Source organism: Embiotoca jacksoni, unplaced genomic scaffold (genome assembly GCF_022577435.1).
Source record: "Embiotoca jacksoni isolate LCO1_2020_lvr unplaced genomic scaffold, fEmbJac1.0.p SCAF_18, whole genome shotgun sequence".
Classification (NCBI taxonomy): Eukaryota; Metazoa; Chordata; class Actinopteri; family Embiotocidae; genus Embiotoca; species Embiotoca jacksoni.
Window position 1 is genome coordinate 5,241,968 of NW_027185318.1, and position 144,179 is coordinate 5,386,146.

The 144,179-nt window shown below is 41.1% G+C and overlaps 3 protein-coding genes across 6 annotated transcripts; 1 reads left to right on the forward strand and 2 right to left on the reverse strand.

The window, feature by feature from the left end:
• Positions 1 to 16,265: 16,265 nt before the first annotated feature.
• rnf144aa (ring finger protein 144aa) lies at positions 16,266 to 93,097 on the reverse strand. Of its 4 annotated transcripts, none has more exons than XM_069152327.1 (9): positions 92,899 to 93,097; positions 75,975 to 76,125; positions 74,670 to 74,774; positions 74,062 to 74,079; positions 73,834 to 73,894; positions 72,077 to 72,293; positions 69,839 to 69,986; positions 69,279 to 69,368; positions 16,266 to 16,752 (listed from the first exon to the last, which is right to left on the reverse strand). In XM_069152327.1, the coding sequence occupies exons 2-9, from the start codon at positions 76,107 to 76,109 to the stop codon at positions 16,615 to 16,617; spliced, it is 912 nt and encodes a 303-aa protein (XP_069008428.1). In that variant the 5' UTR covers positions 76,110 to 76,125; positions 92,899 to 93,097; the 3' UTR covers positions 16,266 to 16,614. The 4 variants fall into 4 exon arrangements, with proteins under 4 accessions (XP_069008428.1, XP_069008427.1, XP_069008426.1 ...); XM_069152325.1 differs by lacking the exon at positions 16,266 to 16,752 and adding an exon at positions 63,050 to 67,193 and having other exon boundaries at positions 92,899 to 92,982; XM_069152326.1 differs by lacking the exon at positions 74,062 to 74,079 and having other exon boundaries at positions 92,899 to 92,982.
• Positions 93,098 to 93,868: 771 nt separating this feature from the next.
• Positions 93,869 to 96,556, reverse strand: rsad2 (radical S-adenosyl methionine domain containing 2). Its single transcript, XM_069152323.1, has 6 exons — positions 96,143 to 96,556; positions 95,901 to 96,062; positions 95,552 to 95,781; positions 95,319 to 95,468; positions 94,512 to 94,544; positions 93,869 to 94,239 (listed from the first exon to the last, which is right to left on the reverse strand). The coding sequence occupies exons 1-6, from the start codon at positions 96,459 to 96,461 to the stop codon at positions 94,075 to 94,077; spliced, it is 1,059 nt and encodes a 352-aa protein (XP_069008424.1). The 5' UTR covers positions 96,462 to 96,556; the 3' UTR covers positions 93,869 to 94,074.
• A 151-nt stretch (positions 96,557 to 96,707) lies between these two features.
• cmpk2 (cytidine monophosphate (UMP-CMP) kinase 2, mitochondrial) lies at positions 96,708 to 100,896 on the forward strand. Its single transcript, XM_069152322.1, has 5 exons — positions 96,708 to 97,372; positions 97,655 to 97,769; positions 98,174 to 98,375; positions 98,570 to 98,803; positions 100,195 to 100,896. The coding sequence occupies exons 1-5, from the start codon at positions 96,785 to 96,787 to the stop codon at positions 100,313 to 100,315; spliced, it is 1,260 nt and encodes a 419-aa protein (XP_069008423.1). The 5' UTR covers positions 96,708 to 96,784; the 3' UTR covers positions 100,316 to 100,896.
• Positions 100,897 to 144,179: the final 43,283 nt, after the last annotated feature.

Below are 144,179 nucleotides of genomic sequence, written 5' to 3' on the forward strand. Positions count from 1 at the left end.
TCAGCTCTGCCCATTATTCATACTAGAAAGGCTGGCGGGCTGGCCAGCAGACCCATTGCTCCTGCGCTATCTGAGAGCAGATAAAGGAGGCAGGTGTGAGGAGGAAATTAATGTAAATCCATCAGTCTTCAATTAGAGCTCTGCTCACACCCAAAATAAAGACTCCATCTCACACCAATAGGACCCCGGCTTTATTCACATCCCAACCCCACCTGCACAACCACAACAACAGCAGCAGCCCGACCGCGTAAACACTCAGGAGCTATATAATGCAATGTTTAATGATGAGAGCGTGCGGGATGTGTGATAGGTGCAGGTGCGAGGTGTTTTCCAGCCATGGTGTACACGGTTGTCCATTAGGCTCCCAGTGTGTGGCCCAGCTAATTCTGTGTGCCTGGAGGTGCAGGGGCAGAGGCTCTCCATGGACTGTGTGCTGAGGGAAGAACTGCAGTTTAACCTAATTTGGTTCTAATTACAAAGACAGGAAGTCCACCTGCCACACATACGGCTGTGCTCTCCTCCCCTCCAAGGGTTGGAGAGAGTATGGAGAGAAGGGAGAGCGTCTGAGAAGGTGGCAAGAAAGAGATTTTGTGATTTTTGTAGTTTTTATTATTATTTATTTTATCTTGTATTGTGTCCTTCTATGTCGTAAAAATGAGTCCCGTCATTTCACAGCATCTTTAGTCCCATTTCAGATGAAACCAAACTGAATATTTGGAATATCTGCCCTGACAATAAATATTTGAAAAGCCAGTCTCCCATTAGATAGGAATTTCAAGGAGTGGAGGGAGATTTTTTTAATGTCAAAATGCACGTTATCTGACAAGAACAAAACAGTGTTATCTTAAAAGTACTATTCCAGGTATGCCAAACACTGAATCAGCTGCTTGGTTAGCGACATGGGAAGATTTACATGTCATTTTTATTAGTCTGTGGTGTTTGGGTTGCTTGGTGATTGCGGACATTAGTGTTAGCCATAATAGTTTAGCCACAGAGAATTTTGAACATAATGCTGATCACATGACATCATCACAGGGAGGATTCATTAAAACCAAGACAAGAGTTGGTGAATAAAAAACACGTCGTTGACCTTGTTATTACTTGCTTTTGGCTTTGCTGTCGTGTTTGGCGACATGATTTGGATTTGTAGAGGTCTAAGTATCAACTTTCATTTAAACAGCAGATTTCCTCTGTGCTTTAACTTTGTGTGATAATATTTTGCTGGTGTTACAGTACGGGGAAAAGGGAAATATAATTTCAGGATCGGATCAATGTTGGTTTTGATCTTTTCATGGGATTTGTTCCCAATAGAAAAGAGACTTTTTCTATAAAACCACCATTTCTAAAGCATTTAAGCATTATTACATGCAGGAACTGCTTTCAAAACACCTGTTGGAGCTATTTCATTGCTTGCCAGCTGCTCAATATCAACTTTTTGGCATATTCAGCCCAAAAGATGCAAATAAATACAGCTATCCCTGGCCTTAGTTTGAATTTGCAACCTGCAAAGTCTTTCATGTGTCAGGCCCTATCAGCTGACCAGATCTCCCAGCGGTGTTAATGGCAGGCTGTGGCGGTGTAAAGCTCCCCAACAAGGGACCTGATTGTTCTATTAATGTGTTACTTCCTGTTGGAGTCCCTTCTCCGGAATGGAGCTGAGTGGCCGGTGCCGGAAGAAATCCCCACATCAGAGCGATCGCAGGCTGAGGTTTCACTTAGTCGGTCAGTCAGCCAGCCAGCTAGCCCGAAAGTCAGCCAGTAAGTTTCTATTGCTGCTGATGGGAGAGATGGATTTCATGAAAGCAGTCTGTGGACCTGACACCAAGTCTGAGGATCTTGGTGGTCCAAATCAGGCTGGGTCAAATCACACAGTGGGTTTGATACCAAGTTCACAGACATTGCACAAATCTACTGTACATCGTTCTCTAGTTGTCAATATAAATGTAGAATTTGTTTATATTTAAACAGTTTGTTTGAGCGTATGCTAATGTACAAATGTATTGTATTGTACACTGTATCTCATTTTGTGAAATGGCACACAAATGTGGTATAAATGTTTGTACAATTTGGCACTTGAGTGTTTGCAGTGGTGATTGTTGCCACTGTGAATTCCTTCAGCTTATTCCCCCCACTCCCGGATTTAAAACTTTGATCTCAAGGTATTAAAGTCAATAGTATCCAAACGGGGTATGGAGTAGAGCAGGGGCTTATAGGGCTTTATACCCTACTCTATATGCAGGGAGCTATCAGAGACCAAGCAGAGGCAGCATGGATGAAGGTGAGATGAGGAGGCAGAGAGACAGCGAGAGTCAGGAAGAGAGAGCGAGTGAGACAAAACAGAGACGGAGACAATTTGGCTGATCATGTGAGTAGCAGGTCAACTCCTTGGCAGAGGAAGTGCTGTGTTGCTATGGCAATATGCCTTTTTAACCACCCAAGAGTCATGGGCCAGGGCGGCATCGTCGGTGTGAGCGTTGTTCAAGAAGCACTGGAGATCAGGGCCTTAATCAGTCAGCACTGATACAAGGGTGAAGAGTGGGGATAGAGCCTGAGGCTATTTGGAACAGGAACATCAGTACACACACACACACACACACACACACACACACACACGCACACACACACACACACACACACACACACACACACACACACATCTTTACACACACAGAATCTGATGCACAAACAAATTAAATAATAACCAAGCAGAATTGGTGATTTGTGTCCTTCATGATTAGCAGTAATTTAGCATCATTAGTTGATATGGAGGGAATTTAAGGAGTGGATCTCAGCAATAATAGCTCAGTGGATTAACATTTAACACTCATTTCTCCAGTGGAGAGGATCAGTAAGTTGCTCATATGGTTCAATATGTGCAACTCCTGTTGGCATCCCGCGCAGCTGCAAAGAAGTAAATAAGGAGGAAACTTGTGCGGTGTGCCCAATTTGTATCATTTCCCTCCAAGGCTCTAAAAGTCTGAAGAGCAAATCTATACTGAAGTTATGTTACGAAACTTAATAACTGACCGACCATCTGATTCACACCCTATCTGTCCAAGACGTGGCACATATTTATTTCCAGCAAGTGATTGCATCAAATTTGTCCTGTTTTTAACTTTGTTAGAAAAAACATGCTTGGCGGATGCACGGCACACACTGGTGGCTGCAGGGAGCCAAAAGCACTTTATTTATGTTTGGATGGCAGTGGGCGCTCAGTTCTGCTTGGCACAGACAGTGTGCTGTGGTCTTTGGCACCTCTTCGCATCCATCCTGTTCCCCTGACATAGACTCTCCCCATTTCTATTGGGCCTCTGTAGCATCTTGTGTATGCGTGTGTACGTATGCATTTGCATGTGTTTGGAACTATGCATGTATGACGTGTCCTCCTGTTTATATGTTCTTTGAACTACAGTTAAGATATTTTCTACCCTGAATATCACATAAAAGAGACAGACAGCAGCAACACTTTATATCAAATTTTCATTCACTCTTTTATCCATACTTTTTTAGAAAAAGGACTACCAGCTCTACTAATTAGGCATGAGTTTTTCACAGAGTGGTTTTGAAATTGAAACTAATCTCCAGTGCACCTAAGGTCATGGGACTGCACTCTTCAAAGTTCCAAGAAGAAAAATACTACATGAATTAAGATGAATACATTATGCCAGTGGCTAATCGTCTACTTTGAGTCTTTGCTGCTTGAAACTTACTTAAGACGTCACATGGAGGGCATGAGTGACTCATGTGGTAATACCAGCCAAGTGCAAACTCTAATCTTCTCTCAGCTCTGCTTATGCAGGAGAGAGCACTCTGCCAGGGCGTCCACTGAGCAGAGCCATTCCAGAAATTCAAAGTTACAAGGTCGGTGTACATCTGCTGGCGGAGGAACATAAAGTAAGCAAATATCCCCAGGTTTATACCCCAACAATCTCATTTATTATTTTTTTCCTCCACCTTCCCAGCACTTTTCATGTTACCTCAAGGAACCGACTGACCCTCACTTGGTATATAAATATATAATTTATATCTCATATATTTATAAACCAAAGCAAGGCCAGCCACCTTAAAAGGAAGCGAGGCCTTTTTCCTTGAGCTGGAGTTCTGCGGAGTCTGTTGAGGCTCAAACCCTGGATTCGTAGCCTGGGTTTCCTCAGTCCGGAGCAACCAGTGCAGCAGAGGGCTGGGAAGAGAGTGAATCTGGTCAGGCGAGCAGGCCATCCGCGCCCAGATAACGGCTGATACTGAGACTAATTTGGTCATGTGCAGGGCTGCCGGATGACGAGGGGCTGATAAAGAAAACATGGCAGATAGACAGCTGGGCTGCCGGAGGAGGATGTGAACTCTCCAGATCCTGGCTGGTGGATTTTAAGTGTTCTGAGCCTGCCTGTCTGTCTGTCCATGTATCTGTCCAGTGTCTGTTTGTCTATGTATCTATGAATTTAATCATAAAGTGTCACAAAAATGTCTCTCCCAAAAGAATTGCTTGGGTTTTGAAATTTGGGCTAAAACTTGTACACTTGTAGTGGATTTCTTTTATGGTGGATGCACAGCATTATTAAATCAACCCATTTATTTTGGTCCCATTTGGCCCTTCGGTGTAGTTTTCACATTGTCAACACCAACATATAGCTGACTGACATCTCAACTGCACCATGCATGTGATGGATGGACAACTATTCCTTGCGGAGGAACTGCTGTGTGAACATGAGCAGTCTGGGCCTGTGCAGTATGATTACAGAGCAGCAGCACAGTCTGAGAAGCCCTGCTGGGGTCATATGGTTCTGACAGTCCTGGTCTGCTTAGGCTAACACAGAGCCTGTTGCCTGGCCTAGGAGAGGGGAAAGACAGAGATAGTGTTTGTTGTGGTGTGTGTGTGTGTGTGTGTGTGTGTGTGTGTGTGTGTGTGTGTGTGTGTGTGTGTGTGTGTGTGTGTGTGTGTGTGTGTGTATGCGCGCTGATTGGCTCCCGGAAGATCAGCAGCGGGCTCAGGACGGCGAGGAGACTGCTGGGAAATGTCTGTGTCACCGGTGTCACCCAGGCAAGCAGATACACAGAGCAGCAGTCATGGACACATTCTTGGCCCAGGCCGATCTCCAAACACACTCACTACCACGATCCCCCTTCTTGCACTTTGAAAGCTCTCACTCTGCTTCCTCTCTCACTTTCTCTGGCATCTTGAGATCTGTTGCTCTTTCTGCACACACAGACCACACAGACCACACACACACACACACACACACACACACACACACACACACACACACACACACACACATACACGTTTTCTCTGGGACAGCTCAGCAAAGAAGAAAAGAAGAATATTTTACGATGTTGAGAAAACTTTTTGAAGACTTCCCAGGAACTTTTGTCACATTAATTGAGGATTTAAAAAAAAAAAAAAAAAAAAAAAAAATGTTTTAATTATTATTATTTTTATTTAAATTAAAAACAATTTTTTTTTTTATAATTGTCTCAGGATGTTTAGCCTTGAATAATTTGCAGTCTTTATTTCTGCTCTATCCTCTTTAATTTAGTCTAAAAGGTTTCTCACCCTTTCAATGCACTGCAGGCAGAACAGCCAAATGAAGCTAACTAGCACCCCCTTTTGAAAGTGCACGCTTGACCAGAAAATTCTCCCATCATTCTCTTTTCATCATGTTTGAGGCTCACCAAGCAGATGAGCTTTCTGTCACCCAGGCAAATCCAGATCGGTCCATCTCACGGAAATGAACCGATAGAGTGATGAGCTGAATTAGCGATTAATTGGGATTAAAATGTTTACCACAGGAGGTTGTTGTGGATGACCTTTTATGTACTGGGTTTGTGTGTGTGTGTGCGTGTGATGTGTGCTAGAGAAAACAACAGCTCAGCTTTGATTAATATGGATTAGGAGTCTTACAACTCATAATTCACACACGGAACAAAAACATGTTTGGTAAAACCCTAATTCCTCTCCAATATGAAAAAAAGAATGTTATAGAAAAATGGGTGCATGAGAGGCAATCTGTAAAGAGCTTTGTTTACTAATGTAGACAATCACTATGAAAGTGCAATCCATTTACAATTTAACTGCCACTTAATATCATGTAATATAATGTTGTCCAGGGTATTGCTTTTTAAATCAGCTCCATAGGAAGGTGATAGCAGTGCGTTTTAAAGTGGCACCGAAGCACTGAAGTTGCAGTTACCATTAGTATGATTTTAAAAAGCATTTTTATGTCGTCATTTCCGGATTTCCTTGACTTGAAACTTTATACTTATATGCATTTTTTTAATTAATTTTTTTATTTCATTTTCATGAATGATTGTCTCTGTCTTGATAAACATTATTAGACAACACGGACACTGGAAAGACAATGTAGATATGTCCGTTCTGTCCTTGGCAAAGTTCGATGTGTATATTTTATATATTTGTAGCTTTTTTTTGTGTGTGTTTTTTACAAAAGGTATTCGACACCAATACATATACAATAGCTCACACGCCAGTCATTGTTTAGTCATCACAATAGAGACACACATCCATCTAGTCATTAATCTCCATCCTGCGTTTATATAAACATACAGTACATTGAATTCATCCAGACACATTTCCAGTCATCTCTGTCAGAGCCCCAGGAGTTTGAGCCCTTACACCAGAGAGCGGTGTGGGAGAGACCCGATAAGCAGCTCAGACTGGATCAGTGGTTGCAGGAGGGAAGCATGAGAGCTTCTCACACAGCCCCTTCCACAGTATCCTCCATTCCTTCACCATTTACATGTGTTCTACCCTTTTCCTTTTTTAATGAATTATTCTATACAGTATTTCTCATGGTTTTCCTTACATCTGCGTACACTGGCATGTTTTGATCTCTCAATTTGCTCCTCGCAATAAGCAACTACTGTCGTGTGCAGTGTTTTCTCCACCTATTTTGTCTTTGCCGTCACTTTTTTTTCAACCCCTTCCCCTGTTTCACCTCCAGCCCGCTTAAAAACACTTTTTTTTTTTTATTTGAGCCCTACCCTCTTTCCTCTTTGCTTTTTTTTTTTTGGAGCACAACTAGTTTCTACTCAGAGTTTGGAGGCGTTGGAGGTCAAAGAGGAGATGGAGGGCCGGGGAGTGGAGGGAAGGGAAAGGGAGGGCTGAATGAGTGTTGAGCTGGTCGGTCGGTCAGGTGCAGCGCCACCAGTGATCATTAGGGTTACAGCTGCCCGGGCCAGATTGTGTGCTGCCTGCACCAGGCGAGATGTTTTGCCCAGGGAGAAGAGCGAGCATCTGTCTGTCCCTCCCCGTAGACAGCAACCTCCTACCAGCCTGTCCAACTCAACCCAACTGGTAACAAGGTCACCCAACTCTTACTTTCTCTCACTCACTCGCACACACCCACTCTCAACTACTCTGCACTTCTTTTCCTGTTTTGCTCACTCCCCCCTTTGCAGACAGCTCCTCTCGCTCGCTCTCTCTTCAGGACAGGTTGTGAAAGCAGCAGGGCCTTAGTGCAGTGCAGATTGCATGTGATATTTGGAATGAAATGAAATTTATGTGAGTGCAATGCAAATGCGCTTAGCACTGCAGAACAGCGTTTCTCTTTCATACTGTAGAGACTGTTTATTCGTTATCTGTGCCCAATGTTAATTGCATAGTATGATCCTTGTTGATAAAGGCATACTTTCATCACTGGAAAAATAATTGGCTCCAACAATTTGAGGACACATTTTTAAAACATTTTTTTTTACAACCATTGTTTCCCTTTATCTTATCAAACTGATACAAAATTATAATTATGCTCAAACCCCAAAGGGGGACTTGTAGCTCTATGTGTATTCACCACAGAGCTGACATTCTTTAACTTCTCTTTAAATACTTTAAATACCTGATGAGAGAGCCTGTTTAACTGCCTTGAACCAAAATGTATTGAGATAATATTTTATGAGTTGTATTGATTTTTGACCTACAATAAACGACATTGTCAGGGATCATGAAACCTTCAAGTCAGTATATATATATATATATATATATATTTACTTAAAAATGTATTAAATAACTGTTTCAGTAGTTGTGTAAAAAGATACCACTCTTATTTTGGTCTGTTCAGTACACAGTCAAACCAAGTGGCTGGTTAGCTTAGCTTAGCATGATGACTGGAAACAGGGGAGGCAGCTAGCAGGAGTCTGTCCCAAGGTAACGAATCCATCTGCCAGCTTACTTTATGTCCCATTTGTTTCTTCAGTACAAAAGTTGGAAGTTTAAAACCAAAAATGTGTGGTTTTGTGGAGGCTAGTGTGTGGGACGATTTCCTGGCCCGACACATCAATGTCCTGGAGTCTTGTTGTCTCCGTGAGGTTGCCAGGCAACATGCAGAGACTGGACAACAATCCCATTTGAAATATAGCAAAGTGTAGACTGTGTATCCTGACTGTATTAAAAAAAAAAAAAAACTCTTTCATTAAAAATGTGCATATACCTGGATTTATTGATAAGATAACAATTTTAGATTTCTATTTTCTGAAAAATATTTGAAATTAAAGTTAATCATATTTTCCGTTTACAGTGATGTTGAACTGCAAACCTTGTTGCAGTTGCCCACTCCTGTCCATTCCCTCTTTACAACAACAGGAGGATTCACCCTTCCCTCACCAACCCCCTGCGCGCCTTAGCTCTTGTGTTGTGCCATCAGACCTCGAATCCGGACTACTGCTGTCCACCTGGTCCTCAGCCTTCCCTAGTTTTCTACAATACTCCTTTTCTTCTTTCATGCCACTGGCTTCCTGGTGCTGCTTTCATCCAGTTCAAAACTCTGGCACTGGCCAACAGAGCAGCGAAGGAAACCGTTCGTCCGAACCGCCAAGCCAAGGTCAGCCTAGCCACTGCTCTCCTGTAGTACATCGTCTCAGGCTGTCCTAAAATCCCTTCATTTTAGACTTAATCTCAACAACCCTGTTAGTATACTTATTTAAAAAAAATTAAATCTTTTCAGGGGTTGTACTTTAGCGCTAAACATGCTTCCCCCCCCCCCCCCCCCCCCCTCCATTGTGGTTTCAATGCACTTGTAAGACGCTTTGGACAAAAGTGTCTGTCAGATGCGTGCGTAGTCTTGAGTTGGAAGTGTATACTGTAGCCAACCAAGTATACGCAGGCTAATTGGCTAAGAATTATAACACTCTTAATATGCATTTGAAGCTCTGCATACAGAAGGTCTGCTGTTTACACGCAAATCCTACCAGATTATGTGGGAAAATCCTCAGAGGAGTGATTTCTTCTTTGGTTGGGTGCCAGACTTCAGTATTGTTTGATAGGGTTTGAGGTGATTTGTTGATTGAATGCATTAGGTGATGGGTGCTAATCTCTCTGATCTAGCTTTGTTCGTGGAATCACATCAGGACTGTATGACGGGGGGAAATTGTACCGGGCAACAAATAGCATATGGCCTCTGTTGTTAATCTATCAAAAGCAGTGACCCCTTCACAACAATAAACAGTTGATGAAAATGTAGAATATGAAGCAAGGTTGAACAGCTTTGTTGTTGTTTTTCGAGAATAAAAAAAAGAAGCAAGATTATACAATAAATAAGCATGTGGTTCCCACAGGAACAGCCTTCCCTATAAAAAGGAAGCCCATGATATTTCACCGCTGTCACAGCAATCCTCAGTATGCACACATAACACTCACTTTGAACAAGCAACACATTTGCTGTGAGTTGTTGGAGTGGAGGGGTTAGAAAGAAGAGAAACCTTTAATTCATTTTGACAGCATCATCTGCACTCAATTGTCAGCCAGACTGAATGAGCTGGGCCAGGAGCTCGCAGAAAGGGGCTGAAACAGGTGTGACACCAACTTTCTGCCTCACAGGAGACGATAAAGCCCTTGGTCAAGGGCATAGCACCTGGGCCATTGTTTTATCACACAAAATAGCTTTTAAGTGCAAATTTCCACTTGGTCCTAAAGGAGACCTGGCCTCTGCACTTGCTTTACTCATCTGAACCAATATGTGATCTGTCCTCATTTGCATAATGGGCAGAATGGAAATGAGGGGCCAGCTTTGTCAGCCCAAGACAAAAAGAAGAAAGAAAAAAGGGAGGCAGACTGATGCCATTCTGTTGAACTGCATCTGTACAACACAAAGGAGTGATATCTTGAGTCTCATTTGACCACTTTTAATTATGATCAGAGCTTATATTGAGGACTGCCACTCATGCGGTTTGACAAAGGCTTTATAAGTGGCTGCTAAATAGGAGATAACCGAACAACATACAAACAAATGACGTAAGCACGCTTGTATATATGTTTTTGTCCTATTAATTACTAATGCCCCAGGATTCAAGCTTTTTTAAAATTTCAAACGCATCTTTTTCACTTTTCCTGCTACTGTTTGACAGAGTAGAGTTACTGAGGCGTCGGCAGCTTCCCGTCTCGTAGAGGGCTGGATACTTCTGCTTATTTTTTGCTGACTGCATTTCACTCATGTTGCATCATATGTTTTCAAGTTTCATCTCTCAGTCTGCCTAACAAGAGATCAGTGAGTGAGGACTTGGCAGTTGGACTAGAATTAATCCCCATGATGAAACCGATTCTTCTCTGTCATTCATCGAAACTTCATCTACTGTTTTACTGCTCAGCAGATAATTGACCAAACTGTCATTCATCCCAGCTGCTGATATGTTGTTCATATCCTAACTTCTGCTTCAGATGAAGTGACAGATTTACTATTGGAGTACATTTGCATATATGTCGATTAGATGTTTCCATTCAAACATCTCCAACGAAGAGGTCAAACTGAGTTCAGTATGCCAGTATCTGGTAGGTATTCCAGGCTACTTAAGCAGTCTGCCTGAAGTTCTCTGCCTAACAAAGGCTGACAGCATCCACTACAGAAACAGCAAAGTTACGAGAAACTGATTTGAATTTCAAAGGCTATAGAGCAAATTTGTGTAACAGCTTTTTAGAGCTCCAAAACTTGAACCTGATCTCTTTTTAGGAAAATTAGATGAAATTCTTTTGGGAAATCTGTTTGGGCAGAGCTAGGCTAGGCTACGTAACTTTGATTACATTTAGCCTCTGCTTTATTTATAACAATAACAGTTACTAAAATGTTGGAGCGTCAAAATTGATTGTTCAGTGACAAAAAAAAAAACAGATTTAGTTAAGGCTAGCGCTTTGGAGTATTAGTTTTATTGTTATTCCTTTTAAAAAATGTCACATTTCTATGGCAGTAAACTTCTTATTGGTATAATACATGTTAACATGTTTTTATCAAATATGTTGTGAACTATTGTCCATTTTTGTTTCCTTATTTCTTGGCCATCAAGTTTTCTTTCAGTGCTCTACTCATTCTAATTGATAAAAAAAACAAAACAAAAAAAAAAACACCACAGAGCTCGACATAGCTGATGGGACTTTCTTCACCCGAGTCTGGAGTTTTCGTGCACATTGCTCTGCAACGACGTGGCCTCCTCACCACCTGCAAAAAGTGGGCCCTGTGGCTGGGGCTTCACACTGTCAGCAGCGGTGCTCTGCAAATAGCAAGATGTCACTACCCACATTGACTTGAAGGCATCTCCACTATGACTCATTTCTCTTTTTCAGTTAACCACCGCGCGTCTTTATTGTTTTGTGGGCTTGTGTGAACTGCAAACAGCACTGTGGTGAGACACTGCACCGAAGATTGAAGTGCAGTAGGAAAATTACCACATCTCGCACCACGTGCATAAAAGGACATATGGGTCATAAAATATTATTGTTTGAGTATGACATGCCATTATAGCCATCACCTGTCATCAGTGATTGTGGATTTTAAGCACTCCCAGTTGAAATGTATCACTTCTTATGACACTGAATCATTATTTATGGATACACGTTTTTTTTTTTTTTGCAATATTCTCATAGACACACACATCCAAAACAAGAGCAAATGATTCTTACTGAGAAAATGACCTCTTTACTGTTTTCAACTGGGAAGCGTTGTTATAAGATATGAATGCTTGTGTGATATTACCAATGAACCCCTACTTACTTTGTCTTTTTCCCTCGCCATACTGGCACTTCGGCACAACCGTATTTACTGTAGTTTAATCTTCTTGAGCTTTCTACAACCAGGCAACACGTCCACATAAATTCTTACATGGACAAATACACAAAGAGGCAAAACCCTGTCGCCTTGTTCTCTGTGAAGGTAGATTATCTGTGAATGCACAGAGAAATTTCTCTGGGGATGCTTTGGCGCCGAGTAATAAAACTCGGAGAGTGTTGCCTTTGCCAAGCTGAGACATCTGGTCACCTTATCACAGATAAGTGGGGGTTAGTCCTGGCATCTGCTAGAATTAATCCATTTTGCAAACACAGTTATCCTAATCTCCTAAATATGTCATTCCACAACTGTACAAAGCAGTAGGTACAATTTCACCTTTCCTTCTCCAGTGTGCACAAGATTGATCAAGGCACACTTCGCTGCACTGTGTTATGAAACGTGAACAGAGACACGGTATAGAAGTGGAAGACAAAAAAGGTTGGAAATCGGTGTCACAACCTGCACCTGGCCAACTATTTGCCGGTGCCCAGTCTGGTCTACAGCTAGCCACCTAACATCCCTGCATGAATATTCATGTGGGTGGATTTCTCTTTTGTTGCCTGCCTAGTCAGCAGTCACAGAACACATGGTGAGTGTTGGCAGCACCCGGCCTAGGTAGAGGGGCCGCGGACGGAGGCAGTGGCAGGAACCAGGACCTGTGAGGCTGACTGACATTTCCATCTGTGGCGAGGCCTGGTAATTATCGGGGAGAGGAGCGCCCGCAGCAGCGCGCCATCTGCTAGGGGAGATGGCTCAATGAGGTATGAGCACGAGCGGCACTCCGTCGGGCCACTGCCTGCCTCTGACATGAGGGCTCGCATCTGCTACCGAGGAGCCGGGCCGCCCAACACAGCCTGCCTGCCTGGCCGAGAGAGGGGGCTGACAGGAGGGAGGAGAGCAGCCAAGAGCCTCCTCTGACCCCCTCCGCCCCCACCACCACCACCACCCCCACCACCCACAGCCATCACTACCACCACTGCCCTGCCAAAGGCACACTTGACAAACAGCAGAGCCCACTCACAAGTTTTCATACAGATCTCATCAAGTTGTTGGATTTTTGTAAAGGATGCCTCTAGGTTCCAGCTCTTGCAGAGGAATCCATCATTGTTATGTCAGTGTCAGTGAATGTTGGAACAGGCTTGCAGTATGAGGTGAGGACCAGTGAAGAAATCTTTTATACAGTATGTATTTGTGGCAGTGGACGGCTGGGCTCAGTGCACATAGTCTCTACTGGTGTGCTTGTTACCAGAATTTCTTTCTGACTCATTTGTGAAGCACAGCTCTCTGAGACTGTTCGGATGTGGGAGCCTGGCTCCATCTCTCACAGCCTCCTCACACACCTGGCAGGTGTGTGTGTGTGTGTGTGTGTGTGTGCGCGCGTGTGTGTGTGTGTGTGTGTGTGTGTGTGTGTGTGTGTGTTCAACACGTTTTCTTGTTTGTGTGTGTTGTCCTCATCTCCTTTTATGTAGCTCATCTTTTGAGCTCAGCATGGTTAGTCCAACTGTGGTCTTGTTATTACACTCTGCCCACAGACATAGGCACACGCTAACATTAACAGTGAGAACAGGCCCGCTGCTAACTGAGCAGTCAGGATGGGTAACTACTGAAAAAGACAGCTGTGATGCGCAAACTTCAAAAAAACAAACTGTGTGTCAAGGTTGCGAGGTGTGAAAACAATACAGATTCTGCTCCGTGTGCCAGACTTGTTCTCCTTAAATGCGACTTCATTTTAAAGACATAGATACGGATTTAAAATGATTGTCCACGACTGGGGTCACATTTAAAACTGCAATAGTTCTGACCAAAACCAACTTTTTTCAAAGAATTGCAAAGATCAGTAAATTTGATAATATTTAGGTGTTTGTAATTTCACTGTTGATCATTGAAGTTGCAAACATTGTGGGAAAAGGAGAGACTGGAGAATCCAAAATGCATTTTAGCTTCAATATACTATTATATATCTGCTCTTCAGTATAGATTTAGTTTCCATTTTGCCACGAATGAAGTCACCTTCAGAATTTTTTTATTTTTTTATTTTTTTTTGTAAAAGGACACATTCATGAATTTTCGTTCTGTCACACCACTTTCTGGTAATACTGGTTATTTTCTGTCATCGACATTACCAGCACCGACCCATTAATTGGAATCTCACTCTTAAGATTGCAAGAGACCCATTACCCATCATGCAGAGTTCAGCACTGCATCCGTGACGGTTTCTGTAACTCTCAGGCTTTAACTTTACCTCCTCCTGTTTCAGTTCTGTCACGTCTCTGACAAGTTGTTGTGGAAGTTGTTTTTACCTTTGTGGATCAGAGTGTTCATACTGCCCCGGTGGCTCTTGCATCACTTATTACCACTTGAGAATTACTCTAAAGGAGAGGAAGAGCAAAGCAGTCACAGAGAGAGATAGAGAGAGAGGGGAGGGGTAGAGGGAGTGAACGGGAAAGAGAGAAGCACATCTCTTCATCGCAGGATTTTATCTGACTGTTTGGACAGATTGGTAGAATTCAAAATGCAGCAGGGGCTTGTGATGTGGCAGTAAAGCGTTTGCCTTTGATCCCGCCTCACTATTTTTTCTCCCCTCCACATGTGCACGTCAAAATCAATTAGATCAACTCTGAGGAGGCGAGGCAGCTGCGCATCCGCACAACAAACCTTTGCATCACCTTAGTTTACCAACAATCTGGTTATTATTCTCATTGTCAACTCATTGATACAAACTCCAGCACTGCCATCACCTGCATGCACAACAAACTTCAAGGTGTATGAAAGATGAAATGGTACACAAATAGAATATCCATCTTAACACACAGAAACACATGCTTACATCCTAGCCACAGCTGTCAATTACCTACAAAAAACCCTCTTTGATAAGGAAAATTTGAATTTCCCCCCTCCCTGCTCTTGGAGTGGCTTTTTCAGATGCCGTAGCACTTATGAGAAATTTGTGACAGCATCAACAGCGCCTATTCCCCATTCAGCGGCATTAACTCTGTGCCATGTGTCTAACAAACGGAGGCCATTCTGGAGCCCTTAATGACAAGGCTGCTTCGCTCCTCTCCTCTCCCCCTCGCTCTTTTCAAATTGCTCTCTAAATGAAGTACAGCTGTGTGGACCAGGTGCTGCCATCCCCCTTTCAGAAAGAACAGGAAATTATGAAATCCCCAAATCCTTCACAAATGGCGGGCAGGAGGGAAGGTTGGAGAACGTCAGCTCGGCTTGCCTGGTCTGTAGCTACATGTCTCTTGTCAGTGGATAATCTTTCATTCCTCGTCAAGCTCTCTCCATCCACCGCTCCGACCCACAACCTATAAGTTACGAGTGTCGGGGCACACAACGCAGGCACTGATAGGTTAATTTGATGAGATGCGGCATCGTTTTGACAGTTTGACTAGTATAATTTTCAGAAACATGTATTGATACTCCTTGGTGCATCGTCCACGCATGCTTTAGGGAGCACTGCTAAATGTGTGCATTAATAAGAGACGTTAGGTAGGTATTCTTTGTGTGTCTAGTCTGGATGCTTCTCCTAAGTACAGATTACTAATTACTTATTCATCCAATAAAATGTGTTTAAAGGTTTGTTACTAGGCTAACACAGTAAAGGTTTTCAACAACAACAATAACAACAAAAAACACTATGTCATCTTTCCACATCCAAAGTAAGCTTTTACTTAAAAACCTGCAGTGGAAAACAGCAAATCCATCTAATATTCAGAGCTCTGTGTTTGTTCCCTCTGTTCGAGACAACAGAAAGAGCACAACTGCTGAAGTAGGCCTCCTGCTCAGGAGACTGTCAATGTGCAGCTGTCAATGTCTCCATAAAGCCCCATATCCATAATAGACAAAGCACTCATCAAGCCTCAGCTTCATCTGGCCTCCCAGATGCCCCATCACCAGGGGCAAATCCCATCCAGGACTGAGCGGCGCACCATGCAGCCAGATGTGAGCTGGCAACATGGCCGTGGGGTCAACACATGGCAAAGGTAGACCCAATAAATGAATTATACTCTGATTATCATAAATGTGGCATCTGAGCATGGTGCTTGTGTTAGTGTTGTTTGGAAGAGAAATGGTGGGACATACTGTATCAGCTGCACCGCTGCCTCGAACACGCACACGTATACTGATACACACGAGCATAATGGAAAGCACAAATACACTGTGCAGATTTCATCTCGGTGATGTAAAAATACAATATATAGGACTCAAGTGTGCGTGCATTCTTTTTTAATTTCCACATTACGCCAACTTTGTGCAAAAGAAAATTACAGGGGGTAACATGATAGAGCCAAAACATATTTATGATTCTCAGAATGATTCCATGCCATATGCCCTGTATTTGTACATAATTCCACAATGTTCTAGGTCGCTCCCCGAAACATATTCTGTTTCGTCACATGCCAAAAAGACCTTTCCCCCCCCATCCCTCCTTTCCTCGGTTCGACACGTTTGCATGCGGTATCTGGCTGCCCTGGCTCGCTGTCTTCCCCTTTAAAATGCCATGCCAACTTCAGAGGACCCAGGTGTATGGGTCCGTTATCAATTCCACTAACAAGCGTGCTTACTGGGATCACAGGACGCGTTGTGGCTTGCTTTTAAGTCCCCGTCTGTAGCCAAGGCTGACCTGAATTGGAGACATGCGGCCCCCTGCTGATAGCAGCCAACCTCTGATGGGCAGTCCCTCTCCCAGACTTGGCCAGCGCTCTGCCTGGGAAGGAGGAGGGGAGAGAAGAAGAACTCTTTGAAATGCTGGAGTTCCATGAAGAATTGAGAAGCAGGACAGAATCAAAGGCTTCTGATATAGGGAAGGAAGAAAAAAAATATAGAATCAAGACTTGGAGATGAGGAAAAAAGGAAAGATTGGGGAAAAAAATGCGTCCCTCACACACACACACACACACACACACACACACACACACACACACACACACACACACACACACACAGAGATCATATATACACTGCGAACAAAGAACATATCTGACATTGCAAAGAAAACTGGCCATAGAGACCTTTACATGAAACCTACAGTTTAAAGAAAACATGTGTCTCTATCTCTGTACAGCACAATGACATCTAATTAACATTGTTAACATCAAACAGCTAACCTTTACTGTAGATTTTACCCACTCATCTTAAATTCTAGGGTTAGGATAAACATAAAATTATTATTTTCAAAGATATTGTATGCACAGTGTAGGCGTGTACATAAATGTGTATTCCTCGACATACAAGGGTGTCCGTGTCATCTGTTTTCCACTTGCACGCTGCTAAATGAACAACAGTATAGATGCATGCGTGACCAAAAATAAATAAATGAATAAATAAATAAAAATGGGTGCATGTGTTAGAAATGGGTTTGTAAGTCAGCTCTTGCTGCTGCTTGTGTTGGTGGTGATGGTGGCAGCTGAAGGCCATTATGTCCAGGTGGCCTAGAGGATGCAGAGGCTTTACTGAGAGCTATACACAATATACACACTTTATACACACTTTATACAGACACACACACACACACACACGTGCATGCACAGAAAGCCTCACAGCTGCTGGGACCCGCTGCATGTCAATTAGAACGGCAGAGGATGTACAGGGACACATGGACATTCACACAGCACATGTATAATGCATGACAGGTTGGATGGGCTGTATTGAGGTCTACCAGTAGATTGGATCCAGCAGCAGTGGTGGTGTATAAAAAAATATATATATTTGAGACAGCATCACACACCTGAGGTTCGCACCAGCAGGTGGATTTGATGGGGGTTAGCTTGTGATGTTTGAGCATCATTTGTGTGTACATGCGTGTGCTTGTGTGTTTCTGTGTATGTGTTTGTTTTCTGTGTCTGTCTTCTTCTTTTGCTCACACACACACAAAATGGCTAGTATTTTCTTCAAATGTTGGTGCAAATCTCAGTTTTTCACAAAAACATTCCTTTTAAGGTCAAAGCCAGTCAGAAGTTATCTGCAGAAGCTCCCACATTATGCTGATTACTCTTATGAAAATTGCATGTAGTGGGGTGAAGGGTCACTGCAGCTTAATTCCGTTTTCATGTTTTGTTTCACACTAGCCAAGCTGTGGGTGTCTGTGTGTGAGGCACTGTTTGCTATTGGCTTTGACAGCACACAGTGTAATTGGCTCACTGAGGTGATTCAGTAATCGCCTGAGTGACACCTTCCCTGGCAAATTTTGACATTGGAGGTGGATGAGGATGCGGTGGGCTTCAAGTGCCAAGGGAGCTAACCTTGTAGAAAAACCAAATTTATAGCAGTGGAGGAGCCCCACTTCATCCAGTGTATTTGCATCCTGTAATGAAAAGGTACACTGAATGGAGACGTTTTTTTTTTTCCTCATCCTCTTAACCTTATTGACCTCAACCACTAAATTGTTCTTGTCCTTGACTACGTTTAAAATGGTCAACTAATTTCATCATCTGTCCTCTTCCTCTCTTTCCTCTTTTTTCTTCCGTTTTGCCCTTCCTCGTCACCTTACCTACTTTCCACTCCCTTTTCTTAATTTTCCTTCTTTCTCCTCAGATGTTACTTAGTTTGGATCTTAATGACTGATGCCCCCCCCCCCCCACACACACACACACCACCCCCACACCCCCCACACCCCGCTCCACCTCACAACTCTTGTGTACTTCCTTAACTCCTCTGCTCCTATGTTTTCCGCCTCCTCCACTTCCTTCTCCTCCCTTTTGCTCCTGGCGTCGCTGATGGAGAGGAGGAGCAGCCAGCACTGTTCTGTTCCTCAGGACTGTCCTCCTCGTGCAGAACACAGATGGTTATTATGGAGCTGCACATAAATTGATTATGTTGGAAATTAACTGTTGCTGTCAACGGCAGCCGCCAACCTGTCCCAGTGTGTCCCTGTGCCCGCTGATGCATAGAATCCAGCTGATGGACCAGATGTTTGCACAGTGCGCTGCTCCTTTTAAGGTCAGCGCAAAAGTGGTACGGGGGCTCTCTGATCTCCGTTTCTTTGTACTTTCAGCCTGTGCCCTCCTGCCTCTTGACATCTTGAGGAAGTAAAATAGGAGGTTTTGAATATGGATTGGACGATTGTGATGTTGCACTGGATGATGTGATTTATTTCACCTCAATATTTTAACTTAATTGAATATCACATAATTTGTTTCTAGATTGATTGTCTTTTCCTTCTGAGAAATGCATTGTTTTTTTGTTTTTTAAAGCACCATATTTGCAGATTTTGAGTGAGTTCTTTCAGGAAAGGAGTCTTTCACTAAGTAACATTTAATCTATGGGAGGTTGGAGTAGGCCTTATGTTTGTGCCAAAAGACCATGTAGTCTCTACAACAGAACCAGCGTGCCAAGAGTCTCTGAACGCTACCCCTAAGTTGGACTGTCTTCCAGCAGCTCATTACAGGTTGGTCTGGATAAGCATGATGGGTGATTCCTGGCTGTGGCCTCGGGGGACAGGTAGCACAATGCCAAACTCAGCAGAAAGTCAGGTCTTAGGAGTGTTGCTACATCGTTTTCCAGGCCTGACCTTGATTCCAGGCCCACTCCTGCATGTTTCCGTATGCATGGCAGAGTACGGAGGGCTGCCAAAATCTGAGCCAAACAGGGAAGAAAAGCCCCCTGTGATTCACACACACACACGCACACACACACACACACACACACACACACACACACCAACCAACAGACACAAGAGTAAACACACACACAGACATGGGCCAAATCCCATCACGAAGGTTAACATGCTTAGGAACGAAAGGCCGAAGTTTGTTTGTATAAAAATAAGTGAAAAACTAAAAAAAAAAAATATTTGTGGACAAATTTATATATTTACATGCAATACAGACAGAAGCAGTACATAATATCACAACTTTTGACACATTTATTTCATTTCACATTTTCCTACCCTGCCTGTGCTTGTTGCATTGCATAGGATTTTGACTCTTCCAAACACACTTGTACCATGAACACTTGTGTTCATTATGATTGTTAATCACTAAAAATAGCATTCCCCCCCCCCCATTAGTCTACATCTCAATAGCCAATGACGACAAAGTGATAACACGCTCTTCAAAATGTTGTACCATTTACCATTTCTTCAAACCATTTTTTGTCATTTACGAAAGTGCAACCTCTCTTAATTCAGCCCCTCGTAGAAACCTTTTTGGCAGAAATTACAGCTTTACATTTCTTAAAGTTCACACAAGCTTACTACACCAGTATTATTCTATTCTTCCTGGCCGAATCTCCAAAGCTCCATCAGATTGGATGGGAAGCATCTGTGAATTGCATCTTCACGTGACTTCACAAATGTCCTGTGGGGTTTAAGTGTGAAAATACAACAAAATACTTCATGTTTTTGCTTTGCCATTATTGGTTATTGAGTGTAGATTACTGGCCAAAAATGTGGAACAAAAGAGAATTATTTAATGTAAAATGTGGTTCGTTTTCATATTATTGAAATGAAACATATTCTCTGTTGTGCTCAATACTGGCATTGACTGTGTTAATACCTCTCCAGTGCAAAACCTTCTTAAAACATTTTGATTTGAACCATTCAGAAGATGAGAATTGCTTCAAAAGGAGTTCTGGTAAAAGCTGTTGTATTTGTTCAGCAGCTTGAAGACAGAATAAAGCCTTGCTGGTCAGCGAACTAAACAAATCCTATCTCAGGCCAGAGAGGCATAGTGACATGAATATGAATGTCAGCAGGTGATAAACAGAGTGGATTTCTAGGACGTGTGACTGTTTGCGACACGTACCCCTCACACCCCAGATGTAGGCGAGCTGGGGAGGCTGCCACTCAATTTGACGACATCTGAGCAGCTAGCAGCAGTAATTAGCTACAACAGCCTGACTGTATGGCAGGAAGTCTTATAGAAAACACAATAAACACAGGAATAAATTACTTTTATCGGAAATCATCTCGGTAACTGCAAACAGTTGGCAAATATAATTCCAGAAAAGTTTAGAACTGACGGTAATTGAAGTAACAGAAGTCATTACAAAACAGATAGCTTTCAAATTGAATAGGTTTTTAATTTGAAACAGATAAAGGAAGTTGTGGGATTTTGTAAACCAATAGAAACAAAACAGTCATTTGGACATTTGTTATTACAGTGCCTCACTGTTTTGGTCCATGTCAGAAAAACTAAAACTTTTCTTTGTGTTTTGACAAAACTGTAAACAGATGTAGGCTTCATTGGTTGAAAATGTACGTATACAAACCAGTTTCTGCACACTATAACTAAGAAGTAACCGTAAGGTGAGGAAAGGCCCTTTAGAGATTATGTGACTGATAACAAAATCACGCTCAGGTTTGGACATTTGGTGTACACATGGACATGCTGTGATAGAGCATGTCCACGACACACTTAAACTGAACAGTGCAGTGATAAAACACAAGTTGTACTTTATTTTTTTCATTTCATCCCCTAATTTAATTCAGAGAACCACACAGGTTGTATGCATCACCAGCATTTTAGAGTACTATTTATTCAGGTTAGTCTGGCATATGAAGCATACAATAGAGGATGTCCTGTTTCTTCAGTGGAGGACCCATTGCATATTAATAAAGATTTTGAAATGTTGAACAAGTTTATCTTCTCTTACAATATATTTGTGTATATTATCTTTTAATATCCAGACAAAGTTGAAAAAAAAGAAAGAAAACAAATTCAGAATTTCAGAGCAATGTGCGTTCATTGTTCCATAACTTAGATTCTTAGATAGAGAAAAGGCTGAAGGATTTCTGGTGATTTACACTCCTCAGTATATAAAAAGGAAGGAATCTTCTTTTCTTCTCATCTCTATCAGGCTGGAACACCTTGGACTGATAGGAGCTCAGACAGAGCTACAAGCTCAAATACATTTTTCCATGTTAAATTGTATGTGCACACATGCGTGTGCATGCTACTGTTCACTTCTTTGGTAGTGTACGTGTGTGTCTTCTTCATGTATGACTGTGTGTGTGCGCGCGCACGTGTGTGTGTGTGTGTGTGTGTGTGTGTGTGTGTGTGTGTGTGTGTGTGTATGTATGGTCGGGGTGGGAGATATTTTCCAATCACCGCTCTGCCGGTTTCTCATTGTTCTGGGAAGCTGTTTGCCACTCTGCACGATTAACAGTATTATCTGTACCTAGCCCAGTCAGCCAGCTAGTCCTTGGGCCATTGTGTTCCTGTCAGGGGTGAGTGCTCTCAGCACTGCGTGTCACGCCCCCCCCCCCCCCCCGACAGTAGGGACAGGCTTGGCTGGGCCCAGGTGGGACGTGCTGGCATTTGGGCACTGTCCACTGCAGGAGGGAAGGGGTAGACGGGAGGGGGATCAGGGGGGAGAGTGGCCTCCACAGCAGGCGAGAGGCAGAGAGCAGGTCCTTTTGCCCAGCCAGATCCCCAGTTCAAGGGTGAGGAGGGGTGATGTGGAGGGGAGGGAGGGGGGTGAAGGGGTAGGAGGCCCCCAGGGGCCACCTTAATGTGCCCTGAGCATCAGAGTCCATCTGGTCACTCTGCTGAAAGGACAGTGTCTGTGATAACTCTGTTTTTAGAAAGCGTAGTCACCTCCCTGTTATAGTCTCACTCTGATGTGTCCTGATGTTTTGCAAAGAGTAAAGTACACAGCAGATAATGACACACTTGTTTGCAGCTGTGCAGCGTAACTTTAGTACATTTACAGCACTAGAGTGCAGTTTTTAAACACTTGAATATTGAAGTAAGTAAAATATAACTATATTAAATACAGTTATTAGTTAGTTTGACGACAACAATTTTAAAAAACTAAATTATTTTCTAAAATATGATGCATTAAATTCTGGATTAAACTACTAAACAGGAGGTCAACATGACCCATCTGCAACATAAAAACACAGCTTACTCACTATTGCATCAGTGCTAATGAGCTATTAATATAATAAATAATTAGAGGGGTTATTCTGCCCACAGAGTAAGTTCCTTTGCCCTTGATACATAAAGTACATTTTGTACAAGTTTTGAATGCAGACGTTGTACACAGTGTTGATTTTTGTTTTTTACATTGTTAGTTTAAGATTTGCATACATAGCCTGATCAAGTTTATTTATGTACTTACCGAACCTCCAAAATCCGTAGAGTTATAAAAACCAAATAACAGCACCGAAGTAAATAAAGGAAAATATGTTGTTGACCTTCATTTTTAGCGAGTTTATTTCCAGTAGAACGACTGATAATGAATAAAAAAAAAATGCAAACACTTATATGGAGACTTTCAGCTTAATTTGTGTCTTATTTGATTTGATGACGTAGTCTCCTCTGATGTAAATGTCATATTAGCATACCATTGACAACCTACTGAACTGAAGCTCTCCATTTCTGTGTGTGTGTGTGTGTCTCTCTCTCTCTCTTCCTCCCTACCTCCCGGCCTCTCTCGCCGCTGACCCCTCTGCCCCCTCCTTTGATGAACTCATGAATTCATTCACTGCTCTTTACCCCTCTTCCCTATGCTGTATAATTGACTCAGCTGCAGCCTTTGTGATATAATAGCTAGTTTACCTGGCAGAATGACATTTCACAGGCTCTGAGCCACCATAAAGCTAATTGTTCTAGAGCGAGACGGAGAGGGCTGTGTGTGCGTGTGCAGCCGATGATAAGAGGAGAGCGGTCGCTCCATTTGTGCTGTATAGGCCAGCGGAGGGTTAGAAGTGACATTTATCGCACTGAGCTTCAGACCCAGCCGTGGCCTGATGTAGTCTTTCTCCCTGCTTCTCTTTCTCTCTCAAATTTGATCTCTATTTCCTTACATAGACTTTTTTTTTGTAGTTTTATGACTTTTTAATAACTGTTGTGCGTATGTGTGCGCAAGTAGTTAGCGCATTTCTCCTCTAGACCTCAACCAGTCACCCTGCACAAGAAAGATAAGGTCTTTAATTAAGCCCGGTGGCTGTTTTTCTCCTCTCAGTACTCGGAATAATGTGGAGGGAAACGCATAAATAGTGGGTACATGGAAATGAAAGGCAGGTGGTTTCTCAGCAATGTAATCCTGACGTGTTGCTTCTGGTTGCTCGGTGCTGTTTGCCCTGTCCATCTGGCTTCTTTAAAATGAATATATGGTATAAGACCATTTGTTCTAACAAATGTTAGCAACCAAATAAGGAACTGCTGTTTTATGGAAATATATCACATCACACTTCACAGTACAGATCAAATGAAGTTCTGCGTCTCTGTTTTCAATATAAATTTCTACCAGAGATGTTGTCGGAGGGTAAATATGCTTGAGCTCTCAGACTGGCAAACCTTCACGTTGAATATTCTGCAATTTATATATGTTACAGAGTCTTTTTTTAGGGAGTTTATAGCACTTTGAGTTGTATTGTACTGTGAGTGGAGTTTGATCTTGAGTCTATACTGTCGAACTAGAAAAAAAAGGGCGACTTATCAATATTGGCAAATATGAAATTAATCTTAAGGCATCATTAACTCTCAAATTGGAATAAATTTGAGGCAGTTTGAGTTATACAGAAAGTTTCTATTAGGGTTTTAGTTATTTATTATATTGTGTTGGTCCTGATTTCAATTATAAGGCAACTGGCGGATCACCAGTGATGTCCAACTCCTTGCCTTGTTATAGTGATGTGGACGTGTACTGCAGGGTGTGTCGGTACACATTGCTATTGGGTGGTGCAGGTACGACCAATGGCAACATTTTACATCTGTTGAGACATTAGTTCCACCAAAAGGACACCTTCGCTGCATCCTGGGCTTAGCGCTGGCCAAGATGATTGGTTGGTTTTAAGAAATCCATACAAGCCAGAGTATTTTTCCCCTATACCAGGACGATGTATGGGTGCAGAAAGATCATTCCCAGTGCTGCTATCAGAGATAAAAAGACGTTGTGAAGTTACTAATATCTTAAGGTTCTCTGAAATATATGTTGCTTCGTGAGTGTTTATGGAACTGATTGTCAAAAATGGATAATGACCTGGTTCCTCAGATTAGCTATGGTTTTAAAAAAGATCCTTTTCTTGTGTTTCTCTGTGTTGGACATGGATGGTACTTTTACTTTAATGTATACAAATCTCAGCAAGTTTGCTGCAACATAATAATAAATGTGATTCTTGTTCTGGTTCATTGCAATTTAGCGTACCTTGCGGGGTAGAAAAAATTAGATATAGCTGTCTAACTCTACTCATGATTTCAGTGAATCAGATTCTTTATATAGTCTGAGAACACACCCAGAGAATAGAGACCTGCCACTGACATACTTTGTATTGATTCTGTCTGTCTGACATTCAGATAGCCCTGTCTAGAGTTTCAGCTGAGAGTGGGAATGAGATGGAGGGACAAATATATATAGAGAGGAGAAAGCTCCCAGAGGGAGAGCAGCTGCTCAGCAGTGCAAGAAGATACATTTCATAATAACCACGTATTTCTATTGATTCCAAGTTTGAATGGAAGCATTGATTTGATTGAACAGTCATTACATCGTGGCCCTTAACAACCCTAATGTGATTAGACTAAAAGCATGTCTAATGCTATTTAGCCGGGGATTTTTTTTTCAGTGTGCATGTAGAAGAATACTCTACTTTGGAGCAATATTTCAACATTTTGGTAAATATGTGAATTTGCCTTCTTTTTTGATGAGATGACTGATGTCTTTGACATGAGAATGGGAATCTTTCAGTTTAGGTAAGAAAGCATAGAAATGTATTTCCCAAAATGTCAAACTGTTCCTTCCCGTTTCTCCAACGAGCTCTATTTGCTGAACTTTAGTGAATCGCTTCATCTTCAGGTTTGTTAATGTAACAGTCAACACAACATATGACATTATTTTTACAGACCAAAGCGTGTAAAACTAATTTGTAATACTATGTAAGCTTAGACTGAGTGATAAATAAAACATCGACAGCAATGTTACAAATTGCTTTTGAAAATCCAACATTTTCAGGTTTGGTCACGCTCCAACAAACATCATTTCATGTCTGTGCTCTCATACGAAATATATATGGCAACACATCCATCGATGCTGGCAGGTTTTGAGGAGGCATGTCCGCCTGCCTCTGTGTTGAACAGACTGTGGGATGTCACTGTAGCGTCACTAGGTTTCTTCTGCTCTGTTCCTGTCAAAAAACCCACAGGCCCACCCATCCAAGATGGCCTCTCTGCTTCCCACTTAGAGAAATAGATGGAGTGTTTAAGTGTTTTTGTCGAGTCAAATGGCACCAGGCAGATGACTGCATGATATTACCATAATTTACCCTGATGCAGGCTGTCAGGGTGTATCATCAGCAGGTCTGTTTCCTGCCCTATGGAGCTTCCAGGAAGCTTGTGGACAGGTGTGGCGCTCCACAGCTCCTCTGCGATGCTCGACGCAGGTTCAAATTGGTGTCTTAGTTTGACGAAGTTTTGTTTGTTGTCTGCCACAGCTTGTCACCGGCAAAGTTAGCTTCGCTCTCTCTTCTGCGGTGACAGCTGAGGGGTGCTGAGTGGCACTCGTCCTTCAGTCTGTCTGTCTGTCCATCCCCACCTGTCCCTCACTGCCAAAGCTTTCAGGGGCTGCCCGCACAAATCTGTCAGGCAGATGGGGGGCCGGCTTTTTCCATGTCACTTGTGGGACGCCCAGGAAACACAATCTGCGGCCCACAATGCAGTGTGTTTGAACCTTGTGAAACCCAAATGGAGAATCGATGCAGTGCCATGTACAGCCCAGATTCTCGGAAGAATCCCTCCGTATCTGCTTGTCTGTGTCTACCTTCTGCTGGGCTCCTTTAAAAGAACTCTGCATCTTTTATTTATCTCTTGAAATAAGGCTGGACCCTGACGAGAGCATAGGCTGCACACGCAGACACTCGCTCACACACACGCACACAGATACACGCACACAAATGGGCCTCCTTCTGTTACTGAAAAGTCGGCAATTATGGAGAGAGAGGGGAGGGACAGTTGGGATTTGCATATGTCGTTGAGAGAAGAAACTACATCTCCCACAAGGCCCGGCGGTGGAAATGAACCAGCTGTCCATGGTTTGTAGATCAGATCCCATCCTCTTGATTACGAAATCACAGAATAATAAGGACCAAAAAGTTGTGGGCCACGCTGTTTGTTCCTCCTTTGTTGTTCCCTAGAACAGAAGTTATTTTGCTTCCGCTGCCTCCGAGCTGTTTGCCATGTGCCAATGTTTGGTGCACTGTGCTCCACTTGTTCTCCTTCTCACACAGAAAATCAGAAGGCTCCAGCCCTGCCCCTCCAAAGCTGTCATGTGAACTCCCGCCTTTTGTTTAATTTACATTTTGAGGCACAGCCCACCAATTCCCCCTCTTCCTGCTGCCCCCTGCCAACACCAACACCCCACCACACCAACTGGCTTCATCAAAAATGCAGAGTTCAAACTAATTAGTGACATTTGGCCATTTGTGAAACTTTTTCCTCTCCAAGCTCAGCTTCTGTCAAGCATGGCCTTATAGCTCAGAGAGGACTGTAACACACTTTCATCAGTATGAAAAATCGGAATACTACATAGCAGTGACGAAAAGCCATTTCTACCCCTTTATCTATGCAACTGAATGGAGAACTGATCCCTATTAGGCTACAATATGTAATACGTTTAAGTTATCAGGTGTCAATTAAAGCAAATGACAATAAAATTCAAAAAATTCCACTTTCTATTCTCAAAATTCAAATGCATATGGATTTATTGAATGTTAGTAAGCATTTATAAAAAGAATCAAATGAATATCAAAAGGAGCTATGACAACTGTTTTCATGTGTGCATATGTCTTTCAGAAGATTTAAAGGTTTGCTTTTGATATTAGAGACATCTGTCTCTGATTAAAAGTAGCTCTCATGATGAAGGCAAACATCTGTGGGGGAAAAAATAGATGAGGTTAAAAAATAACAAGTTGAAAGCTTAATTACACAGAGAGGTGTTAAAGATCGAATAGTAGCAGAAGACTAGAATTGAGACAAAAAGCAGCCTAACAGGCCTTTCGGTGATGCACCTCGATAATGTCAGTTTTTCCTTGTTGGAAGAATTGTTTTGAATGGTTTGTATGAATCAATAGTGGATGTAGCTTTATTACATATTTTGGTGTGACTTTTTTTTAATGATTTGGTTGACGTCATATTTTGGACGACATGCTATATATAGTATAACTTACTTTTCATATTTTGAGATAAAAAAGTCACACTGTAGCATGTCGTCCGAAATATTATTAAAATGTCATACGATAGCATGTCGTCCGAAATATTATAAAAATGTCATGCCATAGCATGTCGTCTGAAATATTATTAAAATGTCATACGATAGCATGTCGTCCGAAATATTATAAAAAGGTCATACTATAACATGTCGTCCAAAAAATGACAAAAAAGTCATACTATAGCATGTCGTCTAAAATATGAGAAAAAAGTCATACTATAGCATGTCGTCCCAAATATGACAAAAATGTCATACTATAGCATGTCGTCCCAAATATGACAAAAATGTCATACTATAGCATGTCGTCCAAAATATGCCAAAAATGTCATACTATAGCATGTCGTCCAAAATATGCCAAAAATGTCATACTATAGCATGTCGTCCAAAATATGATAAAAATGTCATACTATAGCATGTCGTCCCAAATATGACAAAACTATCATACTATAGCATGTCGTCCAAAATATGCCAAAAATGTCATACTATAGCATGTCGTCTAAAATATCATAAAAATGTCATAATATAGCATGTCGTAAAAAATGTGATAAAAATGTCATACTATAGCATGTCGTCTTAAATATGACAAAAAAGTCAGACTATAGCATGTCGTCCAAAATATGCCAAAAATGTCATACTATAGCATGTCGTCTAAAATATGACAAAAAAGTCATACTATAGCATGTCGTCCAAAATATGCCAAAAATGTCATACTATAGCATGTCGTCCAAAATATGCCTAAAATGTCATACTATAGCATGTCGTCTAAAATATGAGAAAAAAGTCATACTATAGCATGTCGTCCCAAATATGACAAAAATATCATACTATAGCATGTCGTCCAAATTATGCCAAAAATGTCATACTATAGCATGTCGTCCAAAATATGCCAAAAATGTCATACTATAGCATGTCGTCTAAAATATGCCAAAAAAGTCATACTATAGCATGTCGTCTAAAATATGATAAAAATGTCATACTATAGCATGTCGTCTAAAATATGAGAAAAAAGTCATACTATAGCATGTCGTCCCAAATATGACAAAAATATCATACTATAGCATGTCGTCCAAAATATGCCAAAAATGTCATACTATAGCATGTCGTCCAAAATATGCCAAAAATGTCATACTATAGCATGTCGTCTAAAATATGATAAAAATGTCATACTATAGCATGTCGTCCCAAATATGACAAAACTATCATACTATAGCATGTCGTCCAAAATATGCCAAAAATGTCATACTATAGCATGTCGTCTAAAATATCATAAAAATGTCATAATATAGCATGTCGTAAAAAATGTGATAAAAATGTCATACTATAGCATGTCGTCTTAAATATGACAAAAAAGTCAGACTATAGCATGTCGTCCAAAATATGCCAAAAATGTCATACTATAGCATGTCGTCTAAAATATGACAAAAAAGTCATACTATAGCATGTCGTCTAAGATATGCCAAAAATGTCATACTATAGCATGTCGTCCAAAATATGCCAAAAATGTCATACTATAGCATGTCGTCCAAAATATGCCAAAAATGTCATGCTATAGCATGTCGTCTAAAATATCATAAAAATGTCATACTATAGCATGTTGTCCAAAATATGCCAAAAATGTCATACTATAGCATGTCGTCTAAAATATCATAAAAATGTCATACTATAGCATGTCGTCCAAAATATGCCAAAAATGTCATACTATAGCATGTCGTCTAAAATATCATAAAAATGTCATACTATAGCATGTCGTAAAAAATGTGATAAAAATGTCATACTATAGTATGTCGTCTAAAATATGCCAAAAATGTCATACTATAGCATGTCGTCTAAAATATGACAAAAAAGTCATACTATAGCATGTCGTCTAAAATATGATAAAAATGTCATACTATAGCATGTCGTCTAAAATATGCCAAAAATGTCATACTTTAGCATGTCGTCCAAAATATGCCAAAAATGTCATACTATAGCATGTCGTCTAAAATATGACAAAAAAGACATACTATAGCATGTCGTCTAAAATATGATAAAAATGTCACACTATAGCATGTCGTCCAAAATATGCCAAAAATGTCATACTTTAGCATGTCGTCCAAAATATGCCAAAAATGTCATACTATAGCATGTCGTCCAAAATATGACAAAAATGTCATACTATAGCATGTCGTCTAAAATATGAGAAAAAAGTCATACTATAGTATGTCGTCCAAAATATGATAAAAATGTCATACTATAGCATGTCGTCCCAAATATGACAAAAATATCATACTATAGCATGTCGTCTAAAATATGATAAAAATGTCATACTATAGTATGTCGTCCAAAATATGATAAAAATGTCATACTATAGCATGTCGTCTAAAATATGATAAAAATGTCATACTATAGCATGTCGTCTAAAATATTATAAAAATGTCATACTATAGCATGTCGTCTAAAATATCATAAAAATGTCATACTATAGTATGTCGTCCAAAATATGATAAAAATGTCATACTATAGCATGTCGTCCCAAATATGACAAAAATATCATACTATAGCATGTCGTCTAAAATATCATAAAAATGTCATACTATAGTATGTCGTCCAAAATATGATAAAAATGTCATACTATAGCATGTCGTAAAAAATATGATAAAAATGTCATACTATAGCATGTCGTCCAAAATATGCCAAAAATGTCATACTATAGCATGTCGTCTAAAATATGACAAAAAAGTCATACTATAGCATGTCGTCTAAAATATGATAAAAATGTCATACTATAGCATGTCGTCTAAAATATGCCAAAAATGTCATACTTTAGCATGTCGTCCAAAATATGCCAAAAATGTCATACTATAGCATGTCGTCTAAAATATGACAAAAAAGACATACTATAGCATGTCGTCTAAAATATGATAAAAATGTCACACTATAGCATGTCGTCCAAAATATGCCAAAAATGTCATACTTTAGCATGTCGTCCAAAATATGCCAAAAATGTCATACTATAGCATGTCGTCCAAAATATGACAAAAATGTCATACTATAGCATGTCGTCTAAAATATGAGAAAAAAGTCATACTATAGTATGTCGTCCAAAATATGATGAAAATGTCATACTATAGCATGTCGTCCCAAATATGACAAAAATATCATACTATAGCATGTCGTCTAAAATATCATAAAAATGTCATACTATAGTATGTCGTCCAAAATATGATAAAAATGTCATACTATAGCATGTCGTCTAAAATATGATAAAAATGTCATACTATAGCATGTCGTCTAAAATATTATAAAAATGTCATACTATAGCATGTCGTCTAAAATATCATAAAAATGTCATACTATAGTATGTCGTCCAAAATATGATAAAAATGTCATACTATAGCATGTCGTCCCAAATATGACAAAAATATCATACTATAGCATGTCGTCTAAAATATCATAAAAATGTCATACTATAGTATGTCGTCCAAAATATGATAAAAATGTCATACTATAGCATGTCGTCCAAAATATGCCAAAAATGTCATACTATAGCATGTCGTCTAAAATATGATAAAAATGTCATACTATAGCATGTCGTCTAAAATATCATAAAAATGTCATACTATAGTATGTCGTCCAAAATATGATAAAAATGTCATACTATAGCATGTCGTCCCAAATATGACAAAAATATCATACTATAGCATGTCGTCTAAAATATCATAAAAATGTCATACTATAGTATGTCGTCCAAAATATGATAAAAATGTCATACTATAGCATGTCGTCCCAAATATGACAAAAATATCATACTATAGCATGTCGTCCAAAATATGCCAAAAATGTCATACTATAGCATGTCGTCTAAAATATCATAAAAATGTCATAATATAGCATGTCGTAAAAAATGTGATAAAAATGTCATACTATAGCATGTCGTCCAAAATATGCCAAAAATGTCATACTATAGCATGTCGTCTAAAATATGATAAAAATGTCATACTATAGCATGTCGTCTAAAATATCATAAAAATGTCATACTATAGTATGTCGTCCAAAATATGATAAAAATGTCATACTATAGCATGTCGTCCCAAATATGACAAAAATATCATACTATAGCATGTCGTCTAAAATATCATAAAAATGTCATACTATAGTATGTCGTCCAAAATATGATAAAAATGTCATACTATAGCATGTCGTCCCAAATATGACAAAAATATCATACTATAGCATGTCGTCCAAAATATGCCAAAAATGTCATACTATAGCATGTCGTCTAAAATATTATAAAAATGTCATACTATAGCATGTCGTCCAAAATATGATAAAAATGTTATACTATAGCATGTCGTCTAAAATATTATAAAAAAGTCATACTATAGCATGTCGTCCAAAATATGCCAAAAATGTCATACTATAGCATGTCGTCTAAAATATGATAAAAATGTCATGCTATAGCATGTCGTCTAAAATATTATAAAAATGTCATTCTATAGCATGTCGTCTAAAATATGATAAAAATGTCATACTATAGCATGTCGTCTAAAATATTATAAAAATGTCATTCTATAGCATGTCGTCTACAATATTATAAAAATGTCATACTATAGCATGTCGTCCAAAATATGATAAAAATGTTATACTATAGCATGTCGTCTAAAATATTATAAAAATGTCATACTATAGCATGTCGTCTAAAATATGCCAAAAAAGTCATACTATAGCATGTCGTCCAAAATATGCCAAAAATGTCATACTATAGCATGTCGTCTAAAATATGATAAAAATGTCATGCTATAGCATGTCGTCTAAAATATTATAAAAATGTCATTCTATAGCATGTCGTCTAAAATATGATAAAAATGTCATACTATAGCATGTCGTCCAAAATATGATAAAAATGTCATGCTATAGCATGTCGTCTAAAATATTATAAAAATGTCATACTATAGCATGTCGTCCAAAATATGCCAAAAATGTCATACTATAGCATGTCGTCCAAAATATGCCAAAAATGTCATTCTATAGCACGTCGTCTAAAATATGCCAAAAATGTCATACTATAGTATGTCGTCTAAAATATTATAAAAATGTCATACTATAGTATGTCGTCTAAAATATTATAAAAATGTCATGCTATAGCATGTTGTCTAAAATATGACAAAAATGTCAAACTCCAGCATGTAGCATGGCACTTCACTATTTTGTTGCCTTTATGGCATGCTTGCCTGACTTATATGACTTTTAAACTTGTTAGGGAAGAGCGATCAACAGTGCAGTGGTTGTCACGGTTGCCTCCCAGTCAGAAGGTTCCAGGTTCGAGACTCGCTCTGGAAATGATGACATTAACATGCAAGACGGAAAGTCACGTCAAATGCAAGAATCGAACCTGGAACCTACTGACTGGAAGGCGACGACACTAACCACTCCACCACAGTACCTTCTTCCATAAAATGTTTAAAAGTCATATAAGTTATGTAAGTCAGACAAACATGCAATAAAGGCCACACAACTCTGCAGTCGCTAGTGTCGTCGTCTCACTATCAGGAAGTACTCGCTTCGATCAGGGGCTTGGAACTCTGTCTGTGGTGGATTGCATGTTCTTGCTTGAAGTGTGACTTTGTCACATTTACGACTATATGCATGATGTTTGATTTACATCATGGACTACATGCATGATAACATGCATAAGTTAGTCGTCCATGTTATGGATGACATATTTTAATTTACTTATTACTATGCAGGAACATGCAAATTCCACATCGGAAGTCCCAGGCCGGGATCGAACCGGGGACCTCGAGATTGTGAGACGACGACACTGACAACTGCACCATTGTGCTGCATGGCACAACTTCAACGGAAGTCATACTTGTAGCATGTCGTCCAAAATATGACCAAAAAGTCATACTATAGCATGTCGTCCAAAATGTGACAAAAAAGTCAAACTACAGCATGTCGTCCAAAATATGATGTCATACTTTGGGCAACATGCTATAGTATGACTTTTTATCACATTTTGGACAACATTAAAGAAATATGATATACGTGCTATTTCTGACGACATGCTATAAGTATGAATTTCGTTAAAGTTATGGTAGCCAGCAGAGTGGCGCAGCTGTCAGCATCGTTGTCTCGCAGTCCGAAGGTCATTGGTTCAATTCCAGCCTCTGACAGTCTATGTTGAATTTGCGTCTTTCTGCAAAACTAATAACTTAAAAGTCCAGTTTATCGTCCATAACGTGGATGACTAACTTATACCTGTCGTCCATAATTTAAAACATTTCATTCAACAAGAATCCTCCACACACAAAGTTCCAGGCCCCCTGTCAGCGCTGGCTTGGAACTGCACCATTTTGCTGCCTTTATGGCATGCTTGCCTGACTTATATGACTTTTAAACTTGTTAGGGAAGAGCGATCAACAGTGCAGTGGTTGTCACGGTTGCCTCCCAGTCAGAAGGTTGCAGGTTCGAGACTCGCTCTGGAAATGATGACATTAACATGCAAGACGGAAAGCCACGTCAAATGCAAGAATCGAACCTGGAACCTACTGACTGGAAGGCGACGACACTAACCACTCCACCACAGTACCTTCTTCCATAAAATGTTTAAAAGTCATATAAGTTATGTAAGTCAGACAAACATGCAATAAAGGCCACACAACTCTGCAGTCGCTAGTGTCGTCGTCTCACTATCAGGAAGTACTCGCTTCGATCAGGGGCTTGGAACTCTGTCTGTGGTGGATTGCATGTTCTTGCTTGAAGTGTGACTTTGTCACATTTACGACTATATGCATGATGTTTGATTTACATCATGGACTACATGCATGATAACATGCATAAGTTAGTCGTCCATGTTATGGATGACATATTTTAATTTACTTATTACTATGCAGGAACATGCAAATTCCACATCGGAAGTCCCAGGCCGGGATCGAACCGGGGACCTCGAGATTGTGAGACGACGACACTGACAACTGCACCATTGTGCTGCATGGCACAACTTCAACGGAAGTCATACTTGTAGCATGTCGTCCAAAATATGACCAAAAAGTCATACTATAGCATGTCGTCCAAAATGTGACAAAAAAGTCAAACTACAGCATGTCGTCCAAAATATGATGTCATACTTTGGGCAACATGCTATAGTATGACTTTTTATCACATTTTGGACAACATTAAAGAAATATGATATACGTGCTATTTCTGACGACATGCTATAAGTATGACTTTCGTTAAAGTTATGGTAGCCAGCAGAGTGGCGCAGCTGTCAGCATCGTTGTCTCGCAGTCCGAAGGTCATTGGTTCAATTCCAGCCTCTGACAGTCTATGTTGAATTTGCGTCTTTCTGCAAAACTAATAACTTAAAAGTCCAGTTTATCGTCCATAACGTGGATGACTAACTTATACCTGTCGTCCATAATTTAAAACATTTCATTCAACAAGAATCCTCCACACACAAAGTTCCAGGCCCCCTGTCAGCGCTGGCTTGGAACTGCACCATTTTGCTGCCTTTATGGCATGCTTGCCTGACTTATATGACTTTTAAACTTGTTAGGGAAGAGCGATCAACAGTGCAGTGGTTGTCACGGTTGCCTCCCAGTCAGAAGGTTCCAGGTTCGAGACTCGCTCTGGAAATGATGACATTAACATGCAAGACGGAAAGTCACGTCAAATGCAAGAATCGAACCTGGAACCTACTGACTGGAAGGCGACGACACTAACCACTCCACCACAGTACCTTCTTCCATAAAATGTTTAAAAGTCATATAAGTTATGTAAGTCAGACAAACATGCAATAAAGGCCACACAACTCTGCAGTCGCTAGTGTCGTCGTCTCACTATCAGGAAGTACTCGCTTCGATCAGGGGCTTGGAACTCTGTCTGTGGTGGATTGCATGTTCTTGCTTGAAGTGTGACTTTGTCACATTTACGACTATATGCATGATGTTTGATTTACATCATGGACTACATGCATGATAACATGCATAAGTTAGTCGTCCATGTTATGGATGACATATTTTAATTTACTTATTACTATGCAGGAACATGCAAATTCCACATCGAAAGTCCCAGGCCGGGATCGAACCGGGGACCTCGAGATTGTGAGACGACGACACTGACAACTGCACCATTGTGCTGCATGGCACAACTTCAACGGAAGTCATATCTGTAGCATGTCGTCCAAAATATGACCAAAAAGTCATACTATAGCATGTCGTCCAAAATGTGACAAAAAAGTCAAACTACAGCATGTCGTCCAAAATATGATGTCATACTTTGGGCAACATGCTATAGTATGACTTTTTATCACATTTTGGACAACATTAAAGAAATATGATATACGTGCTATTTCTGACGACATGCTATAAGTATGACTTTCGTTAAAGTTATGGTAGCCAGCAGAGTGGCGCAGCTGTCAGCATCGTTGTCTCGCAGTCCGAAGGTCATTGGTTCAATTCCAGCCTCTGACAGTCTATGTTGAATTTGCGTCTTTCTGCAAAACTAATAACTTAAAAGTCCAGTTTATCGTCCATAACGTGGATGACTAACTTATACCTGTCGTCCATAATTTAAAACATTTCATTCAACAAGAATCCTCCACACACAAAGTTCCAGGCCCCCTGTCAGCGCTGGCTTGGAACTGCACTATTTTGCTGCCTTTATTGCATGCTTGCCTGACTTATATGACTTTTAAACTTGTTAGGGAAGAGTGATCAACAGTGCAGTGGTTGTCACGGTTGCCTCCCAGTCAGAAGGTTCCAGGTTCGAGACTCGCTCTGGAAATGATGACATTAACATGCAAGACGGAAAGTCACGTCAAATGCAAGAATCGAACCTGGAACCTACTGACTGGAAGGCGACGACACTAACCACTCCACCACAGTACCTTCTTCCATAAAATGTTTAAAAGTCATATAAGTTATGTAAGTCAGACAAACATGCAATAAAGGCCACACAACTCTGCAGTCGCTAGTGTCGTCGTCTCACTATCAGGAAGTACTCGCTTCGATCAGGGGCTTGGAACTCTGTCTGTGGTGGATTGCATGTTCTTGCTTGAAGTGTGACTTTGTCACATTTACGACTATATGCATGATGTTTGATTTACATCATGGACTACATGCATGATAACATGCATAAGTTAGTCGTCCATGTTATGGATGACATATTTTAATTTACTTATTACTATGCAGGAACATGCAAATTCCACATCGAAAGTCCCAGGCCGGGATCGAACCGGGGACCTCGAGATTGTGAGACGACGACACTGACAACTGCACCATTGTGCTGCATGGCACAACTTCAACGGAAGTCATACTTGTAGCATGTCGTCCAAAATATGACCAAAAGTCATACTTGTAGCATGTCGTCCAAAATGTGACAAAAAAGTCAAACTACAGCATGTCGTCCAAAATATGATGTCATACTTTGGGCAACATGCTATAGTATGACTTTTTATCACATTTTGGACAACATTAAAGAAATATGATATACGTGCTATTTCTGACGACATGCTATAAGTATGACTTTCGTTAAAGTTATGGTAGCCAGCAGAGTGGCGCAGCTGTCAGCATCGTTGTCTCGCAGTCCGAAGGTCATTGGTTCAATTCCAGCCTCTGACAGTCTATGTTGAATTTGCGTCTTTCTGCAAAACTAATAACTTAAAAGTCCAGTTTATCGTCCATAACATGGATGACTAACTTATACCTGTCGTCCATAATTTAAAACATTTCATTCAACAAGAATCCTCCACACACAAAGTTCCAGGCCCCCTGTCAGCGCTGGCTTGGAACTGCACCATTTTGCTGCCTTTATGGCATGCTTGCCTGACTTATATGACTTTTAAACTTGTTAGGGAAGAGCGATCAACGGTGCAGTGGTTGTCACGGTTGCCTCCCAGTCAGAAGGTTGCAGGTTCGAGACTCGCTCTGGAAATGATGACATTAACATGCAAGACAGAAAGCCACGTCAAATGCAAGAATCGAACCTGGAACCTACTGACTGGAAGGCGACGACACTAACCACTCCACCACAGTACCTTCTTCCATAAAATGTTTAAAAGTCATATAAGTTATGTAAGTCAGACAAACATGCAATAAAGGCCACACAACTCTGCAGTCGCTAGTGTCGTCGTCTCACTATCAGGAAGTACTCGCTTCGATCAGGGGCTTGGAACTCTGTCTGTGGTGGATTGCATGTTCTTGCTTGAAGTGTGACTTTGTCACATTTACGACTATATGCATGATGTTTGATTTACATCATGGACTACATGCATGATAACATGCATAAGTTAGTCGTCCATGTTATGGATGACATATTTTAATTTACTTATTACTATGCAGGAACATGCAAATTCCACATAGAAAGTCCCAGGCCGGGATCGAACCGGGGACCTCGAGATTGTGAGACGACGACACTGACAACTGCACCATTGTGCTGCATGGCACAACTTCAACGGAAGTCATACTTGTAGCATGTCGTCCAAAATATGACCAAAAAGTCATACTATAGCATGTCGTCCAAAATGTGACAAAAAAGTCAAACTACGGCATGTCGTCCAAAATATGATGTCATACTTTGGGCAACATGCTATAGTATGACTTTTTATCACATTTTGGACAACATTAAAGAAATATGATATACGTGCTATTTCTGACGACATGCTATAAGTATGAATTTCGTTAAAGTTATGGTAGCCAGCAGAGTGGCGCAGCTGTCAGCATCGTTGTCTCGCAGTCCGAAGGTCATTGGTTCAATTCCAGCCTCTGACAGTCTATGTTGAATTTGCGTCTTTCTGCAAAACTAATAACTTAAAAGTCCAGTTTATCGTCCATAACGTGGATGACTAACTTATACCTGTCGTCCATAATTTAAAACATTTCATTCAACAAGAATCCTCCACACACAAAGTTCCAGGCCCCCTGTCAGCGCTGGCTTGGAACTGCACCATTTTGCTGCCTTTATGGCATGCTTGCCTGACTTATATGACTTTTAAACTTGTTAGGGAAGAGCGATCAACAGTGCAGTGGTTGTCACGGTTGCCTCCCAGTCAGAAGGTTGCAGGTTCGAGACTCGCTCTGGAAATGATGACATTAACATGCAAGACGGAAAGCCACGTCAAATGCAAGAATCGAACCTGGAACCTACTGACTGGAAGGCGACGACACTAACCACTCCACCACAGTACCTTCTTCCATAAAATGTTTAAAAGTCATATAAGTTATGTAAGTCAGACAAACATGCAATAAAGGCCACACAACTCTGCAGTCGCTAGTGTCGTCGTCTCACTATCAGGAAGTACTCGCTTCGATCAGGGGCTTGGAACTCTGTCTGTGGTGGATTGCATGTTCTTGCTTGAAGTGTGACTTTGTCACATTTACGACTATATGCATGATGTTTGATTTACATCATGGACTACATGCATGATAACATGCATAAGTTAGTCGTCCATGTTATGGATGACATATTTTAATTTACTTATTACTATGCAGGAACATGCAAATTCCACATCGAAAGTCCCAGGCCGGGATCGAACCGGGGACCTCGAGATTGTGAGACGACGACACTGACAACTGCACCATTGTGCTGCATGGCACAACTTCAACGGAAGTCATACTTGTAGCATGTCGTCCAAAATATGACCAAAAAGTCATACTATAGCATGTCGTCCAAATTGTGACAAAAAAGTCAAACTACAGCATGTCGTCCAAAATATGATGTCATACTTTGGGCAACATGCTATAGTATGACTTTTTATCACATTTTGGACAACATTAAAGAAATATGATATACGTGCTATTTCTGACGACATGCTATAAGTATGACTTTCGTTAAAGTTATGGTAGCCAGCAGAGTGGCGCAGCTGTCAGCATCGTTGTCTCGCAGTCCGAAGGTCATTGGTTCAATTCCAGCCTCTGACAGTCTATGTTGAATTTGCGTCTTTCTGCAAAACTAATAACTTAAAAGTCCAGTTTATCGTCCATAACGTGGATGACTAACTTATACCTGTCGTCCATAATTTAAAACATTTCATTCAACAAGAATCCTCCACACACAAAGTTCCAGGCCCCCTGTCAGCGCTGGCTTGGAACTGCACCATTTTGCTGCCTTTATGGCATGCTTGCCTGACTTATATGACTTTTAAACTTGTTAGGGAAGAGCGATCAACAGTGCAGTGGTTGTCACGGTTGCCTCCCAGTCAGAAGGTTCCTGGTTCGAGACTCGCTCTGGAAATGATGACATTAACATGCAAGACGGAAAGCCATGTCAAATGCAAGAATCGAACCTGGAACCTACTGACTGGAAGGCGACGACACTAACCACTCCACCACAGTACCTTCTTCCATAAAATGTTTAAAAGTCATATAAGTTATGTAAGTCAGACAAACATGCAATAAAGGCCACACAACTCTGCAGTCGCTAGTGTCGTCGTCTCACTATCAGGAAGTACTCGCTTCGATCAGGGGCTTGGAACTCTGTCTGTGGTGGATTGCATGTTCTTGCTTGAAGTGTGACTTTGTCACATTTACGACTATATGCATGATGTTTGATTTACATCATGGACTACATGCATGATAACATGCATAAGTTAGTCGTCCATGTTATGGATGACATATTTTAATTTACTTATTACTATGCAGGAACATGCAAATTCCACATCGAAAGTCCCAGGCCGGGATCGAACCGGGGACCTCGAGATTGTGAGACGACGACACTGACAACTGCACCATTGTGCTGCATGGCACAACTTCAACGGAAGTCATACTTGTAGCATGTCGTCCAAAATATGACCAAAAAGTCATACTATAGCATGTCGTCCAAAATGTGACAAAAAAGTCAAACTACGGCATGTCGTCCAAAATATGATGTCATACTTTGGGCAACATGCTATAGTATGACTTTTTATCACATTTTGGACAACATTAAAGAAATATGATATACGTGCTATTTCTGACGACATGCTATAAGTATGAATTTCGTTAAAGTTATGGTAGCCAGCAGAGTGGCGCAGCTGTCAGCATCGTTGTCTCGCAGTCCGAAGGTCATTGGTTCAATTCCAGCCTCTGACAGTCTATGTTGAATTTGCGTCTTTCTGCAAAACTAATAACTTAAAAGTCCAGTTTATCGTCCATAACGTGGATGACTAACTTATACCTGTCGTCCATAATTTAAAACATTTCATTCAACAAGAATCCTCCACACACAAAGTTCCAGGCCCCCTGTCAGCGCTGGCTTGGAACTGCACCATTTTGCTGCCTTTATGGCATGCTTGCCTGACTTATATGACTTTTAAACTTGTTAGGGAAGAGCGATCAACAGTGCAGTGGTTGTCACGGTTGCCTCCCAGTCAGAAGGTTGCAGGTTCGAGACTCGCTCTGGAAATGATGACATTAACATGCAAGACGGAAAGCCACGTCAAATGCAAGAATCGAACCTGGAACCTACTGACTGGAAGGCGACGACACTAACCACTCCACCACAGTACCTTCTTCCATAAAATGTTTAAAAGTCATATAAGTTATGTAAGTCAGACAAACATGCAATAAAGGCCACACAACTCTGCAGTCGCTAGTGTCGTCGTCTCACTATCAGGAAGTACTCGCTTCGATCAGGGGCTTGGAACTCTGTCTGTGGTGGATTGCATGTTCTTGCTTGAAGTGTGACTTTGTCACATTTACGACTATATGCATGATGTTTGATTTACATCATGGACTACATGCATGATAACATGCATAAGTTAGTCGTCCATGTTATGGATGACATATTTTAATTTACTTATTACTATGCAGGAACATGCAAATTCCACATCGAAAGTCCCAGGCCGGGATCGAACCGGGGACCTCGAGATTGTGAGACGACGACACTGACAACTGCACCATTGTGCTGCATGGCACAACTTCAACGGAAGTCATACTTGTAGCATGTCGTCCAAAATATGACCAAAAAGTCATACTATAGCATGTCGTCCAAAATGTGACAAAAAAGTCAAACTACAGCATGTCGTCCAAAATATGATGTCATACTTTGGGCAACATGCTATAGTATGACTTTTTATCACATTTTGGACAACATTAAAGAAATATGATATACGTGCTATTTCTGACGACATGCTATAAGTATGACTTTCGTTAAAGTTATGGTAGCCAGCAGAGTGGCGCAGCTGTCAGCATCGTTGTCTTGCAGTCCGAAGGTCATTGGTTCAATTCCAGCCTCTGACAGTCTATGTTGAATTTGCGTCTTTCTGCAAAACTAATAACTTAAAAGTCCAGTTTATCGTCCATAACATGGATGACTAACTTATACCTGTCGTCCATAATTTAAAACATTTCATTCAACAAGAATCCTCCACACACAAAGTTCCAGGCCCCCTGTCAGCGCTGGCTTGGAACTGCACCATTTTGCTGCCTTTATGGCATGCTTGCCTGACTTATATGACTTTTAAACTTGTTAGGGAAGAGCGATCAACAGTGCAGTGGTTGTCACGGTTGCCTCCCAGTCAGAAGGTTGCAGGTTCGAGACTCGCTCTGGAAATGATGACATTAACATGCAAGACGGAAAGCCACGTCAAATGCAAGAATCGAACCTGGAACCTACTGACTGGAAGGCGACGACACTAACCACTCCACCACAGTACCTTCTTCCATAAAATGTTTAAAAGTCATATAAGTTATGTAAGTCAGACAAACATGCAATAAAGGCCACACAACTCTGCAGTCGCTAGTGTCGTCGTCTCACTATCAGGAAGTACTCGCTTCGATCAGGGGCTTGGAACTCTGTCTGTGGTGGATTGCATGTTCTTGCTTGAAGTGTGACTTTGTCACATTTACGACTATATGCATGATGTTTGATTTACATCATGGACTACATGCATGATAACATGCATAAGTTAGTCGTCCATGTTATGGATGACATATTTTAATTTACTTATTACTATGCAGGAACATGCAAATTCCACATCGAAAGTCCCAGGCCGGGATCGAACCGGGAACCTCGAGATTGTGAGACGACGACACTGACAACTGCACCATTGTGCTGCATGGCATAACTTCAACGGAAGTCATACTTGTAGCATGTCGTCCAAAATATGACCAAAAAGTCATACTATAGCATGTCGTCTAAAATATGATAAAAATATCATACTATAGCATGTCGTCCAAAATATGCCAAAAATGTCATACTATAGCATGTCGTCTAAAATATGATAAAAATGTCATACTATAGCATGTCGTCCAAAATATGCCAAAAATGTCATACTATAGCATGTCGTCTAAAATATGATAAAAATGTCATACTATAGCATGTCGTCTAAAATATGATAAAAATGTCATACTATAGCATGTCGTCTAAAATATGATAAAAATGTCATACTATAGCATGTCGTCCAAAATATGCCAAAAATGTCATACTATAGCATGTCGTCTAAAATATGACAAAAAAGTCATACTATAGCATGTCGTCCAAAATATGCCAAAAATGTCATACTATAGCATGTCGTCCAAAATATGCCAAAAATGTCATACTATAGCATGTCGTCTAAAATATGACGAAAAAGTCATACTATAGCATGTCGTCTAAAATATGACAAAAAAGTCATACTATAGTATGTCGTCCAAAATATGATAAAAATATCATACTATAGCATGTCGTCCAAAATATGCCAAAAATGTCATACTATAGCATGTCGTCCAAAATATGACAAAAATGTCATACTATAGCATGTCGTCTAAAATATGAGAAAAAAGTCATACTATAGCATGTCGTCCCAAATATGACAAAAATATCATACTATAGCATGTCGTCCAAAATATGCCAAAAATGTCATACTATAGCATGTCGTCCAAAATATGCCAAAAATGTCATACTATAGCATGTCGTCTAAAATATGCCAAAAAAGTCATACTATAGCATGTCGTCTAAAATATGATAAAAATGTCATACTATAGCATGTCGTCTAAAATATGATAAAAATGTCATACTATAGCATGTCGTCCAAAATATGCCAAAAATGTCATACTATAGCATGTCGTCCAAAATATGACAAAAATGTCATACTATAGCATGTCGTCTAAAATATGAGAAAAAAGTCATACTATAGCATGTCGTCCCAAATATGACAAAAATATCATACTATAGCATGTCGTCCAAAATATGCCAAAAATGTCATACTATAGCATGTCGTCCAAAATATGCCAAAAATGTCATACTATAGCATGTCGTCTAAAATATGATAAAAATGTCATACTATAGCATGTCGTCTAAAATATGATAAAAATGTCATACTATAGCATGTCGTCCCAAATATGACAAAACTATCATACTATAGCATGTCGTCCAAAATATGCCAAAAATGTCATACTATAGCATGTCGTCTAAAATATCATAAAAATGTCATAATATAGCATGTCGTAAAAAATGTGATAAAAATGTCATACTATAGCATGTCGTCTTAAATATGACAAAAAAGTCAGACTATAGCATGTCGTCCAAAATATGCCAAAAATGTCATACTATAGCATGTCGTCTAAAATATGACAAAAAAGTCATACTATAGCATGTCGTCTAAAATATGCCAAAAATGTCATACTATAGCATGTCGTCCAAAATATGCCTAAAATGTCATACTATAGCATGTCGTCCAAAATATGCCAAAAATGTCATGCTATAGCATGTCGTCTAAAATATCATAAAAATGTCATACTATAGCATGTCGTCTAAAATATGCCTAAAATGTCATACTATAGCATGTCGTCCAAAATATGCCTAAAATGTCATACTATAGCATGTCGTCCAAAATATGCCAAAAATGTCATGCTATAGCATGTCGTCTAAAATATCATAAAAATGTCATACTATAGCATGTCGTCCAAAATATGCCAAAAATGTCATACTATAGCATGTCGTCCAAAATATGCCAAAAATGTCATGCTATAGCATGTCGTCTAAAATATGACAAAAATGTCATACTATAGCATGTCGTCTAAAATATGAGAAAAAAGTCATACTATAGCATGTCGTCCCAAATATGACAAAAATATCATACTATAGCATGTCGTCCAAATTATGCCAAAAATGTCATACTATAGCATGTCGTCCAAAATATGCCAAAAATGTCATACTATAGCATGTCGTCTAAAATATGCCAAAAAAGTCATACTATAGCATGTCGTCTAAAATATGATAAAAATGTCATACTATAGCATGTCGTCTAAAATATGATAAAAATGTCATACTATAGCATGTCGTCCAAAATATGCCAAAAATGTCATACTATAGCATGTCGTCTAAAATATGAGAAAAAAGTCATACTATAGCATGTCGTCCCAAATATGACAAAAATATCATACTATAGCATGTCGTCCAAAATATGCCAAAAATGTCATACTATAGCATGTCGTCCAAAATATGCCAAAAATGTCATACTATAGCATGTCGTCTAAAATATGATAAAAATGTCATACTATAGCATGTCGTCCCAAATATGACAAAACTATCATACTATAGCATGTCGTCCAAAATATGCCAAAAATGTCATACTATAGCATGTCGTCTAAAATATCATAAAAATGTCATAATATAGCATGTCGTAAAAAATGTGATAAAAATGTCATACTATAGCATGTCGTCTTAAATATGACAAAAAAGTCAGACTATAGCATGTCGTCCAAAATATGCCAAAAATGTCATACTATAGCATGTCGTCTAAAATATGACAAAAAAGTCATACTATAGCATGTCGTCTAAAATATGCCAAAAATGTCATACTATAGCATGTCGTCCAAAATATGCCAAAAATGTCATACTATAGCATGTCGTCCAAAATATGCCAAAAATGTCATGCTATAGCATGTCGTCTAAAATATCATAAAAATGTCATACTATAGCATGTTGTCCAAAATATGCCAAAAATGTCATACTATAGCATGTCGTCTAAAATATCATAAAAATGTCATACTATAGCATGTCGTCCAAAATATGCCAAAAATGTCATACTATAGCATGTCGTCTAAAATATCATAAAAATGTCATACTATAGCATGTCGTAAAAAATGTGATAAAAATGTCATACTATAGTATGTCGTCTAAAATATGCCAAAAATGTCATACTATAGCATGTCGTCTAAAATATGAGAAAAAAGTCATACTATAGCATGTCGTCTAAAATATGATAAAAATGTCATACTATAGCATGTCGTCTAAAATATGCCAAAAATGTCATACTTTAGCATGTCGTCCAAAATATGCCAAAAATGTCATACTATAGCATGTCGTCTAAAATATGACAAAAAAGACATACTATAGCATGTCGTCTAAAATATGATAAAAATGTCACACTATAGCATGTCGTCCAAAATATGCCAAAAATGTCATACTTTAGCATGTCGTCCAAAATATGCCAAAAATGTCATACTATAGCATGTCGTCCAAAATATGACAAAAATGTCATACTATAGCATGTCGTCTAAAATATGAGAAAAAAGTCATACTATAGTATGTCGTCCAAAATATGATAAAAATGTCATACTATAGCATGTCGTCCCAAATATGACAAAAATATCATACTATAGCATGTCGTCTAAAATATCATAAAAATGTCATACTATAGTATGTCGTCCAAAATATGATAAAAATGTCATACTATAGCATGTCGTCTAAAATATGATAAAAATGTCATACTATAGCATGTCGTCTAAAATATTATAAAAATGTCATACTATAGCATGTCGTCTAAAATATCATAAAAATGTCATACTATAGTATGTCGTCCAAAATATGATAAAAATGTCATACTATAGCATGTCGTCCCAAATATGACAAAAATATCATACTATAGCATGTCGTCTAAAATATCATAAAAATGTCATACTATAGTATGTCGTCCAAAATATGATAAAAATGTCATACTATAGCATGTCGTAAAAAATATGATAAAAATGTCATACTATAGCATGTCGTCCAAAATATGCCAAAAATGTCATACTATAGCATGTCGTCTAAAATATGACAAAAAAGTCATACTATAGCATGTCGTCTAAAATATGATAAAAATGTCATACTATAGCATGTCGTCTAAAATATGCCAAAAATGTCATACTTTAGCATGTCGTCCAAAATATGCCAAAAATGTCATACTATAGCATGTCGTCCAAAATATGACAAAAATGTCATACTATAGCATGTCGTCTAAAATATGAGAAAAAAGTCATACTATAGTATGTCGTCCAAAATATGATAAAAATGTCATACTATAGCATGTCGTCCCAAATATGACAAAAATATCATACTATAGCATGTCGTCTAAAATATCATAAAAATGTCATACTATAGTATGTCGTCCAAAATATGATAAAAATGTCATACTATAGCATGTCGTCTAAAATATGATAAAAATGTCATACTATAGCATGTCGTCTAAAATATTATAAAAATGTCATACTATAGCATGTCGTCTAAAATATCATAAAAATGTCATACTATAGTATGTCGTCCAAAATATGATAAAAATGTCATACTATAGCATGTCGTCCCAAATATGACAAAAATATCATACTATAGCATGTCGTCTAAAATATCATAAAAATGTCATACTATAGTATGTCGTCCAAAATATGATAAAAATGTCATACTATAGCATGTCGTCCAAAATATGCCAAAAATGTCATACTTTAGCATGTCGTCCAAAATATGCCAAAAATGTCTTACTATAGCATGTCGTCCAAAATATGACAAAAATGTCATACTATAGTATGTCGTCCAAAATATGATAAAAATGTCATACTATAGCATGTCGTCCCAAATATGACAAAAATATCATACTATAGCATGTCGTCCAAAATATGCCAAAAATGTCATACTATAGCATGTCGTCTAAAATATCATAAAAATGTCATAATATAGCATGTCGTAAAAAATGTGATAAAAATGTCATACTATAGCATGTCGTCCAAAATATGCCAAAAATGTCATACTATAGCATGTCGTCTAAAATATGATAAAAATGTCATACTATAGCATGTCGTCTAAAATATCATAAAAATGTCATACTATAGTATGTCGTCCAAAATATGATAAAAATGTCATACTATAGCATGTCGTCCCAAATATGACAAAAATATCATACTATAGCATGTCGTCTAAAATATCATAAAAATGTCATACTATAGTATGTCGTCCAAAATATGATAAAAATGTCATACTATAGCATGTCGTCCCAAATATGACAAAAATATCATACTATAGCATGTCGTCCAAAATATGCCAAAAATGTCATACTATAGCATGTCGTCTAAAATATCATAAAAATGTCATAATATAGCATGTCGTAAAAAATGTGATAAAAATGTCATACTATAGCATGTCGTCTTAAATATGACAAAAAAGTCAGACTATAGCATGTCGTCCAAAATATGCCAAAAATGTCATACTATAGCATGTCGTCTAAAATATGACAAAAAAGTCATACTATAGCATGTCGTCTAAAATATGCCAAAAATGTCATACTATAGCATGTCGTCCAAATATGCCAAAAATGTCATACTATAGCATGTCGTCCAAAATATGCCAAAAATGTCATGCTATAGCATGTCATCTAAAATATCATAAAAATGTCATACTATAGCATGTTGTCCAAAATATGCCAAAAATGTCATACTATAGCATGTCGTCTAAAATATCATAAAAATGTCATACTATAGCATGTCGTAAAAAATGTGATAAAAATGTCATACTACAGCATGTCGTCCAAAATATGCCAAAAATGTCATACTATAGCATGTCGTCTTAAATATGACAAAAAAGTCATACTATAGCATATCGTACGAAATATGATAAAAATGTCATACTATAGCATGTCGTCTAAAATATGAGAAAAAAGTCATACTATAGCATGTCGTCTAAAATATCATAAAAATGTCATACTATAGCATGTCGTACGAAATATGATAAAAATGTCATACTATAGCATGTCGTCCAAAATATGCCAAAAATGTCATACTATAGCATGTCGTACGAAATATTATAAAAATGTCATACTGTAACATGTCGTCTGAAATATTATAAAAGTCACACTATAACATGTCGTCCTAAATATGATCAAAAAGTCATACTATAGCATGATATACTTACTTCAAATTTCTGATAACATGCTATAAGTACGACTTCCGTTCAAGTTATGGAAGCTAGCATGTAGTCTAAAATATGATGAAAAAGTCATACTATAGCATGTCGTCTAAAATATGACCAAAAAGTCATACTATAGCATGTCGTACGAAATATGATCAAAAAGTCATACTATAGCATGTCGTCTAAAATATGACCAGAAAGTCATACCATAGCATGTCTTCTAAAATATGTATAAAAAGTCATACTAAAGCATGTCGTCCTAAATATGATCAAAAAGTCATACTATAGAATGTCGTCCTAAATATGATCAAAAAGTCATACTATAGCATGTCGTCCGAAAAGTGCTAAACAAGTCATACTATAGCATGTCATCCAAAAAGTGGTCAAAAAGTCATACTATGGCATGTCGTCTAAAAAGTCATACCTGGATGGAGACAGAAAACAGCTAGTCTCAGAAATGCAGTCACCATGCCTGTGTATTTGTGTAAATCTTTGCAATGTACCTTTGTACATAATTTTGTAAAAACACTGAGAAATTATACTAACTTATTTATGTCAAGCTTTTTTTATGTAGAATAAAAAAATAAAAAAAAAATGGGTTTTTGATTACGGTTATCCAAAGTGGCATTTACTTTATTATAATTGATTTATTTTGTAAAAGCATATTTTTAAATGTGGAAAAAACAATTCCAATGCTTAATAGTTCAATTGTCTACCTGTCTTTTCATGTTGGACATTATGATGGTTGACCTGTGATTTTGTTTGCTATTTGTTTATGTGGTCCAAAAAGTGGTCAAAAAGTCATACTATAGCATGTCGTGTAAAAAGCCATACTATAGCATGTCGTGTAAAATGTGGTCAAAAAGTCATACTATAGCATGTCATCCAAAAAGTCATACTATAGCATGTCGTGCGAAATGCGGTCAAAAAGTCATACTATAGCATGTCATCCAAAAAGTGGTCATAAAGTCATACTATAGCGCATTGTCCAAAATGTGACCAAAAAGTCATACTCTAGCATGTCGTCCAAAATGTGACCAAAAAGTCATACTATAGCATGTCGTCCGAAAATTGGTCAAAAAGTCATACTATAGCATGTCATCCAAAAAGTGGTCAAAAAGTCATACTATAGCGCATTGTCCAAAATGTGACCAAAAAGTCATACTCTAGCATGTCGTCCAAAAAGTGGTCAAAAAGTCATACTATAGCGCATTGTCCAAAATGTGACCAAAAAGTCATACTCTAGCATGTCGTCCAAAATGTGACCAAAAAGTCATACTATAGCGCATTGTCCAAAATGTGACCAAAAAGTCATACTATAGCATGTCGTCCGAAAAGTGGTCAAAAAGTCAAACGATAGCATGTCGTCCAAAAAGTGGTCAAAAAGTCATTCTATAGCATGTCGTCCAAAAAGTCATACTATAGGATGTCATCCAAAAAGTGGTCAAAAAGTCATACTCTAGCATGTCGTCCAAAATGTGACCAAAAAGTCATACTCTAGCATGTCGTCCAAAAAGTGGTCAAAAAGTCATACTATAGCGCATTGTCCAAAATGTGACCAAAAAGTCATACTCTAGCATGTCGTCCAAAATGTGACCAAAAAGTCAAGATCACAAGTATTTAGTAGTACCACCAAAAGAAAAAAAAAAACAGAGCAGCGTTATTACTCACAACATTAAATGATCTTTTGTCTACTGGATCAAAAATTCAATGAGCCACCTCCACCAACCAAAAAAGACTGTTTACCTGCTAAAGTGGCAAAAATCTCTGGAGAACTTCTCCACCGGGTGTTTCCAACATTTTTAATCACACAAATACGTCGACTTACTCTCAAACAAAATGAATACAGAAGATAAAAGTTTGAGCTGCCGTCGATCTTGAAGGCCAAATTTTGCTTCGTTTTCCAACTTCAATCAAATACTGAACGTAAAAAGATGTTTTTTTTCCTTCTAACTTGTCGCCTGATGTTTTGTGACTGAAAGTCAAACGGACCCGAACACCAAAAAGAAATCAGAAGAACCAAGATGTTATTTGGACACGGGTGAGTGGACAAGACATTGTCCAAAATGTGACCAAAAAGTCATACTATAGCATGTCGTCCGAAAAGTGGTCAAAAAGTCAAACGATAGCATGTCGTCCAAAAAGTGGTCAAAAAGTCATACTCTAGCATGTCGTGTAAAATGTAGTCAAAAAGTCATACTATAGCATGTGGTCCAAAAAGTGGTCAAAAAGTCATACTATAGCATGTCGTGTAAAAAGCCATACTATAGCATGTCGTGTAAAATGTGGTCAAAAAGTCATACTATAGCATGTCATCCAAAAAGTCATACTATAGCATGTCGTGCGAAATGCGGTCAAAAAGTCATACTATAGCATGTCGTCCAAAAAGTGGTCAAAAAGTCATACTATAGCATGTCATCCAAAAAGTCATACTATAGCATGTCATCCAAAAAGTGGTCATAAAGTCATACTATAGCATGTCATCCAAAAAGTCATACTATAGCATGTCATCCAAAAAGTGGTCAAAAAGTCATACTATAGCGCATTGTCCAAAATGTGACCAAAAAGTCATACTCTAGCATGTCGTCCAAAATGTGACCAAAAAGTCATACTATAGCGCATTGTCCAAAATGTGACCAAAAAGTCATACTCTAGCATGTCGTCCAAAATGTGACCAAAAAGTCATACTATAGCGCATTGTCCAAAATGTGACCAAAAAGTCATACTCTAGCATGTCGTCCGAAAAGTGGTCAAAAAGTCAAACGATAGCATGTCGTCCAAAAAGTGGTCAAAAAGTCATTCTATAGCATGTCGTCCAAAAAGTCATACTATAGCATGTCATCCAAAAAGTGGTCAAAAAGTCATACTCTAGCATGTCGTCCAAAATGTGACCAAAAAGTCATACTCTAGCATGTCGTCCAAAAAGTGGTCAAAAAGTCATACTATAGCGCATTGTCCAAAATGTGACCAAAAAGTCATACTATAGCATGTCGTCCAAAAAGTGGTCCAAAAGTCATTCTACAGCATGTCGTCCAAAAAGTCATACTATAGCATGTCGTGCGAAATGCGGTCAAAAAGTCATACTATAGCATGTCATCCAAAAAGTGAAAAGTCATCGTATAGCAATTTATTTTCATATTTTGAACTACATCTTCTTTTGTCTGACTTTTTATGAGTTTTTGGAATATGACCAAATAATACATTGTCATCAGTTTCTTACAATTTCCTAAACTTCAATGAAGAAGCTGCCCTAAACCCAAAATAGCAGGCAGATTTCCAAATGTTCAAGGCATGCTCAAGAACAAAAGCAACATCTGCATTTCTTATAGATCAAGAAAAAGCATTTTTATAATTTACAAGTACCATAGCTGCTCTATCGTTTCACAAGGACACATTTATGTCTCCGCAGTTTTATCACACAAGCGTCTAATTATTCACCATGTCACCACAACTTTGTCACCTGATTCGCCATAAATTAGTGACCCCTTGTCAAAAAGTGTGATGTTTGACCAACGGTGACATACTGAAACGTACGTTGCCGTCAGTTTTAATTTGAGGATACCTTATTACGAACTTCAGAAACATTTCTTAAATGAAAAAAAAGAATGCCCGCAAGGCTGAACGTTTCCGCCAAACTTTTTCGTATTGCTGTGCATAGTCTGGGCGTGAAGGGAGCAGTTGAAAATTTGCAAACAGCAGAACACGGTGAGGAATAGAGCAGTGCAGGTGAGGAGAGGGGAGATTAAAAAAAAAAAAAAAGCTGACAACGTTAATATGGAACCAAAAGGAGGGTGCAACCTGGCAGTCACTCAAATCCTGCACCTGCACCTTTATAAAACAAGCTCTCCGGTGTGCTTCTCCGGCTCCCTCTCTCTCTGACTCTCTCTTTTTGCTTCCCTTCATTTCTCTCTCTTCCTCCCTCCTTCTCCCTTTCCTTTCCATGTGCTGTGGCTTGGGGCGTTGTCATTTTCGGCATGTTTTCTCTACACCGTGCACTCTCTGTGTGTGTTAATTGCGGCCATCCTTCGGGAAGGGAGAACGATGAGGAGGAACCTGTTTGAGTGCAGCCGTGCCAGGTTCTGCGGTACGACTCAGCGTGGAGCTGCAGACACCTGGTCCGCCTGAAGGGCAAGAGGAAGGTAGACTTGCCTTTTCTCTTCTCCCTTCTTCTGCCCTCCCCTCGCTTTCTATTCGACCTCTCTCTCTCTCTCTCTCTCTTTCTTCCGCTCACTCACTTTCACACGTACTCGCTCTGTCTCCGCTCTCCTCGAGCTCGGAGAAAACAGCTGCTGTACAGCCGGCGCACTGGGCGTCGCACCTTTACGAAGCCCAACCTGTGCCATCAATCATGGCACACTACTTACCGCAGTTTGTATGGATGCAAGTGTGCTACAAAGGGAGAAACTTAAAGCTTTGTGGGTCAATGACTTTGAAACAATTCATCCAGAAGGCCTGGGGCCACCACGCCGGCTGAAAATGCTTCGTAAATTACAACAATACATCATTCGCCATTCCTCAGTAACTCCTGATCCAAAGTTACGCACTCCGGAGCAGCCACCGCCCTCTGAGCCGATGGGCCAGATTGTTGGTTTCACTTAAAGGACAATTCTGGTTTATTAGTCAAGTTGTCTTGACCGTTGAGGCCATTATTTCATTCGGTGGTGTTAAACTTTACTTACTTTGATTGAGCAAAAAGTTAAAGTGAGTTCACCTAAAATGCAAGTAATAATCCCTCTGCATCCTTAGAGCTCAGGAATTACAGAAATAGTGGTTTGCTTTGTTGCCGAGAGTTACATAAGCAGATTAATGCTGTGTTTGTTTTTGCTTTTGAAGGGGTTATCAGCCAAAACATTTGTTGTACTTCTGGATAGAAAAAAAAAAAAGGTCTTGTTTTTATTTTGTTTTTGTTTAACAAATTAAACAAATGAGACATAATGTGTTGCTGGTAGGTGAATTTTGTCACATCTGAACAGAGCCAGGTACCTGGGCAGAGATATGTATTTGTACATGTATATCTCCCTAACAAACATTCACCAGAACCCCCAAAAACATAAGCGGAATTGTTTCCCAGAAAATATTTGCAGAGCGTTTTCCTGGGAATGTGGATGAAACGTCCCCTAACAAACATTTGCAGAATGATTCCCGGGGAATGTTCCATGGAGCGTTCCGCAACGGACTGTCAAACTATTCTTTAGCAAGGTGAGCACAATTTTTATCGTAACTAAAGTTAACAACGGTAAATTTGCAAACAGAAAATCCAAGTTGCAATTAACTTGAATTAAACTTGAAGCAGATAACAGCAAATACGGATGACTGTTGATTGGTGGTTGATCAGTTTTACCTTCTTATATTCTCTTGATGCAAAACAGTATTTCAGTGTAGTATATACACACACACACACGGAGATTTATAGTTGATGTTACATCTGTAAAATAATCTTATCTAACATCAGGCTGATAATTGGACTGGATACAACTGGATTGTGATCTGTGCCTGTCACCACAGTGTGGTGCTCCTTGGCCTTTCCGCTCAACTTTGACATTCACCGTCAGCTTTGTGGCCATATGTGCACATGGTGGTTGAGTGATGAAAAAGTTGCCCGTTTTCATATTCAAGTCTGACATATTGAAAAATGGAAAGATGCTCGTGGAGCGCTTGTGGGCAAAGACAGTGACATACGGACACAGTTTCTCTCTCCCTCTCTCATACACATGCGCACACAACTCTTGGTCAGCAGCACAGATGAGTTCTGGGAAAACAAGCAGCTGCAGGAGGAGGAAAGGACCATAAGGCTGGACGGCTTGCCAAATTTCATCATCTATTATGGATTGCCTGAGATGCACACTCTACTGCAACCGGGGGCATGTCTCAGATTCACATGCAATCATAAATCTGCGTGTACGTATGTACTTTCACATGCAAACCTTTAGATTTACCGTGGTGCTGCATTTCAAACCCCTAAACTGAAGTTGCGGTACTACACTGACAACATAATGTGCGACAGGATGTCACCTCATTTATAATAATCTCCTAAGTAAAGTTCTAGTCTTGGAGTTTACGAGCAAAGCCAATCTAATTTCTGCCACCAGAACAAGTGATTGGCAAATGACTCCAATTCTACACAGGGCCTTGGAGTGAAAATGAATCATTTCATTCAGCAAATGCAACACAGAATACATGTCCAGAAACACAACTATAACTAAAGGACCACTTCACACAAAGAAATAGAACAAACACCCACAATAGTGATCGTGCCAGATGTTAGGAAACCAAGACAATCTGGCGACGAGTGTGCGACTCGTGGATAAAGTTGTTGCACTTCTACAGTGACAACAAGCCAAATGAGAAAATACATGAGAAATAAGATAGGTGGGAACTGTTGACTGAGAAGACCAGAGTCGAGAGAAGACCGTTATCACTATGGATGGGGTACTTATAATGCTCTCCTGCAAACGTTATAATCACTGACAGAAGCTAACTTCTGCTAATATGTAACTCAAAGCCTGTTTTACTAATCTTCACATCACAGTTACTTTTATCTGTTCTAATATTTCTGTTATACTGTTTATGCTACTGCAACTCAGCTCGTCTTACTGCTAACTTTCAATTTGTCCACATCTTCTGTTGCATTGGTTCTTGTTGCTATGTACCAATCAGTGAAAGGAATTTGATTACTTTAAGCCATGAATTGTATTGCATTAAATATGCTGGAGTTTATGATTAACTGCTTTATAGTTAATGTGTCTGATTCTCCTGCTGGATGTCAGGTGTATTGCTGTGTCAATTCACTGGATGGTCCGTACAATGGTAGCTGAATGGCAACATAATGTCTGGTGCCCAGTCCTCATACAGAAGATGCTGGCGAGATAGTGTATTATCTTCATACCTAACGTGCCACATGACAACCACATGGCAGCCGGAGCCCATGCAGTCCACATGTAGTCGATTCTATGGAACAGATGTTGTCAAACTCGGTATCTAATATGGTTTTGTACTGTACTGATCTCTGTCTATAGTTGCTCTGTGGGATGGAGTCAGATCCTAAACACAAAAACAATCAATTTAATATATATATCTGTTTTAAAAAATAAGTAGTGTATCAAATAAATGAGTTAAATCAAAATTCGCTCCCTGTACAGTTGTCATGAACAGGGAAATTAGCTACAGAGACCCAAACCGGGTTTTTTTTTTTGTTTGCAGTGACTGAAAGGACTCGATACCAAACGTTAATCACTTTTAATTTTCTAAATCGTCCAGAACAAGTGGTCGCTTTTTGATTTAGAACTGATTTAAAGCATCTTATCTGCACATTTGTACGGCATCTACCCTTTGACTCGTACTGACGTTTTCTAAAACACTGATTGATATATATATATATAGTTCTTTCTTCCCCATTGTAAGCAAGTCAGGAAAGATTGCTGGCAATTTTTTTTAATTGTATAAAGTTTTATTTGCTTGGCTCTTCGACATTTGAGTCAGTTGTACGTTGAGGTGTGTAGTAGATTCCTTGTGTGTCTCAACAACGCACTTGCTCATACTGTGGTTACATTTTATCAAGTGGTCTTGGCATTCTTGGGCCCATCTTCAGGAAGGGAAATGGGAGAACTTATTGTTGAGCATGTTTGTGTATATTTTCAGAGGGAACACTTTGGCAGGCACCATTACCGCCCAGCAGTAAATTGCCTTGTAAATTACAGTGCCGGGGTAATAAAGCCAGATTTGTATATCACCGGGAGTGGAGACTGTGTCTGTCTTGTAAATTTAATTAAACAGCAGGTGCAAAATCAGGTCATATGGCTTTGATGTGCCCCATGTGAGAATGACAACCAGACAAAGATTCTAATACGAGCAGCATTTACATATTTTTGCATGTGGCGGGCGGCTTGTACGGAGGTAGGGGGAGCCTCGCCTATCACCTTGTACTGTATTACATTTCTCCCAAATTAAAGAGGATTTAAATTAGCTGTCACCTTCAATTTTAATAGATCTACAGCAAAATAAATGGTTAAGCTCTTCAAAAAACAGTCTCTTGTTTGTTTAGAGTGCTCATAAACGCTGCCATTATCAACAAGCGGTGAAGACTGAAACACTTTCAGACTAATTGGCTCTTATTGCCTGTCTACTGTACATTGCACAACATCAGCACTAACCTGTTAGGATGCAATTAAAGTACTTCTCAAGAACTTGAGTTATGAAAAAAAAAAAAAAAAAATCTGTGGTGATTTTCTAGCCAACTAGAATTGTGTTTTAATATAGATCTCCTTCAGCTTGATGTGCACTGAAGCCAAAAATCATCCTCTTAGGACTGTGCTTGACCCGTGACACTGTCAACGTGGCATCTGGGCTCTAGAGGGCCCTTTCCCTTTACATCGCTTTGAGCTCTCTGCCAGAGAGCCTACGAACATGTCAGCGGCATCAGTTGACCTGTCTGCAACACCTTTGCGTGTTCCCTTTCCGTTTTTTGTGTGTGTTGTTGTTTGGAGGAAGTGGTTGATAATTACCACCTAGGATGTAGCCATCTGTGCCGCCCTTTCACGGCCTGTTAAGCTCGCTTTTCAGAAAGTTTACTGTTGACAGAGGGCACGCGAGAGGAGCGAACGCCAGAGCGTGTTAAAAAGACTGCACACTCAAGCAATATTAAAAGCAGCGCTAAGGAGCTGATTTACAGGCAGACGGTGGAGAAGGAAGCAAAGGAGGAGGTGCTAAAGTGGGGAGGGGGTACGAGGAGGAATTGTCAAAGGGTGGGTACTCTTATTATTAAACTTGCATCGAGAATAGTAATCCTGGAAATTTACATGAAGTGAGCATTTAAATGGAGTCAAGTTCACAATCCCTTCCTTGCTTTCGTCCCAGCGTGCACACTTTCCTTCTTGTTCCAGCTCTGTAAGTTTTCATCAGACCTGTCCATCACTCACAGCTGCCTATTGTCATCAGCCATGAGGGACACCTGTGTTTCCCCAATAAGGCAGCAGTTATCATCAAGCTGTCGGATATCTGTCACTGTGGCAGGTTCTATGTGGAAACCTTCGCTGTCAAAACCTGTCAAATTTCACTGAGTCTTTAATGAGAAAAAGCCAAGTTGAAACCACAGGCACAGACGTACGTACGTGTGCGTATGTGTGTGTGTGTGTGTGTGCGCGTGTGTGTGTGTGTGTGCGTGTGTGTGAGTGAGTGAGTGAGTGAGTGAGTGAGAGCTGGCTGAGGGAACAGGTGCATGGCTGGAAGCTGTGGTGGTGGTAACAGCAGTAGGGGCTCAGTAGAGTACGTCATCTCTAATAGCTGGCGATACCAGTCCCACTAATCAAACACACATCAACTGCCAGTGAGTAAAAGACACATGACTGACATTACATAAGGAGCAGTGGGCTGGAAATTGATCCAACTCCATTTCACAAACTTAATGTTCAAATCACAGATGATTTTTTTTTAATTTTTTTTTTCTTGTAGCCTCAGGCGTTTTTTTTTTTTTAAAAAACAAATACTTTCTGAACTGAAAAAAAGTTTCTTGCTCAACCAAATGTGAACAGCTCTCCTTACACCTGTCCTAATCAGCTCGAGTCTGTTTGTATTTAACAAACATTCATTTTCAAACAGAATCCCTAAGGTTTTTCCTCCTCACTGTTCTCGGGCACGTCATCATGACAGAAAACGAAGTTTGTTAAACTCCCCTGCGGCCCTCAGCGAACCGTCCTCCTCGCCCGGCAGGCCCTTCGGAGGCCAGGTGAGGAGGCTCAGGTGAATGACCCCGGGGCAAACATTTTTCCCAGATAAAGATCGAGAGAACGGAGGGAGGGCGGGGAACGAGACGGGGTGGGGGGCGAAGAAGCAGTTGTAGAGGAAGAAATGGAACGAGGTAGATGAGTTTAGGCACAAGTCCCAAGTGTGGCAAGCAGAACTGAAGGTAAACGGAGAGGAGGTGTTGGTGACACATGAAGAGTGGCAGAAAGAGAGATGGCGGTGTGCAATCCAAACTGTCATTGGCACTGACAGTTGACTTCATGCAGGAGTTTCTTGCAGAAATCAACAAAAGAGTAGCAGGATAGTATTTAACAATCTGCCATACAGGATTAGTCCTGGCAAAGTTTAAATAGTGTTCACTGAAAAAAAGTTACCTTTTTACATTTTCATTTCAGATTGAAATGAATTCATTTTTGAAAACCCACTTGTGCCGCTTGTTTTTACAGGAATCGTTCAACTTTTTGGGAGTCGAGTTCATTGTATTTCCGAGTTTGAAGACAATATCGATACCTCACATGTCAGCAGCCAATTAGCTCAGCAAAAGGACAGCAAGCTCGGATCTGTCCAAGGGTTTGTTTAGTGCACACAAAGTTCTACAAGTAGAAACAAGTTGCGGGTTTAAAGGGAGCAACAACAGTGGCTTTCTAGAGTTTATGGTTGCTTGGCGATCTCGCCGTGATGACTAGAATCCCAGAAGACATTGTGGGTTTTTTTGTGTGCAAATTACATAAATGAGAAATAACGTGCTGACGAGTGAGCTGGTACGCTTTAAAAGTTCTGATCAGAATGAGGCTAGCCGTTTCCCATTTCCAGCCTCTGTGCTAAGCTACGGTGACCGTCTCCTGGCTGTACCCACAGACATTCTCGTCTAACTCTCGGCAAGAAAGCCGATGTGTTTGCCAAAATGCCACGTTATTCCTTTCATCTGATCATATTTTGAATCATTCCAGATGTCCAGTATGTACTTTCCCCGACTGCTACTCGCTGGAACTGAACTTTTTCTCATCACAGTTGAGGGAACTGATTTCTAGAATATCAACAAATAAAATGTACAAAATGTTTTGTCGATCTGACAGGCCAGAGTCCATCTTGCTAAACCACGGGAAGCTAATGAGAGCTAATAGGTGCCATAGGCTTTAGGGACAATGAGCAGCACAACTCCATGCTGGGATAAAATACATCAGAGGCGGGACTCTGTCATCTTATGTCAATCTCTGGCTGATGTACAATGGCCCCTGGTCACAATTAGAGTCCTGTATGCTGTGTGCAAGTATAAGTGAATGCACATGCCTAATATTAACCCTTCACCCCCATTGAGAGCTGCTAGGGAGCTCTTCAGTCTGAATGTCAACATGTATTTACTCCATTCTTTCCTCAGTGGGGGGGGGGATCGCTGCCCGTCAGCGTGACATGTCAGCGTGACATGTTACGACTGGGCAAGGAGCCTCGACAGTAAGCATCAAAGCTCAGTGGGACAGAAAATCATATATAGTTGTATAGCACACTGAAGAGTTTCCTTTCCACAGTGACACGTTGCAAAAAAAAAAAAAACAAATGAAATGTTGAACCACATGAATGTGAATGAATCCCAGATCTAGTCAACCCGAATTGATTTGAACATTTGTGGCAGCCTTGTGCAGAAAATATAGGAATAGACCTACATTTATGTAAAGTTGCCGTGTACAATTATTGACAAACAAGATGTGCTGTTTTTTTTCTTTTACAGCACTCTAGTTCCCTCTTCTGGTAAGCAGATTTACTATTAACATAACTGCATAATATTACTTTGAACTCTACAATGGAGTTCTAATGTTGTACGTAGTACACATGTGACTTCACCTTAATGCTTCGTGCTTGGATGTGTCTCACTACGCAACATGACTCACACGAGCCACTAATTTACACTCGATGATGATGATGATGACGACAACAGTTACAGTATAGCTAACTTCATGAACGTGTTTTTTTTTGTGTTTTTTTTTAAGGCAGAATACTGCCTGACTTCCAGGAAATAAGGCTTTTTTTTTGTCTCTGTCAATAACGTCTCATGAACTATAGATCAGTGGTTCCCTATCTCTCCACAAGAGGTCACGAGCTCAATGTCAGGGGTCATGTGATAATTCCAAGGGTAGGAATAAAATTTACACAAATAAAAATCTTTACAAATCCTGAATAGTTTTTATCCTGCGGGACTCAAAAAATATGGATAAATAAAACAATCCAATGGGGGAAAAGTCCTGTTGACGCATGTGCTCGCAGTTCAAAGACCTGAAATGTTGATTCGTGGGTTGGCAATCACTGGACTAAACATATTCAGAGCACGCTTACTTCGTCCCCGCTCTGAACATTTAACCGTTTCCAGGTATTTTACGCAAAAGTTATATTCGCTTAAAAAAAAAAAAAAAGCCTATATAACTTTATAACTAAAATTTCCGATACTTCCGTGCAGTGATGTTTTAGTATAAAGAGTGAAAGGTTAAGCGTTTGTAGATTGCTTTGCAAGTACCGGGCATCAGAGGAGAGGATGCTGATGGGGAGCAGGAGGGCGACTTGGCAGCAGGGTGTTGGAAGGTGAAGCCAGAGCAGACCAGTCCGATGGGCCTGCAGCCAGCACACGTGTGATGGCAGAATGTTGCGTCTGTACAGAGCAGGTGCAAAGGCCTCGTCTCTTCTCCTCATATCCATTCCTCCTCTCAACGCTGGAGCTTGGCTTTCCGTCTCCGGTTTCTCCGAGGTTCAGCTCTTTTGTCTTCCAGGTGAGCCATTCTCTCTTCCCCCCCCCCCTCCCCCCCCGTCTCCCTGTCCATCTCCATCCCCGCGCCTCCTGGCTGGCAACGCTCTCCCTGCATCATACTTCATTTGCTCCAGATAACACATCAGCTTCAGCACCCATCCACAAACCCTGTCGCCATGGTGCCCACAGATGGCAACTTCCTGTGGTCCTGCCCGGTGATTGGTGGAGAGACTTCCAAACAGAGAACAGCTGGTGAGGGATGATATATCACCAAGCGTTTGCACTTTCATTTTCAGGGTTGTCTTGTTAATGCTCCCAATCCAGCATCTGGCAGGAAATAGACACAAAGGCAGAGCGAGGGGGAGAACAACCTGTTCTTTGGCAGACCTTAACAAAAGGCTGACACATGTCTGATGAGCACAAAGAGCTGCAGCGGAACAGACAGAGCTGCCGTGAATATGAAGGAAAGATGCCTGATGCAAGTTAAACAAAGGCTAGATGAGAGGATGTGAATATTTCTTTCAAAAGGTCACTGTTAAAAAAGGATAAAATAAATAAATAAAACAGCATTCAAAATGTCACTTTATGATTCAAGTTATGAATCTGTCCATATAGGAAGACCAGAACAGTTTCAAAAAGATGGTTTTAGGATTGGTGACAACATCTATTTTCATTTTAGATTTTATGATGGCACGTTGTTTGCTCGACTCTTGTTTGGTCATATTTAGTCATCTTAATAGCATAAATGCAAGACAATTATTATAACTTTATTCTTCACGGCTAATCTTTTTCCAATTTAAAATGTATGATTTCGGTTTTCAACTGATTTGATAGTCTTTTCCTACTGGAGGTCTCCCCGTCACAAGGACAGATCATTCCTGCCGACCGCAATAAGTCTGTACAATAACTCACCTCTGGCAAAATCCATCACACAACAATAACACTGTTGTCTGTGTTTCTTGGTTGTTTGTATATAATATATATATATATATATATAATATATACTGTACTGTATATACTGTGCATTTTATATATATTTTTTTTTTTTTACTGCTATTTTATTGCTTTTTATTATTCTATTATTATCTTATTGCTTCCTGTATGCTGCTGTAGCGAAAAAAAATTCCCCTTGGGGATTAATAAAGTAACTATCTACGGACCTACCGTTGATGAAAATGAGCAATATTAACTTTGAACACCAGATGGAGCCATTTCACATCTTGGAGGTACGTTAAGAGATGCAGAATTGTACTCGAAATTTTGGTGTGAATAAAATAAGAAAACAGAATCACAAAAAACAACAACCTTTAATACCTGGTGTCACAGTGTTAGTGGAGCTGTAGATATACCGAGATGCCAAGTCTAAAGTTGTACAGAACTGATTCAAATAAGCCATTTCACAATGCTGATATCTCCGTTATCACCCAGGTCAGTTCACATTCAATTACTGACATAGTTTACCAACTCTAAACACAGAAGCCTTTTGTCCAGACAGCAATTGCTCTGATGATAATCCACTAACTGAAGTGACTGATAACTGTTGTTAATGGTAATTAATTGACCAATCAGGCATGAAGAATCCCTCTCTTTAAACGGATAATACAAATACAGAAAATATGATGTAACACGGGTGTAAAAAAAAAAAAGAAAGAAAAAGAAAATCTACAAAAAAGTAACAGACACATGAAGCCCACCGACTGAAATGTAGGAAGGCTGACCAACATTGTATATCATATGGCTGAACAACCGAACGTAATTTTTAAACAAAGGAAGAGAGAGAGAGAAAAAAAAAGAAAACTGGATGACGAGTTTGTCAATGCTACCATTCCAAAGATCTTTAGAAGCTACAATATTGTAATATTTAACATGTACAAGTCAGAAAAATTCATGCAGCTTCATCCATTGACACAACAAGTTATAAAATATAAATTGCTGCTTGTAACCAAACTTGATCTTAGGATAGTTGCAAAGAAGATTTTGGAAAATAAAACTACACCTGGCTTAAAAGCCAAATATTAGAACTCAAATCATTGTATTCCCCCCGACACCTGTGTAAAGTGGTTCTACTCATAGGCCTTCATGTCCAGCTCTGAAAAACAAGCAATGAGAAGTTGAAGTGATTGTAGTGTTTGCTGTTTGGCCCTTTTGTTTGTTGCATAATATATTAACTACCTGTTCAGCGGTGCCAGCAAACATAATTAAAGACAAATGCACTGTAGTAAAAAAAAAAATGTGGCCATTATTTGTTGGTTTGTGCCTGCTGAGGACTTTTTGTGTTCAAATGAATATTTTGCTTTTTTTTTTTTTTTTTTCTCTAAGCTGGTAATATCCAACCCCCGACCAATCAAAATTGTGGAAACGCTTGACAAACTACAGTTGCAATCATATGTATTGACTTTTCTATTGAGTTGACATTGATTTTTAGCTGCTAAACTCCTCCATTAAACACAGCAGGCACCATTACCACACACGTCACAGATCATATCAAGAAGTAAAACAATGAAACCCATATACAGTGCAGCGCTTACGCAAAGAAGCATTAGAATATTTTCCACCCTGTAAAAACTGTTAATACGTTACAAATACATGGTCAAAATGCACATACGTTAGACAGCTCAGTTTCCTTATCCCTTCCAGGAAATCTGCTTGGCACGATTGTCATAAAAACAACGAAAGCTTCGGGGATTCGACTATTTGTAGGGACGGAACTAGAAAATCAAACCGGCTTTGATATCAAACTATCATGCTCATACAGTCGGTGAGGTCAGTGAACGCAACACAAGCTACAGGTAAAATTTAAGGCTACTAATAATGGTTAGTATACTGAATATCAGAGCTGAATTTGTGAAGGAGTTATCGATGATAGCTACTGTTTAGCTTAGATTAGCTACTCCTGTTAACCACTGACCACCTTTTCTTTTTTTTTGGTAACTGGAGCCACATGTCTAATGAGATGCTACATGAACCCTGGTGGACCGTATCAGAAGGGAAGGGATAAAGTAAATGGCTTTTTTTTTTTTTTTTTTTTTTAAACATTGGAATGGCTACGCGTGGTAGCAAAACTTAAATCTGTTTATTCTGACATGATGACAGATTGATAAGACAGACCTCACACAGGTAAACGTTTAGAAATAATATGTTTTACCTTGTTTATTTTTTACTGACTGAACAAGGAAGGACTGTTTTTGTGAAAATGTAAAAAAAAAAAAAAGGAGCTTCAGATTCTCCGGGAACCCAAAGACATTAACAAATGAAAAATGGCCAAACTCTGTCCTGCAAACCGTTAAAAATAGGTAAAAGACAAATAAATAACAGCCACAAATGATGACAGTAAAACGGATCTTTTCTGAATAATTCCCTGATTAAATTAAAGCCATGATATGCACTTGTATTTTAACATTCTGCAGCTCTCACTACATGACCCTTCTCATGACGTACAGTTAATTATGACCAATTGAAAACCAAAGAATGGTAATGTACAAACTTGCATAGATAAAGTGATATAGTAGAGAGCAGCTCACTGTTTATGTGCCCAAAAGTGGAACATTCTTTTATATTTACGCTATAAGCTTTTTTTTTTTTCTACCGTCCCTGCAAGGAATAGCTGCTTGTTGTTGGAGGTGTAACTACCAACCTTACAAAACATCGACACTCGGAACACTAACATATGCAAGTTTGCAATTTTGGGTCAGCAGGTATTTTGTTAGGTCTCAAAAAGTGGCAGATCTGATTTGAGCCCTTAAGCTTCAGATCCTTCATGTTGATGGTTGGACGGATGTTGATCAGCTCTCCTGCTCGAAGAGGCTTAGAAAATACAGGCCCTAGATCACAGAGAACATCATTGTAGGACTTTCTTTTTTTTTTTGCAGTATGGCTATTAACAGAGCGTTAAATGGACGACATCATAGAATCATCTGGATATAAAGGGCTTCTCTGACTGTCTGTAATGCTTTAAAAATGCCTTTAAACATGCTTTCCCTGGGATTATTTGGATTTGACTTTTTACTCTTTTTTTTTTTTTTTTTTTTTTTTTTAATGCACAGGGGGGGAAATGCCTGATTTTGGCTATTCTCAATTTAAGGCTATTAATTTCTATTTGGCTGAACCACCACCTAGGGACTGAGAATTACAGGAGTGACATCTCTTTTGGTGAAGTATTAAAATGCTTCCACAACATGTGGATACAAAGTCCTTTGATGGACTTCAAATTACCGATTAAACTTAAAGGGGACCACCACTGTATCTGTAAATAATCAGCAAATCAATATCCATAGAGGCGTTTCAAAGAAAATCCATTCGAGGCAGTACCAAAATGAGGAACAAAATAATATTCTGGTATAAAACATGAGCTCATAGTTAACCAAACGAGTCACCGTTGTCATTTTGCCAAAAAAAAAAAAAAAAAAAAAAAACAACAAAAAGATTAAAGTGGCAATCCCCTTTAATACGTCTGCCTAACAGTTGGAAAACACTCAAAAGTACAACACATAGACACTACTCTGAGCACAGTTCTATTGAAAGCGCAAGATTATAAAACATTGACATCATCAAGAGGACGTGCTGTACATCGAGTCGAGAGTGACAGTAGCCTCACATCTCTACCTCAGTCGCGAACATGACAAGAGAAGTCATGTTCTGTGTGCAAATCGAGTGAGCACCAAACATGCGTGGCGTAACTCTCTTATGCTACTGACTGAATCTGTAGAGCTACATCGAGTGTGGTGGTGTGTGTGTGTGTGTGTGTGGGATGGGACGGGGGGGGGGGGGAAGCTTTTGTTGCGTATACGACAAACCAACAAAACAGAGCGGTAAAGTAAAAGTTCCTTCTCGGGTGGCTCCTGCATGACGTTGTCCATAGAAGAGGGAAAAAAAAGCATTTCTTAGCGTTGCTTTTTTTTTTTTTTTTTCTCCTTTGCTTGTAATGACCCGCCAAAAACACGACCGTCACCCACAGCTGAGGGCCAGCCGAAAGTGCCGCACTCATCCGAAACGTCCCCAAACCAACCATGTCTTACAAACACGGACGCAGTGGTCCCTCGGCAAGTCTGACCTCCACTGACCTTTGACCCCGCACCTCTCCTCAGACCAACCAGTACAGTCGCTGTTCTGCCACGCCTCCCCCCCCCCCCCCCATGCAGAGCAATGGATCCTAAAGCGGGCTGGGGCTGGTAGAGGCTCAGCCCCAAAAAAAATGAAGCTCTCGAAGCTGGTGGGAGGAAAAGAATGTAAAGGGGTGAAAAGGACATTAAAAAGATGGCCCATCCGTGAAGCGGCTCTCCGCTCCAACTCTGGCGGCGGGTTTAGGTTGGCAACGGGTCGTCGTCGCCTTTGCTGCACTTGCACTTGCAGCAGAGGACGATGGGAGTGGCCAAAAGGAGGAAGGGGGAGGCGACGAGCAGGAGCAGGCCGAAGCCAGCGAAGATCCCCACAACCTGCGGGGGGGGTTACAGAACCGGAAAATAATAAACACTTCAAATGTAGAACAAGCAGTTACGCGTTAGGTGTAGTGATGTTACATTTTAGGCAGACTACTTAACACAGAATCATCCTGTAGAGCACAGCAAAAAAAAACACACAAAAGAACTCTTTTTACATTGTAAGTCATTTGTAAGTTACCAAACTAGTTATTCTTTAATATTGTACCTATTGGGAGGCAGGGTAAACAGCACACATTTGACTGTTAGGTCCAAATCTAACAGTCAAATTTGTGCTGTTTCCCAAGGTGTGGCCTTAAATTCTTCCAACAGATTGCAATAATACAAGTTGGCCAGCAGATGCCACCCAATGCCTTAAAACAACAAACGGCACAGTTGGTTTGAAACAAGCTTCAGAGAACTTGGTTTTCCTCCAGCACATAAACAAGGTTTTCTTTTTCTGACTCCCTCTCAAGGCAGCAACATGATGTCACAATAATTTGGCAGATACAGCATCCCTTTGTCAATTTGGGAGAAAACGAAAGTGTACCGAAAATATGGGAGGAGACGGACAAACAGTCGAGATGAAACACAACGCAGATCAAAAAGATTGTGAAACACCTTCTGGAAACTACAGGGAGTGGGAAAAAAAGTTGTACTGCACTGTGCAATATAAAAAGAACTGAATACTTTTTATTTGACATCTGGCAAATATCCTACGTATTATTTGCCTTCTCAAACAAGGTACATTTTTTTTTTTCCGTTAAATAGTGAAACTGCTCCAAGCAAAGTCCCACATCTTCACATCACACAATCGTACAATTCTCAAATCAAGTGTCAAAAGGATGGTTACATTACAGCAGCACCACTCTGTGGTAAAGTTACATAACTTGATCGTAAATGCATTTGTGATTTGGGAAATGAACGCAGGACGTTTTAAATACCAACACACCCTCACTGTCTTTAAAAACACGTGGTGCTTATTAGCAAAACAAACTCGAAAGATTTTCCTATTATTTCCATGCACTCATTTTAGCATGGCAGGCGACTTGATTCACCACAAGGGGGCGGCAGACACCAGCAAATTCCAAGCCATCAAAATGGAATATATAACAAGCAGTCACATGCAACAGTGACTTATAATAGCACAGTAATTTTCCTCTTGTTTTCAGGGCAACTAGACGTGTTTTGGGGGGAAAATCAGTTTCAAGCACATTTTTGCTTGTTATAAAAAAATAAAATAAAAGACAACTACAAAAAAAAAGCAGTGCTACATTACACAGTGTTATTTTTACATTTATCAAACAGGCTGTTCTGCAAAGGGCCGCACAGTTTGTGATGCGCCATTTGGTCTTTTTAAACACGTCCCGACTGTGCTTTCTTGTTCAGGGTAAAACCTTCCTTCTGATAAGTGTGAATCTGGTGGAAACATAGACCCCGATGTCATCACATAAGGATGTGGAGGGGGGGGGGGCATGTTCTTTGCAGGATAGGTTTGCCCTGGTACATCTTGTATTTATGAGGACGTGAGAGGGAGGCTTTTTACACAAAAAAGAGCAAAGGGGGGGGGGTGAAGTGAGGAGAGCATGGAAGGCACAAAAACACACAGAGCAGTGAAGCTATAGCTGGCTTCCACCAGCTGAACTGAACTCACATGACTCAACCTGCCCACGAGGCAACAGATGTCAAAGTGTGTGCTAATGCTAACAAAACAACTGACATAATAAATATGATACAACAAACGGACGTGCCACCCCATGTTACCTTAAAGTAACAAAGGACCTCAGGTGTCTAAGCCTTTCTTTTTCAAGTGAAGGTGTACGCAACAGCCCCAGTTGACAACATCAGGACACTGACCCGGAGACACTTGTCTCTGAAGCCGTCCTTCTCCTATTGTGCCGTCAAGATAACACTAGCCCGTCACTTAAATGCAAGTGTGAGCCAAAAGAGAGAAAAGGGGGGGGGGGGGGCAGAGGCAGAAGCAGCGAGCACGTGCACGGCCACATGCAGCAGCGTGGCTAAGAAAGGGGAGGAGGGGAGGTGGGAGGGGGGGGGGGGGGGATGCCGAGGGCGACACGCAGTTGGGAAGGTGGGCGTTCTCACCTGTGTTCTGTGCCAGATAACAGACGCCCTGGAGTGGCCCAGTTTGTTTCGACAGGGGCCTTTGTCATAGTGGATCAGGAGAAAGTCATCCTGGCACACACACACACACACACACACACAAATTTGACCATTAGCAGTCTGAAAGACACGGCCGGCGGTTCTGAGAAAATTGTTTTATGGACGACCTGCGTGGTCCGTTGGTCTGTGCCGCTCACACAATTAAGATTATATAAGGCGGCGCGGCGCATAAGTCGGCCTGATCCAAATTCAGCTGAGGCTGCCATTTCCATCTGTCTCGTGATGAATTTTAAACGAAAGAAAATAAATCTTATTCCTTCCTTATCAAATCCCGAGGTTAAGCTACACTTTCCTGATAATGAAAGATATTTCTGTCGCACGGAGACAAAATGATGTCCAAAATGATCACACTGCGAACGCACTATTGTAATGTTAAACCGGAGAGATTTTCAGAGTTGGAATAAATGTGTGAATCCCTGTCTTTTTTTTTTTTTTTTTTGCAGTGAATATCAAGGGGAAAGAAATAATAACATCTAACTCACATCCAAGGACTCCAGGCAGTACCAGCAGAAGGCATGTTTGCAGTTCTTGCACATCATCTGTGCACAGCCCTCGTCCCTCTCGATGTAAACTTTACATTTAGGACAGCGCTTGATTGGTGCATCGTCCTCTTCGTTCTTATAGAAAGAGCTGGGAAGAAGTAGAGAGACATGATTTAGGTAGTTTTTTTTTATTTTATTTTTTCAGATTCCAGATGACATAAATCCAAAATCATTTAATGTTTTTTTTTGTTTTGTTTTGTTTTTTTTTGGGGGGGGGGGGGCAGAACAAGACAGTGCATAGCTGGAGTTCAGGAGCCAAGAATTGTTTTAAAACTAATTCACTAAATGGCCTTGAACTCCCTCCCAGCCTTTTCCCTCCCGTTGGTGTCACTTTGTGTGTATCCACTTTTTCCTATTTCTTTCTTCAAAGTGCCACTTTTCACTGAAGTGAGCAGGAATCCGTCATTCTGGGCATCATCCTAAAGACGGCAAACAAGCCCGTTGATTTTCAGAACAGTTATCCACGAACTGATCATCCCGAGTCTTTAAGCGGAGTACAGCACATTCTGAACACCTCCACCGCTCCTTTCAGCTGCTCTGAATTTACTGAAGAGGGAAGAAGAGAGATTTTTTTTTTCTCTGCATGTAGACCATTACTTGTGTTTGTCTGTTGTAAATTAAGAAAAGGCTCCAGTGGTTGGTAGACTGTCGACAAATACATCTGTCTGGGGAGAAAAAAAACAAAACCTGACAGGCGGAGAGAGTATGAACTTTTAGCACAAGTATAGCCTTTTCGATCAGATATAGTAGAGGAGGAATTCAAAGGAGGAAGTTCGACATTGTGCCTGTCATCTACCTCAAAGTACTGACAAACAAACAGGGTGCAAAGCATATTCAGAATCAAGCTTTCAGAGACATCCTCACAGTGAAGGAGCGCAGTTCAAGCACCAAGGCTTTTCACAACGAACGGACCTTTTAATCCTCTGAAAACCCTCCCTCCTGTATGGCCTCTGAGCAAGGCCCTGAACCTGTGCAGGTAGAGGACGGCTCCGCAGAGCTAATGACATGTCCGGAGTAAGAGGATATCATAAAGAAATGGGTCAACTGCGTACGTCTCCGAGCGGCCCTCTCCGACCCTCACTGGCAGATCCTGTGTCCTTGAAATGAATAATGAACCCGTCTCAGCCTGCTTTACTGCAGTTTAGTTTCAGCAGATTGGTTCATGTCTACTTATTAATATGTGCATGACCCCTGGCTGATGCTCAGATGAGCGGTGGCTGCAAAAGGACCCACTGAAGGCATCCTGCCGCGTCACCTCTATGTCAGATGAGCTGACGTGGAGGCTGCTACGACTACAGTTGCGGTAAAATTGAGGGCGCAAACCTGTTGTGAGCTAAATAATCTGGATATTTTGCTGACAAAATGCATTTTTAACTGAAGATGCAAATACCTAGGAAGACTTTCAATAATATTTGTGTAATAGTTAAAAAAAAAATACACATTTTAAGTTGGCTAATAATCACTTCTACAATATTTAATAACTATAATCACATGTTTATTTTAAGAACAAAATTGAAAATGTCAAAAATAAAGTCAAAACATTGAGTGTTTTCAGTATTAGTGCTAGGCTTATAAAATGTTGACTTTCTTCTCAAAATAGTATTTCAGTTTTAGCCTCTGTGGTTTCCTCCAGTGACCCTAATAGTCCTTTTTTAAATACAAGCTTTGCACCACAGACTGTATATGAAAGTGGATGTGGCTTCATGGTGTGAAAAATGAGGCCTATGTCAGTGTCTTAAACTGCAATACCCCATTGCCCCAAAAAGGGTACGTCTCCATAGACTATCGACTCTCGTGAAATATTAAGTCAATACAGTTTTCCCACAAGTCCCTCCTTATTAGTTTTCTGGCAGTCCGTCTGAAAATAATCCCAACATTAATTACATACTAGCCCTCAAAAGGCAGCATTTATGGGTTTGATTTGATTGACGGGCCTGCGGTGCCATCAGGTTTCCGCTATCGGTGGCCAAGCATAGTGTCCTCGGTTTCCAATTGGATTAAGTCCGATTTAAAGTTTGTTCCAACGGGTGACGTCACTGCTGCTTGCTGCTTGGTTTGCACCTAATCATTCTTTCTTCATCCACTCATTATCTGACAAATATTTTCTCGATCATAAATTGGCAACAGACTGAATGAGAATTTCACACAGAGCTATGAATACAAATAAAAAAGCAGTACCTGTTTTCTCCGGGTAGGAAGGAGGTAATGGGCAGGTTGTTCTCCTGGCAGGCCTGCCCGGGATGCCAGTTGGCCTTGCAGGCCGAGCAGAACTCGAGGGCACATACAGCACACTGGACCAGCTGGGGCAGAGCTGGAGAATCTGCTTCCTTTAGTTGGCACACGGCCTGGCAGGTGGAGGAAGGGCACCACGTCCGGCACGGGTCCAGCAGCACCTCTGATGGCACAGAAGAAGTGTCAGGTCATGGACAAGTGTTTTGTTTTTTAATATTTATTCATAGATTTCATTTTTTATTTTTTTTTAAAGGGTCAGTTCAGCTGAAGCTACAGTTTTCATTGGGACAGTTATCTGGGTAGCATTTTATTTTTCAAATGTTTTCCAAAAATGTTTTATGTTCTGAGTTTCAGAGGTTGATATCTCAAAATCCTACTGCAGTAAATGAATACAACCTGCAGGGCGATTTTTACGCGCAGCGACAATCAACTTACATCTAACATGGAAGTAACTTTGCAAACTGGTAAAAGGGCCTTACATATTTTATATGTATTGTCTCCAAGGATCACAGTTGTATCTGTGGATGCTGGAGCAAACCCTTTTAAATATTTGTTAGAACTTTTTAAGGTGGTAAAGAGACAAGTTATTTATTTTTTTTGCCACCACATAGCGTGATGCCCTTGCCTTTGTATCTGTGTGTCCTGTCCTTCCTTCCCCTCGCTTCTCTGCCAAGAACCATGAGCACACATTCCACATGCACACTTGGCTCAGCCTGAGAAATATGGAACGGTTACAGCAACTGTTCTGCGTGACTGGACTGGGACATTGATGAGACGGCTGACTGCCCTTATTCAGGCGGAATCAACAGCTCTCTCTGACGATTTTTTTTTATTTTTTTTATTAATTAACAGGACCTCCCCCTGTGCTCACAAATATATGTTTGTCTTTACATTCATGCGTTCGTTCCTGCGAGTGGGATCTGAATGTTGTGCCTCCGTGTAGGTGGAGAACCTGCAGGGTGAGTACCATCAAAGAGTGATGGCACAGCTCGGTTACTGCTGTCGCTGGTAGCACTGAAACTCTAATATTACCGATTAGCATGTCCACACTTAACAGCATGGCGCAAAGCGACACAGACCTGCCATTATCTGTCCAGCACTGAGATCCACCCCATTTATCAGCAGGTTAACATCTACTACGGACGGTATAAACTGCAGACATAAAACAGGTAGCACAACACCGAGGGAAGAGAAGAAGGATTTTACGAAACGATCTTGCAATTACAAGAGACCCACTTCCATTAGAGTCTGGAGTCGAACCGATAACCAGGCCGTAAATGCCGTCGGATCCAAAACTCAGACCAATTTGTGTTTAGTTTGTGCGTGACGAAATGCATGCAAAGACACCAGAGAACTTGACAACATCTGTCCGTGTTGAAGTTTAAAATGTATTGACCAAACAAGGATTTCTCAAATCTTTACTATTAGCTGTCCACAGATACCCCGTGGTGTAATTCAAATAATAAAAAAAAAAGATCCACAGGGGGTGAATGACCAACAGCAGATAGAGCAAGCAGCAGCTCAGCTACACATGCGACAGGCGATTGTCGTCATCCTTCTGTGTGTCACTGTAAAATACAGCATCTGCGGACGACGGGAGGGGCCACGGTGTCCACGACTGACAGTAATTGCCCACGCATCATCCACTCAGGAACTCAGGAGCTCTCTGTAACATATTACGGCTGCTTCAAGCGTTGACTCACCCCTTTCAAACTGGAGCTTCTTGTATCTCTGCATCATATCCGTGGCCACCATGCACTCAATCTTCAGCGAGAGAGGAGAAGAGAGGTGGGAGGGAAAGAAGCAGGTCATTGTGCATATTTATAGACAGGAGCTGCGAGAAGCAATTATACATTCACAATGTGAACTCCACTTCCAGAACAATGTCAAAATCTAATTTCTACAAGATCAGAACTTGGCCACTTGCTTACCAATAAGGCCCTGAATCTCTGTAAAAAACAAAGTATTCCAACATCAGATGTAGTCAGGTTACATACACAGTGAATGTTCTCATTTCATGGGGCAATGAAATGAGCATTCAGGCTTTGTACAAGATGAGTCAATTACAAGGTGAAGGCACTGCTGACAGAATAGAGAGGGGTGAGGAAGGCTTTGCCTGATTGGCAGGAGTAGCTCGGGTTACATTAAGGCCCAGTGATACCAATTGATTAGAAACATAATGCCATGGTGTGCTGAACCATGCTGTGCCTATGGGACTCCAAGTGAAAGTGAGTGAACCCATCGACTAAACAGCCTGGACGAGGAGGAGCGCTCTGCCCTCTGACTGACTACTGCTGCTTTGAATGTGTATTTTTATGTGGAGGGAAAAAAAAAGGAAAAGGAACACAGCGTGAAAACAGGACGTGCACGACAGGGAAAAAAAAACGTGCCTTAACAGTTCTGCACGTGTTACATCTACGGCTACTGCACTGGACTTCATTAGAAAGGATAATGAGCCTAATGAGCTGCAAGTCACGTTGTAATACTGCCAACCGATCACCCCCTGAAGTGCAAACCAGACATTTCCTTTTATCAATACCTCATTTTCCTGCAAGTGTCCTCTTTTGGGACAGGCGGAGTCCGGACAGCTAATTGCAGTTTCAAGGCCTTCTTTAATCAGGAGCTCCACGTACTGCTTCAGGCACTGAGGAGAGAGACGGACAGAACGAATGAAACACTGACCGATCAACGTGTCCAGTCTGTCAGCTGGACAAGAAATCTACAACGGAATAAACAGGCCGCGCACCAGAAAAGTTGGTCAACAAACACTGTTCAGTCTGTTCACTATGTCTGCCTGTTGCCTCACAAAGAGAGGCAGAGGAGTACGTGTTGACAGTATTTGTTAAAGGGCTGAACTAATCAACATTGCCGACAGTCACTTTGCAGCTTCCTGCCACTCTCATCAACTCCATGTCCAACTGCAACAGTCAACTCGAAGCTTTATACAAATTTAAAAAAAACACTTTACATGATCTGTCCAGTATCATGCAGCAGGCAGACAAACCTGGGGAGTAGATGGTGAAGGAAGTTGCCATTTAACAGTTAAACAGATGTGAAGAAAATTTGACTCAAATGTGTCATGCGGACAGAAACATGACTCAAAATGAAGGATAATGTTGTTTCAAGTCTGCGGGATAAAGATTTGCTACAACTATATAATGTGGAAATATATATACAGAGCCTGCCCAATACTGGATGTTTCAGGCTGATACCCATATTGATATATCTACTGAAATGTGGTCATCACACTCCTGTAACAAATATATGTCATGGAAGCAGGGTATTTTAGAGTTTACGATGAACTTCATTGGTCAAAACAAGGAACTTCACTGGCAATGTATTCATAACTTACAAAAGAGGTTGTTGACCTCTGGAATAAACTGTGCAAACCGAACTTTGGTCATTACATCCACCACCCACACAGTGTTCTAGGATGTGGCAGCTATTTTAAGTTGCCATTCCTCAGTATCGTTTCCTCATCTCAGGACTTCATTGGAATCTGACAGCCAGTGGCTGGATTGGAGATTTATGACACATCCCAAAGTCATTTTTTATTTCAATGAAGCGAAACTCAGGCGTGGCTTTGTTTGGGTTAAAGTCTACTGGGCTATCAGGTTGACGTTGCGACAGACCTTCTCTGAATTTGTAGACTGCATATAACTGGGACTTGTTTTCTTTAACGTACACAGCGTTTTCTTTACACCAGCTTTAACTATTAATGATTCAAATGTATTATTATGCGCGTCGGATGAACTTGTTTTGCAGATCATTTATTGCCACTTCATACAGTATTTTGTTGACGGCTGCAGCAGGCTCGTTGACATTTGTGGAGTGTAAAACTCACCAGTGTACAGAAGACACATTGGCACTGTGTAATGGTGGTCATCTGCTCCAGAGGGAACTCTCCAAGGCACAGCTTACATGAGACCAGGGGGTCCACGGCCAGCTCCCACGTGGGACGGTACCGCGCGGTGGTCATCTTCACCGCCACAGAGCTGAAACATCAAGGAAGAGGAGTTGCAGTTAATGAAGCCTAATGCATTCGGATAAAGAGTGAGGCAAAACGAGGATCAAACTGAGACGGCAAACACCGCTGGTGACAGAAGAAATAAGACAAAAGAGAATGTATGTGGCTCAGTTCTGCTCGTGTCTTTTTACATAAAACATCCAGAGACAAAGATGTGCTATATTTGCAATGACACAATCAGCATGATGGCATGAGCACAGACTGAAAATGCATTGCGAGTGTTGTCCAGTGAGGGTGCGCACACACACACACACACACACACACACAAACAGGCCTGCTGTACGCAGGACGACACCAGCTCTCTGCCTAAATGGCCGTCGTCAGCTGTGTTTGTATTTATTTCAGGCGTCATGCTTTCTGGCATGAAAGAAAACACAGTTGAGAGGCTCCTGAAACTCCCGTAGCTATGAGCTATCTCGGCTCCCTGTGAAATTTTCACTTGGAATGAAGTAACACTTTCTTGTTATTTTTTTTTCCGCTTCCCTGCACGTCATTCGGTCTCTTATGAGAGTCAGAACGGGTTATTTTAGGCCGTCTCGTCTCAATCTCTCCTTCCCTCTGTAGCTGAGCGCAAAGAGAACCCACTCGGCTGTTTACAGGAAGTAGTCCCACACACACACACACACACACACACACACACACACACACACACACACACACACACACACACACACACACACACACACACGCGCGCGCGCGCCAACGCTGTAAAGCCCTCGCCGTGCTGCCTAGCAACCGGCTGAAGGAGGATTTTGGAGGTGGGGTGTGTGCGCGTGGAGAGGAGGGGGAGAAGCATGGCAGAGGCAAAGAGACAGAAAGAGTTCACAGTTTGTTTTCACTGGTCACACAGACCGCCTCAATGTGCAGCTGCCTGTTTGCGAGGAGACGACAGCGAGTGGGAGGCCAACGGGTTGGAGAGTTCACATGTTCGCTCCGCGGACTCTTGTGTTGTCTGCATGTGCCGCCCAGAGAGGGGAGTGGAGAAGGACAGCGTGTTCCAGTCTCACAGAGATAAGCACTCACTTCATCAACCTTCTCTGCAACACGTGGACTCTTTTCAGGAGGAGGAAACGTGCAGGCTGTTGAATCCACTTCACGAGGCTCAATGATACATGCGAGGACAATAAAAAATACAAATGAAACGGACACCGACCTGTTAATCTGGCAATTCTCTCGGTGCAGACTTGTGCCTAAACACGGTTTAGTCACAGTGTTTTGATCAATTAATACTGGGCACAATTTCATTTTCCCAACCTAAAACCATTTGTGAACCACTTCGACAGAAAACGAGACAGCCTCGTCGTACTCCACGTTATTTATAAATTAGTTTGACATGAAGAAACATAATTAAGTGCACAGGCAAACATTTTAAAAACCAATTACCATCGTAAAATGCTTCTCAGAATGTGCAGCTTTAAGTGACGAGATAGAAAATATTTAATTATGTTATGTTACGTAAACAAGAACTCTAAAACTCCCCAGCGGGGCAGCTGTTACCAGTAAATGATTGTTAAGCCATCTGATGCTTGCCTGGGAAATCACATGTCATTCGATGAAATTAGATTGCATCAGTTATTTCTCCTTCGCATGTCTTCATCGTGTCTGAAGTAGGAGGTGCCGGGGAGGAAAGTGCAAAGTGAGAAGAAGAAGAAGAAGAAGAAGAAGAAGAAAAAAAAAAAAAGCCAGAGAGGACCACAAAAAAGAACAAAGAGATGCACCGCATGTCTGACTCACTCGCATCTCCTGGCGTTTGTCCATCTATCCGCCATCCATCACGCTGACCAGAAAGCACTGAGCGGTGAGGGAGCTCCATTATGCAGCTGCTGAAGTCATTTACAAAAGCTTAAATGACAATTTGTTATCGGGATGGAGGCAGCCAAGAATTTACAAACAAGATCCTCCAGAGAGTGTGTGGGAAGATGTGTGCTTCAGGGGCCTCCTCACAATCATACTGGCCAAAGTATAAAAGATCTCGATGAAAACATGATGTACTTCTTTGTGTTCTTGGTTTATAATTCTTTATATTTGAGATCCACATGTGAATTTCACATAAAGTCAGAAGTCGGGAACGGTAGTATTTATTTTTAATTGATGAATTGATTTTAAATGATTGAAGACATTTTGTAACTAATGTTTAAATAGTCTATCTAAAATTGATGTGGATGAAATTTAAGGTTGGAGCACATTTGAAGGGCGAAACTCAACTTTTATGGATCTGTAGATAATAAGTCGTGATAAATTATGATTTTCAAATAGTCATAAAAGTTAATATGACTGTCGTCTTGTCTTTTTTCCCCCCGTGTCGGTAATGGACCTAAAATCTGTTAGCCGCCTGCCATAAAATAACAAAAGAAGAACAGTAAAACGTGTTTGCCGCTGCGAGATTAGATGCTACAGTACAAACATCAAAAGAAATCCATCCCACAAGTACGTTTAATGTTAGACGTGCGGCGCAAACAGCGGCCCTCATTTCAAAGATGACAGTTGAAGGCTTTTCCTCAACTCTGAATAAAAAAAATCAAATAGTTTTTAGTAAATATGGAATATTGGTTTTGCTTGAAATGACCATCCCTGGTAGATACTCCGAGTCATCAATGTGGATTGCAACATGGGACATTATGTTTCAGAGTTCAAAAGTAGAGTTGGTGTTAGAAGAACATTAGTCATAAAAAGAAAAAAAAAAAAAAAAGCATCGAAAAGATTGAAAGCAACAACAGGAACAGTCTCTCTAACCTTGGCAGCGTTATTCTGCCACATTGGACAAACTGCATCAATAAAAAGGAAGCAATTCAAAGCTGAAGCTCTCACAGGACCGGACAAACACTTCTCTGCACAGGTGTTAAACACTAAAAATCTGCAGCATGCAGAGTAAAATCACCACCTCTGTGGTCTCAAAACTGTAAAAGCTGATGACTTGAATGACAGCGGGTCCAGGAGGACTTCAATTTATCCGCTTGGTTTTCTGTTTCTTTGACCGAGATACTAAAACTGACGGTAAACAGTAACCCACACTGGACAGACTTCCTACTACAGTGTGGGCTTTCACACTTGAATCCGTTTCTCTTCTCCCGGGCTTTACGTTGGTTGTGCAAATAGTGACATATTGGGTCGATGGGGACAAATGAAATAGTTTCGTGAAGACAGCCGGAGGAGGAGAGAAGGAGCGAGCCAGCGAAAGAGAGGGAGCGACAAAGGTAAAATGAGTTTTCATGGCGAAAAGGTGGCGCAGTGCGATCCCTCTGCTGCATTATTAACTAGATGGTCCATTATCACCGAGAAAAACACACGTATGCAGTGTATTCTCAGCAATGGGACTGGCCTCTCTGTGAGCTCATTTTCAAATATAGCCTTCCGGAGTATTATACGTCTGAAAAGGTCAGGTCAGACTGTTAAAAAGTCAATGAGAGGAGAGTAAGGAGTCAAACATCCGTTCTGAGCGGTGGTCACCGTGTGTCAATCAGCCTGAAAGGGCATCACTCATTGCTCAACTAGCAACAGCAGCAGTCTTGCTATAATGACTCCATATAAACACACACAGATACAGAGAGAGAGAGAGAGAGAGAGAGAGAGAGAGAGAGAGACACACACACACACACACACACACACACACACACACTAACAATTCATTGCATAATGGGGGAGCAATAGTCACGGAGGAGCGAATGACGAGGACTTCTCCACAGAGGTAGAAATGCTGCAGTAGAATGCATTATAACATCCATTGAAGTTTTTATTTTTTTTAAAGATTTTATATCACAGGCATGTGTAAAATAAAGGTCAAGCGTACTAAACCTGGGACTAGTAGTCTAGTAGAACACTAGTAACAGAAAAATATAACTTTAGCACCAAACCTGAGGCGAATTCTAATCTATAAAAGGCCAAAACCTCCTATCACACACTTTAGGGATGTCGAGCTTTCAATGCTACCCACAATAGTTTACTTGTACAGCTAATTCGGATCATTTATGATTATTTTTTTTTCAATCCACAGAAGCCATTTGAGAATTACTTGTAATTTAAAAAGCAAAATTGACAAAAATGAACCTCATCTAAAATGTGAAACCTGGCTTTTTTTCTTTTACATGTTATTGTCAGTACAATACTTTTGAGTTGTTTTATTGTTGGAATAAAACAAGCAACGCGAAGAGATCTTAAAAACTGACCTTTTTAACTATTTTTGGGCACATCGTAGACCACTATTAACCAAGTAACTGAAAGATCAATTGATACCGAAAACAACCTCACACCGAGCCTAAGATTTGTAATTACATAAAATACGAACACGATTTCATCACAACGCTCTCAGTGTTGGTTCTGTTACTCTGTCCTTTATCTGCATCCATGCAGCTTCTGCTTCTAGGCCTGTAAAGACTGATAAAAATGCTCATGCTCGCCACGAGAGCACATTATCACATGCTACAAAAATGAAGCCTCACGCTGCGCAGCAACGTAAGCTTCACACTCATTACGGATCTGAACTCAACTATCAGGTGTCGTTGCGCCAGTTGTGTCCAGTCTCTGCCTCGTCATATGCCGCTACGGAGGAGATCGAAAACTGAAAGGGGTCGTCTTTCGGCTCTCCATTTTGTCCCGTGGTGACGGTTGCTACCGTTTGTAATTACGTCACATTATTGGATACGCCTCTATTTATTGACTGCACCTCGCCAAATGAATAAATGTGGAAGAAAGCCAGCGACACACTCACACGCGTATAATGCACACATGGGCACTCTTTCAAAAGAGATGTCCTTCAGCTGATCAACAAGAATCTGCTGTCAACCAATTAAAGTAGCAGCGAGTGTGACGAAGGACGGACACAGAAGGCTGCTCCGTCTTCAGATAGAAGCGGAGGAAAGGCTCCAGTAGTGCTGATGATATTCTACATGGTGTCTGGGGACAAGCCAAAGCGGTGATGTTCACTTGTGTAATTATTTGCAGCAGCAAAATGAATGTAGTGAGAGGCATGATATGATACCAGCTGACACAAACAAACTCGGTTCCGGCTGGCCTCATCAGCGAAACCCGATCTGGTCTCAAGTTGACTCTTGTCAACATTTCTCTGTGGCATGCGGCTGCAATAACTTCCTCGGTGTCTCACTGGACCCTGCTTGTAATTGCATTTTTCTAAAGTGCTCATAAAGTATGGGATTTATTACACCTCCAAATCCACACATGTTGAATTACCTGCAATCGTGGCACAATGAACAGCAGAGGTAATTTGTGGTTAAGTAAAGGAAAAGGAAACTCAGACCGGCCTGTATGCATTCATGAGTCTTTAATAAACACTTAAGTGATCCTGCCCCCCCCCATGTTCCTTCCAGCCTGTCCTCCCTTTAAAAAAAAAGCTCAACCCTGCTCCTAGTGGCCGACTAGTGGGGCGTTAAAAGTTTTATTTACGTCATGTACTCTCCGTGTCCAGTGGAAAGAGGCAGGGGGGGGGCAGAGAGGGAGAGTTACAACCAGCCAATGTTGCCTGTTCTCCAGACTTCCTTGGCCCTCACCTTTACTGCCCCGAGATTTCTTCTTCTCACCTCCTTCCCGAAAGCTCCTGGCTTTCGTAGTCTGCCCAAACAAACGGGCATACGCGGGGACGTGACTTTGAACCACTGCATACACAGAAAACTGGGCTTGTGAGGGAGCAGACGCCAAAACAAACTTCACGAGAGAGTGAGCACACCCGCATAGAAAGTCTGACCCGTGTGTACAAACAGTTTGGAGAATGACTGGGGAAAAGGGCGATACAGATGGTGGTCGATTTCATTTCATTTCATTTCATTTCATGTAAAAACTAAACTAAACCAACTTGCATCTGTGATTCTGTATCATATTATTAAACTACCGAGCACCTGACGCCGACACACTCGGTCCCGGTCGGTTGTGCAGCAATGCACTCAGGCGGCAGATTCTGCAAAGTCTGATCCGCTTTGCTCCAACTGCAAACCTTATTACTGTCAATCTCAGCCACATTAACAACTCTGCACCACCTGCGATCATCATCAACTGGGATAATGAGAGAAACGATCATTTATTACATATGGAGTGAGTGACTCTCCCAGATAATAAACACACACCTTCATTCCTGACTACTTGGTCTCATTTTGCGTTCTGTCCTGTTTGGAGCAGCCGTCAGCTCCTCAAATTTAGCTGTATTTGTAATACTCCACTGGTCCAATACAGACGTCAGCATTCATGAGGATTTTGCACTGACCATTTTTGATTAATTGTGGCAGTGTAGTGAGTATGAGCCTTGCCAAAATGCAGACACTCCCCAGCTGATTGTGATTTATGAAGGAAAGTTTGCTTACAGGTGAATTGTAAACTTCAACTTTTAGTGTGGCGCTTACGCACATATCAGGAGGAAACACACACACACACACACACACACACACACACACACACACACACACACACACACACACACGCAGGCACACATGGTTATCAAAATCATACTGCAGATGGATCGACGCATACTGTAGACTGAAGCAAATAATACAATTGGACAGGGAGCCTATACTATGTTTCCCCCTTTATTGATCATCTGTCATGTGATCAACAATAAACTGATCCTCAAAAGCATATAAAATACACAATTTCATGTATGAAAGCTTTGTCTAAAAGTAGAAACATGTGATATGCTGGCCTTTCAATCATTTCTTAAGGCTGTGTCGGAGGTTGGTAGTCGGTACCAACTTCTACAGTGAATATAGAGTACGCCCCGATAATTGTCAGTTTTGCAAGAAGACCATTCACAAACATTGGTGTTCGTTTAAATGACCACTTCATGAAAATCAAATTGTTTACCAGAATATCAACTTGTCTCAGAAAATGCATTTTCTATAGTTTTTACCAGTGCCAGTAACTGATGAGTATCAATGTTGTGTTCCAGTTTGATGTTTACCACTTGTATCCCAACCTACGGCACAACCATGCGCTTGGAAACAGATCAACATCAGTATCTGAGGCACAATTTCTGCCCTTGTCTGAACAGTCATCAACACGCTCTGCATTATTCACAGTTTAATACACGATTCCTCTGGAACAACTAAACCAAGAAGGCAGCAAGTAAGCCTCAGTAAACATTAAAATGAAGAATCGATCAGTAAATGCACAGGGGACAAATTACTGCTAACATTTCCTGGTGAAAAAAAGAACTGATTAATCATGCCAGTGTCTACTTTGAGCATATTTACTGTAAGTAGGATGTAGGTCATGTATCTATATGGGCCATAGGTTGATTTAGACTTCTGACACAGTATCTCAGTCACACCGTGTACCCACATACTCAGGATGGCCGTGCATGTTGTTCTTTCAATCAAATATCAACTAACCTACATTTATAAGCCAAAGCACACATACGGGGACTTTATTTTTGGACAGCTCACTTGCTGAAAGTGAAAGGTGACATGACTGCGTTGACGGACAGCGGTTGGGGACAGCCGCCGTCTGTCCTTGACATTGAGGGGGAACGCTAAGAGGGTAGCTGAGAGTGGTGATGGGCCTACTTCATCCATGCCCTGAGGAGTTACACAATCACCCAAATGTATTTTGGCATAGTGAGTGTTGTGGGAAAGTTTTGTGTGTGTGTGTGTGTGTGTGTGTGTGTGTGTGTGTGTGTGTGTGTGTGTGTGTGTGTGTGTGTGTGTGTGTGTGTGTGTGTGTGTGTGTCATGGTGCCAAGCAACTCAAAGTCTGACAGTGGTCATGCAGCGGTATGTAGGGCAAAAAACTCGTGGTGTCATGCCTACTTTGTGTCTTCCCATTTTTCTACTGCAACTCAAGCTAAATATCCACTTAGGATGGTTTATGTCTACCATTATTTTTTGATAGTAACGTATCATTAGTTGTTGAATTTTGTAATTTTCAGCACATCATGAAAATCAAATTGTTTACCAGAATATCAACCTGTCTCAGAAAATGCATTTTCTATCGTTTTTACCAGTGCCAGCCAGGAGGTGGCGGTGATACACTTTAAAAACTGTTTTCCAACCACCATTAAGCATAAAAAGAAGAAGAAGTTGTTGCTACTAGGCTCTGGTAAAATGTGTGTGGCGCTGGGAAATTAGATGCTACGGCACAAATAGGATCACACACGAAACATTGAATGCAGTCGTCAAAAAGGTTTGCTTGGAACTCCTTTAAAAAAATAAAAATTAAAAAAATAAATCAGGTGCGGTGCCCAGTGAATCGGAAATGCTAAATTTGTTTCTTCTGATCTCGCAAATATTAAAAAATCATGACCCTTCCCTTGTATAGTGCAAGGGACAGTCCCTACTCGTATATAGTGAATGACTAGTGTACACAAGAAAATAACCAAAACGGCAAGCCTTCTGTCAATTCAGTGATGAGTGACAATGGCTTAATCATCACTGAGTGGGTCACATGCCATTTGCAACACTGTCAACAACAAGAGGAAACTAACTCTGAGCTCTGCTCCACCACATTTGCCAGAAAACCATGTCAGTCAGGGAACAAAACGGTCTCACGGTCTTAAAGCCACCCAGTCTAAGCAACCATAACGTTTCCCCATGAGACGAGAGAGACATAAAGCAGAGCGAAACAGACGAGTGGCATGGGATGGAAAAAGGAAGAGGAAGGAAGGAAGGAAGGAAGGAAGGAAGGAAGGAAGGAAGACAGGAATGAAAACATGGTGATCATGAAAAGGAATGAAATGAGTGAAAACAAAAAAAGGGGAAAAAAAAAAAACAACAACATAAGATTGGGCACAAGAAATTATGTGAAATTGTATTAAGAAAAAAAAAAGTATTTTCTAGACCGCTGTAAGTCTCCTAAGTGGATCATTAGGCAAACAAGCTCAGGCAGTAATGACGGAGTGTAAATATTCATGAGATTCTGTAGCATTTTAAAACACCGTTGTTTTTCCTTTAGGTTGTAAAAAGTCCACATTCAAAAAAAAATGCCCTCATTTCACTCCATGTCGGGCAGCTCTTCTCAACTTCCTAAAGCTCCTCTTCCATTTTGGCGGTAAATCATTTTATTTTATTTTTTTTTATTGCAGGAACGCGCTAATTTCTCCAACCCAGATGATCTCTCCGTACCTGGAGGAGAAGACGCACCCGGCCGCTCTGATCTCAGAAGCCAGAAAGAGGCTCCTACTTGTGAGCGAAATACACAGAGAAAAACATTCAGCAAGGGGCCGAAGCGAAGGGGCAATCGCTCGCCCACAGAGTCTTATTGTCCGAGGTAACGGCACGACTGTACCAAACAAACGGCAGCACACAGTTCGCCGCAGCACAAAGAGCAATCGAGAACAATATAAAACAAAGATGAAACGGCTCGAGCAATGTTCTTATTCGAGACGCCACAAGAAGGTCACGTCTCGCCAATTCCTCGAGTGCTTAAAACAAGGCTCCGAGCGGCGACGATGAGCTCGCTCTCGCCTCCAAAAAGCCATTCGAGCTCACATTTTTTTTTGTTTTTTTTGTCTCAGAAGCTAAGTGAAGACGACAGGCGCGCCACGTTGAGCCTATTTCTATTGACAGATGCAGAGAGGCCGGGCGAAGGGTCGACTTTGCTGTTGTCACTCACCGCTTTATGGATTCGGTGATTGCGTTTACATGTGCACTAAACCGCATTACAGTGGATAATCAGACTAAACTCTCAGGTCACTGCTGTGGATGTGCCGATATGCCGGTAAAATATTTCTGTCTGTATTTATGGGATCAAGTTGGTGAAACGCTCTCGGCTTTAACTGAGAAAGAACATTTTTCTTAGGCCGCAATGCTGCGCAGCTGGCTGAGAACACCTTTGGAAACGAGCGCTCTCCCGTTTGTTTAATCAAGGGGAAGTTACTCCCAGTTTGTTATTCAAGACATCCAGAATTTTCTTTGTACTTCCATCCAAAAAAAAAAAAAAACATCCAACAAATATCAGCTGGCAAAAAAAACCCCAAAAAACCACTCTTTTGAAACTCAGTCAGTTTTGTTGGTTAACAGTTGTTGGCTTAATTGTGTGAAGTATTCATCTTGTGTTTTCCTGCCAGTTTGTCTTATTAACTTTCAATTTATCTTTGAAACAAGACTCATTAGAATCCCTTGTGATTTTTAATCCTTATCAAACTGTCGGAAAAATACCGCAGTATATTAATGGTGACTGAATAAATTCACTAAGTGGACAAAATAGTAACTGTCATGAACACAGCGAACAAGCACGAGGACACACCGACTTGAAGGCAGCAGCTCAAAAGCAACAAATGAAGGCTGTATTCACAGGCTGACTCAAAGTGACTTGCGGGGACATTTCAGCACACTTCTGGCACTGTTTCTGAAGCAAAATGAAGATGCCTGACAACAACTGCATAGAAACACTGAGGAAAAATGGGTTTTTTGTTCAACTTCATTTTAACTCGTGTAATTTGAATTTGCGCCACCACCCGCCATGCTGCTGTTGACATTTAGCAACGCTGCAATTTAAATCATTTACTGTAAATTAAACCACTTGCGACAAATTTGATAGTTTCCAAATTTTGTTATGGTTCCAGTTCCTGTCTTTATTTGACTTTTGTCGGCTGGTTAACGTGAAAATTGCATTTGCAGCTGGATCGACAGTGTTTCCGCAGTGAGACGAGTTCAGATGAATAAACCAATAACACGGTTTGTGTTCATATCATGAAGCGTCGATGTCATCAAATATAACGGCATGTCTCTTTCATGCGTTTTGAATATTTCTTTGTGACAATTGAGTTCTGTGGCATGGAGCCCTATCAAACTCTGGCAACACAGTAAATTAGTAGCGTTATTCATTTTGATAGGTTTATTCGTCCAAAATAACAAAAACAAAAAAATGGCAGTATTATCCTTTAATCATGAGGAAGACATCTATGTTGGTTGAGGTCACTTGAAACTGTGTAAACGCTCAGAAATTAGCACGTCATTGATTTCCACTCAGTGTCACATGAAGGTTGAACATTCAGTGTGTAATTGGCAGATCTTCATTTCAACGTACAGACTGTCCGATTTGTTCAGACTTACATCAGCTTCATCGCACACTACCCTCGGGACAAATCCACCATGTCATGGCGCACATATGCTACATATGTTGTGGCAAGAGGAACTGGCAAGATTTGCAATAAGGTTACACAGAAGTAAAAAAAAAAATCAACAACAACAGTATATGCAATGAGAGGTGGGCGATATGGCCCAAAATATAAAAAGGACAGTATTTCAGAGGATTTTTGCAATCACAATGGTTTTTTTTTAAGATATGAAAAACATTCATTTTTTTGGAATAACAATAGCAACAAAACAAGTGTTATAGTAGAACCGTATATGGGACACCCCTATGTGCCATCTCACCTCAGTTTATCTCAACTAAAAGTGACTGAATAAAAATCGATCGAGACACCTCAGTGGAGTCGTGCCTATCAACTTGTTTTATCCTGTCGCTGAAATCACTTTTAAAATGACAAAACTGCGCAGCCGGTCCCAGAATAACAAGCGTGACTGCTGTCACTCCGCTGGACAATACGAGTTTTCATGGTCACGGGAGGAGAGAGAAGCCCTCCAACAGAGAGGCACTCAAAGTCTAATCTGTGGGGTATAGAGGCACTCTCAGCAGCAGCGGGACAAACAATTCACAAGCAATTTCAGTAATCGCTGAGTAAGGGCATGCGGACAAAACAAAAGTGTAGAGACTCAGTGTTATCCCACACTCTCATGCATCCATTTGGCCATCACTCCTCCCTGGAGCCTCTCGACGGCAGAGCATCTTCCCCAGAGAACTTTTTCCACATCATCTCGCCACAACAGCGCATGTTTACCGCGCCGCCCTTTACCTCGCTCGGTGTTGGTGAACTGCTGCCTTGCAAAGCAAACCCTGTGTTCTCGTGCCATTGAACTAACCTGGGAAGGAGGAAGCCCAAAAACTACCCACGGAAACGCACCGACATCCTGTTGTTGGTTTTGCAGCAGATACACAAAGGATGTGAACCCACGAAAAGTGAGGAAAGAGAACAAAACCTTCAAAAGGCAGATGTCTCCGTGTGACTTCACACATCAAAAGACTGAGGGGGGGAAAAAAAAAAAAAAAAAAAAAAAAGACAACACAATGGAGACGCGTTTAAAAGGACATGCTGTGAGCTGGGGACTTGTTAAAGACTTTATAACCAACTTTTCGACATAATCTACATTAATTCATTCATTTTCACACGTCCAAATCCATCAAGTCAGACTGTGCTTCTAGTTTTGTGTGTAGGTCATATTGCCATCTTGAGAAGCTCACTGACATAATGGATTTCACTATCCGACAGTAACAAGCAAAGGAGGAAATTGTTATCAGAAATACTGATAATCTCTGCTGTTTTCAGATAACCTGACAAAGGAGACATCTTGTTATCCTTTAATACAATATATAATATAATAAAATATAGAGGATTTTCATGAAAGGCAAAAACAATGTTTGTAACGTGGACTGTTAAAAGTCTATATGTTCTGCATTCCAAAGTATTTGCATTTAAAATTTTCGTTTTTATAAAAATTTGTTGATTAAAATGATCCACGCAGTAGTCTTGGAAGAGCCCGTACTACCCGATTTAAAGTACCCACCTCTTCAGGAGGGATACGGGAGACAGTGGTGCATACGTTACCCAACACGTTGATATCAGCCTTCCTGTTTACTCTTTACATTGTAGCAGAATTAAGTTACTGGCAAAACACATGAAAAAACATTCAACTGACCGCACAGGCTTGTTTTGTGAAGCAGCCACAGGAAGCACTAATCCTAACTGCTAACTGGAACTGTGTCTACATAACAACACAAAAGTCACTTTTAGTATTTTCTAAACAGCAGATCACCGTCAATTGTTCAAAGGGTTTAATGGTAACGTCAGGAGCAGTAAGCCGCAAATCAAATTCATTTGAACCAAAACGCCAGGGTTTGTTTGGCTGCGCTGCGAACAGAAATAGAAATTGTTCTTTTGTGTTCCCGACAACATAACTGCTCCTGAACTCCAGTGTTAACCACGCTTGCCGTTACCACGGTAGCGACAGGTGTTGCCAAACCAACTAGGCCCACCATCTTCAGAATTACAACCCAAGTTTCAAGCCTTATTCAGGTCTTTTAAAAAGGTGAGACAAAGTCCAAGCAAGAGGTTTTGATTTGTATGAGCACGTGCCCAAAAGACCGAGATCGTAATGTAATCCAACATCTCCTGACACTGGTATTTTGCATACTCAACGTGCAACTTTATGCTTTATGAAATGCCAAGTTCCAGCTTTTGGCTCACGACTGACAACTCCCGAGATCCCGGCCCACCTCCCTGACTCAGTTAGTGATTTCCAACATTTCTGAGAATAACTCTCTGCAGAGTACGAGCCGGAACGCGTTGTATTCACTGGTTCCGTGCGTAGGTGGAAAGCATCAGCGATAGAGACGGACGTAGTAAGAGCAAAGAGTTGTTTTATTCCCAGTCACGTCGCTAAAGTGCGAGTTGTACCCCATTAATGAGCACGAACCGTGATTTCTTGCTGAACTACGGTCGGCTAACACGACCGCAGGAGGAGAAACTACCGTCTACTCTTGACAAAAATCTTTCTTCCTGACCCTTTTCCAAATTAGCAACTTCAGAAAGACGCACCAAAATTTTACAAATATTTTAGTTGGCTGATCTTCTCCTTCTGTAAAACTGCGCTACAGCTGTGCTGAACATATCTCAACATAACGATGTTACGTCATCGATTTTCAGGCCATTTTCTGCAGGAGTCAGTGAAACCTACAACCAAACAACAACTAAAAAAAACAAAAAAATGGAGGTAGAATTGCAGTGACAGCCATTTTGGCTGTGGTCCTCATTAGAGAGTCAGTGTATATCGGTGGATGGTGCAAAAAAAAAAATCTCACAGCTTGAAGGTGTCCAGTTTCCTATGACCACAGAAATGGCTTTTTGTTTCAGGGTTTGAAGGATATCGCAGAATTGTGAGCTTGTGTGAAATCCAACCATTTAAAAAAAGAAAAGAAAAAAAAAAGATGTTTTTCCAATCAGAAACAAACTGCGTTTTGCTGCTGGCTCGTGTGAGACTCACTCGACCCCTCAGGCGAGCTGCACATTGTAATGTACACATTACCGAAACGCTAAATCCTGGAACGTGTCGGACGGTCAGCAGATTCTGCGGTGCATTGCATAACAGGGTCTCGTGAAAGCCCTACCTGTCTGCGCGAATGGAGCCTGCAAGAACAGTTCAAAACGCCGAGCGAGCCGTCTGGAAGCAGCGCGGCGCACACGGGCAGGCTCAAGCCTAAACAGGCTGGATGCGAGCCATAACGCACCGGGTTCTCCGAGCAATGAGCATCATTTACGGGAGCTGTTTAAGTCTCAGCTGATGGCATTGTTGATTGTGTTGAGTGTGTACACTGCCCTCGCCACCTTCCCCGGGCTCCACACACACACACACACACACACACACACACACACACACACGGTACACCTGGAAAGCGGCACCAACCTGAACACTCGCTGGCGACCGCCTGCTGAAATGGCATTTAAGCTGTTGCATAATCCTTGGCGACCTGACAGCACCGAGGCAGACCGCAGCCCCCGAAATCAGATCACAGCAAAATGACTTAGTCTAGACGTGTACATGTTACCAGAATAAAGGAGTGATTTAACAAAAAGCACACTGCACGGCATGTCCTGTGTAACCAAGGAAGCTCAGTGTCCTTAGAAAGCCCGGTTACCTAACCACGATAGTTTTACACTCCGTGTTGCCTGCGCCTGTCGAAACCCTTCTTAATTTAGTGATAGCACTCCGACAAGACTTTAAAGCCTCTCAGGAAGTGACAGTAATTGGAGTTTTAATTACTGGTCCGGTGTATTTGAACTGAATGGATGTCCAATTTTCTAGATCAAGCCCATCTCAGGCAGACTAATCTCCTTAAGGTGCTGCTATGTGACCTGGAAACGACCAGAGTTCAAACTCCTGCGGGGACGAACAGCCTCTCCAGGATATTCGTCTCAGATTGATTCAGGTCTGGAAGGACCCTGCCTGTTTATCCCCCCCCCACACACACACACACTTTTGTGATGACATTAGAAAGTAAAATGACACATTACAAATAAAGGACCAGGAAGTATTGACAGCAGACACACACAAACAAGAGGCCATGAAGATATTGCAGTCACTTACCACCAACCACATCGTCGTAGTGGGTCATAATGAAGCTATAAAACTAGATTGCTTGCATTAATGATCAAACGGCCTCCGACAGACTTTCCTGAACAGTTACAATATCGTGGAGGTTTATTAAAGGGCCTCCCTTACCACAATAACATATTCAGCAAAGATCTTTTGGCACAGCAGTGGACAGACAGATTAGAAAAACATGGGAGTCTGTACTGACAGAGGTCCAATCATAACCCCTCCTCGTCTATATAAAGAAACCAGCCAAGTAAGTGACCTTCGTCCGTGCACGGCTGTGTACATATAAGTTTCCATGTACATTCGAGGGTGTGTATTTCTAAATCTAAAGACTTTCAACAGCATCAGACCCTCCTTCCCTCTCCCTCCTAAAGTAAACTCCTCACCACTGTCCTCAGGGAGCGGGCCGACTGCCTCCGGTCATTCTGAAGACCGTGTTGCTGTTTTGTCTCGTTTTGCACAAATCTGGAACAGCAGAGTCGAGAAAAAAAAAAAAAAAAAAAAAAAAAGGGAGTAGGGGCTTGATGCACTTATTCCTCGATGGGATCGAAGAACGGGAGGGGTAAGGGAAAGGAAAGGAAAGGAAAAAAAAAAAAAAAGTGCTCCAGAACATCGCCTGACTGTCTGTGAAATGCACAGCATTCCCTCGTGTGTGTGTGTGTGTGTGTGTGTGTGTGTGCGTGCGTGCGTGTGCGTATTTACGCGTGTGCAGAAGAAAAAAAAAGCCGACGTCTCAACACGCAGCCCGTGTGATATGGCTCGAAGCATGAAATTGGAGTGAGAATCAATAGCACTCGATGAGAGGGATCTTAAAAGCCTGTTTACGGCAGGACAGACGTCATGTACGTTCCCATAGGTATACATGTGTCTCGGAACCAAAACCAGGCACTGCAATCATTTCTCTGCACATGCTGGCGCTCGTACTTTTGGGCCTTCCTTTGGGCAGGAACGCTCTGTTTGTCCATCGGCCTTGGTTTCATAGCCGTGTCTATAATGTGACTGTACCCTGAGGGGGGGACCCGCTGCTTAAAATGGCACTAGCAGGCCACCGAGTGACCTTTCGGCAGCTCAGTGGAGCGATCCACTCCGTGCATGTTGTGATCCACTCCGTGCATGTCGTGCTTGGGAGTTCAGACGCAACAACCCTTGCAGCTGCCGACGGGAGACAGATATGATCGACCATTACAATCATAACTGATCAGCAGCAAACAAAAGTCAAGTGTGGGCACTGACGGAAGAAGAAGAAGGGGGGAAAACAAACAAACAAAAAAAAACTCACTGATGTCATTTTGAAGCAGCTTCCTGCAAGCCACTGCTGAGACAACTAAAGCTGTTCACTGTAAAAAAAAAAAATGAATTAAAAAAAAAACAAAAAAAACACAGGCCCACGAAGAGTTGAAAGGCTCCAGAAGAAGTCACATCGCTTTAACACAGTCAGCTGTAGTTACGCATCTTGCCGTAACAAGAGGAGAATGGCGAAAAATATGCGACAGTAGTGAGTAAGTGAGAGTGAGGAATCCTCCGCCAGAACAGCTCCCGCTGCGTGACATGGAATCAAAGCGCAAAACAAAACCAAAAACCAACAACCCTTACCTGGCTTTCTGAGACAGCGCCGTCTGTCTTGATGGTGTAACCTCAGGAAGGGTTGAAAAGATGATCTCCCTGAATTGGATTACCGAAGAGGCGGCCAACCAGTCAGGCGGAGGAGGAGGAGGAGGAGGAAGAGGAGGTGATGGTGGAGGAGAAGGAGGAGGAGGAGGAGGAGGAGGATATCTCTGAAGGGGTGATGCCCGTGTCCATTATGTATCGCTGAAACGTCGAGGTGGAAACATTTGACCTGCTACCGTCGCCTGCAGCGCCTGAGTTGGGGCCCTGGTGAAGCACGAACAGCAGCAAGCATCGACCAAAAGCCAGAATAAAAAAAGACAATAATAAGCAAACCAGCGGGAAGCACGAGCTGCAGCTGACTCTCCGATCTGTTTGGCTTGACAGTGGGATCGTTTGGACACCGGGTGCCGCTCTCGATTACCGAAGTGTGCGCAACGTCCAGCCTGCTGCTCAAATCCTGCAAAAAAAACAACAACCCCAAAACAACTAACACACTATCTTGTTGCAAAGAAATCCGGGGGCGGTGTGTTTACCTCTCCACCGTCCCTGCTGCTGCTTTGCTCCGTAGGAAATCAGCTGCTTCGCAGTGGAGGGACGCCATTTGTCTGAGAGAGGCTTCCCGTCCGCTGTACTACGCCGCCCCCTAGAGGAGAGCTCAGTAACTGCCGCCTTCTTACTGACGAGAGCGCCGCCTGCTGCCGAACTACTGTCACCTCCTTTATCTCGGACGGAGGGAGTATACGGCTCATTTACCCAAGTAAAATATTAAAGTGAACTTTTGCTTGTAATATTTGATTTAGGTATTTTACATTGCTTTATTGGTACAAGAAAAAGTTCTTATCTACAAATCTGTTTTTCAGTTTTTACTCTCACTTTCATTTTTTGCTGAGACGTTGCATCAAAACATGCTGTCCAGCAAACTACAACTAAAATAATGTCAAAATCAAACATCTGGCACAGTCCACACATCAAAGTTTTATTTTAATCAAAAATATTTTAAATATAACATGTTGCAACACTTCTGTATAATAATCATAAGCAATATAACAATGATAATAATAATGCTTCAAATAAATGTAAACAAAACAAAACAACCTACATCCTGTTCAAATCTGTATAGATATTTAAGTGAATCCAAATGAGTTGAAGAATCTCCAGACTTCACCACTCTAACTTCATGTCAGCTTTGCTCCACACATATTTCCCTCCTCTCATTCGAAACATTTTTTCATCGAAGCCACTGAAGCAAATTGCCTGCTTCACACCAACATCGAGGATCGAGTTGGATGGGTCCTTCCTTCCCTCTCGACAGTCCAGGAAACGCATCTAAAAAAAAAAAATGAAAAAAGAAGAAATCAGATGAGGTAATCTACTACTGCACTGAATACTTGTAGATTTTTCCTCAGCCAAAAACTTTAAAAAGGTGCAAATTTAAGTGATTATGTCAGATGTACGCCTTTCAACTCAACTCCAGCAATCCCCATTACTAATTTATGACTGTTTCAAACTAGGAAAAGATTTTTTTTTTTTACTTCAATATTACTAAACCTAAAAGCTCTGTCCCTCTAACAGCTATGAACATAATATAAAGCACTTACATATTCATCCAGGATCAGGTAGGAGTTCCTCATCTGTGAAGACAACAAACATCACAAAATGTAGATTTTGTTGGGCTGCTAATTTCCAGCTTTGTAACATTACGTACAATACAAACACAGCTGGTGCTATTATTTTTAAAGTGCAGGATGGACTGCAACTATACACTCTGATTTGGCCTTGACAGAAAGTCCAATAAATATGACTGATAAAATAAGAGTAAGAAGTTCCCTCTTATTTCACTTCTACAAGGAACCTGGAATCAGATCAGTCCGGTTTGAAACTGAGTCAGTCTCATTACCTGGCTTAGTGTGCGCTGCAATGATGAGACGTCTGACTTGTTTTCTTGCTTATATTCAAACATGTATTATCGCTTTCTGTTTGAGAAAAATGTTGTGCTCAGTGTGATGGGTATGTTTGGATGTTAGCACATCAATTTAACTATTTCCTGTTACTGGGATTCATGCTTATTTTTCCATTTGTATCCCGGTATTGTTAACACTCAGGGACACGTTAACTATCTGACAGTGGAAAATGAGCTAGAAAGTTATTTTTGTTTTTTGTTTGTTTGATTAATCCCGCATGACATTTTGCCAATTTTTAGAGACGACAGTTATGAGTGATACTATGTCAATGTGATATTTTTCTTTGTGTAGGATACTCTATGTGGAGAGAAAATCACTGATGTTGTTGCACCTGTAGTTTAATTATGTGCCTTAAATGAGAGAAACTCTATAAAAAAAAAGAAAACTGGCGATAAGATGTGAGGGAAAGTTACTTTGGATTTAAATGTATCTATACCCTCGTACCTTCTCATTAGACTCGGGAACAAGGCAGGAGACGCTGCTGTGTCTGTCCAGAAACACCTGAAACTGTTGGTCGCTGATGACAAACTTCTCTGCCTCTTTCAGGGCGTCCTCTCCGGAATTCTCGCCGTCAATCAGCAGACACTGGAACACCTAAGCACAAGAAAGATGAGAAGATGAATATGTATATTCTAGATGAACAAAAACCTACAAACACCTATTGTTTCTATCATTACCTTCCAGCGGACAGGGTTAAGCTCCGTGATGCGGTCCGCCATGTCCTCATCAATGTTGAAGGTGTTGATGACCGAGTTAATTTTGAACGCCACTTTATACTGCTGGCACCAGTTGCGGATCTTGAAGAGGTTGTCAACGTGGCTCTTCTTGCCCTGAGCTCTGCCAATCAACTGGTTGGTTTCTTCATCAAAACTGTCACAAGAGATGGCCAGGATGTCCAGATACTCACCTAAAAGAGAGAAAATGAAGGTATGAATTATAATAATTTCTATTGCAGCTGGAGTACAATATGGTAAGCAATTTTTTTTTTAAAGAGATAAAACACAAATAATGAATTTGGGATCTTACCATATTTCTGGAACCATTTTTCTTTGATCATGCTTCCATTGCTGACAATGCTGACACTTGGGAGTTGGATATCCTGTTTACAATACTGAACAAGTTCCCCAAGGAACTTTCCCCTGTCCTGCAAGAAAGGCTCTCCTCCAGAGAAGTTGATCTTTTCCATGCCTAATAAAAAGTTGCAGAAATTCAAGAAAAGGTTGGGCACACACAAAACAAATTAGCTACGACTTCTTTGTCAATTGTACCTGCTTCCTTAAGGAGTCTCAGGCCCCGCTTGGCTTCCTCCAGAGGCAGGACGAAGGATGTTTTTGCAGTGTGGAAGCAAAATCCACATTTATAGTTGCATTGACGCGTAAAATGATAGTTGACGCTTGTTGGAGTCGTTGCATTTTGCTCATTATTTTGGTCCAGTTTACCGTCACAAGTTAGGTCTCTTGTTCCTTTGAAGTTTCCTGCTGTCCAGTACCACACCTTTGAAAAAAAGCCTGTAAAAATGCAGATGATGGTGCTGACGCAGAACTGAAAGACCCGCTTCGGACTCGTGATCGCCAAAGATAACAGCATCTTCAAATTAATAAGTATAACAGCTTGCGATGAAACTTGAACACCTTGCGATGAAACGTGAACACCTTGCGACGAAACGATAAGACTTGAAGCGCTGCAGAGCGCACCTTAAATAGGCTGCAGATGACAACCGCTCAGCTGATCGGGCCTTAAGTTTCTATTTACACACACAAAACAACATTTTCGCCTAAACGCAGGGAGGCGGGGACAACGAAAGTTTCGTTTTCCCTCTTGAGCGCAGTTACTTTCGTTTCCTCAGCAGCTTTTGCTGCGTAACGCCTTAAAGTTAAATGGGAAACTGGTGCGTGCGTCTGGTGTAAAAGATGGCGAGACAGATAATGTCTCCTCTTTCGCGGTGGTCCTCTCGTATTTTTTCAGTGGTGCTGGATGGAGTGCCTTCGTATTTTACAATTCAAGAAAAGCAGCGGGGAGAAGAAGAAGTGCCTCGGGTATTCTCCAAAGTGCAGAAACACGACAGGTGCTACTCTCTCCTCGTCTGCAGCGAGGACAGAATCAAAAGGGCCAAGTTTTACGCGCAGCTGAAAGACAAATTGCTGAGACACTTGCCTCCGGAGTGTGATTTGTCTCCCATGTCCTCATTCCTGCCAAACGTCAAGGATTCTCTCGTCAAGGGTTATTTCTTGAAAGGCAACTCGGAGACGTCCGCCCCGATAGAGCGACTTTTGAGTGAGTTAATACGGCATGACCCAGTGTTGGTGTGTTCATACTTTGGCGGTGATGGTCAACCGTGGACTCAGCATATGTGGTCACATGCAGAGAGCCTGATGGAAATGGCAAAGACATACTATGTGGTACCCTCTGAAGAACCAGAGTATCACCCATCTACTCTCAACATCATCAACTCTGACGTTTTCTACAGCTTGGACGAGGCCTGTGATGTTTTTAAAAAGGTGCGTACTGGCTCATTCTGACGTGTGCAGCACTTTTACTCCTACATTCGCGGATAGTGCAGAAATATAATTTTAATTTACAGGATTTGGCAAACTGACGCACTCTTGTGGTGGAGGAAGGTATAGCAGCAGTGTATACCAGGTGGCCCAAAGCTCTTGTTTCTTCCATTTATCTATCAGTGCCAGGTGGCCCACAGCAGTGTGTGTGTTCATGTGCACCGCAGTGTATGTCTCCCTCCTGCCTCCTCTCACAGCAGCAAACTGATTTTGTCTGTTCTGCAGTGCGGTGACATCATCCCAGAGGCCATGTCTGTACTGGAGCTGCTGCCCAGCCAAGAGGCGGCCAGAAATAAACCAGACTTCCCTGTTATCATCATCGAGGGCCTGGATGCCACAGGTTAATGTTATTACTTCGTAAATAAATATGTGATCAGTTTGATGTATAGATGTCTCGCTGAAGTGATGGCCGGTTGTTCGCTGCTAAAACCGTTATCTGCCAGAGCTTCACCTAATGGAATATCATGTATCATGACCTCAGAAAAGTTACATCACAATCAAAGTGGTTTATTGAATAGCTGGCTCATCTAATACTCCACCCAAACCTCATAAAATCTCAACCATGTAGGTCGAATGGAAGTTTTAGGTCAACTTTTCAAGTGTCACTTTATTCTCTTACCAGATTTAAAGAAGAAAAAAAGGCAAAATCTCCTCCCGTGCTTTGAAAAATGTGCCCAGTCTGTGTCTCTTTTCTTTGCTTGTGAGGTGACTCTTTCTCCTACTGCCCCCTTCTTGCCATCACAGGTAAGACAACTCTGACTGAGTCTCTCAGGGATACTCTGGGGGCCACTCTGCTGGGGTCCCCTCCACAGTGCATGTCACCCTGGAGAGCCCGCTTTGATCAGGAGCCACCCCTCATCCGCAGGGCTTTCTACGCTCTGGGGAACTACATCACAGCAGGACAAATAGGCCAAGAGGCCATGAAGACACCTGTCATTGTTGACAGGTAAAGACAGCTGAGCTGTTGTGGAGGGAGTGAAGTCTGTTTGTTTTGAGACCTTTTTTTTTTTCTTTCTTTCTCTCGTAAGAAGTTGTAGATCCTACAAAGATCAGCAGATACAGCTTAATGTTTAATGTCTGTCAGATAGCACATCCACGCATCACTCACCGCTCAATCCACCATCCATTATCTGCCCCCAGATTTTGGCACAGCACAGCTGCTTATGCCATCGCCACAGCCGTAAGCGGCCCAGTGTGCAACCTTCCACCAGAGGGTTCGGAGATGTACCGTTGGCCCAGTGACCTGCTCCATCCGAGCCTGGTGGTCGTACTCACCCTGGACCCTGAGGAGAGGAAAAGGAGACTGAGAAACAGAGGTCAAGTAAAGACTGATGAGGAGCAGGAGCTGGATCACAACCAGCTTTTCAGACTCAGGTGAGATAGTTTGAGTGTAAGTACATAATATGTCTGTTGAACACTTACAAGTTCAAATTTATAATTTGGCATTGAAAAAACTGGGAAGGGCTGCAACTTGTGATGATTTACATAATCAATTATTCTGTCAAGTACTTATTGAAGTTTAGAATTAATCATTGAAATAAAAAAACCACATCTTTCTTCCACAATTAATTGATTTTGTTGTTGGCATTTAATTTCTGGTGATTGACTAATCCATTAAACGACAGTATTACTCCTGGGATAAGTTTTTGTAAAGCAAGTAAAAAAAAAAACTGGCAGTGGTTGATTTCGTTTTAATTGTTTCCAGCCAAATTCACCAGTTAAGGAAGTTCCTTGAATTGTAATGGTCATCATGCCAGCAGAGTTGCTAGAAAATTCCTCAAACAAGTGAAATTGTACCAGAAACAAATGTTTCATCTAAGCTTTCACCTGTTTTAGAAAAAAAACTAAGTTTTAAGACTGAAAAATCACTAAACCACTGAGACTGAAAGCCTAAATAATCTCTCAAGAAATCAGCATTTTCCATTGGTACACATCTGTATTATTCCAAATCCCCCAAGACAAACATTGTTGTTTTTTTTTATAGGAGGCATGCATTTGAACTTATACATAGTTCTTTGGTTTTGCATTATGCCTATTTATATCAGTCTTTGATTGAGGTACAGTATGATGATACTTTTATATATTACCCAGAGTGGGAAGTGACAGACAAAAGAGAAAAAATGAAAACGTATTCACATGACGTGTGAACAGATGTTTCACACTCTTGATAAAAAAAAATAGAAAAGAAAGTTCTCTCTGAGTGCAAAAGCATAAAGCCACAGATAAGTCCAAACTGTACAGCACGTTCACTGTCAGGTCAGCTCAGTCCTACTCTGATCCATCAAATACTTAACAATCAATTACTGTCCCATGGGGGAACCAGCTGATGAGAAAGAGCAGGTGATTAGTTGCTGAGCTGCTGTGCTCCATTAAGCTGGTCAAAACTCGCAGGCTCTGCCGGCCCAGTTAGTCGTGGCTCAGACAGGTCGATGGCCACTTCCATTCATCCTCTATCCTGACATAATGGTCTTTCCACACGGGACAACCAGATGTTGGGCCAGCAGAATTAGAAAACGGAGGGAGTCGACGGTTTGCTCCTGAAAGAGTGAGAGCTTCTGCAGACAGGGTCAATCACCGTCACAAGGACAAGTCGGAGGAAATAGCTGCTCTCTGAGCCATCTGTGTTGCCGCTCATAGATGTTGTGTATTTTACACCTTACTGTGCTGCAAAGCTGTGAGCAATCAAAATATTTCAAGTTGCCCTGTGTTTCTATGCTTGTTTTCCTCAATTCAAGACCAATGTTTATGTATGTGTGTGTATGCAGAGTGGAAGAGGCTTATCGGAGGATCAGTGGCCCAGCTTGCGTCACCGTGGATGCTAGTCCTTCTGCAGACCAAGTGCTCCAACAAGTGCTGCTTTTAATTAGGGGCAAATGCCACTTGTAAACAGTTCTCCATCTCCCCTGCTGGCAACGAAGCATCAAGTGGATGCAGTATCTCCTTTCACCACTGGGTGCCAGTCAGGTGTTGTGAATGTGATCTTGGGAGGGATGGCGGCCAGATTGGAGTGAGAAGAGATTGTATTCACAATGAGTAAAGGTTGAATGGCCAGGGGCCAAAACCACATGCTACAATCAGAAATACATATTCATGTAGACATGCGCGCGCGCACACACACACACACACACACACACACACACACACACACTGAAGCATTGTCAAGAAGAAGTGTGCATTTAACTGCTGTTGTGACCTCTCAGAAATCAGAGACTGTGCAGCCTTCAGACACAATGTGGCGGCACTTTTATTTGACGTGACACTGTGGAAGTGGATTGAAACATTTACATAAGCACCAGTCCAGTGAGTTGGATTACATTTAAGTGCACAAACAAGAAAATCCAAATTTCGAAAGATACCGAAGACCTGCTAAATGAAAATGTGTAAAGTAACTGCAGAACCCAATCTTCAGAAAAAACACTTTTAATATGTTAAAAATGTTTAAAATTAAAATAAAATTACACTACACATCTGTTTGTGGTCTCTGTCTTATACAAAAATATATTTTTTAACAGCATGTTTGTGTTCTAGCTTGTTATTTAAATGCATATAATTCATGTGAACACACAGTTTTGCCATTTTTACAAAAACACATACTTTTTGCAGTGCACTTTAGCTGTCGATTGGCTTTAGTCTGACACAACTGATGCCATTTATATTATTGAGAACCTGTGTGACTCATAGTGCAACCATAGAGTACAGTGAGGTCACATAGTGCTGTTTGTACTGGACGTTCTCATGAGCACATGCACATTTACCAAGAGCACATACTGTAACTCATTTATATAGGGAGGAAGTGTATATTTGGCCTATGTGATGGGAAGATTAATTGGGGGTTTCAGTAATTATGAGCTTGGCAATGCTGTGGGGCTGGAGAAGACAGAGTGACCCATCTCTTTTACTGTGATGCATCAGCAGAGCGCCAACCAATGCAGACCCTATTCATATGGCAATTAATGGAGCGCTGTATATCAATGTCATTCCAATGCTCCCCCACATAAGAGCACAGATTACTCCTACTACCAGTTATAGCAATTCAATGTTTTACTGAGTGGAGAGGTGCTGCGGATGCAAATCTCCCCATCGCATGTCGTCACATAAACTCAAGGTGTCATTATGTTTATGGAGTATGGATTCCTACATGAGGTACCTGAATACAGTTTACTGAATTCATAACCCCCCCTCCCCCCTTTGCTGCCTGGTGATTTTGTGGATGTTCTGTATGTCAATGATAAAATGAATGCAGCACAGACCTGTGTGGAATTTTGATTGTCATTAACACAGAGAGTCCGGAATGTATAAAGTAGGAGAGCAATGCGATGAGGCATTAGACCGCATATCATACCTGAATGCAAAATTGTGTGTGCCATATTTCCCCGTCAGATGTTGTTAAGCATTGATATTCTTGGCAGAAGAAAGTGAGCAGTGATATCATGCCATTACAGCCCCTCAACACGACTGGAATATGACATTAATGGCCCATAATCACAGCGCATTACACATGCAGTGAAAAAATTCTCCTCACATTTGTCACAGTGTTTTTCCTTTTGGAAACATTGGGTGTTTCTTCAGTTGTTTTTGTCAGATTGCCCGAATACACTCAGAGATCCTAACAAAAACAACCACTCACACAATCACACACTGAATGTCGGTTGAAAAACTTGAACTGAGGTTCGAGGCAAAAGTTAAACAACTAATGCAATCTGCTTCCAATCTGCGACTTTACTGCTGAAGTTGCAAGATAAAAGTCCAAGCTACATGTAGTGAAACACTACGATCAGTCTGAGAACTCCTGAAGTAACTCAGCCTCACACAGTCTGTACATAGACACAAAAACACTGTAGATTTACAAAAGCACAGGAGCAAAGGAGCAGACGAGCACAAGTGCATACACACACATACACACACACACACACACACACACACACACACACACACACACACACACACACACACACACACACACACACACCTTCCCTGCATGGGGCCACTTTGCACTACACTCCTCAACTTCAATATTTCATCTGCACAACAGAGAAGGAGCAGCGGAGAGGAGGAAAGCCCTCCATGAAATAATTAAAGATCCAGCAGGGATGCAGCAGCACAGCAGTCGCCGTCCCATCCTAAGTAATAGATCAAATGAAAGCTGTCCCTCAGATCATTAATAATGAGTATGGTATGGAGACTGAAGGGGTAGAGGTGGGAGGGGAGTGGGAGGGCACGGGGCTGGTACAGGTTGGGGGAGGAAGAGCGGGCATCGAGGAAGCACAAGGTGTTTTTATGCGTGTGGGTGCATTAAGAGTGTGGTTGGGTGGGGGTGGGGTGGTTGAATAGTAGTCTGGGTCTCCTGGCAAAAAACCCCAGTGAACCTGACTTGGCAGCCACATGAAGCGGCATGGCAAGAGGAGTCATGCATATGATTTGGCACCAAGTGTCTGCCAAAGTCTAAAGACCCCACAGCCATGTCTATATACGTACATCCGCTGTCAAATAAGCAGCATTCTACACAGTGAATGGGCAGGTTAGCAGGCGCTAATAATGCTCCTTTCAATCAGTGGGGCCTCAGAGTGGGTGACTGGATATGATGGTGGATTTTGGAAGGGTTGAGTTAGGCACGGATGGGTTGCCTGTGATGGGGGAAGGGAGTTCGGGGGATAAAAGAGTGAAGAAGAGCCGAGGGGGGGAAGACTGTAAAAGGAGGAGAGGATGGTGGATAAGGGGGTTGAGGGTGGCAGGAGTGACAGGAGATGCTGTGTGTATTGTCATCTGCGGGCTCAAGTCCCTCCTGATTCCTCCAGCTGGCAGGTACAGCGTGTTTCCTTTACACTATCCTCACGCATAAATACAGGATGTAGCGCTCCCTGAGCACCTTCAAACACCATCCAAGGCTTTTCCTTAAATATTCACCGACCTCCTTAAAAAAAACTGCGGGGTTTGGTGTGTGAAGGCATTACACCAAATTGGATTAAAAAACAAGAGTTACTGCAAAAACAAAACTCCAAAGTATGTTTACAAGGCTCTTTAAAACCTAAGACTTAAAATTGTCTGCTTAAGTAACCTCATATTTTAAAGACAATTACAAAGGATTAGCAGAAAATAATCAGATAATGATTTTGAGTTATCAGACTTTATTAAAGGGTTTAAATCTTCTGCCTTCTCTTGCCCCTTATTTCCTCACCACATTTTGTCCATCCAGCCCAATCTCCAATCTGCAGTCACTCCTCCAGCGTGCCACCCCCTTCGCACACATCCATAATTTCACACATAAACACACCGCACACACGCACACACACACACACACACACACACACACCACCACCACCACTGCTCTCTGAACACAGCAGGTGGCAGACACCCCCAGCACCACTCTCTGTGAATGATGGGCGGTGGGATAAAAACGTAGAGTGTTGGAGCTGAACTGATTGTTGTTGAAATGTTTCTCCAAAAACATATAGCAAGACTCAAAATGAGGTATAAAAGGAAAAGCAAGGCAGAGACAGGGGAATTACTTTGTTGGGGGGGTAACAAAAAAATAAAGTTTTTAAAATATCCCATCAAAAACCAGATGTATAATTCAACATCTTTTCATCATCATGCTCACCCTTTGTCATGGTGTCTGAATGCCTATTTGCAGGGGCAAAGGCAGAATCTCTGTCGATAGGTGCGGGTATTAGGCACAGCAGGCTGTGTATTCATAATGCCATTATGCATTCAGGTTGTGCTTATTTTCTGATGTTTTCAGGGGAGAGGTTCTGTACACTCTGTGATGATTGCATGAAACCTCACCAGTTTTGCCTGGCGGCTGTTGGGGAGGCTTCACCAGGAACGGTTAAATATTTAAACACTGCTGTGAGATCTCATTAAAAACGGAACATCAGCCCCCATAAGACCCCTAGAGCACTCCCTCACACGCTCCCGAAAACCCAGTTAGAACTCGGTGGAGTGTGACAAAACAGTTATTGTCTATTTACTGTGGAGAACTTGTGATAAATCATCATATCCTGTCAAATAAGGCAGCTGGCAGTTGTGTTGACGAGTGGTAAGTCGTCATACTGGGGAAGACAATGATTGAGATTCAGTTCTGTTTGACAGCTGCAGACAAGCAGAAATATGCCAAAAACAAAATAACATGACAACTACACCAGACTAATATTTCCATAACACACATATGAAAACAAGACGGAACAAACTTCAGCTCTCTGGAGTCTTCTTGCCTTCTCACAAAATCTGGGCAATTAATTCCAACGCTATTGTTTGGGGCTTCCCTATTTTTAGCCTGGCTGCCCTCTCAAATAAATTGATTTCCTGTGGCAAACTTGGAATGTTCCTTGTGTGCCATGTTTTTTTTTTGTTGTGTTGTTTTTCTCCCCCCTCCAAACACACAAATACTGTCCTTCTTCCCCCAGAGGAATAAATCAAAGGCAACACTGCCAAGTTCTACGCAGCTTTGTATATGCATCTCTTTTTACACTTGAAAATGGTTTATTTTTGTTTCAGTTCCATTAATGCTTTGGCATGTCTCCTACATCATCAGGCGTCGGCAGACAGCAGACAAGCTGCTTGCTTGACAGGCAAGTAGATGACTGATTCTCAAAATACCTAAACTGACTGACTCTCTCTCTCTCTCTCCCCTTCTATCTTTGCTCTTACTTTTTGATTCAGTCTCTCGTGAGACACAGAGGTCTGCTTTTTTTGTGGTCCTCACCACAGAAATAATGGCTGGGTCAAAACAGACTAAGCTCTCACATTGCAAGAAGATATTTAAACACCCAGCGCTACACATAAATAAAAGTAGAGCAACTTGATCCTGGATTCTCATTCCGGTGTCAGGGGAGGCACTGGTCTTTGATGAACACTACCAACGACAGATGCATGGCGGCTGGGGGAAGCAGTGCTTGCAGGGAAAGAAGAAATTACAATGCACAGACTGACAAAGAAAGTGAGAATAATACAGAGGGATATGAATCATTAAGGAGAGCAAATGTTTGCTCAACTTCAGCGGGACAACTCTGTAAAAGTGCATCATGTCATATATCAATTTACTTTTTATTTAGAGTGCTGTTAAATCAGTGTACAAAATGCTTACTTCAGTTGAGTGTGTATTGTGAATTCATGAGTGCACTTTCTAAAAACAGATGACCGGGGATTTGGTGAGGCTTACGTTTCATTTTGTGTTTCCCACTGTCGTTGTCACAGACTGCAGTGTGAGAAGTGAGGGATCGTAAATAAGGCCTTTGGGGTGTGAAAACACATCGTGATAAAAAAAAGAGAGAGAGAGAGAAGAAGAAAAAGGGGGAGAGGCAGAGGCACAAATAAGAGAAAGATCCCAGTTCCTTATCCTGACTAAGCCATCTGAATCCCTCTACACCCATTTAGCTTGCTCACTCTATGGCTCTCCTGTGTGAGAGCCGAGGCATTTGCCTACTTTACAGTCTTCTCACTTCAGCATGGAAAATATTGAGTTTATAGCTGCTCATCTCCATAATCAACTCCATATACCTAGCAGCCGAAAAGAGGGACTGTGAGCTAACAGGGGAGAAGGATTCATACTGGCTTCACCTCCCAACTCTTCCCACAAGTCACTCCTCCTGCCTTCCAAACAGATTTAGTGAGCAGTCCTCGGGGCCTGGTAAGAGTAGAAATGATTTTCTAAATCTCAAACCTACCCACTTTGAAGCACTTTTAAAACTATTCATCTCTGATAAGAAAACTTTCGATGTCAAACCATGTGTAGAATACGAGATGGCGCATAGACATGGTTGTAAAAGGGCTACCACTTGTTCCTGTCAGTGTTTTGTGTTTTCAATGTTTGAATTTGTAGCTATTAAAAGATACAATACGAAGTCAATTCTTCATGTCTGAGATTAAAAATGTACCACGACAGAAGTTTCAGTAAACAAGATTGGTGAGAGGAATATCTGCACACAGGTAAACTGCACTATAAAGAAGCAAACTAAAACCAAACCAGTGACCGAAAAAACAAAAAAAGACAATAAGAAAAATAAAACTCTTGCCTTTCTAACACTCTCTACAGAGCCAAGTGATGATGTAGCTGGCTAAAGCCTGGCTGGAGCAGTTATCCATCTCGCCCTGTGCTGCCAGCTGTCAGAGTACACAGCTCCAGCTAGCCGCCGGTGGCAGGTGTAATCAATATGGACTCCACAGAGAGTTGCACTACCAGAGGCCAGTCTCCACTCTCTAACCCATCTCTGTCTCTCCAGGGGAAACAGTAGGCAGGCGGGCAGGGAGAGTACGTTTGATGTCTCCTCCAGGCCAAGATGGAGCAACACACTATAGCTCTGTTGCAGGGAGATGATTAATCCTGTCTATTGGATGCAGCATCATGTTTGAGTTAGAGCAGCCTGTTTGTATCTGTCTGCGGCGGGTATTGTGCTCCTGCAAGAAGTTGTAAGTCTAGACATACTGTATGGTTTCACTTCCAGTGTATAAAGACAACTAGAGGGTTACATACATGGTATTACCAATAATTCACAATAATCCAGTTCATATGAAGCAAAATCAGTAGTTTTCTTTGTGATTCTGTTGTCAAAAGTCATTAATCTGGGAATATTTACATAATTTGCGCACAGAAAGCAACATAAACGCCTCAAATAAAATTTGTAGCGTACGTTTTTTTGTAAGATGCTGAGCATTTCAGCATTAAACATTAAAGTTACGACCTAAAACATTCATATGAACAATAAATAATGTCAGTAAATCTGTTTGCAGGTTTTAAGTTTCTGTACACACCTTATTTTGTATATTGTAAGTTATCCTTCATTTATGCTGTTTTGACATATTGATGGCGATATACACTGACAACACTAAACACTTATCAATTTGCGGTGCTGTTAAGTTGTGTCGGGGCTTTGACTGATGCATCATTAACATTAATTTGAGAAAGGGACAGATAGTCTTATAAAACCACTCACATACACACAGCAGCGCCTCTGGAGGTATTCACTTCTCCACCTAATTTAAAACGTTCTCACAGCGCAGCAATGGAGAAGAATAAACAGTGAATTTAAAATAATCTTTCATTTTAATGACTTGTTGTTGTCTTTAAAATATCATTTTCTGAAATGTTTTCAGGGGCTCTGTGGAGGAGTCAGCTAATTTAAAATAGTGTAGATTCTTGCCTGAAGACAAAAATCATTTGTATTTGCATGTACTATGCATTTTGTTCAGAATCTTCTACTCCATATGCACATATAGAAGCACTTACAGGAGTGAAATATTTAGGCAATGGAGCAAGAATTTCTTTTCCAAATTCTCGTGTCTCAGAGGCATTTGTACAGTAATTACTGCGTTCTTGGTTTTGCTGTTTAGCAAGAAAGTTACTTCTGTTTGGTGTAGAATTATATTTTTATACACAGCATGGTAACAGCTGTAATAGTTTTAAAGCTGTCAGCTTTAACGTTTACTTGCAGAGCAAATCAACCTACAGTAACACAATGATGCATCGTTCGACAAGCACGGCATTAGATCAAAAGCAATTGAATCATGTTCACAAAAGAGTTGAAGGAAAACGCAACTGGTAATTCTCACAACCACCTGACAAAGACTGACCTCTGGGTTACCCTGAAGGAAGTGGAGCAACAAAAGGCAGAGATACTGTTACAAGGTTAGGTCTATCTTACAGATGCACGCCTTGAACTCCACATGCTCGCACAGATACATCGACACAGGCGCACATTCATAACAGGGGAGGAAATCTCTGTGACAACCATTCCTTTCTGGAATACACTCGTGGAGATGGAGAACAGAATAAAATAAAGGAGTGCTAATGTTGGACATTGATGTAAGCAAAACCAATTCCAGATCAACACTCCTACACTGAGGTAAAAAGGAAAGGAAAAAAACAAAAACAAACTTTAAACACCCTTAAGGAGTATTCCTCTATCTTGGCATGATTAATATGCATAGTGCAGCATTTTAATTTAAAAATTCACTGGTCCATTGGATTTCTCTGTTACGGCCGTGTCATCCCAGAGACACTCACTCGCTCTGCTCTTCATGTTGTTATGGCCAAAAAACAATCACGTATTTTCTCTTCAATCTGTTGTTTCTAAACTCTCCCTGTCTGTGTTGAAGTCCAATATCGTCTTTCTGCTTTGTTGTACAATAAAGTATCAAAAGAAAAAAAAAAATGATTTATGACTTACTTTGGCAAAAATGGAGGGTGGGGGGGAAGCAAAGAGAGACCGAAGTGTTGACTATCAAATGATGGAAAGTAACCTGTGTTACACTAAAGAATATCGATCAACTCTCTGAAGTTGTTTCTGCTTAGTTAAGTTGTAGCTGTTCAAAGAAAAGAAGACAGGATGACATTTTAACAGGGAGTGCAAGTTGTTCTTAAAAATCTGATTTCAGCAGGAAGTTCATTAAAAATTTGTCACTGCAAGCCATTAATACTGAGGTTCTGAATTTTGTTACATTTAATCCACCACCAGAAATCTCTGAAGAAAATTCGACAATGAAGACAACCATAGCCATGTGTATATGTGAATGTAACGTATCTGTCTTTCCCTCACTCTCCCTCCTGTCATCCCACACTGCCTTACCACCTTCCTCTTTCCCTCTGACCTCGATTTTCTGCCCCCCCTAAACGACTGATCCTTTTCTTCCGACCTCGAACTAGTCAGACTTCTCCGAGAATGATGGATTGGTGCAAAACGGTGGCCCATTTAAAGTTAACTCCTCTACTTTACAGTATGTCTGATGCAATGAAACGCTGTGCCTTGCAGTATGCAAGTGTTTCAGCTCCATGCATTCAAAGACTCAAAGCTGTTGCGTTTATTTAAAATTCAGACAGAATTCATGGGCTGTTATATACAGCTTTAAGAAGACCATGATTTGGATGTACTTCAAGGAGAATGTGTTGCTGCAGCCCGTAGCAGAATCCGAACCTTGATGTCTCTTATTACTTCTAACAATTGTTTGAAAGCAGAGAGGCAGAGATCACACCTGTTCACATGGTGTAAAGAAGGCTTACTGGAGGCTTGTTCCTGACTCTAATGTTTATACCATCCTGTGTATCGTCCCCACAGGCCATTGAAAACACTGTGGATTATTTAATAGAGCCGTATACTGATGGTAGGCTACAGTTTCACTGCCACTTTATGATCCAAAGCTGGGAAAGCTATCTTTCTGTTGAAAATATGGAGAATGCATGAGGCATCATTCATTGCCGTATGGTGACGCTTTGCACACGTCGCAAGTCCCTTACTCCATTCTGAGGTGTACACAAGTCAAGGGGCAACACAACCTCCCTGTGCACATTAAATCCGGGTTTGTAGACAAATTGGTCAGAGCTTGGCCGGAGATTGCTTTGATTTATGGTGTAATTACTGAGTTTTGCTGCAGCATTGATATGCCGGGCTGTCTGTGCTTCGCTTCTCGCGTATGGTTAATAACAATGAAGCTGTCAGGTCTCAGAGGCAAGCAGACAAGTCTGATGTTACCGGTGGTATGATGTGTGTGGTGGCATATCTCATGTAGCAACCACAAGTCATATAGAGGCATGTTATATTACACTGCAGTCTCCAGTATGTCTGCGCATCCCGGCTGAGAGAGTAATCAGATAAGATAATGTAGTCAGGAGAGAGAGAGAGAGAGAGAGAGAGAGAGAGAGAGAGAGAGAGAGAGAGAGAGAGAGAGAGAGAGAGAGAGAGAGAAAGAGCAATAACTATAACACTCACTGTCAGGATGGGAGTGCATCCCTGGGAGGGAGGATCTATCACTCTCAGCACTCACACACACACACACACACACACACACACACACACACACACACACACACACACACACACACACACACACAGTCATGCCTGATGCACACACTTATACCCACACTCGTACACCAAGTTGAGCTGAAAAGACGAGGCTGTGCTCACTAGTCATAGACAGGGAGGATGTTTATAAAGCTGCCGGGCTCAGTGCATCTTTCAGGTCACATTATGGGTGCTATCCTAATTGGTGGTGGTGGAGGCAGAGGTGGGCCTCATTGGAGGTTCAACCAGAGGCTAGGAGTCTCATAGCATCTCAGCAGCTCGTATTTCACTGCACTCAGTGTGCTCAGAGGGTCACACACATATGTTCGCACACACGCAGCACACGCAGCACACGCAGCACACAGCACACAGCACACACGTGTGTGAGTGAATATATCTGTATATATGCAGATTTGCAAATAAAAGTTAGCTGCATGATGATATTATGCAGGGTCGTACACCCGACACCACAGGCTTACGCAATAACAAATTCACACTCTTACAGATGAGCTGTGCTTTTGCCAAGATCCACATATGAACACATATATATATATATATATATATATATTACAGGCACACTCAAATTCCCAAATTCCTTCCATTGTAAGCACTTCAGTGATTTAATACCAGAAAAGCTAAAAGATCAAATAGTCGTATAAGGATTTTGATACATTTTAAGAAAATGTATCCTCAAATCCTCACTAGGTTTTGCATTTTAATCTGTTGTGTGTTGTGTTTGACCCCATATTTATAACAGGAAACAGGACTGTATGTGTACTCTCTTGTTAGCTGGTTACATATGAGATAATAGACTGCAGTTGGTAGCTGAAAAAAGTCTCAAAATGTAGATTCAGAGCAAAAGCTTAACAACATGGTGTATGAGACTTAGTTTTAATGCGGGATTTCAGTGATGGAATTTCACTCGTTGTTTCTGGCTCGTGTTTTTTTTTTCAGTTGTATTAAGTTGCTAGAATTAGAAACACAATATAATACGCATTATATAACAATATAATATTCTACTGTCCTTGATGAGAGAAACAACACTTTTCTAACTGACTTTCCAACACTGAGTGATATGATTTGATGGGACTTATATAGCCCTTCTTTGTGCAACAGATGTTGTGTTGTCACAGCTCCATGAAGATCCATGGAGATTGAGATGATGACAGTCATATGACAGCATTTTAGATGAGGTTCCTTTCCCGAGTCTATGCAATGATTTTAGCCCAACTTTTTTGGATTGATCCACTCTTATCAGTGCTTCTTGAATCCCCATTTTCAAAGATGGACGCCACCTCAGTGTGGGTATGAACCGGCATGAGAGAATTAGACATGATTTAAAAATTGACCTTGTTTGTGTGTTTCTAGCCTCTGAGTCAGATGCCCACTTGTAGCAAAAAGACAATGCATACTTTACTTTTAGACTTCTGGCTATGTCTCTCACTGTCTCCTCTTTACTGCCACTAGATATGGAAGAACTTTGTATTAAATGTTGCATCTCTTCTTTGCGTCTTCCACCCATCTTTCCGTTTTTGTCTACCAGCAAGTACTTTGCTCTGGTGCGAAGTGGCGAGCTCTGTCTGATCACTGGGCTGAGCAGATCCCACTGCGAGGGACTTGAGGGGCTCGACTGTGTGATTAAGCAAGCCTTGGTTCCACCAGAGGGCCACCGGAGCAGATGTTCTCATTAAAAATGCAGACTCTGTGAGCGAAGGAGATTGCCTTGTTCCAGGCAAAACCTGGCCGGAGGTTTAAAGCTCTCATTCCTCTCACTTGTAAGGCCAGCCAAGTTCCAATGCCTATACACCCTTTAAGCAATGTAGCAACCACAAAAAATGAATTATTCTAACAGCATCATGCAATCTTGTGTTATTCTCCTTAGTTCGCTGTTAAAAGGGAAAAGGGATCATTTCAGATTCTGTGTTAAAAAAATAATTTAAACTGCAAGCTTGTGGTTTCTGTGTCTCTGGCTTCTTCATTTACAGAACTCAGTAGGGTGCAGTTGTTGAACATCTCATTTGGTGACTGAAGAAATGAGAGGCAAACAGTTTTGCATTTTTTTTCAGCTCAGCAATAAAGGGCAGATGACTAAATATGAACACTCTGGGTTTTGGGGCTCAAGAACAAGCTGCTGATAACAGCTTGGGATATTGCATCCTTTCCAGCTGGCATCTAGATGGAGCATGGTACAATTAACACAAAACTTCAGTGCACTAAAAAGTGATGCAGCACTCCAGAGGGTACAACTACACCTACAGTAAACAGCTGCGTGATAGAATCATGGGATATCCATCAAGAGCTTGTGTAAACCCACAGCGAGATACCAGAGGTCTAAAATCTTTGTTGAACCCCAAGGATAATCCCCGGGCACTAAATATTGTCAACACAGACAGAGTTCGGCCTATAATGCTAAAATTGTTGGAAAGTTAAAGGGATTTGTTTGATCTAGTGGGGCATTCTGGTTTTCATCAAACAGCAGACGCTGGGCTGGAGTTAGATGCCAGCGTTACATGAGCATGTCGGTTTATGTGCGCTTAAATGTACAGATGCATTCTCTGCACTTGGCGGTGCGGTGTCTATGTGGGAGGAAAGGTTACTGATGGATTATAGCCCTGCACCTTTGAGGCTGACCCCATTACCGCCCTTCACCTCACCCTCCCTTCACCGTCCTCACCACCCTTTATCCGTCTGTTCTCCAACCTCATCTCTTCTCCCTCTTCATTTCCCAATACACACTCAAAGAAACTTTGCCCTAACAGCCTCACCACACATATGAACTGTTAGGTTGAAGTGTTGGGAGGCAGAGCACATTCTATTTAACTTGACATGCATACCAAACAGAGGTCCTTCCCTGCTGCTGCTGCTGCTGCTGGTGGCTGCAACCCAAAAGAGGCCTCAAGCATATTATGTCCTGACATTATTTCCAAAACGGGTAAAAAAAAATAAAAAAAAAATTACAATGACGTACCCCTTGCTATGTTCCCATTTAACATAGCTGTCCAGCTGAGAACGGTGTCAAAGTTCCCGCTACATGCCACTGACGTTTCACTTACACGTTAGAAAGTGTCTGGATAAGGCCCACAGATATTGTAGTCTGCACTAATGAAAGATACAGAGGGTGAAGCTAAGTTCAAATGCTGTCAAGCACTTCTTCTTTTTTTTTGCGCGCACATTGGTTGCCTTGTTTATTTTGTCTCCAGTTATTTCTAGAGAGCATTCTGGGAGGCACTATCATACGGCAGAAAAACAAAAGTTATTGGGAAACGCCTCAATCAAGGTTTACAGAGAAAATAAATCGTTGGTTGGTTCTTGTGAGGCACACGAAAGGTCGCAAAAAAAAAAGCTAATGACTATATAAACACTTTTCTTTAGTAGACTCATGTGTAACTTGTTCCAAATTGGCAGATAGTGCTGCAAAAGGAAGACACATCAGCATCATTAAGCAATGTTTCTGAGACTAGAGCACCGTCTAATGGTACAAGTGCTCTCATACACACTGGCATATGCACGCATGTACACACAATTATAGGCACACAGATTTATGAAACATTCTTGTTTGTAGCAGCAATCTCGATGATGCTCTCTAATGATTTACCACAGCAATATGAGGTGGGAAATACTGCCAGACATTTTACATAATTCACTTTTTCTCCCCTTAAATATGGTGCTGATGTCAATTTGTAGATTATTGTGGAGGGAGACGGTTCATTACGCTATATCTCTCGGTGTCTTGTCTGTTGCTTGCGAGTGTAACTCTCCAACATATATAGTCCATAAAACAAATGGCAGTTGCGTAGAACAGATTGTGCTGTTAAAGGAAACATTGTTTGTAACATTCAAAGGCAAGCAGAATTTCAACATAAAAAGTGCAATAACCTGTGTGCTACAAAGATTTATGCATCCCTGGGTGGCGTGCTTCCTCCATCCTGAAGATCGCCAGGTAGTAAATTAGGAAATGCCTTTTGGCAAAAAGTGTACCTTCACACACAAACACACATGCACACACACACACACACACACACACACACACACACACACACACACACACACACACACACACACACACACACACACACACACACACACACACAATGTAATGTATGCTTATTACTATGTTCTGTCACAGACTTAAGCTGCAATATGTGGGGTTACTGATATATTCACTGGATACATGCAGGATCCCATACAGTGAAGCATGCATACACTACAAACAAATGCTAAAGAAACCAGATTCTCACTGCATCCTTAACCGCAATATCTCCTCTTGTGGAATGATTTTAACAATGCAAGGTTTCATTCTTTTGGTTAAGGACCCCTGACATCACTAAAAGGGGGCTTAGAATCACAGTCTGGAAAACCACTCATTCCTCACTTGAACACACACACACACACACACACACACACACACACACACACACACACACACACACACACACACACACACACACACACACACACACACACACACATGCATGCACACAACCCTGGGAAAGAAACCATTATGACACCTGATAGGTGAGAGAGATGTTAGTGACACTTGGTCAAGTCTTAAAGAGTTAATGTGAGCTGAGAACTGTTGTCTGTCACATGCACCTATCCACACACACGCACAAACATAAACACACGTGCACACTAATTCCCAGTATGACTATGCTTTATTGATGGAGAGACAGGGCTGCATATTTAATCGCAGTAGCGAGAGAGAGAGAGTGAAGAGGCTGCCGGGTATGATTCATTTATATGCATGCTAATAACAGAGCACATTGGGCCTGGGACGAGGAGAAAGACCTCTTTATAATCGACCATCCATCATTAAGATGTGACTTTCCCATCAGACACAGCGCATCATTACTCTGCACACACCACAGGCACGCATACACACCCACCAAAAGAACCACTTAATCTACAAATGTCCCTTTCTTTCATCACCTCTCCACACACTGTTGTATTTGAATCAAACGAGAAGGATCAGCTGCACCGACTGGAACTAGTGAAAGTTAACAAGCTTTAACATTGGCACGGCTCTGCTCAAAAGGCTCTTTGTGAGCCAGACTTCTCTTTCAGTAATGAAGCATGTGGCAAAAGCTTGCTCCCCTCTGTAAAAGACAGTGACCTGAAACTACACACACACACACATTTGTCCGCACACGCATACAGCATATGAGGTCACTGACGGAGCTGTGAATTCCTGCCGCACAATAAATGTCATCCCCGTGTTTCAGAGCGAGGGTGTCCTCAGGAGTCCCGCGGTGGTTTGGGGAGTCATCGCTGAGGTTAGGGCAGCCGGTCTCCAGAGGCCCAGTGTCAAACCTCAGCTCTCACGGCCGCTCGCTGCTCTCTGAGGACGATCTGGGTAGCCCAAAGGAGTGAGAGTACTCCGGGGCCCTTCCGTTCTTGGAATGCCACTTTTTTTTTTCTTTTTTCTGTTTAGCCACCCGGTTCACCGCACCCACCAGAAGAGAGAGAAACCTAACAGTGCTGGATTAAACAAGCATAGTTTGAGTGTGATTTCATCCCTTTTACCGAGGCTGGTGCCTGTTGCTCGGCTCCTTGTTATCTTTTACAACGTAAAAAAACATTAATTCATGGAGGTCATTATACAACCGAGTTTCCCAAAAAGTTGGGACGCGGCGTAAAATGTAAATAAAAACAGAACGCAATGATTTGCAATTTTGCACACAAACAAAATTCCATTAACCTATTCTCAATTTTCAAATTAAGTTTTATTGCTTCAAGAGTTTTTTTGATTATTTTTTTTTCCTTTTTGGATTAGATCATTTCTTGGTTTGAGAAATCTCAAGGGCAAACGTTTTTACTTGATATTCCATTAATTGATAATGCAATTCTCTTGATTGCACAATATTTTTCTTGTTAGTAAAAGACACTTGTGTGCTCATTCTCATCAACTCCCTGCAGCATGCATCCACAGGCATCATTAAAACACGGGAACTCACATGCACACAGTCACACAACTTGCTCACACTCACTCACAGTAAGACCTACATATGGCAGACTGCGAGCAGGCGAGTTGGGCAGCTGGCCGGTATTAAATTGGATCCCTGGGTTCCCCACTGTTCAATGGGACTTAAAGCCATATTAAAGGCATCTCCTACAGTCCTGCCGCAGTGGGAAATCATGGACAGTGGCCAAGGAAAGCAGCCCAGTGCCAGCCACACCCTTAGTGGACTGCATCTGCTTTCACTCTCCACCGTGGCCCCTTTATGTTCAGCGTGACATATCGTCCCGTGTGCCCATATGCCAGTCGCACCAGACTACATGTACTCTAACACAGGACCATGACGCTCCTCAGGGGTCGTAAACTCAAATGAATGCATCTCTGATTATGTGTATCAGTATATAATGTGACTTTATGAATGTTTGAGATAGATGGGCCTGAGACAGAGTGCGTGTTTATACATGCAGGAGGCCACCTTAGTCAATTTATGGGACGTCATATAAATGATCAGGTCACTCTGTCTGTTGAGGTTTGACTCCAAACTAGTGGTCCTCCCTCTTCTTACTTTTAGAATTTATGTTGGGTCTTATTTAATCTGTTGAAGCGTTAGCAGGAGGGAGTGTGTTTGTGCTTCCAGCGGCTGCTCGGGACCGGACACTTGGTGTGGTGCAGATTGCGTAGGCAGATGCTGCTTTATGTGCCAAGCTAATTTTTATCACCGGGTTGTACTACACACCACTGACATAAAGCTAGCAGTGCAGTCATGCCTGGAAAAAAGTGAGAAGGGGTGTTTGTGGAATCATTTCCCTTTGTATCTCGCACGTAATTGAACTGATCTCATTTCCTTTAAAAACCAATACAGCGGCTACATTTCAGAGGTGATTAAAAATGTCCTGTGAAAGGGCAAGGATGCTCCAGCGAGTGAGTATTATTACAAATGACTGCGGTCATATGTTTCTGGTTCCATCCAAAAAAATAAACATGCAAAGGTGCAAATGTATGTGGCTGCAGTTGCAGAAATGCTGTCTCTCAAGCTGCCACTTTGGCGGTGGCCCTGAGAGAGCGGGAAGCATAATGGGGGTAGTCTAATAAGTTTGTTTGGCTTGTTACTGTGATTGTTTTCTCACCAAGCTAATTAACTATCTTGGGCCCCAGGGACCCTCCATTCTATATCCCACTTTCACCACCCAACCACACACACCTACACACATATATACACATTCATCCATCCGTCCCCACCTTGCTCACCCTCTGAGCCGCCTCCTCTCTCTCTCATCCTCACCAGCGACAGTTCTGTATCTCTCTGTCTTTGGATCCTGTCATGTGTAAATTGATGGAGGGTCTAGTGATTGTCTGTATGGTCCCAAGGTGCCTTTCCCTACTACACAGGCATCCTCTGGATTCTTCCTGGTCCACAGTTGATTACGATAAATCAATCCGAGGGGTCAAACACTTGGACTGGGGCACCGTCATCTCCAGTGGCTGTGGGGGTAAACCGGCTCGGGATAAGAGGGCATTTCCTGGAACCCCTGTCGCCCCCCTCGACCACTCTTGTTTCCGTGGTGAGACCTTCATTAAGGGACAAATCTGTTGGAGGAGTTAAAAGGAAAAAAAAGAAGAAAAAAAAAAAAAAGAGGGGAAGGGAAGGGATGGAGAAAAGTGGGGGGATGCTCTTGTTTTTCATCACGTCTCTCTCCTCTACCTCTGGTGTCCTTATTTCTCCGTCTGGTCGGGGTGGAAAACTGACAGGTAACGGCAGAGCAGAGCAATAATGCCATCCCCCTGGCCTGTATAGCAAATAATGCCGGAGATTTAATCAATGGCCGAGAGGAAAAGCAGGACCAAATCAATAGAAGCCTGGCTGTTTGCTCCCCAGCTTTGAAGGTGAATCCGGGCCTTGCTACATAAATTGGACTAATTGAAGAGCATGCTAGGAAACAAGCCCCTTACAAAGCATGTCTGTGTCAGCATGATACTTGTATGTGAAATTCATCAACCTGGAAGTGCAGGGGGCTGAGATAATAAGCTGCCATGAGCCCGGGAAGAAAAGTAGAATATTAGTTGCATTTCAGCTGATAAAATCTATCCACATTCATAAAGGCGATAAGCGTGGGCGTACTGCAGCATCGACCAGTTGGTTTGGATTATGGAACTAGAGTTTACATTTTATTCTTAAGTAGTATTGAAGGATAAGTTTAATGGTTGTATGTACTGTATGAGGTATGTTCTTCATTTATCTATCACAGAGGAGCACCAATGATCTATGATTTCATGCAGTACAAAGCGTGTGAGCGCTAAAAGGGCCCCTTGCATGCTGAGCCGAGGACATAAATCCAGTGACAGTGATGCATGTCATCAGCAGAGACAACAAATTAAAAACACTCACCCATGAGACACCGCTGTTCAATAAATTGGCCTTATTTTCAGGGAGAAAATGGGGCATTCTCCACACAAAACAATCAATCAAAGTAAATGACCCCGCTGTTCACAAATCTGTTACAACCGAGCATCGCTGTATTAACCATCAGGCCTATCTGCTGGTCAAGTTGAGATCTTCCCCGAGACCTCATTCCATCTCAGGTCTCTCCTGGGGGGTGGGCCCCCGAGGTCTTCGGCCTCAGGTTGGCTTTAATTAATAAGTTTTGTAGTAATGGCGAGAACAACAGGAGGTGTTAACCCTGTTAGCTGAGTGGCATGTTATAGCATTAGGCTCTTCTGAGGAGAGGAGGGGAAGGTGGAGAATTAAAAGATCTGCTGCAGATTGGCTCACAATACAGCAGGAAGGAGATCTGAGCCAAAATGAAATGATTGTATCAGATAGAAATCGATAGCAATCCATGCCTTCCTTAATCCTGCACTAGCTCCCAGATCACTCCCTGGCTCAGGCAATCTCTCAGCCATCATTACGACACGCAGATCGATAGCGGGCAGCAAGGCCTCTGGTTAAGTTTCTGGCTACACTGCAAAAGTATAGGAGAAGAGTGTAAAGGAGACGAGAGACGGAACAGGACGATGAGAGAGGCCAGCGCGGCTTTGGGTGTCTGACAATGTATAACCGCACTGCTGTTAGAGGTAATTAACAAGAGAAGACAGCAGAAAACAGGTAATCTACCCGGCCAAAAAAAACTTTAAATCCTGCCAAAGCTCCCAAGCACAAAATCTTCTGTTGTGTTATTATCTCACAATGGGAGACTTGAGTTAAGCGCCAAGCATATTCCGCTTCAAGAGATGGATGATGAAGCTTGGAACTGTGTTTTATGCTTGTAATCAGAACAGGTGCACGTCATCTATCAAGGCATAATAAAATTTTACAAAGTGCTTTCTTGTCTGCAATACTCCTGACATCCTGTTTCAGTTTTATGCCACGACCAATGAAAGAGACCATCTCATATGTCTCGCTGGCGACGTCTCATGGGATCTGAGTGAAGAAAAACAGGCTTGAGTTCGTACGGGGGGATTTTAGTCGCGCATTCATTGCATTCATAAGATGTAAAACAAGAGAGGGAAAGACCATGAACCAAAACCTTTGCCGATTCGGAGCAACACCTTCAGAAAAAGTCTCATGAAGTAAATTAAACCGCTTTGATGAGATGTTTGTAACACAAAACTCACAGGGTATTTGTCATGCATTTTCTTCTTGAAAAGTTAATTGGTTTATCATTAACACTAGTGGCCTTAACAGCAGGAGGATCCATCATTAACACCAGTGGCCTGAGCTGCTGAAAGCACAGAGAAAACGCCTTCAGGTTCAGTCTCTGCTTTCTGTGTTTTGTAGTCAAGTCACAGCATCTGTTTAAAACCCCTCAATTAAAAACGGCGAGTTGGGTGCTGCTTTAATGATAGCTGTGATTTTAATCAGGAGCACGGTATTCCTAGTAGGTCCTGGAGGTCCGGAGGCCTCACTGCACACATCAACTTATCTCTTTCTTAAAGCTCCCTTTTTTAATTTCCCACCTCAGTCAAAGTCTGCTCGGCTCTCCCAGCGCTGCGCTCCCTCCTCTTCTCTCCCCCAACAGACGCTCGCTGTTAGGATGCACACACTGAAAGAAAGAAAGAAAGAAAGAAAGAAAGAAAGAAAGAAAGAAAGAAAGAAAGAAAGAAAGAAAGAAAGAAAGAAAGAAAGAAAGAAAGAAAAAACACACCACAAGTAATATTAATTCCATTAGCATCAATATTCTACTCATGAGCAGCAAACACAGGCAGGGAGAACTGGTACAGGAAACATAGTAAGGGGATATGAGTGGGAAGATAGATAGAAAGAGGGAGCGAAGGATTGTTTACTCTCTCTCTATTCTCTGTCTCTGTCTTATCGTCTTTTTTTCGACATCTTTCCCCCTCTCTAAAGAAGACTGCTGGCGCAAAGGAACTTCTCCCAGCAATTAAGAGGGGCCGCAGACACTCAGCGTAATTACTGCCGCACATTGCTGCTGTCACAAAACTCAGCTTGCCCTCTGGTCATGAAAAAACACACTGAAGAATATTTAGAAATGAATTATTCAAAGTGATTGTTCGCACTCAATTATTCATGGGGCCCCGGCGAAGGGAGATTTGCATCTCAACGCTGTAAATATTATTAATCTTGCCAATTACAAAATTCTCTGCCGCTCCAAATTCTTCAAATGATGTTCCAAATGTGTGCGGCATTTTATAGCCTTTAATGTTTAAGTGGCTTGAAATGAATGTCCTGCAGCTTTTACAAATCATCTGGAAAACAAATCAAGTTCTCTGGAATGAGTGTGTGAGACACAGTTACAAAATCAAACTGCCAAATGTTAACAGCTCAGACTGAATTCTGCCCAAAGACAGCATGTCAGCAGACAATCCTCCCCTCTGCCCATACCTGTTGTTGATTAAAAGGGAGTTATAATGCCATTTGTACAGATACCATCAAGGACGTGATACGACACATGTAATGCTTAAATGGCGTTCAAAACTAGTGCTACACGTAAAAAAAAAAAATCAGATAACTAACTTCATGCTGGTTTTCTAACTGTCAATCATATTGTGAGAGTTCAGGTTGTATTATTGTTTCTGCACCTTTAAAAAAAAACAAAAAAAACTTTGATTCTCGTTTCTGCTGATGTCAGCAGAAAGTATTTTATCCCAGCGAGAGGTAAAACTAAAAACATCTGGTTATATTTTGTTTTTTGACTATAAACCCAAGAGGATATTTTGAACCTGGTGATCTGTTCCGTTGGTAAAACAAAAACAATTCTCAGAAAATCAAAAGATTTAAAAGCTCATATACTCATCAAATATCTTCATCAAATTCACTGTCATTTATTGTAATGGTGCTCATCAGTATGATATGTGTCATGGAACTGACATTAGATAATATACAGTATTCACAGTTTGTAAAGGCAGGTGCCGATACGAACTTTGAAAACTGTTTTTTCTTGCTGTAATTATTCCTTCTATTCATACTGGCCATTAAAAGATCCCTATGGTAGACCTGGGAGCTCAACACGCTGCTACTTGCAAAAACTCAAAAACACGAGCTAATTAAGAAAATATCTGCACCAATTTGAAAACACAGGTGCAGCATTTAGAAAAAAAAATGCTGGTAATACAGAAAACATTTCCTAGTATGTAAATGAGCTGCAAATCACAGACTACAACAGGAAGGTTTCAATTGGGGCACTAAAAAGGGATGGACATGCCTGGACAACCTGATATCAGGTCAAAGCCTGTAATGCACCCATCAATCGACTCGATGAGATCATGACAGTGTCACGTTTTGCCTCGCCTTGGCGTAGAGTTGCCTGAGGTGTTGGCACCGTCATGGTTTAGATAAATGCGAAACGGTTGCACCAAAACGTCTTGGGTAGAGTTTCGATTGGTCATTGTTTGGGTTAGAATTAATAATTTCACGGAAGTAACGAAACGTCACACGCAGGTCAAATACATCCTACGAAATATACTCATGTTACTTCAAGAAATCCACATATCAACCACGTTAATCAACCAGTAGCACATGCTTAACAGAATTAGACATATTTGATAACAATTGAATAACCATGTAGATCCTTTGAAAGTATTCGCTTGGAAGATATTAGTACTTCGTTACTGTCGATAACCCTGTCTTTTGAGCTTTAAATAATGTCGGTAATCAAGGTTTAATCTGTGCACAGTGGCAGATATGTGCAAACCCATCCTCTGCCAACTCTTATGAGTTTTTGAAGCTTTAACTGTGTTTCAAAGATGATTTTTGATTTCAAAACTGTCCAGAGTTTCACACCACCTGCTAAACTGTTAGTTCACCCGACACAGTTCTTCTGGAGGAGCAACATTTTTGTGTGATAATCACATGGGCCTGTTTTGCAGGACCAGGTGCATAATCTTCAGATATAATGTATTCCAATAATTAAATCCACAACATCAAATATGGTGGATTAAACTCTGAAGTTCACAGATGCAGATCACCAGTGTAGTTCACAATGAATCTAGCACAAATGTATTTTTCTTTTTTTTAAACAAATAAGAAGTGAGACAAAACACTTTCCGAGGGTCAAAACACATCCTGCAGTGGTCACAAGTGTTATTCAATTACATATATCTGATGTGTTGGACTAATAAACTGACCTTGTCGTATAGTTGATTTTAATAGGCTCCCCTGGAATACAGCACAAATTGAAATTCGCTCTCAGCTGAGGAGGAGTTCCTCCCGTGTTGAAAGATGAGGATTTCAAACAGATGGTCATCACATCATCTCAACCTCCCACCCTCATGTGACAGGGCCACGGAGCATTTATAAACCTGCAGTCCTCATGGGGTGAAAGAGGCTTTCGGAGTAACTGAGCAGAAATATCTCTACACACTTGATCCTTGAAAAAGTGACAGCAGGTTATATCATCAGCATATGTAGCTATCAATAACTCTGACGTTAAGGGATGGAAAATGAAAGCATTACTCACAAGAGCAGCTCAAGTGAGTGTTTAGTTTTAAGGTATTTGAGAACAAATTTGCAAGCAAAAGTAATCCATGTTATTCTGTTTTCAATTACTTCCCTTTACTTAACGCCTTAACCATCTGTTTTACGTTGTCCTATATATACATGGAACGCTGCTATGCATTATCTTTCATCTTACCTCTTTTATTCCCTGGAAATGCATGATAGAACGTATAATTTAAGAAATGCAAATTGAGGTCCATGCACAGACCCTTAATTAAATTTATGTCAACTTTGATAATACAGTGAGCCTTTCTGTTCTTGAACAATGTCACAGATTGTGATAAATGGAATACATGCCGGTCTATAGTAATAATCTGTCCGGGCTGGTAGGAATTTCATTGTATTAGGTGAGAAGGTTATAGAGGTCTGAAAGTATGTGCGACTCAAATTTGCTGCCTTTAAATAAGTCTCGAGAAGCAAATTTCATGGCTGAGTATGAAATCCTTAATATAAAAATGTGCACTTACATTTTTGAACCAACTGCTGAAAACAAATATATTATTTTTACTTCATTTCTTTCAGGGTAAATTCCCCAAATTGTCAACAACTGAAGACATTTCCTAATAAAACTATGAATTCCATTTTATCCCAAGTGCCTATGTGCTTTTATTATACAAATACCTCTATGACATGTAAACGTCACAATGGATCTGATGCATAAATTACATGGAATTAGCAAGAGACACAAAACGCCCTTGAGTGCTATTGACTTATATATACCTATTTATAGTTAATGGTAATGTACCATCTTAAGTGACTCCATAAAAGACAGCCTTTGAGGAGAATAACTGTAAAGCTAAAGGAGAGCACAACTGTGTTGATGGGTCAGACAGTCCAGTAGCCAGACGGCTGCATCAAACATCCATCCACTGACTTGTATATAGGGCATCGGCAACCTGGATCTTAATTGTAATCCTGTGTCTCCCACTTGCCTGCCTGCCGCTTCGGTGGGTCTCAGGATGGACGGTGGAGTGACACTTTGTAATGCTTTAGGCTGAGGAGCTTTTCTAATAGGTCTGGACATAATTAGTGTGGGACTCCCCCCATACGGGAAGATAAATCCTAAACCCTTGAAATTAAAACTGCTGACGCACGTACAAACACAAATATAAACACACGGTACACACAAGCAGAGTCTGAAACACAAACACACATGCCGAGATTTAGTATGGATGTGTGCATTAACTGTGGCAATTGCCAGTTTTCTGTACCCTTTGAGCTCAGACGTGCTGCTGATAACACTTAAAAGTCACAGAGAATTCCAACTCTCCTTCGTTTTCTCTCCCTCCGTCCCTCCTTTCTCTCACTATCCACTCTATCTTTCTCTCATTGCCTCGCAGGCTGCAGACTGATGTGTCATTTTATAATCCTGCGTGGGCTAAATTACATTAAGAATATCCTCTCATTAATTAAACCTGCTATTGGCAGCACCTGAGATAAAACAGATTATAAGAGCTGAGAGTGAAAACACAGAACACAAAATGCCAGCGTCAGCACTTTGTGTGTATCTGTGTGTGTGAAACTGTGTGTTCCTGAGAGTGTGGGGAAGAAGAGAAAGAGCGTGAGAGACTGCAGGAAATGCTGCTGTGTTTTTGTCCATAGATGGTGCTGCAGCAGTAGACACTGTCTGCTTCACCACAGTTTCTGTTATTTACGCTTCTCCATTAAGAGATGGTTTGTTCAAAACAGGATTAGTTTGTTTTTTTTGGACACTATCACATGCTTGTTCGCGTTGCTTCTGACAGTTGGTATATAGTAAAACAACTTCTATCCACAACACAGTCTGAAACTGTGGCACCAGCTAAAAGTAAGACTCTGGGTAATCTATTGAATATGCTTTTTATCATAGGGTGCAGTCATTTGATCTCCACAGGACTGAAGGGATTATCACATTACAAACACATAACATCTGTGAAAGTCAAAAAAGAAAGCTCTGCTCTGGTTTTCTTGGATCATAAAATAAATACAACATTGTTCAGGTCTTCAAAGTATTAGTCTGTTTAAAAAACAAAACAAAAAACTATTACGTTTCTGTTTTGGGCCGGGGGTATAGTAATCAGAGATGGATCCTGTGAAGGTCTAAAAATCAAAACAGATACCACATGAAAATGTATTGGAAATCCCTCCTTCAAACAAAATTAATCATGATAAAACTTCACATTAAACACACTCCTCTTGGTAGCTGTCAAAACTGATTAATGCGAGGGAAAGAGGAGTGAGAGGGTTAGAGAGAGAGCAAAAAAACATGTATAAATATTAAGTGAGTCCGAATGGGAATGCATGTTGCCTTTGTATGCATACCATGTAAAGCCATTGTCGAGTTCATGCGGGTCCTTCACAAATGAATAAATCACTGCCTTCGGACAAATTAATCAAAGTGACCAGCTGTTGCTGTGCACGGCTAACTGGCGGCAGAGCGGGGAGAGGCTGAGACTCCTTCCCTGGGTATATTGTCTCCCCTCCCTTCCGCTCTCAGAGCAGTAGACCTGAAGTGGCAGATTGGGTTTTTCTACCCCCTGGGTGATATAGTGCCACTTCCCACCTGATACTTTATCACCGGGTCAGGTGTTTGTTACACCAATATGCTTCTCTCCTTCCTCCTAAAACAATTCAGAGAATGGATTCTGACTTCTGTGACCATTTGTTCAACACAGACTCACTAATTTTCCCTCAGGCAGACAAAATACACAAGTTGTTTGAATATTTTTACATGCTACAAAACAAAATCTAAGAACAGTGAATTTTCTGAGCTTGTTTTTTCAGAGACAAAAGATGCAGGAAGGCCGTCGCCCTCTTTTGTGGCACAATCCGAGTACATATCAGGCAGCACAGTGAACTGATTCGAAACGCTTGACTTCTTGACATTATTCAAACCAACTTGTCTCAGATCCACGTTGTTACAAATCTAAAGGATTACTGGATCAGGGATATGCTGAAGTATCCGTGATGCATACATGGGTGCATGCATGGTTAAGTCATTGCTCAGGATGCGAAACCACTTTGGTGGCACGTTTACATTCAATAATCAACGTATATTTCCACCACTTTAATAATGTCAACGATAAAATTGCTATTTCCAACGGTTGTTCTGAATTACAACAAGTGTTATTGATTGATTTCAGTCATAACATGTATCTGCCTTCAGGGTTTCTGTCCACTGAAACGCTTAGAGGCTTTTAATTTGAAACATAATTTGATAACTATCATTACTTAGAAGTTGATACAATAATGGGTGGTTGGTCCTAACACTTGGGGGTTTCCTGTAGGTCTTACTAATTACATATCTGCTATGGTGATTATATACATAAACATTGTCAGCACTTCTTGTCAGTGGATGTTTTAATATCGCAAGATTGCAGTTCAGTAAACCACAGCCACACTGAGCTGGATGGATGGATAACTGCAAGCAACAGTTTCTTTGTGGAAACTCACTCGCCTCTAACACAACAACAATGCCTTTTACCTCCCTGACCTCGTGGATAAACATTTTTGCTGCGTGGGCATTACAATATCTGGGATGTGCTCGACTTGGGTTTTTACAATTGTCACTATTACTATCACATTATTCTTATCCAACTGGCCCAAAAGTTGTTCTGCAGCATGACATCAATCCAAAAAATACAGCCAGTCATAAAGAGCTATCTTCAGCAACATGAAGAACAAGGACCCTTACAGCACATGTGCTCTGAGCCCCCATCTCAACATCATCAAGTCAGTCTGATATAACATGACGAGACAGAAGACACTCAGTCAGACTAAATCCACAGAAGAACTGTGGCTAGTTCTCCAACTTACTGCCAGGTACCTTGACAACTTGTGCAGACAAAGGGTGGTTCTGCTAAATATTGCATTCATTTAGGATGTTTCTCTGTTATCTGGGCTTCCTATGAAGGTAATTGATAATTAGCAAAAACAAAAATGTGAAAGCATTTTTGAAAACAACTTACAGGTATCAAAGATCGTGAGTCTGGTTAAGATCTGCAAGACGGACAGAGAAAATGGCCGACGACCTCTATCGTTTGCTTCAATCCCCACCTACAACCTTGAAAAACACTGCCAGGATAACTCCACACTTGTACAGCAAAATAAATTAGCAGGTGCCAACATCACGGATGACACTCATACGTGTGACACGGCTGTCACCTCCTCTGCCTCCAGTGTCGCCATGCACTTAAGGTAAAGGAGACATGAGACATTTTGTCCCCCTCTTGCTCTTACTCCTCATTTTCCCTGAGAACATTTAATATCTCCTGACCGTATTCCTCGACGGTGCCTCAGCTGTTGCCATTTTTCCTGGTTGCTGAACTGATTGTGAACCCATCGCCCCACCTTGCTCTTTCTACCCTCTCTGTCTTGCTGACTGCTGATGTCCTCTGCATGGGGAAATCACTCTAAGAAGTTTACTTTGTGCTAATCTCATAAATGCCCTGCGTCTCTTCTCCTTTGTCCCCCCATGATGCGGGCACGCAATAAACCACTTACATAAACCTCTCCTCTGAGACAGGCCAGAAAAAACAGCTGACATGTTCAGAGTTCCTCTCTGCCTGTCTCTGTCCCGCCCTCTCCGGATGCTCGTGATTTCCACCAGGAATGCTTTATTTGGATCCTTTATTACATGTGCTGTCCCAAAGTCTTGAAGGGCGGTTTTAATATGTGAATTCTCTGCTCTGTAGAGTGTGAAACAAGTATGAGGCACCCTGAAAAATGTTGACATTTATGAGCACAAATGCATTTCACTGGGCCACTTGTTGTTAAGTGATCAATATAGGATGGCATCAGTAAAGGTGAGGTAAGTTACTGCCATAGTGGCAAGGATTTTACAATTGCACACTTGTATAGTCTGTGATGTGATTTTCTTTTGAACTATGAAATAGCTTTCCTTGAAATGTAGTTCTGCTGAAATGTTGAATTTTACGGGAAGAACATATAAAACACAAGATTGCATGATTTAATTTGTTTTTAAGGATTGATATACACAGCACAGTAAAGAAAATGCCATATAATGCCATGGTGTCCTGTTTCTGGAAATCTGTTCAAAACCAGAACATTTTTATACATTAGATCATGAAAACAAATACAACCATTTGTTGAGATTTTGCATCTATAAGTCATCAGAGGGATAAAAACACACTCATACATTTACAACAACAACTGTGTCACAAAGGCACAAACAGGTTTTTACAGGTAGATTTTAGATTTATTCACTTCGGGAAATCAAGAAACCGTAGTCACAAACAACAGATTTCCTTTTTTTTTTTTGTGCTAGTTTCATCTTTCTACAAGCTTCCCAACGACCCAATGCTGATCAGATGTTGACCAAAACTGGGATGGCTGTAATATTCCTCGCTGATGATGCCATATTATGCACATTTCCATTAAAAATGTGGGAATTGCTGGGTCTAGATTGTCATTGAGAATTCTGTAAAGATCTGACTGTATAGACACCTACAGTTATGCCCACAGGCACGTCTTGGCCCATTTAGATCAAACGAGTGTACTACTAAATGTAACAATGCTAAAGATGGAGGAAATAGGAGCCGTTTGACTGAAATACAATCTAATAATTGGTTGCAGAGGTAAAAAATGGACCCACAACATATAATTCGAATGCAATTATAACCATGCTATAAAGTAATTCCCAGGTTATTAAACTTCAGGTCTCCAATTGACAACATAAAAGAAGTGGAATGAATCACTCATTGTTATTCTAATCCTGACTCTGTGTGCGTGTGCATTTATTGGCTCTCTGGCATCTTTCACTAATGTCCACACAACCATTTGTTGGGCGTTTCTGATTGGTGAGTCCAGACATATAGCCACTATCATCATTCATTACCTGTTATTTTCCATTCCTCTTCGCACATCTTTCTATAGCCACATACCTCTTTCCATCTCCTCTTGTCAATTCTCTTTCCCGTCCATCTCCACTGACGCTCCCACTCCACCCTGCACCATATGATGTGCCATCATTCACGTCAAGAGAGCTATTCTCTCTCTGAATGGGATCATAATCGGTCCAGCTTTACTTTTAATAGCCCAAGTGACAATACCTTGCATGTGCATATGGATAAATGTGTGTGTGTCTTTCTGCGTCTGACACCTCCGTGGCTGCATGGATGAGCATGGGCAGATGTGCCCACTGGAGCAGAACTGCCTGAGCGTGCAGAGACTCAGACATTAGTGAGATGGTGACAAAACTCACACTCTCCAATTAAAGAGAGTGAATGGAGGCCATTTAAAACAGAGGGACTGGGAAGGATGAGAAATGACAAAGATATCCTAAAGGGAAGGTTGATGGTAGGGAGTGACGTGAGGAGGAGGAGGAGCTGTAGAATTCGAGAGGAATTTGCGAGTACAGTCATACATTCAAAGACTACATTTCTAATAATAAATAATACAATTAAAGATAAAGATTTTTGCTTCCTAAAATTTTAACTTTACTCCGTTGTTTAATTCTCTCTATGCCGATAAGATACGTAGACTGGACTTTAACTATTGTCAGAGGTTACTGTTCTGTCAGCCTTCATCTACAGCCTCTCAGAGCTTCATGTCATTAGAGGTGTATGGGCCTTGAAGTGTTATCGGGTTCGATGTGCGATAACACCATTCTCCCTGTAAGTGTCTCTTCTCTGCAGAATCATGCTTATTAATCTGCAAGTATGTGCTTTCTATCAAATTACTGCTGGTAGGTTTTCTTTCTTGGCTTTCTCTGTCACTTTCCTGCTTTTATTCTCCATGTCAGGTTTTGGGCACTACAGTTTTACACTGCAATGGTTAACAACGGTCCAGCTGCCCTCTACCAAGGTCTGAAGATGCTCAGAAAAATATCAGGAATATAAAAAGTGGCATTTAAAATACTCTGGAACAAAGAAATCTGTCACTGTTGTTTAAAATTTAGTTGCACTCTGCATTTCTGTTTTTACTGCCAATCTTTGAGTGCAACGTCACACTAATTTTCATCTGTTTTATGTCGCTATGCTGTGTCAAACAAAACCAACGTTTTAATTCCTTTCTTGATTTGTTAAGCTGTTGAAGGCAAATCATTTTCTGCAGCTGTTTCATTTTAAAATAAGACCAAAGCCACACGACTGACCAAAACTGTATGACTGATAAACCAAAGAATTGGAAATATTCGCATGTTTGACCTGATGATGCTGCTAGATGAAAAGTCAGGGGGTTACCAAAATTCATAGAGACAAGTAGCCTAAAAAAAAAGTATAAAAAAATATGTAAAATGTCTGTACAAATCTTTATAGCAGTGCATTTAACAGTTGCAGATGTTTCAGTCCCAATTATAGTAGTGAACCAACTGATGGACAGACTAACCTTAACAAAATAAATACTTGAGTTTCCCATGTATTCTCCATGGGACATATGTGAATCACATGTATGACACGTGATGTATGGTGCAACATATGATAACATGGGGAAAATATGTGGGAGTTTTCACATGGGATTCTACATGGGCTTCATACATTACGACAAGAAAATGTTCCAAAAGCACGTGCAAAATATGTTTTACGTCCATAATCACAAGTGTCATGTGGTCTTAGTGATTATATGATATTTTGCACATGTGGAATTTATGTTGGTTTTTTTTGTGAGAGAATAAGTGACCAACATTGGTACAACTGGTCTTGTGACTATGTTTTGTTCCCATTTCATTTTGCAGGTGCTTTACAATGTAGAAACTGACTCAGATTTTCTTGGCTGTTCCCGGTGTAATTAGTGTGGTGGATAAACCTGTGGGCATGTGGCGTTGCACCGGGTGGGCAGTGTGCATAATGTTTCACCTATATCTTCTCACAAGTGCAGTTTTCACAGATCACTACAAGGCTATGTGTTGTTACATGTACGGATGGCCACTGATGTTATCTGCACTGTGCAGCAGGGGCTTATTACAAACTAAGAAAATAACATATAAGTAGTATGTAGGTACATGGGTGGTACCTACTCCAACTCTTGTACATAGTGTTTGGTATGTTGGACCCCTCTGCAGTCAGCATTGATCGACCTCCCTCCCTGGACACTTGATGCAGCATGACCCCTCCAGCAACCAGCCAGTAATTGATCCTATAGTACTGCTGTGGATTCCCATGGCACACAGACTCTACATGTATGTGTGAGCGTGTGTGTGTGTGTGTGTGTGTGTGTGTGTGTGTGTGTGTGTGTCTTCAACATCTTCCTTTGACTGGGCTCCCAGCAGCATGCCCCACCTTGCTAACCTCTCCATTGCATTCAGAATGTATCCAAAGGCCATAGTGATGGGCGGATTACTAAGCCTGTACTTACATGCGTCTATTTTCACCCGTCTCTCTTTTGCACCTCGCTCTGCTCTTATTTGTTGTTTTTTTTCTGCACGGTCCACAGCACTTGTAGCGACGCCTGATGAAACCTCGCTCCTTTCGGTCAGGTTTCATTCAGGCTTCGGTGCGAGTTCGCCCAGTGATCAAATAGCCCTGTGCTTTTATGTAGATGAAAGTAAATCACAGCTCCTCCAAGTTGTTTCAATGCTCCGCCACGCTCGATTGTGTAGCCATTTTGAGCGACTCACTCACCGTAAAAGACCCTATTTCACTTCCATCCAGTTTGAGACAGAAACAGAAAAGAGGGGTGTGCCAAGTGAAAGCCTCAGTCTAGCTTTTGGTGAAAGATTAGCAGCTGCCAGGAAGCTTTTAGAAAAAAAAAAAGAAAAAAAAAAAGGCGCGCGCACACACACACACACACACACACACACATTCACACTTACACTAAATATCTACATGTACGGCCAAATCCACACGCTGTCACACACCTACTTCTACAGGAAAGCAGACAAGACACATACACGTGTATGCTGTCAACACAATCAGATAATCACACACACACACACACACACACACGTGCGCGCATACAGACACACAGAAACTTCAATCAGAGCCTCGTCAAAGCAGTTGCAGTTTCTTTCAGCCTCTGTAGCAGCATATCTGCAATTCAAAGTGCTGTGGGTTTTGCCTCTGCCAAATTACAAGCTCCATTTGCCGGCCTAATTAACGGTTCATAGCATTCAGTGAAATTTACTGCCACAGCCCGGGCGCATGCCAAACCAAACAGAATAGACCTCACAGATAACCGTAAACTTGGCCGCGGAACCTGACACCTTGAAAAAACAAACTTGTTACAGGGAGGCTGTTTATATACTCCTATTTCTCTCTCTCTCGCTCTCCGCCTCACTTCGCGCTCCACTGTCTCGGCTGACAGTTACTTGACTGTTTCACTTCATGGTCTCCGTGGCGATGGTTGTTAAGAGGGAAAATCCAGACTCACAAACTATTCCCTTTGACCGCAATTCATTGTATGTTTGTCAGCGGGTGCCCTTGTGGTCAATACTGTTTAGATGCACAGCTGAAATGTGAATCCAGAGGAGAGGACACAACAGGACAAGAGAAGTCATGAATTCTAACCCAACTCCTAGAAATCACCCAAACAATCTTCTCGATTTCTTGGGGAGCAAACAAAATACAGTGAAACACAAACTGCCTGAATATAAACTAACAGAAACTTGAGGGTAAACTCGGACTTTCACAGTGTGACACAAATACAAATTTAAAACACTGAAAAGAAGGTAAACTCTAAGTCTGAAAGTCAGCCACAAGTATATGCTAATCGGAACACATACTGTACCAACACGCATGTATGTTCCCTATTTGAGGAGTAAAATAGGTTTCTGCCCAGCAACTGACACCGTGGGGGTTCCAATTCAAAGAGCACCAATTGCATTCTCAGGCAAGCGTTCCCCGGTGCTTTCGCTGTTGTGACGGAGGTGCTGAAAGGTATCCGAAGGGGACCTTTGTCATGTGGCTCGAGCATTCTGTCAAATCCTTGCATCATACGGGTATGACTTTGTCTGGCCAGCGTACTGGTTTCGTCCTTGCTGGGTCTGTTGCCGATTGCAACGACACAACAAACACATCCTGTGGGGAATTGTTCAGTATACATACCTGTGAATCATCCTGAATGTAAGGGTATTTTAGTGGTTTAAACCTAGAGTGGGAGACCTATAGGTATAAATGAATGTCCATTCAAGCACTTTCAGTTCATTTAGACAAAGCTTTCACCACCAAATAAATCTCTCAGTAATTCACAGTATTGTTTAGCCTTATGAAACCTAGTCTATTTTCAATGTAATTTCACAACCTTTACTTCTCTGCTCGTATCTTGGTCATTGTTGGTGCTGTGTATCTTGTTTTTTTTTTTCAGGACAGTCTAGGATATCCACATCTTCTATCATTTCATTGATATGCATAATGTGATTGTGCACAAGTCAAAAAACATGTATTTTGCGTATGCGGTTTTGGAACATTTTAATGCTGTAATTTGTGAATACCATGTTGATTCCCATGTGAAAGTTTGCCCACATATTTTCCCCATGTTTTCATGTGTTGCAATATGAGGTAAATATGTGTCATACGTGAGATTTACATGTGTCTAATGTGGATAACAAGGGGAACTCACGTGCTTTTTCTGTAACCGCTGTGACCCTCAAAACAATTTGTCCACCGTTTTACAGACACAACATCGGCGATGAGGAGGCTATGCGGGGCCTGTGACGTACATTAAGCGCATGTTGACAGTGCTTTTGTAATTACTCTCACTGTGCACATCGCAGGTTGAAAGCTGTGACACGCAAGCAAAGCAAATAGAAATATGACGGTGTGTGGTTACAGAAACCTAGAGCCTGCTATTCTTATTTCACAAAAAGAAATGTTTACCCTCTTAGAGGATGTTCGAATCAAAAGCCCACTTGATGGATTGTAAACTAAGCTGGTTGTGGACAGACCTGGGTGTTTCAATCCTCTAAAATGTATTACTTGCGGGTTTGTTGTTGGACTCTCTAGTTCTTTTGGATTATTTTATTGATTTTTGTCCAACATGTCCTAGGAAGACCTGGGTATGGTGTGTGGAACATGTTTTCCTGTAAAGTAGACCTTTGTGGTTCGGTTGAGTACGCACTTTTGTTTTGTTCCCTTACAGCAGTTTATTTATGCTCTCTCTCTCTCTCTCTCTCTCTCTCTCTCTCTCTCTCTCTCTCGCTCTCTCTCTCTCTCTCTCTCTCTCAGTTCAATGCAATTCAAATGGGTTTATTAAAATGACCGTATTTCAGATACAATCCACGACAAGAATTCAGAGGATGTTCTTAACGGCCTTACGCAAAGGAAAATTTTTTTTTAAACAAAAACAAATAAATGAAGAAACATAAACAACTATTTGTATGTTAAGCAGAAAGACTATTTCTTACAAACAGACAAATATGCATAGTATTTCTTACCCACACACACACACACACACACACACACACACACACACACACACACACACACACACACACACACACACACACACACACACACACACACACACACACACACACACAACTTTAAAGTTGGACGTGGAAAAAAGAGAAACAATTCTCCTTGCATCCTACTCTGAGTCTCTCAGTAGATTGCCTACAAGTTGCACCATATGAATAACCCTCCCTGCAGATGTGACAACTACCTTAAGTCTGGAAATAAGGCAACCAAGACCGACTGATACATTGACATACAGAGAGTGTAAAAAATTGAGATAAGTCCTTTTCATGTTTCTAGGCTAGTGTTGCAAGTCTTTGACTCACTTCTCGTGGGAATGGCTTTTTGTTGTAGGTAGAATCAGTGTATCAATCAAAGGGAGGTCTAAATGAGACACAGAGGGATGCAAACATCACTGTGTTGCTAAATGATCAATGGCTTGTTCAAGGAATTAACAAGAGGAGGCTTGCTTCATTAGCACACATGTTCTAAATCTCTAACTCCAGCTCCTTTTGGAGGATATCGCCAAAGGGAACAATTCCCACCCCCTCAAAAAGTAAAAGAAACAACAAAAACAAAACAAAAAGGGAGAAATGATTGAAACAGTACAGGATTTAAAGTGAATTTACACAAACGTTCACTGTAATTACTTTAAAGTGGAAAACTGTTTTCTATATTTTTCAATTCGTTTTTTTTTTCCAAAGAGGATTCCCTCTCTTTCCTCTAAAACTACAACTGATCCCTGTAACACCCTCCATATCACACAATTGTGCCACATAAAAATAAGAATTTACAGCAGCACATGTCATACTCTCCTAAGAGGCTGGCCATTAGTAGAAAAGAAACTGGACCGGGTTTAACTTGTCAGGCAGCTTCAAAGAAGACTGTGTGGGCCTCTCGGAAGCCTCCCTGGCTGATGGAGAATTATTGATTGTGTGTTCAGATATCTTGAGGCGCTGGTGTATAACACTGGGGTTTAAATTCAGCCCTAATGCTCAGCCCATGCATAATTTATGTAGTTCCCATCAAAAGGTAGTAGCAATGCAAACTAAAGAGGTCTCAAGAAGCTTTTTGTTGAAAGTTTTCACACATCAACAAGCTTAAAGCCCAGTATGATTTTATAGCAATAGGTCAGAATGAGAGATGAGAAAAAAATAAAAAATAAAATAAAAATGTACCAACTGAGTGCAGCATCACTTGAGCATCGGCGGATGCTTTTGATCATGCTGTGAAACAAACACAATTATTTCTCTTTTATATACGATTTGTGTCGACGAATAACACGATCTGCAGAGTCTCACCAACTTATTAATGGGACATTTTAAATGCATGGTCTATTGCTTTTTGTGGTAAATTTTTCATATGTGTATAATGAGAGTGTTGTAAGTAACACACAACTGATTTTATGAGTTATACTTTTTTATGTTCCTTTTCTTTCCGTCCTTCATGTAAAACACGCATTAGTTGAATAATGTTAGGACCATTCAGATATTGATCTGTCTGTCCGTATCGACCAATGCTGCCCACAGCTAAGATTTTCCACATAGTAGAGACATTTATTTAGATAGAGAGGCATACTTACTTGTAATTATGGAACACCACTGAAAAAGGAGCATAGGAATATTAGAATCAAAAAACTCCTCAGCATTGTCAGTAAAAGCTTTAGTTGCAAAAGTAAGCAGCTGTCACATGGAGTGGAGCCTCCATACATAAACTCTTTTTAACGATTGAGTCATGTAGCGTTATCATCCAGGCATTCATAATATGGAATTGTATGATGAGATGTGTAATTTCGTCCAACATTTGGCAATTAAACAGAAAAACTAAAAAGGAAAAGCTTTTTGGGGGTTAATTTAAGATCCCACAAAGGTTACCAGAGCTGCTAAAAAGTTTTTTAACAATAAGCTTGATTAAGTTTGTTCACATAATTACTGGATTGTCTGATTATAATTTGATCCTCACATAAAGTAACCCCTCAAAAATTGCTGAATGCTTAATTAAAAATCTAACAAAGCACATAACAGGTTAGCAATTCAAACACAGTAAATGGAGTAAACTGGGCAAAGAGTCTGTGTCAGGACTGTGTCAAATTATTGTCAGTGTCTGTTTTAAAGTCTTTCTTAGCACTCTGGCCAAATTTATGACCAAATGTACTTTGAAAACAAGAGAACATGTTTTCAAAGGATATATCAAATCCAGAGTGAAACATCTTTGTTGCAACTTTTACCATGCTCAGAAAAAGTATTTTAATTGAATTTTAAAAGTTTATAGTTTTTAAATAAACCAAAATAAAACTGATTTGGGAAAAACAAACTGAAGCATAATACATCTGTGAGGAAAGTGCAAACTATATCTAAAAAGAAACTCCACTGACGAACACATAATACTGGTAGAAGCTTTTGATTATCATTTTGTGGATACAATAAAAAGCCCCCCACCCCCTGCTCACACACAGTTTTTGTAATAGAACCAGTTAATACTAATTTACCCACATTCTCTCCTCAGAGTCCAAAGTTGATAGGATTATCAGCTCCGTTAAGAGCTACAGGGCCCAAGACAAATGCAGTAGACACTATTTCTTTAAGACCCATAAAAAAACAAATCACTAATCGGTGTCTTAACCTAGGTTATTAATCTGTCCACTACCCAGGGAGTTTTCCCACAGAACACATTCAGGCTTTTATTCTGATCCATGAATCGGAGAAGACAAAAACAAGTCTCAGACTAATCTGCATTCTCCCTGCCAAGTGAGTTGTTAAGAAATGGGCAGCAGAACGAGACTTTTCACATGTTTTAACAGTTTAATCTTTATTTGTCTGTCCTTTGGCTTTTGGAAACAGCATTCTGCTAAAACTTTAAACATCTTGTTGAGGGACTGTGTCAAAGCTAGAGAGGCTTTTGTTGGTGATTTCAGTATCACATTGGTTTGGGTCTACGGTTGTTGAGGCCATATGTGTCAATACTTGTACCACAAGGCTGCTATTTACTGCATATGCTGATGATATAGTCATTTTTGTTTATGTGGGATTCCCAACTTTCCTGTCAGAAACAAATACAGTGTGACAATAAATGATGATTCCTTAGAAATAGTTGACTGAACAGTCTGCAAAGGTTTTGATTAATGCGTTGGTTAATTGCCATATAACTCACCAAACATGCTGCACCATCCTCAGTGTTTTGAGACTAAAAAGAAGCTTTAAAGACCTTAAACAACGGACCGGATTGTTGCTATGGCAGTGATATTTTAGCAAAGTATTATCTTTAATCGTGGGAACATTTTCAGAAATCTTAAGATGCTCTTTTAGTTTTGATAACACTATTATAGCAATGTTGAAATATCCTGGTCGAAAGACAATAAGACTCTTACTCGAATCTATACATCAATAGAATTTAAAAGCCGTTTGTTAAATGAAATATTGTCAACTGTGTTTATGTTTTATTTTTTTATATGTGGAAAGTGCCTGTGGTTTGTACTTCGTAATGTTTAATGCAAATTAAATGCAAATGAAAAGTGCCCAGTTGGCAAACTGTGGTAGATTTACATATATGTCATTTAATCTGTTTTGACCCTAAATAAATTTAGAATATTATATTGACTGTATATGTGGCTGCTGTATTTGTATATGCATTACATTAAGTGCTCTGGAGAGCACTTTGATATTTGTCTCGTCTCTTTTGAACAGCACCTGTTACTTTTGATCAGACGTGTATACAACAACATCCATTAATAAATGCCACTGGACATTCGAGTACATATTGTTCTGAGAATGTACCCAACACTATAAATGTATGCAAAACTTTGGGGCAAAACTCCTAAATCAAGGATAGAAAGACTCTTGGCTGGCTATAAACAATATGTACATGCTGTGATATCTGCCAATGGGAGGCTACTTAGTTCTCATTTAGTAGGGCACTCTTTTTTTTTTTTTACACATGGCACAATTATTGTTTAATTTTTTCCTATTTTTTTAAATTGATCAAATAAAAAATAACCAGTCATTCGCATTTTTAAGAAATGTTTAATAACTGTTTTCTGCAAAGGTTGCATTTACTTCTTTTCACCTCATAAATCAACAAAATATGTAATCTGCCCACACTATTGCATGCAAATGTAATCATATCATTCTCTGAGGTCTGTAGGAGGGGGCTGTGAGGCATTAGGAAACACAGCCACATGCAGAAAAGCTCAGCTCATACCATAACAGGTGGTGGAACATGGCAAGAGTTTAACTTATTTTTTTTATTTTTTATTTATTTATACACACAGCTCATTATGCCCTCATCTTTGTCTGGCACAGCAGGAGGCTGGGTTTTGACAGTGCCCGTCCTCATTACTGGCAGGCGAGCACCTGAGAGATGAGATGCATCCTGACACCCCGGGCTGATTCTCACCTCCATTAACACCAGCAGGGGGTCACCATGATCTGATTACAGGAGGGAATGAATAAGGAAAGAAAATGTAGGGAAACAAGAGGGGAGGGAAGGGAGGAGGAAGTGAATGGGGGTGGGGGTGGACATAGGTGATGAAGTAGAGGAGAGAGGGAGGACAGGAAGGGGAAGAGAAAAGTGGTAAGATGATGAAAGGGGGTGATTGGAGATGGTGGAGGTGGTGTGTGTGTGTGTGTGTGTGTGTGTGTGTGTGTGTGTGTGTGTGTGTTTGTGAGAGGAGGGGAAGGGGAGGGGGGAGGGGGGAGTTGATGACAGCAGCACTTGTCTGGAGTGCATAAGCCAGCAGCCGTGGGGCCTAATGATGGAGGTCATTGGCACACAGCTCGGTAAAGGCGACTGGCTGTGATCAATACCACCTGATGAGGTGTCTGAGTTCTCTCTGATGTGCATCAAAATGGAATATGTTTTTCCTCCCCATTTAATCGATGGGAAGAGTGTGAAACTAATTGGGCAAAATTGCAGGGGCATTTATTGATTAATCAAGCAGAAAAACGAGGGGAGCATATCAGGAGCCAGGGCCTCGACATGTGAGGGCAACGACATGGTGTTTTGATTGGTGAAATGAATCGATATCTTGAAATCATTGGCTGGCGCATAAAAGTCAGAAGGGCATGAAATATTTAAAGGCGCCGTGGCAACAGCACCTGCAGATCCACAGAAAGCTGAATAAAAACTGAATGGCATCAATTTTGAATGCCAGACAGTCGCATACTGGAAATCACTACTGTGGATGATGGGATATTTTTCTCTCCAATGTTATCTTCCTTTTCCTATTCTTCTCATGTATACAACCTTTTCAATATATAGTCAATGTGGTTTGCTTTAGTATGGAGCATGCCTCATAGATGTCTGTGTCTTTTCTCCACCATGGCGAAAATCTCATGGTGCTGGTCCTGTTTTGCATTGTGGGAATGTGTTTGAGAATGGTTTGTGCATGGTGGCATGTCACAGTGGGGTCCTCTGAAGGACAGGAATTGTGTGTCTATAATCTGTCGCCTCTGTAGCGCCGAACCCCCAGGGAGAGTTGGATCAGGCCACTTGATTCACTCTATTAGTTCCACTATGGTGCACGATACCATACAACAGTACAAAAGCTATCTCCCTTGTTGAAAAAGATGGAAATAACATTTGTGAGGGTTGGGGGGGTTGATGGTGTGTGTGTGTGTGTGTGTGTGTGTGTGTGGAGGGGGGGGGGGGGGGTGCGGCGGCGACGCTGCCACCGCCACCGCCACCGCCACCGGTCCACCAATGTGTTCCACATCAGGAATCATTCCTATGTTTTCCTGCCCTCGGAGTACATTTGTTGTGTTATGTTAAATATGGCAACCACAGTGAAGTTCACCTTTCCTGTTCACTTCACAGAATAGACAAAGTAGAAAAAACAAGATGAGAAACTGCTGTCCGTATAAGAAAGAATGCTTGCTAGATATATAGAATATACAAATATATAGAATAGAGAAACTGGTAAAGGAAATGACGAGGGGAGACCGAAGGATGAATCCTGGATGGGGCTGCAAATGCTGGATGCTTTTTTTCCCCCACATAATTAGATGGTTACAACATGGAAGTCAACAGCAAGTGAAATTAGCCAACATGTGATGGAGAGAAAGGGAAAGGAAAAGAAGGAGTGTGATGGATGTGAAGAAGGGGGAAGAGGGAAAATCAGCTATGCATACTGAGGTCACTGAAGTGTCAGAGAGGAAGAACACTTGGTGACTTGCACACACAATTTACTTAAGGAGATGTTAACGGTCTGGAGGCTACTAGGAGGCGGTTGATAAGTGTCTGGATCATGTATTGACCTCTCAGTAGCCTCACAATGCTGTTGATTGCTGACTGGAGTCAGCGGGGAGGCTGGTGATCTGGCTCTCGCAGCTCCTGGGCTCTGAATGTCTGTCAGTGGAAAGACTCGAGGCCACATTATTCTGAGTGGAAGTCCACCGGGTCTCGTTGTTTTGACCCACCACAGTCCTGTTTACATACTAATGAGAGATTTACTTTTCACACAGCGCATGAACTGAATATTATTAGCGTTTCTTTTCAGTTGCTCAGGAGTTGGTCCGCACTTACAGTAATCCATAAAAACACGGCATTTTGAACATGGGCTGCATATCACGAATCTCAAATGATCAACACAGCAACATGTTTATGGATGCAACAAGGTAAAGTTGAGGCAAATCAATAGACTTTAGCTGCTTGTTAGGAGTTTAGCTGGTGAGCTAGAAGGACCTGTAATATAGTAGCATGTCCAAAATCAATGCACCCATCTCATTCAACATCAGACAAGTTCTAGAATTTTAATGGATAATTTTACAAAACCTGGTCAGTGAAAAGTCAGATACTAGCCTGAGGTGTGTGGTCAGATTGGCTTGCTTTGACCATCTTGAATTTTTAATGAAAAAGGCTACAAAATATGCTCAGACTAGATAATTACTGTGAAATAATAACAGCATTTTAATGAAGTTGTATTTTTCACCTTTTAAACCTTGGAAAACGGACATCGTGCCAACAATCCACAGTGGAAAGAAGGAAACAAAACTTCTGTTATGCACTGACATTGTAATATGAAAGTCATTCCCAGGTGTTCTTGTGGACAAAGCAAAAGTTAGATAATCAGCCATTATAAATAGTGATACAATTCATGTCACTTAAAGTGTTTACTTCATTTAATTGTGCAATATTTGTTTAAAGGACAGTGGTGAAGGTATTGATGTATTACATTTTTTTGTTTTTAAATTCCAGTTATCACTTTCATGCTTGAGGTAGAGAGGTCACATTTATTCCCTAAATAATGGTTTGAACAGTGACTAGTCAAGAACTGGGCAAGAGCTTTCACCAGGATGGCGTCTAATACTCTTGGACGATTTATTTGACAATTCTTGTGTTACAGTGACTAACTCTGCCTCATGTTTGACAGGTAAGCAGCCCTCAGTGCAGCCTCCAGCAAATCTCTGAACACTGCGAAGTCAGGTTTTAGCAGGGCAACGGGGATGTAGACAGAGGGACTAGAAAAGCAGACCTACATTTACAACCTGTTTGGGATTTGGCTATTGCACCGTGACTAACACCCCTGCTGTACCACATATGCTGCTGAATTTTAAGTCTGGCATACTGCAGGAGGTACAGGCTTCGTAAGACCAGAGAACAAATGCCATCTGTTAAATAAACAAACACAAAACATCCCACCATCGTTTTTCCATACAGGAGGAAAACTTTTCAATCCCTCAAATGAATGCATGCCATTACGCCTCAACTCCAGACGGCCAATTATGTTTTATTCTGGCACTTAAAGTTTGCGAAGGAGTGCAGGATATTGCCCATAATATATACACAAGCAGGCTGCCGCCACAGGATTGCTGCTTAAACGGGCCCCTTGGGGGTCCTGAGGTGGGGAGGGAAGGTATCGCGGCACGGAGACAGCCACCTGCATGTGTCTACTCATACTGTACGTGTGCCAATTACTCACTGACAGACAGAGAGCCGAGCCTGACAGGTCATAGCAGTTTGGCAGATGCCATATACAAAAGCTTCACACCGGCTTGACGTCAATGGACAGGGCTAAGATGGGGCCTTGGTCTGACAGCTCGGTTGGACCAGGGCCATGGAAGAAAATGTAGGAGTCATAGCAGAGGGGGCGGGGGGGTTATTAATGGAAGGGTAGTGGGAGGATTAATATTACATTTATCCGTCTAACGAGTGTGACAATAGAATGACAGGCAGCAAATTAATATTGGGAGAGAGTTTGTAGGGCTGTCTCGGTGTTTTGAATCTCAACTATTTATGAGGCAGACAGTATGAGCAGGGGATGTCAGCGTGCTTGCCCAAGGCTATGTGGTAGCTCAGTGTTTGAAATTTGGATTTTACGTAAACCTGGCAGTTGTTGTACACGCTAAGAATAAACTGAGCGGCAAAATAATGAAGCACGTCCTAACATCCCTTCCCCCCTTACACAGACACATTCTCCATCCCTCTCTCGTTCTGTCCATCTGTTTTTCCTCTCTGTTTTGACTACCCCCCTTCACTTTCCTTTTCTCTCTTCTGGATGTAGTATTGAATTCACGGTTAAAAAAAACGTCCAGATATGGTCATGCATTTGCTCATTGTGTCGTGCTATTGTTATGCAGATCAGCAGGAATTTTGAAGGCAGCAACTGTATCCTTTTAGCTGCAGTAGGACCAGCACCAACAGACATGCTGCTGGTAGTTTCATCACTATAAAGACATTGAAATACTTTGATTACAGCACAAATATGATTGTAAAGGAAGAAATGTTGTTTCAAGGAAAAAATAACTAAAGGGATATTTGTTTTTAAAGCAGTTTCCCTTTAAAGCAGCATACAAAAACAGATGGACATAACAGGCCTGCATTTGTTGTTTTGTATATTCCAGTTCTAAATTCATGTCATGTGAGAGTGAGAGTCAAGAGAGTGTAAAGGAGCCTTTGACAGGCAGACAGGGTCTTTGTTCAGGATTCAGTTATTAAGCAATGCCACTGTCAGATCCAGAAGAAAGATTCAAAAGAGTGACACAGACAGATTTTGTCCTAAATAAAAGGGAGCTCCAGTGTGAGTCCAAAGAAAAAAAAAAGCATGTGCCGTGGTAAGATTGGATGGAATAGAAGAGAGGGAATGGAGAAGCATTCTTATCTCCAACGCGCTTATAAATGCCAATATGTTGGAGTGTGCATGGGTGACACTGTGTTTGTGTATGATTTCAAAGCTGGAAGAATGAGAGGGCTCCCCGGTGACACTGGACACCTCAGTCATTCATGTTTCATATTTGACATGATTACAAACACACACACACACACACACACACACACACACACACACACACACACACACACACACACACACACACACACGTTACAAAGATCCAGGCTACTGCTTTGTCTGCATGTCAGTGGCTTGATTCTCCCAGAAGCCTGCATGGGTTGCGTGACACCGTCACAGTATCCCCGGATCCCCGCAGGCGGCCTTGGGACAAGGAGCTCATCATCACTCCTTGCAATCCCAGGTGAATGACAGGGGGCCATGCAGTGATGGGGAGGAAGGGATGGAGGAGAGGCAATAGACCTGAGGCCGATTGTGGAGATGGAGAAAACATCCACATCTGCCACAGTGGCCACTCAGACAGGCTGCGCACAACACGCCCAAAAATGCATACAAACGCACAGGGCCGAGAAGGCTACTCAGACGGACAGTTCTGTCACCAGTGATTACCCTCCCGCCACTCTGACACGGAGAGATTGGGGCCATATGAACGGCTCTGTAGCCCTAAGCGATGTTTAGGGCCAG

What these genes read in the sequence shown, in the direction of transcription:
- rnf144aa (XM_069152327.1), bottom strand. Translation starts at nt 76,109, where the DNA reads ATGACCACCGCGCGGTACCGTCCCACGTGGGAGCTGGCCGTGGACCCC. An exon ending in TTCCTACCCGGAGAAAACAG is followed by an intron (nt 69,987 to 72,076) that starts GTACTGCTTTTT and finishes ACTTCTTCCCAG; the next exon opens with CTCTTTCTATAAGAACGAAG. An exon ending in TTATCTGGCACAGAACACAG is followed by an intron (nt 16,753 to 69,278) that starts GTGAGAACGCCC and finishes CCTCCTTCCCAG; the next exon opens with GCAGAGCGCTGGCCAAGTCT.
- rsad2 (XM_069152323.1), bottom strand. Translation starts at nt 96,461, where the DNA reads ATGCTGTTATCTTTGGCGATCACGAGTCCGAAGCGGGTCTTTCAGTTC. An exon ending in GAGACTCCTTAAGGAAGCAG is followed by an intron (nt 96,063 to 96,142) that starts GTACAATTGACA and finishes ACTTTTTATTAG; the next exon opens with GCATGGAAAAGATCAACTTC. An exon ending in AAAATGGTTCCAGAAATATG is followed by an intron (nt 95,782 to 95,900) that starts GTAAGATCCCAA and finishes TCTCTCTTTTAG; the next exon opens with GTGAGTATCTGGACATCCTG.
- cmpk2 (XM_069152322.1), top strand. Translation starts at nt 96,785, where the DNA reads ATGGCGAGACAGATAATGTCTCCTCTTTCGCGGTGGTCCTCTCGTATT. An exon ending in CCTGTGATGTTTTTAAAAAG is followed by an intron (nt 97,373 to 97,654) that starts GTGCGTACTGGC and finishes TCTGTTCTGCAG; the next exon opens with TGCGGTGACATCATCCCAGA. An exon ending in AACCAGCTTTTCAGACTCAG is followed by an intron (nt 98,804 to 100,194) that starts GTGAGATAGTTT and finishes GTGTGTATGCAG; the next exon opens with AGTGGAAGAGGCTTATCGGA.